At 46.8% G+C, this 144,179-nt stretch overlaps 1 pseudogene; it reads left to right on the top strand.

Annotated features, from left to right (window-relative positions):
- The first annotated feature begins 44,365 nt into the window (after positions 1–44,365).
- On the top strand, positions 44,366–47,281 carry LOC144762090 (uncharacterized; annotated as a pseudogene).
- The last annotated feature ends 96,898 nt before the right edge of the window (positions 47,282–144,179 follow it).

Below are 144,179 nucleotides of genomic sequence, written 5' to 3'. Positions count from 1 at the left end.
TGTTAATCATTTTGTATTGAAGTACATGAACCATGGTATTGTGTTAAACCAGGTGAATTTTAAAACGGGATTGTAATGATTTTTGTTAAGTAACTTTTAATCTACTCCAAGGGGGGTATTGTAATGATTTTAATTAATCAAACAATAAAAAAAAAAGAATTTGAGATGGCGGAGATCATGTTGATTTGCTTCTTCATAGAGAGCTTGTTGTCAAGGACAATGCTGGACTCACAGGGATGGTCAGTAGGGGAGGGGAAGAAGCCAAGTTCTGCTGACCACCATGCGTTGCTTCAAGAAGATGCATGGTTACTGAAGATGAGGACTTCTGTCTTGTCCATGTTCAGTGTTAGGCAGTTGTGCTTCATCCGGTCGGTGATGTTGGCCATGCACCTATGAAAGTTGACTCTGGAGGTAGTGAGGTGGGTCTAGTCGGTGTAGATGACCTTCAGCCCGTGCGACCTGACAATGCTGGCTAGGGGTGACATGTAAGTGTAGGAGAAAGGGGCCTAACAGAGGATCCTTGTGAGGAGCTGCAGATGATGTCCTTGGGTTCAGAAGTAGGGCGGGAGTCTGATTGAGGTTTACTAGGGAGGTTAGAGGTGATCCATTTGAGGGCATTTCCTTGGATTCCGATGTGGTGTGCTTGTCGATCAGGATTTGGGGGGAGACCATGTTGAAGGCAGCTGAGAGGTCAAGGAAGATGAGGGCTGCAGTCTCACTGAGGTCCAGGAGGGCTCTGATGTCATCTATGGCTGCTATCAGGGCAGTCTCTGTGCTTTGATTGGCTCGGAAGGCGAACTGGGAGGAGTTCAGTAGGTTGTTGTGCTCCAGGTGTCTGGTCAGCTGCCTCTTGATCGACCTCTCGAAGACTTTGGCCGGGAACGAGAGCAGGGGCATCAGTCAGGAAATCTTCAGCTGCTCTAGGTCTGCTGAAGGTTTTTTCAGGAGGGGTTTCACTTCTGTGTGTTACCACTCTTCTGGCAAGGAGGCCATGGTGATTGATCTGTTCAGTGGTTTTGTGAGCTCTAAGCTGATCGCCTTGCTCCTGAGGTTAAAGATAAGATGGGGGCATGGATCAGTAGATACCCCAGAGTGCATCAACTTCATTATATAGGTGGTGTCTTGTGCGATGAGGAGGTCCCAGGAAGCGGCTGGAGTTTGGAGTTAGTGTCAGTGGGTGTGTGGAGGTCGAGGCTGTCCCTTGCGGAGAGCTGAGATTCAAAGTCCCTGTAGATGACAGCAATCTTCTAATGGAAGTAGTCAGCAAGCATGTCCCACAGATCCCAGAAGGGAGTTATGATATTCTAAGTGGACGCAGGGTTGCTGAATTCACTAAAGATGGCGAAGAGCTCATTGCTGTGGTTTGAGCTGAGCTCTATGCAGCTTGTGACGGCACTCTTCTTCGCTTCTTTAAGGAGGAGATGGTAGTGGTTCATCGATGTCCTGAAGGTGGTGTAGCGCACTGGATCCTTGCTGTTACTCCATCTTCTTTCTAGCCAACAACAGTCTCATTGAGGGGTCTAATGTTCCGGGGTAAACAAGTTGACACACTTTGTGAATTCTCTGATCTTGTTCGGCTCGGCGGGGTGACATAGTCGGTGATCCAGTCTGTGAAGTTCTTGATGGCCTGTTTATGGTCTGGAGCTGTGTCCGGTCAGTTGGCATTGAGAGTGTTGTTCCAGTTCTCGTCTGAGACGGTTTTCAAGTTGCGCTGAGGTGTGCTGGGTGGTTTGGCCTTGGTTTCTGTAGCCTTGTTCCCTGTGATGGTGAAGTGGACAATGGAGTGGTCTGTCCAGGTGAGTTCTGTGTCATAGTGGTAGTTGATTGTTTTGCTGAATACGAAGATGGAGTCAAGCATGTGCTCTACAATGTGTATTGGGTTGATGATGAGTTGGGTGAGGCCGATGCTCATGCTTTCTATTAGGTTGTCAGTGCTGGCATCGCTATGGTCTTCCATGTGGAAGTTGAAATGTGCTATGGATATGTAGTGTTCGAAGACAATGGTGAGTTGGGCGATGAAGCAAGAAAAGGCTTTGCAAAACTCGGGGCTAGTTCCTGGAGAATGTGACAAAGTGTTCTTTATGAAGTATCCGTATGAATGTACAGAAAGTGACAAGGCATTTATTAGAAGGTTACCGCACAGCCAAAGTGCCATAGGAAAGCCCACCCTGGGGAAGAACCATATAAAGGGCCAAGGGTATGCCCAGACGTGGGTCCCGGGCTCACTGTGCACTGGATTCAAGCTGACTGATGAGGGAGCCGCTCGTGTCTCTGCCAGACCGTGACTCTGCCTGAGTAACCCACCGTCCGCCTGCTGACCTGTGAGGAGGGGCATACTTGGAGTGAAGGCGACTGTAAGGCTGCTGCAACAGGGGCAGGGACTGCGAGACCCAGGGTTCCGCGCAGGATCACCGTAGCGCACCTGGAGTCTCTTCCCGTCCCTGCTCCTCCCTGATTGGCTGTCCTGTTCTACAAACAGCTGGCGGCCCCCACTTCGCGGGTGCCGCTCGTATCTCTGCCAGACCGTGACTCTGCCTGAGTAACCCACCGTCCGCCTGCTGACCTGTGAGGAGGTGCAGTGAGCTAAAAAACAGTGATGGATCAAGCCCTGATCTGTTGACTGGGTAGGAGTGTTCTGATCAACTCAGATACTCTGTCCATCACCACCCCCTTTTTGAAATTATTTTGGCCACCATAAGTGTGGAAGGGTATGCTCAGATGTGAGTCCCTTGCTCACTGCACCATCAGGATTCAAGCAAGCCGGGCCGAAGACGGCTGTAATGCCAGAAACCGGTCCCCGGAAGCTTGTTTCCTGTCCGGTAAAGAATTGGCTTGGTAGTTTGGTCTGCCCTGTTCCCATGATGCACTGGGCCAGGGACAGACTAATTTGCATGTAGCCAGGTTCTGAACTGGGATGGTGCAGTGAGCTAAAAAACGGTGATGGATCAAGCCCTGATCTGTTGACTGGGTAGGAGTGTTCTGATTAACTCAGATACTCTGTCCATCACCACCCCCTTTTTGAAATTATTTTGGCCACCATAAGTGTGGAAGGGTATGCTCAGATGTGAGTCCCTTGCTCACTGCACCATCAGGATTCAAGCAAGCCGGGCCGAAGACGGCTGTAATGCCAGAAACCGTTCCCCGGAAGCTTGTTTCCTGTCCGGTAAAGAATTGGCTTGGTAGTTTGGTCTGCCCTGTTCCCATGATGCACTGGGCCAGGGACAGACTAATTTGCATGTAGCCAGGTTCTGAACTGGGATGGTGCAGTGAGCTAAAAAACGGTGATGGATCAAGCCCTGATCTGTTGACTGGGTAGGAGTGTTCTGATTAACTCAGATACTCTGTCCATCACCACCCCCTTTTTGAAATTATGACCTATGAGGAGGGGCATACTTGGAGTGAAGGCGACTGTAAGGCTGATGCAACAGGGGCAGGGACTGCGAGACCCAGGGTTCCGCGCAGGATCACCGTAGCGCACCTGGAGTCTCTTCCCGCCCCTTGCTCCTCCCATAAATACGTATCACTGACGCATAGCGGGACGCGTGTGCGGGACGCCCGGACGAAGCCCGGACAAAGGGCGGACAGTCTAAGACAGTCCAAGACTGGCCACGACTGGACTGGGCCGGGAATCTATCATCTGCTGTGCCGTGAGTCACTTGTTTCCTCGGTCAGTTGTTATTAACTGTTAAAGTGCCTAAATCCTAAAATCTTGCCTACGGTAATAATTTTACATCTTGCAATAGCGTATTAGGCTTGAGAGGTTCGCCTATGTCGAGACAGAAGACCCCCGTCACTCCTGCCAACATCATGGACAATTATTTAGTCCAAGTGGTGACAAAAATTAATAATGTACGGAGGTCTTCCCTGGGGCTTAGTGACTCTCCTCCATGTGCTCAACTGGAAAACCTTGGTTCAACCCAACTGGACCCTGATGAAATAAATTTCATAGATCTACATGCGGAAGAGACAAATGATTGTTTAGTGTTAAATGTCTCTATGACATCAAATGTTGCACAACCAGATTCAAACGTAGATCTATTAATTGGGGATGAGTTAAACATGTCCTGTAATGAATCAGGGTTAGATAAGGAGAGTATTTCCCCCCAATTGCCTGTACCGGCACCAAGAGTAACAAGAGGGTCCACAAAAGTCCCTCCCAAAAGAGAAGGTCTCCGGTCTAGTAGGAACAAGCCAACAAACCTCCCTAGAAACAAACACAAGAGTGTCTCAGAAGGAATAAGGGAGGAAGGGAATGGCAATACAGGATGGGATGACATGTTATCAAGTAAATTTTTGGGCATGTTAGAAGCTAGGATATCCCGGCTAATTAAACCCCTTATATCTAAAATAGATCATCTAACTGATAAAGTTAATAAACTAGAGACCCTTCTAAAAACAACAAATGATAGTGTGGGAGAGATACCGAATCTGGTACAAAGTAAAATTGATGAAAAACAAGTGACGGGAATTGCAAAGGGGGGAAACATCGTAGGAGGAATAGAAGACATTCCAGCACTTACCCAGCCAATTAGTTCTAGATCTAGCAATGACCCTAGCAACTATATAGTCTCAGAGCCTCCGATAACTCGGGAGAATATTATATCCCCTGATCCTAATTCTGAAACGAGTCCCATGGAGCTAATTGTAGAAGCTTCACCATTGATATTAGTACTCGCTAATGTCCCACCACTGAAAATAGGCCAGAATGAGTCGCCAGATTCCCTATTAAATAAAGCCTCGCAGTGGTTAAGTAATAACATGCACATATCTCCCTGGGGAAAAGAAAAGCTACTAGAAGACTTGCTATCAGCGAGACGGGTAAAGTGGATAGGGACTAAACCGAAGAAATTTGCAGGTGACTGCGTGGTATTAAACCTTAAGGGCCCTGAGGTACTACCGGATATTTTGCATAACATTTTTCCCCCACAACGCAGAACGGCAGAAATAATTCCACTTATGTTGGATTTCTTCTACACTAAAAGAGGACTCGTAGCCAAGCCAAGTATATTGAGAACTAAGTGGGCAGTAGTGGGAAATAGAAGGGCAAGGGGTGGCCCTACCTGTGATTGGGGACTAAATTTGGCAAATCGCTACTCGGCTTTATCCGATCTAAACGAGTGCGACTGACTGGAATGTTGTGATTCTGTCTCTCCCAAAAAGAAGTTAATCCAAAATAATGGAAGGACAGAAAATATGAGATGTACACAGTCGAGCAATCGGAATTTGCCCTTAGGGAACCCCCAATCTCTGTCCAAGGAGTGTTAGAGGCAGATTTAGAGGGTTTAAACTGAGTTAGAGAGGCAAAAGAAAGTAAAACAATATTGAGGGATGGAGAATCAGTAATTGCAGAACGTGAAGTATTTGCAAATAATATTGAAAAGAGCCAGGCGTTGCTATATCAAGTGACTACACCACTATCTCTTGTGTCATGGAATATAGCAGGCATAGCAAATAAAATAATCATACCAGAGTGGGGGGACTTCATTGATCAATTTGATATAATCATGCTTCAAGAAACTTGGTCAGTGACTCCAACTTTTCGACTGGGGTATTTAAACTTCCATATGTCAGCAACTAGAAATCGTTTGGGACGCCCCTCAGGAGGCTTGTTAATTTGGGTTCGTCAATCATTGAATTGTTCCATAAAACAAAGACCCGTACCATCTAATGATATCATAGCTCTTGATATCAGTTGGGAAAACGGCCATGAACTTGTCTTATATAATGTTTATGCCAGGGGAGTTGGCAGTGGCAAATCCTCAGAGGTCGTAACAATCTTGGAGGAGAATATAGAAGTGATAATAGTAAAATCTCATGTAATAGTAGGCGGAGATTTTAATGCCACCTTTGAACCTCTGGGCGAAGAGGACAGGATTTTATCTGAAGAGGAGGATGTGAAGTGGGGCATACCCCAGCTAGAGGTGCCTGTTATTAAAAAATGGAGTTCAGTGGCAATTCAGCTAAAGAGTCTCTGTCTAGCAAAAGGTTTAAGAGCAGTAAATGGGCGCTCGCCCTCTGATTTAGAAGGGAATGACACGTTTGATAATGGTCGAGCAGGTAGTAGAATTGACTATTTACTACTGGATGTAAGGGCCTGGAATAAAATGGTAGATATGGTCGTGGAAAAGAGATTAGAAAGTGACCACAACCCTCTATGCCTGACCCTTCACCCCTATAATGAGAGTATAGTGTCTACTAATATAAATGAAATGGTCACGCAAGATGTTGTTTGTTCGAACAACCAACGACATCTGAAATGGAGAATGTTATTAGAAGATCCAGTAAAACTTGAGACTCTCAAAAAAATAGTAGTCGATGAAGTAAATAACATTAAGTCCCACTGTGGAAAGCCCAACTTCCAAGATTATATGATGGAGGCACATAAAAATCTCTTTTGTAACATCCAAAGCTTTTTTATTAAAACAGTAAATTCGAATAAAACCAAAAAAGAACAACACAGGCAAGGATGGTATGATAAGAGTTGCAGGTTGGCACGACTCAACTTAAGTACAGAATTGAGAACAGGCAATGCCATAGCAGTTAGGAGGGCTAGGGATAACTATAGGCAGACTCAGAAGCAGGCTAGGAAACGTTGGGATGAGGAATGCTGGCAGGACTTGAAGGAGGCTTGTGCCGCCAAGGACTCTAAGCGATTCTGGTCCCTGGTAAAATGGGAAAGGGGAGGGATAGCTGCTCAGCCACAAAACCATGTTGCTAAACACGAATGGACTGAGTTTTTCCAACCACAGTATGCTCGAAACTCAGCCTACATCTCCATTGAACCCCCACCACCTGTCTATTTCAAACTACAAATATTTAACGAAATGGATGTTAGTAAAGCATTGGATTGTATAGCGGGGGGAAAAGCCCCTAGTATGGATGGAATTCCGGCTGATATATTTTTATCGGACCGGAAATCCTGGTGTACCTATTTTAAAATGCTGGCCAATGCTGTGGCGATGGGCGGGGAGGTACCTGCATCTTGGAAGGGAGCAGAAATTATCCCCATATTTAAAAAAGGGGACAAAACCCTAGCTAAAAATTACAGACCTATTAGTTTAATCGACACAGCCCAAGACAAACTGCAGCAATGGATTGATGAAAGGGACATACTTTCACCCTATCAGGCAGGGTTTCGCCCCCTGACTAGTAGTGTTGACCAAGTACTATACTTCATAACCATCTATTGGAGAAATGTCACACTAAAAAAGGGGTCATTGTATGCCGTTTTTGTGGATCTAAAAGCAGCGTTTGATCTGGTCCCTAGAGAAAAACTGTGGCAGACCCTGGCTGATGTAGGACTAAGCCAGGAACTCCTTACCCTCCTAGTTCGCCTCCATGAAAATAATTTTGCTAAAATTAGGTGGGGTAAGCAGGGAGAAGTTACAGACCCATTTCCAGTAGAACGAGGGGTAAGACAAGGATGTGTCTTAGCACCAACACTATTCTCAATTTATATAAATGGCATAGTTGACCATCTAAAGGGACTCTCAAGTGATGCCCCAATCATAGCAGGCTCCCGTGTCCCCGTCCTTATGTTTGCGGACGACACGCTTTTACTTTCACGTACACCGAGCGGTCTTCAAAAAGTGGTAGACGCCTTTGGAGAATTCTGTGACAATAGGGGTCTTGAATTGAATACCACGAAAACTAAATTTATGTGTCTAAATCAACACTCCACTTTTAAAGGTGTAATAAAATACAAAGGTATTCCTCTAGAGAAAGTGGATGCTTTTTCTTATTAGGTATCATCTTACAGGGTAACATGAAGTGGAAATCGCACATAAATACGACAGTTTTGAAGTTTAACCAGCTCGCAGGCGCAGTTGCTCTAATACATCGAGCCTCGTTAACTAAGCCGGTAAATTGTGCACTTGAAATTTATAATATGAAAGTATTGGGCGCTTGTTTATATGGTTCTGAATTATGGGGGTTTTCAAATTTGGGAGAGCTGGGACGTGCAGAAAACAGATTCTTGCGAGGGCTTGTAATGGTCCCCCAAAGCACACCCACAATTCCATTGAAATTGGACCTTGGCAGGAAAAACATTGAGGATATTGCCAGGCTACGACCACTCTTATATTGGAGACGCCTGATGGTGACTCCAGAGCTAAATCATTACGCTTCAGCTTTGGCAGATGTTGTTGAGTTTGATCGATTTCATTGCATTGAATGGCTAAAAGAACTACGGGGTCTTCTTGCAAAGCTAAAATTGGATTATTTATGGGGCTCTAATGATGTGGCTAGCTTTCCTACAAAAGCAAAACTGAAAGAATTATATTGGGAAATGGTGTATACAACAATGTTCTGTAATGGATCCCAATCAAAATTGTCATCTCGTTTTTTGGACATAAAAATGTACCCGTCTTGTGAATTATATTGGGATATAATTGAACGTCCATATGACAGGAAACTGTATTTCCAGTTTCGCATAGGCACATTACCCGTGAATGCGTTCAAGAAACACTGGTCCCCATCGTGGGATGAACACTGTTATTTTTGTAAGAATCAAGTAGAGCACATTTCCCATTTGTTATTCTGTTGCCCATTGTATACCAGCCCTAGGCGCAAATGGTTAAAATCACTGTGCTTAAATATTGGTACCCGTAGCCAATCAATAGCTCTTAGAATACTAGAAACCGATTGTTCAGCTCCATTTGTAGTTGCCGTAGCAAAATTTCTTGCTTGGGCGTGGGTAATCCGCACTCGTACTCTATGTCCAATACAGTAAATTGAATTTGGTTGCCACCATTTATCCATTCTGTTATATGAATTGTTAAGAATTTTTATGAATTATGAAAATATAATTGTATTTTTTATATGTATTGCATTCGACTGTCATTGTTTAATACGTGTTTTAGGAAATATTTTTAGACATAGTATTTATTGTATTAGGGTTAGGAGGATGCTTTTATGACAAATGTCGAATAAAGCTTTGAAATTTGATTTGGTTTATACCCCAAAACCGGTCCCAGGATGCTTGTTTCCGGTCCAGGGAGGACCTAGCTTTGCAGTTCGAGCTGGACTGTTCCCATGAGGAGCAGGGCCATTGGTTTGCATATGGCAGGGTCTAAATCCCGTCTATCATTTGTGCCTCTTTTGGTTACATGTATAAGCACCATACGAATTTTGAACCAGCAACAAAACGCAAGAGACATTGTATCAATTTTATCAACTCTATGCCTGCATACTTAGATTGAGGTGGTCTGCGATATCACTGCTGGTTGTGGTGACGGGATAACACATCCAGTGATGTGTCCTGTTTGCAAACCCGACTCATGGTCACTAAGCAGCTTGATAAAGCCCTTTTCCTGTCCCAGAGTCTACTATGATAAATTGTCATGACAAAGGCAATAGCGCTATACCACGCTCTTCTCCGACTGGGCTACCACTAAGTAACAAGGATAACGAACATAATACTACTGAACTGCATGGGCCCATTTGGTGACTGGAGAGCCACAGTGGGAAGAATACAAAAATAAATCCTCAGTCCTTGAATGGACAGAAGGGGCAATTGATAGGTCAGTGTTTCACCATCCTGAAGACACCAATACTTGGATAGAGGCTATAAAAAAACTGGTTGCTTCGCTTTACTTGTTTATGAAAGGCTAACTGTTAATTCCACTGTGATCAAGACTTCAATCGAGCAGGATTGATAAAGCGCGACTAATCCCCCGCAGTGTCTCCCTCCACAAACACGCCGGGCAGACCCACCTCGTTGCCAATGTGGTGTAGGGCCTCAGGCCCACATTGTGCAAATGATGGACACAGACACCTGGTGACTATAGTGTAGTAACTGGCCACAAGCACATGCACTCCGGCCCTTTTATTGGCGTCCCACGTCAATTGTGACACCCGTGATGGATGGGTGTGGGAGTGCATATGTGTACAGCCTTCAAGGGAGTGGCTGGGAGTACAGCTTCCTGCTGAACACTAGAACGTGTCCAGCAGGACACTACACCAAGTATGCCAGCCCTCAGTGCAGCCTCTCTGCCTCATGCAACACCAGGAGGTCAGAGTCCCAAAGGGGTAAAATAGGAGGGAGGCTGTTTAAATAATAATAATAATAATCTTTATTCGGAATTTCAAAATTAGAAATCCATAAAAGCATGGTAACACATATTAAAACAGTTATATATAAAAAAAAGTGCAAAATGATTACATGTAACAGGTAAGTTCCACATCTGACTTATAAAAACATTAATTTCTTTAAGGAAATCACTTTAAAGATTTTTTCTGTGTATACACTTCAGAAAATTGAGCACATGGTAGCAGGTAGCTTCAGTGTCCAAAAGCTGTAAACACAGCATGGCAGGGCGACATTGTCTGAGACCCCAGGATTTTAATAAAGTCAATAGCCAAACCTTGCGGTGTTCGTGATAAAACTTGCAAAACAAGACAGTGTGCAAGGTAGTTTGTGTTGACTTTTCGTCACAGGGGCATAAGGGTATATTCGGATCCCAAACGTTTGCTGTTGGAAAAGCTACCAGTCTGTGAAACATGTTTAGTCTGAATCTGGTCAGTAGGAAACGGTCAAAGATACCAATATTAAGATTTAGATAGGGCTGAATTAAAAGAGTGGATTGGACCATTATCGCGTGTTGAACAGACGGGTTGCCTGCTTCAGATTGTAATCTCAGATTTTCCAAATGTCCCAGGGCTAATGCTTTTAGTTGTTTCTTTGTAAGTTCTCTGATTTTTTCAGGATTTGAGTAATATTGCTCTGCCCCAATGTCAATGCAAAAATTCCTGATATAGGCTAACCATTTGATTTTTAGAGCGTGATCTAATGTCATAGCGTCTGCCACTATCATCTTGGTTAGGTCATTTTTTTCCGAAGTCCAGATACGATGCCATAAAAGTAGCGGTTGGATTTTTGCAAGGTCCTCGATGTGTGGGACACCTAGTTCAGCGTGGCAAGCATAAGTTGAGGATCGCTTTGGGGCCATCAGAAGGAACCTTAGAAAGTTATTTTCTGCTATTTGCAAGGAAGTGACGTCCGTGTGACCCCATAAACTTGCTCCATACAGGGCTGTCGGTGTGCATTTGGCCCTATATATCGCTAACAATTCCACAGGCGGTCGTTTTCCCAGTTTTTGTGAGAAAGTCACCAATGCCGCTAGCGCTCTTTTAAAGCAGTGCTTCCTCGCTTCCACTGCCTTTTTCCAGGACAATTTATTGTCTATTGTAATTCCCAGATAGCAGTATTCAGTTGCAGAGTCTATTTTTTGTTTGTTGAGGGTAATGTTTTTCAGATGTTTTCTCCCAGCACCTGCCGTCATCACAAAAGTATTTTTCACGTTTATGTGAAGATCTAGAGTAGCCATAAACTGAGAATACCTGTTAAGGGTCTTTTGGAGTTCGCGGGGAGTCCGTGCCAGGAGGACAGCGTCGTCCGCGTAGAGCAGAGCGGGAATCGGGCGTTGTTTTGCCTGTGGGAGGTCCCGGGCACCCTTCAAAAGCTCAACCTCCAAGTTGTTAGTGTAGAGGGAGAAAAGGAAAGGCGCCAGGACACATCCCTGTCTGACTCCACGCTCCACTCTGAAGAACGTTGTCAGCTCTCCCTTGGTGCCAAAACGGACTCTAGCAGAGGGGTTGGAGTACATTTCCCTTAAGAAATTCAGGAGTGGCGGATCTACCCCCATTTGAGCTAAGAGGGACCACAATTTGGTGTGAGAGACACAGTCAAACGCCGCGGACAAGTCCACGTAGATCATATAAAGTTTATCTTTTTTGGCATGTATATGTTTTCCAATGATCACGGAAAGGTTTAGGGCTTGCTCCACCGTTCCAAAACCCTCTCTAAAACCAAATTGTAGGTCAGACAGTATGCCTCTCTCCCCCACCCAGTCCTGAAGTCGCTCCAAAATCACCCTACCTGCCATCTTTCCCAATGAATCCAACAAGGATATTGGACGGTAACAAGCAGGGTCCTGGCGATTACCCTTCTTGAATATCGGTACCATGACGGACCTTGTCCAGGACTCCAGAATTCCTTTCTTTGCCGCTGCCGTGCACACCCTGGTAATGATCGGGGCCCAGAGATCTGTGTTGTACTTGAAGAAGTCAGCCGGGACTCCGTCCGGGCCTGGCGCTTTTCCGTTTTTGCTTGAGTTCAGGGCCAAAAGGATCTCGGAGATTTCAAAGTCTATTTGAATGGGGTAGAGCGGAGCTTTTAAATTCTCATCTTCAGTTTCTTGATCTAAGGATGGTTTTTGGAAGATTTTTGAGAAGTGTGATACCCATTCTGTCTCATCTATCGCAACTTCAATTTTTGGATTTGTGTCGTCAGCCAAAAAAGGGGTTCTTATTACTCTCCAGAAGGCCTGGCTATTTTTTTCCTGTGCACTAACGTGGAGTTCATCCCATAAAGCTTGCTTTAATTCCGCTTTTCTCTTTTTTCTGATTGTAAGGTATTCCTTTCTTAAAGGGGATATGGTATGAGGATCCCTTTCATCTTTGTTTAGTGCTACTTTAAGTTTTGTATGAGCCCGAGTACATTCTTGATTAAACCATCCTTTTAAACGACGTGGACCAGCTTTCTTTTTTGCTGTGAGTAGGGACTTTGTTTTTTCCAAGATTTGAGCAAAGCTATTAAGAAGTTCCTCATCTTCTACCAGTGTATCCAAACATTTCTTGATTTGGGGGTACGGCTGTTTAAATCAGACAATGGCCCCCCAGCGCTGAGATAGCAAAGCAAGATCTGGAGCACTAGGTAGAACACATTATTGTTGTAATTGTCCATTTCAATCTTTTTTTAACTAAAACATATCTCCTCCAACTTCTCCGTAAATCACGGGGACAGCATTGTCAGGAAGGTTTTTGTATTTGTATTTATAAGCGCTACCTTCCTCAGGGAGGATATAACGGTGCTAGAAAGCCTAAGACCTGAATGAGGGTGCATATTAGAGGCTTCTGTGTCAGCAGTTACAGCCTGGGGAACAGATATGTTTTCAGCTTCCTTCTAAATGACATATAGTTATCGGTAAGACAAAGTTCTAGAGGTAGTTCATTCCAGTGGGTTGCCGACAAATGAAAGAGTGGCCTCCTGCCCTAGCTTTCTTAATGCGTCTTGTTATTGCCAATGCCTGGTAGCATGACCCTCAAATTCCGTGTAGGGGCATAGAATTCGATGTTATCTTGTAGGAGTCTGGGGCCGTGTTGGTGTAGGGCTTTGTCTGCATGGTCTAGGAGCTTGAATTTGGCTCTTTGGCACTCAGGCAGCCAATGGAGCTTCCTCAGGCATTCCGATGACGCGCTGTATTTGCTTTAGTTACACACCAGCTGGGCAGCTGCGTTCTGGACTCCCTGCAGACGGGAGAAGCGGTAGTCTGCCATGCCCACATAGAGCGCATTCCCGTAATCCAATATGCTTGTGAGTAAAGCCTGAGTGATGGTTTTCCTGCAATCCAGCCGGATCCATACGAAGAGTCTTTTTAATAGTTTTAGTGTAGTGAAGCGTTTCCTACACAGTGATCAGACTTGGTCCTGTATGGTTAGTGCATTATAGATGAATATGCCCAGGTTTTTTATGACCTGTTTGGACTCGGGGGCAGATCCTAATGATAGGTGCCAACAGGTTGCATCCCAGATTAGGTGGGCTCCTCCATAGAGTAAGATCTCTGAGTTCTCTGCGTTCAGTTCCAGACAATGGTCTGACGTCCAAGTCGCCATTTCTGAAAGGCAGTTATTCCGTTTATTCCTGGTTCCTCGTGCCTTTCTTCAAGGGCTATCAGCAATTGCGTGTCGTCTGCATAGGAGCAGATGTTAAACCCCATTTCTTGCTGATTTTGGCCTAGGCATTGAAGAGGGTGGGGCTCAATGAAGCTCCCTGCGGGACACCATAATTGATCGTTTTTAAGTTGGAGGCGAAAGGGCCCATTTGCACTGTTTGTGTTCGGTTGCTTAAAAAGGAGCTGAACCAGTGAAGGGCTTTGGAATGTATACCCTTTTCATGTAAGGTACTCAGCCGGAGGCTGTGAGAGACAGTATCGAAGGCTGCCGACAAGTCCAGAAGGATCAGGGTGGTGGCTTTGCTCTGGGCAATTTGGATCTGATGTTATCTAAGACCACCAATAAGGTGGCTTCTGTGATGTTAGTGGCTCTAAGCCAGTCTGAGATGGGTCCAGGAGCTCATTGGTTTCTAGGTAGTAGGACAGTTGTTTGTTGACCAGCTTCTCCTATACTTTAGACTGGTATAGAAGCTGGGAGATTGTCCGTTAGTTTGCGAGGTTGTGGATGTCGGTGTCCGCTTTCTTTAGTAATGGAAATACAATGGCTTTTTTCCAGATTTCTAGGAACACAGCAGAGTCCAGGGATTAATTGAATATGCGAGTTACGTGAGGGCATACGATACTGTGAATAATTGCAGGAAGTCTATAATAGCCTCCAGGCCATCCATATGTGGTTAGATACCTCTCCAGAGCTGGGTGGCACAGCATGAAATGCCCCACTCCCTATGCAGCATCACGTTCAGTTGGAGCTTGACTGTCTTGAGTCACACGCAAGTGCGTCAAGTGAGCTAGACTATGTACCTAAGGCACACACATTAGGCGGAGGGTTCCGGTGGGACCCACAATAATGGGGACTGCATCAGAACATGAAACTTCAACGTTAGAGTCGACAAAAGGTCCCCATAGCACTCATACTGTTACCAGTTAATCAGGCCTTGGAAGAGGATCAGCTGAACAGCAGCAGTTCAACTGCACTCTGGAATTTCCTTTAGGGAATCAATGGACAGATTGGAATTCTACAGACATACATTCCTCAAGGCTACACGTTTAGAAGCGCCAGAAGCTGGCCAGGCACGTAGCTTGGTGAGGACGGTCACAAACATATAATAGTGTGTTGTGTCCATTCTAGCAAGACATTTTCACACCCTTGCTACTAACGGGAGCTTCTATGTAGTATAGAGTAAGTGGTGTTTGCATGAGTGCAGAGGATATGAGGGCTAAAGAGCATTTCAGGGTCCCCATGGCTTTTAGCCAAAAGAGCACTGCACAGGAGGACGGCGGGTGATTACGAAGGGCAGAGGATGGGTGATGGCAATGGCAACGCTAGACTGCCAGCTTGCTGAGTAAAATGTATCATATCACCAAGTAGAAAAGTATTAGGAGGCAAACCAGTGAACAGGTAGGCCTTTCATTCTGGCCAAGGGCAATCAATTCCGTGCATATACCTATTGTACTAGGTCCAATTCTTCGACTGGGCTCACTCAGCAGTAAAGAAAGAAAAAGATTTAGCACAGTTCTAAAACAAATCTAGGTGCTCACTTGCAGACGCACAAGGGACAAACATTCACTGAAACCAGATTTAACACCATTAACTTGTTCGCCATAGTTTACCAATAAGACTGTCTGTGCAAATGTCTGGTCAATTCAGCAAAGAATGTGCATTCCATAAACAAAGGCATGCTTCAGATTGCATAGTCATAGCAGTTCATACCACACCACAGAGGGGTGCTTCAGTTAAGATAGAATTTGCCCGCCTCACCGCCACTGCAGCTAGGCGGGTTGTTAAAGTTATCATCTAACAAGTGTGCTGTGGTTCCAAAAGTTGGGGAAGCACTGGGTTAGAGCACAAAAAGGCTACAAGGTAGTAAAAAACATTGGCATTCCCATTATTCGATGAGGGCAGGGAATTGTACGTATGGTTCTCCTCCTGTTCCCAACCACTTGCCTGCTCCTTGGTGTACATTAGCAGAAGTTTGGATTTGGACGACTTACGCCAGGGCGGGGCCATCAGCATGGTGACAGCACCCAAATAGCAGTCAGACGGTGAGGGGCTTGCATGCAATAGGGGCATGGAATAAGCAGAATACTGGGGGCGCAGCCCCTCCTCGCATTAGATGGTAGGGCAGTGGGACCCGCAATGCTATAGGCATTACGCTTGCCCCTATATGAGCAGAAGGGTACATTAGCAGGAACCTGCAATAGAGTGGGTTTTAAATAGGTTTTTCTTTTGGCCATTTCTAGTAAGGATGTGCACTCTGTAAACGTGAGCATATGGCTCACAGGATCCTGCATTTAAGGAAGCCTGGTGGGCTGCCTTGCTTGTCACTCCAAACAATGTGCTGTGACTCCAATAGTGTGGAGAAATATGGGTTCAGAGCAGAAATGGTGACAATTAACGGAACTGAACGCATCTTGCATTCATATTCACGAAGGTGCAGGTATAATTGGTCATATGTTATTCCATGCCCTCACAAATCCAAAAGCATTGGCAGTGGCATCTGTTTTGGCACCCTGGTAGGCCTTTAGCAAAACCTGGCTTTGGGCTCCATACACTTGGGTGGGGAAACCAGCACGGCGACACAGCATCGGAAGACATGGTTTTGCGGGCAGTAATGACTTGAAATGTGGCAGGATTTAGGAGTATCCGTAGGGGACCTCCGGCCCAATGCCCCCACCCTCTGGCGGTCAGATCTACCTTTGCCTTGTATTAGGTGGGGAGGCTCACCATGCATCCTCGAAGGGATATGAAACAGCTTAGAATCGATGCATGTCATATGAATCCATGGGGAGTGGACGCGCGCAGCCTGACTTACTACAGTTGCCGCTAGCTGCTCTTAAGCTTTTAACAACTTGCACTTTATTTTTAACAATTGTTGTCCTAATATTTCATTGCTGCTCCTACCTGTCTTCATTGCTGCATCCTCCCCGAAGCCCCGGTCCGACACGGCTTGTGCCGATTGCTCGGAGGGCTGACCCGGGAGCTTTCTGCACCACTTCCGGTGGATGCCAGAGTTAGCGCTCCAGTCTCTGGTGTTCCCTAGAGTACATAGGGCACAGAGCAAGCGCAGCGGACGCGCGCAGGCGCGCCTAAGGCAAGCCCGTCTGCGCCTGTCCGCGCCTGGACCGGGCCCAGGGCCATACCCCCTGGTGCAAACAAGTCAGCCGTCAGGCGCTACTATTCCAGCACGGCCCTACTAAACCTACGTTCCTCAGCTAGATGTCCAGGTACTCACTTTACCTTCTACGGAACCTCCCACCTTCCTAAAGTCTGTTTGCGCTGCCTCTTTAAAATACACATCGACCCAAGTTCAAATATCACCTCCCTATTGCCCTCTATCAACAAAAAAAGGACCAACATTCTAGCAGCCCTCATTAACGCCAGGTCTCTGGGCAAACATAAAGAGGAAATAGCTGAATTAATTACCCTCCACAAACTAGATCTTCTTTTGATCACGGAAACCTGGATCAATCTCTCATCGGAGCCAGACTTACAAGTGACTGTCCCAGAAGGCTACAACATCTTAAAACAGGACAGAGCCATGAAAATAGGGGGTGGTATTGCCATAATCTACCGCAGCCATCTTAAAACCTCCATAAACCCAGTCCCACTCACCACATGTGAGGCCACACTCTTTCCCATTCCCCTGGGTCCATCTCAACGCCTCAAGGGCATTCTATTATATCACCCACCTGGTAGTAAGACACAATTTTTAACCACTTTTATTGAAATAGTGGAATCCCTAGCCACCGATAACTCCACCACCATCTTAGGCGACTTTAACTTTCCCTTAGAAAACTCGGCAGACAAAGATAGCAACTGTCTTATATCAGAATTAGAGTCCTTGAGTCTCACACAATTGGTCCCCAAAAGTACCCACGAAGCAGGCCACACTTTAGATGGGTTGTTTTCCAATGTTAAAAACATCAAGATAAAAGAGGTTTTACCTCTTGCCTGGTCAGATCATCATGCAGTGATGTCCAAAATTCCCCTTGACTCTCCATCACACTCAACTACCATGACACACGCTTCCATCTCGTTTAAATCACGGAAAGATCTTGATAATCAACAGCTTAAGGAATTCCTGCCTACCTCACAACCTGAGATCTCTAACGATCCAAATATAGCTGCCAAAGAATACACCCACTGGCTAACCACTGTCATGAACAAACTAGTGCCTACAGAATCCCTCTCTAAAAACCGCAACTCCCCCTCAGCCCCTTGGTTTACCAGTGCACTCGGAGAGCAAAAACAGAAATGTAGAAACCGAGAAAGACACTGGAGAAAGACTTATTCCACCGATGAGAAACTGCTTTATAAAAACGAACTTACTAAATATAAAGCTATGATTCTCCAAGAAAAAAGCTTATACTATTCCACTCAGATGGAACAAGCTAGAAATTCAAACAAACAATTTTTCCAGGTCGTATCCAAACTCACAATTACCCTCACAAACCGTTCCTGCGCCCTCGCAAGCTTTTTGCAATAACCTTGCTAACTACTTTTATGACAAAGTTAACAACATATACACCAACTTCTCAGATCAAATAAAAGAACCTCCACTTTCTCAACACATAGACGACTCCCAGCCCACATTTAGGCAGTTTCAAAAGATCAATGTGACCCAAGTAATTAATGCCATGACCACCATCAAATCTGGCATCTACTGCTAGATCATTTGCTACATGGAGACGGACTTTGACACATTGAATCCAGAATCACCTACCTCAATGAAAAAGAGTTGCTATAAAGCGTTGCTACACCTTTGAAGGTGTAAGTCAGGTAACCCTTCAAAGTAAACGAGGATCCCCTTTTCTCTACAACCTGCGGCTGTGTAAATAACTAACTCAGCAGAGTACTTCAGTGCAGTAGGATATACTCCTGTACCGGTATCAGCGCTTTGAAATTAACTCTATGATCCGGATTTTTTTTAGGATAGACCTATGCGACTACATTATTCAGGGTACTCAAGATATGAAACACATGTCCTGAGGAAGGTCTCCTGCACGAAAGAACAGAGACCGAAACGTCGACTGTGGCTTTATCTACCACTGAATGTTTACTGAATTTTGTTTATGGTAGAAAGCTCATGCAATTGATGTAACTAGGGCTTTGTGAATTAATGGTTTCCCTTTTACATCTTTGCTATTCATCTTGTGCCCAACCTTTTAACTTGTTTTGAAAAAGAAAAAGATTAAATATTCTTTGTTTATACACACCTGCTCCTTAATCTTTGTTTGCTCTCTCTCCTCACTGATTACTTATGAGTAACAGCGCTAGAACATATATCATTTCTATGGTTGCATAAATAGCATTACTGGGCCTAAATTACTAAACCCACACGATTTCATCTTATAAGTGATCAAAAATCCCTATGTTCATTAAAATCCCTTGAAGGTACTCTTACCCTACTACACCATCAAATCAGGCTCTGCAAACGATCCTTGTCCACCGGCAATACTCCTCGCAGTTGGCGACATTATAGCCCCCCAACTCACAGAAATATTTAATTCAATGTTTTGCACGGGTATCTATCCTACCATTTGGAAAGACACCCTTCTCAAACCTCTCCTGAAAAAAACCCTACCTAGATTCTGAAGACACTAAAAATTACAGACCCATTGCTAGTCTGCCTTTTGCGGCCAAACTCGTAGAAAAATTAATGAACACACAAATCTCCCAGTACATTGAAGATCATTACCTACTGGACGATACCCAGTTTGGCTTTCGCAAGAATCATAGCACTGAGACAGCACTCATTAAAGCATCTGATGAAATAAGAACCATTCTTGACCAAGGAGGGACGGCAGTGCTCTTTCTACTGGATTTATCTGCTGCCTTTGACACGGTCGATCACAACATCTTGATCGACCGTGTCAACACCATAGGCATCCAGGATAAAGCCTCAACACCATAGGCATCCAGGATAAAGCCAGAGACCTTCTCGCCTTATTCCTTTCCAACCGCACCCAGACGGTCCAGTTGGCCAATTTCAGCTCTGCTCGGATGACATTACCGTGTGGCGTCCCACAGGGCTCATCCCTAAGTCCAACGCTATTTAATGTCTTTGTAGCGGACTTAGCGAGAGTCATCAAGTCTTATGGGATGAGCCTAACATCTTACGCGGACGACACTCAGTTGGTTTTGGCTATGAAAAACAGCGGAGAGAAAATAGCGGCCAACTTTCAGCACGGCATGCTGGCCATCAGTAATTGGATGGCCACCAACTGCCTTAAATTAAATTCAGAAAAAACGGAAGTAATGATATTTGGCAAGCTTTGCCCCACTTGGCCCAGTTCCAGGTGGCCACAGAGTTAGGGCCTCCGTCCAACCCTGTCACTCTTTGATGACAAACTGACATTTGCTGCTCATGCAAATACCATTGTTTCAGCCTCCTTTTACAAACTCAAAACTATCAAAAAAATCCACCCATATCTCCCCCCTAACTCAGGTAAAACATTGGTCACAGCTTTTGTAATGTCTTCCTTGGACGGGTGTAGGAAGTTTTTAGGGTTCAGGGATAGGTGGTGCTAAAGATTCAAACATGGGTAATGTAAGGGACAGCAAGGCTTTTATAAGGTACAGGGCTCTGACGTGCTAATGGGTAGTAAGGAGAATTTAGGGGTGAGTTCCGGCTAGTGCTAAGGTGTACTAAGTAGTTTTAGGGTTAGGAGGAGGGTAGTGCTAAGGGATAGTGGGGGCCTTTAGGGTTCAGACATGGTTAAGGGATACTAATGAGATTTAGGGCTCAGGGATGGATAGTGCTTTTTAAAAAAGCTCCCTTGAGCTGATGGGGTGATTAGCTGTGGGTGATGGACCTGCTCTTAGTAAGTAGAGACATGCAAAGACAGTGGGTGGCATTGCCAGCACCTCGAAAACAACTTTTTACAACTATCCTGAAACACATCTCTCGAGAAACACTGCCCTGCTGCACCAACAATGGTGAAAACTAAAGACACTTGCTGAAGTGTTACCATGCACTGCTTTTACTTTAACGCAGCTGAGCGAAACGGCGTGCTAGTACGTCCGGCAGTGTGCTCCCTTTCACCTTTCTTTTTAAAAATGGTACTTTCACAAATAAAGTATTTAAAAGTGACAATTGATTACATGTCTAAAATGTATTTAGCTGCATTTTCCACAATTTCAGAAAAAACAAGGTTCTCGAAATGTTTTCTTCATTTCAGTCTTGTAGAGGGGAAACCACCAGTTGTCTTTCACTGTGATCCTTTCCCATGGAATTGTCTCCTACCAGGGCCAACAGCTGGCTTCCCCCTGAATTGCAGGGAAACTCTGACTTGGTGGCAGAATAGCAGATGGTTGTGGACATAGCGGTGAAAGCTACACCATGCTGATGTACTTGTTATACCCAACGGTCCCATGTAGTTATCTTTGTATAACAATAAAAAAGCCATTTGCTTTGCTGATGGTATTGTATGGCAAAGCAAATGGCTTTAACTTAATGAAAGGCGAGACCTATTGCATTTTCAATGCTTGTTTTGAATTTCAATCACTCCAAGAAAGGGGAAGATCTATGCAAATGACCTGTAAAGGACCCCAGGGAAGGTGGCTGATGTCAAAGCACGGTTTGAGAACAGTGAAGCTGGAGGTGCGCAAACTACGAGTGCGTCTGTTCTTTCCGCGACTGTGGCCTCACTGCGCTTGATAAAGGGCCACTGGTGAGAAAGTTGTTTGTGGGATGCTAAATGTACATAGCGATTTTATAGGTATTTCGAAAGCTCAACAATTACCCGGAGGTGTCTAGGCGCTAAACCGCAGTACAGAGTTGTTTTACATTCTTTTTAAACTCACAATACCTCCAAATATGTTTGATTTTGAATATCTCTCCCTCTAGCTTCCTTATCTTAAATCCATGCCGAGCACACCCCGCCAATAAGCCTCATACAGGGCCTGACATGTCTGCGATTGCTGAATGTCTCGGATCGCAATTGATCATGGAAACCGTCTTGTTCAAAGTGATTCTTCCTTTATGTTCTGACAAAATAATCTGAGGATTTGTTTGGAATTCATTGCAGTGGGCAAACATAGAGCGCAGCTGCAGCCTTGATTCTGGGGTGAAATCCTGAAATCTTTCGGGAACTATGTGCCATACATGTTGTTACATTACTGCAGCTGTTTTTATGCATAGTGCTAGTTTGTTCTTTTTATTCCGTTTTTATTCACAATAGCATTAAAACTTTTGGCGTGAGCCGGGAGCTAGGGAGGACATACTGATTTTATCGTGTCTTAGCTTATATTGTGTGTTACTGTGTTTTTACCGGGTCCTGTGCGCTGCTCCCTTTTAATGGAGGTATTTTACTAACTTACCCCCAATTTCATTCATTTCCGATTCAGTGGCGGGAGGGGCAGGCTGATCTACGAGTTTCTGTGCCCTTAGCCTGGTACGAGGTCGGAGACAAGGAGGGGGGAACTGCGACCGGACGGCCGCCATCTTCATCTTGTGGTGGGCCAAGGCCGAGCAGTCTAGTCTTTCTCCTCCCCTGCTGCATAAAGGTTGTGATGACGCGACCGCGATGAAGGCGCGCCAAAGGCAAGCCCGTCTGCGCCCGTCCGCGCCTGTCCCGTGCCTAGTGGCACGAACCCTGCCGGTTACATTAGGGGGGAACTACATAGGGTGATATATAGCGCAGATACACTGAAAAACTTGATTGGGCCAGGGGGAAAACCCAACTGCATAGTCCTAAATCTGGATAAGGACCAATCATCAAGCCCGCGTGCCTGTTCAGGCTGCATGAGTGCGATCCCAGCCGTACTAATGTCCCCCATTAAGGCCTTATCCAGAACATATCGAGGTAAATCTAAAGCAGAGGGATGTAACTTTGACTGCCTCCTTTTGAATGCTAGGTCGCTGGTAAAGCACAGCCTGGAGTGCGCGATGTTAATACAGGAAGAAAATATCAAAATCGCTTTTGTGACCGAATCATGGACGGATGCGGCCTCAGGCCCGGACTTAGTTAATCCCACTCCCCCTGGTTACCTTAGTTTTACGAGTGATCGGCCACTGAGAAAAGGTGGGGATTTGGCAGTTATATATCATAACTCCCTTAACGCCTTCTTTCACCCTTTAACTGTGGATGGATGTGAAGCGGTAGCATTTAACACAAGGATCCTCCCTATCCCCGACATTGTTCACTGTCGCAAACATCTAACGTGCAATTTCACATGTACGCAGACGATACCCAACTCTACCTGAAAATAAACACCCCTGAAGACATCAAACTACTCAACACAACGCTTAGGAACACACAGACATGGCTGGCAGAGAACCATCTCAAACTTAACGCTCTAAAAACGGAATTCCTCCTAATAGCTCCATCCGCCAAAGTCCCCATCATTCAGGATTGGCTTAAACATCTTACTGCATTCAACGTTCAACCAACCATCGTGGACTCAGCGAAATCATTAGGCATAACCCTCTACTGCAATCTCAATATGCAGCAACATATCAGTAATGCAACTAAGGGAGCTAATTTCCAAATCAATACTCTGAGGAAGCTGAAACCCTTCCTGCCAGCCAATGACTTCAGGACCGCAGTCCAAGCTCTAGATATCCCTCGAGTAGATTATGGAAGTGTCGCCCTCTGTGGCCTCCCCATATCGACAGCCGCACCCCCAAGGGCCTCTATTAATGCTGCAGCGAGACTCATCACTGGCTCAAACAAACGCTCACACATCTCTTCTGGCTTAAGATCCTTGAACTGGCTGCCATACGAAGCTAGAATACACCTGAAAATTGCGTGCATGAAGCATAAGGCTTTACATCACAACTCGCCCAGTTACCTCGCTCAGAAATTGACAATCTCGGGTGGCTCTAGAGCCACAAGAGGCGCAGAAAATCTACTATTGAAACCACAAAGATTCCACAAGAAAAAAACATATAAACGATCCTTCTCAGGGATGGCGCCCAGGATCTGAAATGCTCTCCCTCCAGAAACCAGACTTATCTCATCCACGGCATCCTTCAAAAAGAAGTAAAATCGATCCTCTTGGCTAAATTCACATGAATATAGGCTAAGGAAATCTCGAGACTCACTATTTTTCCTTTTATGGCAACGATCAGCCAGACCACCCAGGCACCGTGTTGCCTTGCCTTGACTATATGGGTAATCATTGGTTTTGCTCATCTGTGCACAAAAATGCTTTGTTAATGATGCTTTTGTCTTTATAACCCATATGCATCTTTGCACAAAATGCTTTGTTAATGATGCTTTTGTCTTTATAACCCATATGCATCTTTGCACAAAAATGCTTTGTTAATGATGCTTTTGTCTTTATAACCCATATGCATCTTTGCACAAAATGCTTTGTTAATGATGCTTTTGTCTTTATAACCCATATGCATCTTTGCACAAAATGCTTTGTTAATGATGCTTTTGTCTTTATAACCCATATGCATCTTTGCACAAAATGCTTTGTTAATGATGCTTTTGTCTTTATAACCCATATGCATCTTTGCAAAAAATGCTTTGTTAATGATGCTTTTGTCTTTATAATCCATATGCATCTTTGCACAAAATGCTTTGTTAATGATGCTTTTGTCTTTATAACCCATATGCATCTTTGCACAAAATGCTTTGTTAATGATGCTTTTGTCTTTATAACCCATATGCATCTTTGCAAAAAATGCTTTGTTAATGATGCTTTTGTCTTTATAACCCATATGCATCTTTGCACAAAATGCTTTGTTAATGATGCTTTTGTCTTTATAACCCATATGCATCTTTGCACAAAATGCTTTGTTAATGATGCTTTTGTCTTTATAACCCATATGAATCTTTGCACAAAAATGCTTTGTTAATGATGCTTTTGTCTTTATAACCCATATGCATCTTTGCACAAAAATGCTTTGTTAATGATGCTTTTGTCTTTATAACCTATATGCATCTTTGCACAAAATGCTTTGTTAATGATGCTTTTGTCTTTATAACCCATATGCATCTTTGCACAAAATGCTTTGTTAATGATTCTTTGTCTTTATAACCCATATGCATATTTGCACAAAATGCTTTGTTAATGATGCTTTTGTCTTTATAACCCATATGCATCTTTGCACAAAATGCTTTGTTAATGATTCTTTGTCTTTATAACCCATATGCATCTTTGCACAAAATGCTTTGTTAATGATACTTTTGTCTTTATAACCCATATTCATCTCTGCACAAAATGCTTTGTTAATGATTCTTTGTCTTTATAACCCATATTCATCTTTGCACAAAATGCTTTGTTAATGATTCTTTGTCTTTATAACCCATATTCATCTTTGCACAAAATGCTTTGTTAATGATTCTTTGTCTTTATAACCCATATTCATCTTTGCACAAAATGCTTTGTTAATGATTCTTTGTCTTTATAACCCATATGCATCTTTGCACAAAATGCTTTGTTAGTGATACTTTTGTCTTTATAACCCATATTCATCTTTGCACAAAATGCTTTGTTAATGATTCTTTGTCTTTATAACCCATATTCATCTTTGCACAAAATGCTTTGTTAATGATGCTTTTGTCTTTATAACCCATATGCATCTTTGCACAAAATGCTTTGTTAATGATGCTTTTGTCTTTATAACCTATATGCATCTTTGCACAAAAATGCTTTGTTAATGATGCTTTTGTCTTTATAACCCATATGCATCTTTGCAGAAAATGCTTTGTTAATGATGCTTTTGTCTTTATAACCCATATGCATCTTTGCACAAAATGCTTTGTTAATGATTCTTTGTCTTTATAACCCATATTCATCTTTGCACAAAATGCTTTGTTAATGATTCTTTGTCTTTATACCCCCATGTGTGTAAAGCGCTCTGATATCCGTGAGTATCTTGTTCGCAGTCTATAAAACTTTCTAAATAAATAAATGTCAGTAAGACGCAGCGTTTGGGCAAAATCTGCCAACTGCTTAGTCCGTCGGGGAAATGGTCTTTGGGGGTGCCTGTCCAATGTCTCGTCCATCACCATATTGAAGTCACCTCCTAATATAAGAGTACCCTGGGGGAGATCTACAAGAATCTTGCCCAGGTCTTTCAGTGCAACTCTACCAAGTGAAGGTGGGAGATATATTGATACTACATTAAGTTGCCTGCCCTCCCACATCGCCTCCAACACAGCAAATCTACCTTGCGGGTCACTCCACACCCGGGTGGGTGCAAGGGCAAGAGTTTTACGTATGAGTAAACCCGTGCCTCTGGAGCCTGACGTGAATCCTGCGTAGACTAGAAGTGTGTGTCCTCATCTGTTAAGAGCCTTGCAACTATTACCTACTAAGTGCGTTTCTTGGAGCAGCACTAGATATGGAAGTTGCTGTTTGAGGTACTGTAAAACTATTCCCCTTTTTATCTTACTCCCCAACCCATTAACGTTCCATGTCATTATGGGTAGCTTCATAGCTCTTGTGTCTGTAATGCTAGGCAGTGGTTGAGAGTCGAGGGGATAAACAGTGTGGATAAATTTGCTGCAAATAGCCCATCACATTCAAAGGAGTGATCTGATATATCGACACTTACAGGGTTCCGCTCACTCCATTCTTTTCAGCATATAGTCAACGTGCGTAGCATAGAATCTGTGTCAGGCGAAGGCTTCTTACTCTGAATTCTCAGCATTAAAATAACCCCCCTCCCTTCCCCCCTGCCAGTGGAATTACAACTTTCCACACCCCAACCAGGCAAAGTGGCTGTTGTTCGCCCCATCTAGTGTAGGGTGCCTGGCTAACCACCACAACCCCTCGCCTTCTTCAATATGATGTATTTTATAGCATAATACAGAACATAAAGAATAGACTGATCTTTGGTCTAGTAAACTTTGTAAAGAAGACTGGTAACAAATATGCAATATAAACAGAGAAGGTCACTGTGGCATGTTCTCGGCAGGGAAAGTAGCTCCAATTGATGTTCTTAACGGATTCCCAGGAAGTCGAATCATATAGGTCACGGATTACAACTGAGACAGTTCGTATGGGACCCAGTGGAGTCAATAGGGACGAATAGAATCCAACATGGTGGCTCCGGATCATTCTACAAGGTCGCCTTCCAAGTGATGTTCATGTGACACCAGTGGAGCGCGCTGGTTGTTACAGAGGTTCTTGCTGTTGTTACCCTCCGGTGATCGTCCAACTCTTCTCCACCCATCAAGCCATTCCCAGACGTCTTCGGAGAGAGGAAGAACCATGATTTCCCTTCGGATTCCACTCGGAGTGTACCCGGGAATAGCATGGAGTATTTAATTTATTTATCTTGCAGGGCTTTTTTGACCGCTGTGAAACTGCGTCTCTGAGCTTAAACTTTGATGGTAAAGTACAGGAAGAAGGTGATGGTTACATTATCCATTTTGAACAGTGGATTGGCACTTGCCGTCTGAGTGGTATTGGTGCTCTTTGACCAGCCTTTCACCTTGGCTGTTGGCTCTGGCAGCAGGCATCATGTCACAACTCAACTGTAATAAGTTATTACTGTCTAATTGTGGCCAACTGCAATAAGAAAACAACAGATCTACTCTACTGTAATAATGTATAGATTCCAGCTGAGACGTCACAGTGGCCCCAGCAGCATACTGTAGTGAATATGAAAGCCAGGTCGCTTGACAGAAAAGTCAATGTCACCTAAATAAAGTGAGACTGGTCATAGCCCTCTCTCTTTCTTCAGATATTTTTCCCCTGGAAATTCTTCTTCGATAGCTGATAAGGATGCACTTACTGAAACACGTTTACTTACTGCACTGCTTGAGTTCCTATACGACAACAGGAATATATCTAGGTGTTACCAGACATCATATACACGGTTTTGATCATTAAGCTACATAACATTTTGGCTACAAGTGAAAAACAACTGTTACATTCTCATCTCATATTTTTCATTAAAAAGGTGCCACAAAAGTTTAAAAGAGCACTGAGTGAAAGAAGATGGAGTGCATGACCAAGAACTGTAACATAAATAAAATATCCTTAGCATATGTAAACAGTATATGGCAAGTCACTGGGAGGTCCATGACTTTATCTTGCAATATCCTTGTAATGTAAACCAGAGGAGGGTTTATACCTTAAATCAGAGGTCTTCAAACTTTTTAGTTCCGAGCCCCCCCAGTGTAGAATTTTTTTTAGCCGGGCCCCCGCCTCAAAAATTTCACAATTATTCTATTAAACTGGCAATGTTTAAATATGTCTAAACTTATTTAAACATTGCAGCTAAGTTCTGTCACTGTTCTAGAAATGCAAACAAAAACATGATTACCAAACATACTATTCTCGTGAGGCAGGCCGTACTAATGTGTAGAAGTATCCACAGTGAGATTATTCGAAATGGTAATGGGGCTCTTGGAGAAAATTTGAAGTCCCTTCCCTTTCGACACCTTTTTTCCGCAGGAATTAAATGACAAATGATGTTAATGATGGCCCATTAAAGACGTGCTCACTGCTGCTCATTTTGTTAGGCTGAAAACAAAGCATACTGTTTCTTCCGGCCAGAGCCTGGCGCCCCCCCTGAGATCACTTGAGGCCCCCAAGGGGGGCCCGCCCAACAGACCTCTGCCTTACATTATTCACACATTTCTAAATATATCAGCAAATGTGTTCTATTATATTCTGTTGCAAATTCCTTTACCACAATAAGTAGTTCTGCCTTCTACATGGTACAGTCGTGTACAGCATCCAAATAGATGAATGCCTCATTAACAAAACCATACCACCGAATGCTTGATTTACGTGTTGTTTAAACAAAACACAGATGGGAATTCCTTATAGTGACAGCTGATTGACTCTGAGAGGAAGCTTCAGAGCTTGAGGTAAAGCAAACAGAAGTTAACCTGGTCAGTTATTAATGTAAGCAGGGGTGAATGCAGATGTGCCTGGTGGTCTATACACCCAAGTAAATAAATAAATCTGCAGGTCTCCAAGAATAAGGCTTGTTTTTATAGTTGCTCCTACTTATTTGCAAGACTGTTTTCCTGCTAGTGAGAGGCTGATTGCAAAAACGTGTTAAGAGGGTGCTGTAATTATCACACGCACACATGCAAATGCCATGTGGAAATCGGTCCTCATAGCACGCTAGTCCTCACAGTGGTGTGTGTCTTGTTTTGGCAGTGGTTACCAACACTGGGAGGAGCTACCAGTGTATGTGAAAAAATAAAACACACACACACTAAAAATAGTTAGACTTTGAAATGTACTGATTTATGCAAAGAAGAGGAATTCCAAAATGACCCAGTGGGGGCAGGTTTGTGTTTCTGGGCATGTTTGGAATGTGTCACGTGGAAGGTGAGTGAAGGCCCTCGAGAGAGTGAAACGCTGGAGAATGACGTCAACAAGCGGCATCTCAGTCTGGCAGAATGAGTGACGTGCCTTGGAATGTGTCACGTGGAAGGTGAGTGAAGGCCCTCGAGAGAGTGAAACGCTGGAGAATGACGTCAACAAGCAGCATCTCAGTCTGACAGAATGAGTGACGTGCCTTGGAATGTGTCACGTGGAAGGTGAGTGAAGGCCCTCGAGGGAGTGAAACGCTGGAGAATGACGTCAACAAGCAGCATCTCAGTCTGGCAGAATGAGTGACGTGCCTTGGAATTCCAGCCACGGACGCCCGAGTCTCACGACAATGAACAGATGCCCCTCTGACCCACATATGAATGTGAGGGGAGGCTACCAGCAGCACAACATGAGAGAGACAGGGAACCCATCACTCGAAGCTCCGTGTAAACATAGATCCGAGTAACGCTGCAGGACTGCGCCACAGCAGACGTTCAACCTCCAACAAGATATCCCCACCCCAGGTCTTTTAATACTTGATTTTTAATAAAATATTACCCAATGCATCAGATAAGTGCCAGGTTTCCCAATGTACACCAAGCCAAACATAACAGCATTTAGACGAGAAGCAACACAGAGAGTAGCCTGTCCACATGTTGACAGAGTGCACACTATACGTCTCCCTGCTACAATTAGGGTAATAAACAAGCATTGGCATAGCCAATAGATCTCGCTTTTGGGTTCTTATAAGTGTTTAGCCATGCAACAGTTTATGTTGTTGCACAAAGGATATTGTGCTGCATAACGAAATACTTATAAGGTTCCAAAAGCGAGACCTATTGGCTATGCCAATGCTTGTTTGCAGGGGTGGTTGATTGTGTAGGCAGGGCCTGACACTACGAAGGTTGCAGATTTTACAAGCAATGCCTGGGTTCACAGTTAGCACCAATTAATCTCAAGAATGGAACAAAGATCAAGGATGATGAATTATTCGAAATTCTCACATCCCCGTGGCAGGAAGGAACATTGAATATTGATCGTAGGCACACATTTGTGCCAAAATAGAAGCTGGAATGAAGGAAAAAAAACGACAATAGATTTAAAGTGGCCCTTAAAAATGTCAAACTCGTTCAGAGGACAGTATGTGCTGAAATGTGACCACGTACAAAGGGATGTGTTCCAGCAGCCGCAATGGATGTCACCTGATAACAGACCGTCAGACCTTTCAATAAAATCCCAAACTCTAGTCTGTGAAAGGCAAAGCCAGTATGGCTACTATGGCAACATATAGGCTGGACGTTCCACTGCATGTATTTGAAAGCCTCATCAGAAGAAACATATCGGACTTTGCTCTTTTGTAGCGCCGAGCGCTGGCTCTCAGGCTGCGCAGGCGCTTTTTAAAAGCTGCATTTTGTTCGGAACAACATGAAAGAAAGTTGAATTATTGCAAAGTATTCGCATGGCCTGTACCTGATTGGAGGGGAATTTGAGTAACTCAGATAACAAGTTACCCTGGTCCAAGACGCGCTCTGTGGTGAGGGAGGGGGAAGGAGTTGAGGCGTGGGCGGGCCGAAAGTGAAAATACACACGATCTTGCGGTGAGGGAGGGGGTTGGAGTCGAGGTGTGCTTTCAGAATCTGCGCAAAGCACACATTTGTGCTTTTAAACTTGATGCATTTCTTTTCTAAATACAGCGCAGCTGTGTGGCTGATTGTATGCCTTTTGAAAGTATTTATGTTAAAGGCAGCCCATGACGGATGCTGTGATTAACATAAATACTGAAAGGTTTGTCAGAAAGGTGCTATAGAGAGATGAGGTGCATTGTTGGAGAGTGGTAGTGAGGGAATTCATGGAGAAGGAGGAGATGGGGCGCCAAAAAAGACGGTTGCACAGTGTGCGACGCATGCTAGGGCTATCCCTGGGTGGGAGTGTTAGCCCCCCCTCCCCCGAAGGCTGGATCTAGTTGCTCCCCTGATCACAGCGACCGTCATGGGCAGCATTTAACATAAATTCTTTCAAAAAGCAAACCATCTGTCATGCATTTAGAAAAAAAATGCAGCAAGTTTTATATAGTACAAATTCAACCCAAAATTATTGGGAGTGATTTACATGATTTTTTTTGTATGCATGGAGAGATTAATTGATTTGCAGAGAATCACAGAATGCTAGTCTGACCCGAGACACAACACCCATCTCCTAAATCGGCAGCTTGAGTATTAAGCCACAACGTCTACCACAAAAGCGTAAGCATTTTCAATATTATATACAACTTTCTGCAATGAACAACCATTGACAAAGCCAATAGTCCTGGTTTCTTGTAGGTGTAATGTTACTTGTATTATATATCTGCATGCAATGACAGAAGAAGCAAAACATTCATTGGGTGGCACACTATGAAAATCATAGATTTCTGCCTTAATTGCTTTTAAGCCACGCCCTTCATGAATGAATGAAAAATGTTTTTATTATGCGCATAACTTTGCCCAATGGGCGTCAAGGCGCCTAAACATCAGAATCACATCTTATCACTCCATGGAGCATTCAATCAAAGGTAGGACTTCCTAATGAACCAGGTTTTCAGTTCCTTTTTGAACAGATCAATTGATGGCAACCTCTTAATCTCAATTGGAATAGAATTCCAAAGCTGAGGGGCCACAACTGAAAAGGCCCTAGCTCCCCATCTAGCCAGCCTAACACGTGGCACGACAAGTTGAAGAAGTTCAGCGGATTGAAGGCCTCTAACTGGAACATAACGGGCGAGTAAGGAACTAATCCCACTCGTTGATCCCTCCGCCAATGCTCTATAGGTCATACAAAGAATTTTAAAAGAAATTCTATGCTGCACTGGAAGCCAATGAAGGTCTTTCCTGGCTTTAGTGGCAGATGACACCTTGGGAAGGGCCAGTACAAAACGTGCAGCCGCGTTCTGCACAATTTGCAGTCGGTGTACGTGGCTCTTGTTGGACTCCATATACAAGGAATTACAATAATCCAACCTGGAGCCAACAAGAGCGACTGCAATTTGTTTACGAGCTTGGGGAGAAAGATATTCGCGGATTCTATTAAGAGTCCTAATCACACCCCAGCAAGTGGCCACGGTCCTGTTAACTTGAAGGGACATAGAGAGTGAGGTGTCAAATATCACACCTAGATTTCTGGCTGATTGAGATGGAGTGGGGCAGATGCCAAGAGAAGAAGGCCACCACTCGCTCGACCAAACATCCTGGTTCTTTCCAAAGACCAGTACCTCTGTTTTTTCGCCATTGAGCTTCAGGGAATTAACAGTCATCCAGTCTGCCACCAACTGCATGCATACCCTAAAGCTCGAGGCGGATGTTGCCACAGAGGAATGAGCCAGAGACACCATGATTTGAGTGTCATCGGCGTAGGATACGTTATGTTATGTTATGTTATGTTACTTTATTTCTTTTATAGCGCACGGCAACTCCAAAGGAGCGTCCCGGCGCTTTGGCAAAGAAAGACAGCATAGAAAGCAACCACACAACAGAAAAAACAGAAAGAAAGACTATTTCCTAAAAAGCCATGTCTTCAGATCCTTTCTAAAAGTCAGAAGACAGGGGGCCGATCTCAGGGACACTGGTAATTCGTTCCATGCCTTGGGTGTCAGATAGCGGAAAGAACGACCTCCCAATCGTGCACGACGAATTACAGGAACATTAAGCAAAGACAGACCAGATGACCTGAGATTCCTGCTTGGCACATACCGGAAAATGCGTTTCCCAATATATTTGGGGCCAATACCATGAAGGGCCTTGAAGGCTACAGTCAGGCATTTAAAAAGGACACGCTTGGAGATAGGTAGCCAATGAAGAGTGTTCAATAAGGCCGTGGCGCCAGCTCTCCTTGGGAGTCCAAAAATGGCACGGGCTGCCGAATTCTGGACTACTTGCAAACGGGTCATAAGATATTTTGGTAGACCCAGAAAGAGAGCGTTTGCGTAGTCCAGTCGCGACCCGATTAATGCCTGTACGACTGTTTTCCTGTGATTGAGTGACAGTAGAGGGAGAAATTTCCTCAACATCCGTAAGATGCCGAAGCACTTCCCAACAATGGACAAGATGTGGGGTCCAAAGGATAAATCACAGTCCACTATCACTCCCAGATTCTTCGCCTTCACAGCAACCTTGTCAGGAGGAAACATATCCTGAGACCACCAGGATTTCCAGTCATGTTCCGGTGCGCAACCGAAAAAAAGCAACTCTGACTTGTCAGAGTTGCATTTTAAGCCATGACCTCTAAACCACTCAAACACCGCACCAAGGCAATCCCTGATCTTTATGCCATCAAATGACCCCTCCCTGTCACAAGTGAACAGGAGTTGGGTGTCATCAGCGTAAGACACGATCCGGGCGCCAAAAGATTCCGCGACTTCCGCCAGAGGGGCCATAAAGATGTTAAACAGCATAGGGCTGAGAATGGAGCCCTGCGGGACTCCCACCTCTAGCGGAGCCATATCAGCGGAAAAAGGAGGCGCCCAGATCGTTTGTCGGCGGTCGGCCAGAAATGATTTTAGCCAATTCCACACCGTTCCTCGAAGGCCACACTCCCAGAGTCTTACAAGGAGGGCATCATGGGGAACGGTGTCGAAAGCCGCCGACAAGTCAAGCATAACTAACACGGCCTTTCCCCCCGAGTCGAGTACTTCCCTGATAGCATCAGTGACCTCCAGCAGCGCCGACTCCGTGCTAAAATTAGCACGGAAGCCGGACTGCGAGGAGTGCAATAGGTCGTTTCCTTCGATGAAACTGGAAATTATCCTATGCACATACCGCTCGGCCACTTTTGCCAGAGCAGGGAGAAGGGAGATTGGCCTGTAGTTGGCATGTATCAAGGGGTCCAAGGTGGGTTTTTTGAGCAGTGGTAAAATCATGGCGCTCTTCCAGGCCTGAGGCACCTCCCCTGTCGACAGAGATGTATTCAGCAGGGGGTTCACCAAGATGTTAATGGCGGGAGCCACTTTCCCCAAGCATTTAGCCGGACATGGGTCTAGAGGAGAGCCGGATTTCAGGCCGGACAACAACTCTAAAGATGTACTAAGATCCATAGGCGGAAATGCAAAGAGGAGAGGGCCATGGTCGTCCACAGAACAAGGTGGCAGTAGATGACTCACAACCGATTGCGCACTAGAGAGAGAGGCCTGGATGGCTGTAATCTTACTGACAAAGAAGGTGGCAAGTTGTTGTATCCACGCATCCGTATGAGCGTGGCTAGGGGTACAAACCACAGGAGAGATAAAATCCTGGACCACTTTGAAAATTTCTACCTCCATCCCCTGCGATCTTATTAGTCTAGCAAGGGGGGCCACATAGATGTTAAACAGGGTCGGGCTCAAGGCCGACCCTTGTGGCACCCCGCATTGCAAAGACTTGGCAGGGGAGAGGTAGTTCCCAAGCATCACTCTCTGCTCTCTTTCTAAAAGAAAAGAGTTCAAAAGACTCAGGGCCGATCCCTCAACCCCTGCCTCCCTGAGCCGAGATGTTAAAATGGCGGGAGACAAGGTATCGAATGCGGCCGAGAGATCAAGTAGGACCAAGACAGTAGTTTGGCCAGAGTCCACTTTACGCCGGATCTTGTCGGCCACAAGGGTCAGAGCAGACTCTGTGCTGTGATGTTTTCGGAAGCCATGTTGTGTGTTGTCTAAATATCCAGAATGGTCAAGAAAGGAGGACAAATGAAGGTTTAGGTGTGCTTCCAACATTTTTGCAGGAGCAGGGAGAAGGGAGATCGGCCTAAAGTTTTTTAAAAGGCCAGGGTCAAGGGATGGTTTTTTAAGGAGAGGCTTTACAATAGCCTTCTTCCATACCGTTGGAAAAGAGCCCTGGGTAATAGATTTGTTCATAACCATGAGCATGGGAGGAAGAAGACTACTTCTACACTCTTTAAGTTTTTTAAGAGGTAGAGGATCCATAGGGGAAGAAGATTTGGTCCTGTCCAGTAAGAGATTCAATCCCTCCAACGACAGGGGGGGAAATTCCGTTAGAGATGGATTAGGAGAATCTTTACTGAAAGAATCAAGACTGGATATCCCGGTGGAAATACTCTGATCCAATGAAAGGCGCTCGACATCCAAAGAAGCATAGATATCAAAGATCTTCTTATGGAAAAAGTCAGAGATCTTATTGCATAGTTCCTGTGAATTAACTACAGGATCAGGGAGTTGAAGGGAGCATAGTGAGTCGGCAATTTTAAACAGCTCCCTAGGAGATGAAAGAGAGCTGGTGAGATTGGAGAAGTATTCCTGCTTCTCCTTTACCACTCTCTGTTTATACTCCTGTAATGCAGACTTGTGAGCCTCTCGATCCCTAGAATCCCATGATTTCCTCCACCTTCTCTCAATGCACCTACATCCCTGCCTCAAGAGTCTCAGCTGGCTAGAGAACCAAGGTGCAGTAGGCTTCCGCCGTGCTACATATCGCAGAGAAGCAGGGGCAAGTTTATCAACAGCACTGGCGATGGAATTCGTCAGATCTAAAGCTGCCTCGCCTGCATCCTTATGGGCAAGAGAATCAGTAGAGGAGACAAAGGAGACAAGAACCTTGTCCGTAACGTTCCTTAAATTTCTCCTAAGAGTGTGTGAGGAAATGGTCTGATTGACAGAACAGGGGGCAGGAAGAACAAATTCCAGCGGAACTGCAAAGTGGTCTGTCCAAACCAGTGGAAGGGGGGGGCCAGTCGACAGTCTGGCATCATTAGAAAAAACCCCATCAAGTATATGACCAGCCGTATGAGTAGGACTGCTCATAAGTTGACGAAGGTCACAAGCTCCAAGTGACTCAACCAGAGATGTAGTATCATTTGAATTGGTGTCCTCAAGATGAAAATTCAAATCGCCCAAGATGGTAAAACAAGGCTTACCGAAATAGGGTTCAGGAATTCTCAATAGATCCGCGGGGAAGCCAGATCTAAGGCCCGGATGCCTATATATTAAGATCCCTGTAAAAGATGCAGACGGGGCACAAGTGATACAGAAATAGAAAGCTTCAAAGCGATCTTGGGGCATGGATAGAAGTTTGATGTTGCATGGGAAGGAGGATCTAGAAAGAATAGCAATCCCTCCGCCTCTGCGGAGCAGTCTATCCTGCCTGTGCAATGAATAGCCATCAGGAATGGCCATCAGCAAATTGTGACCAGAAGTGTCAGATGCCCAGGTCTCAGTAATGAACACCCAGTCAGGTTGTCGCGCATCAACAAAATCGTGGAAAGCCACATTGTGCTTGACGAGTGAGCGCGCGTTAATAAGGAAACCAGTTCTTGAAGAGGTGGATGGTCGAGTTAGATGGGGCAACGAATTAATCGAATCGTTAGATACAAAATTAAAGGAAGTGGAATATACGCTACAACACCGGGAATGCAGAATCCCTTCAGGCGAGAAGCGATGTGAGCAAGACGACGAGCGTGGTTTAAGTGAAAGGAAATTAACCCTAGAGTATTGTCTACTTGCCTCAGAAGATGAAAATGGAGTAGCAGCCGGGTCCAGCCCGACCTGCAGCCCGTCCTTCATTGCATTGGTCACACGTTTTGAGAGACACCCTAGTGTTTTCATCCAACTTAAAGGCCGGGTCTACACGCGTGGCCAGGTTCTTGGAGCACATAGTCTTGGCTGCATCACACAGAGACCTTACTCTCTCGCACACAGAGCAAAAAAAATTGAGGGAATATTGCTTGTGTGGCATTGTAATTAAATTAGTTACTGTGTTTTTGAAATCATCCCCACATTTCCCAGGTGTTGTAGCCCTGGCGTAATATTGCAGCAAACGCTCCTTGCATCGTCACTAAAAAACATTAACAAAGCCAAATATCTCTCACATTACATAAGAGGTATTTGGCTTTGTCAATGCTTATTTAGACATACTGCTAAGTACGCAAGCTGCTGTGCAACATGGCCTAAAGAGTAACATAGTACAAGGCCGCAGTGCACTTGTTTTACTTTACTTTAAGCTGTATTTCACAGCAGTCCACAGTGCTGTGCAGCATATCTGAACAAACATTGGCAAAGCCAAGAGACTTTGCATGGGTGAAATCTATGCGTTTTAATATAGCACGGACTTTACCCGAAGGTGTCAGAGCGCTTCACAATAGGAACAGTAATGATTAGGAACAGTAATGATACGTGAAAACATAACAAGTGAACAAATTACAAAAGCAAACGTTACATTACAGGAGGAAAAAGTGACAATTGTGAGGTAAAATACTGCAATAAATGGCGGACACTGAAACACAAGAACAAACGTTACGTAGGCAATGGTGGCACTTGTGCAAGTATCAAAAGCAAACAAAATGCAAGAGGAGCAAACAGTGTGTTACAAGAGAAAAGTGACGTGTGCATGTTACAAAAGAGAACCAGACACAGGTACAAGGATAAAACTGCAATAAATGGCAAACACTCCAACCACATGAACACACTGGAAGGCACTGCCATAGTCAAGGAGAATAGAATATTCAACAGTGGGAGGTCTTCCTTCAGATAACAGAGAGGGCGTGGATTACATTTGGAAGTGTCTTTGGGTCAATGCTCGATGACAGAGATGAACCCCCCTCCCCCTCCCCATCCTATGACACGACACCCCTCCCCCCCAGCCTCCCCTCTGACTCACCAGCCTCACAGCGCCTGGAGATGAAGCCTCCGCTTCGAGGCGCCCCCGGGGCTGCAGCGCCACTGTCTGCGACGCACACGTCTTGGCTGCGGCAACAGAGGACGTCACTTCCGGAGGTAGTGAATGCGGATCTGCGCATGCGCCATCCACTGGCTACGGTTTTATGAGGAAGTGAGCGCAGTGAAGGTGTGAGTGTAGATCTGCGCATGCGCAACTCGGGTTAGGTGTTTGTGAAAAGATCGAATGTTAACTGCGCATGCGCAGATCTTCAGCTACTAGTTGGCATCAAGACTGACGTTTAAGGGTCTGCGCATGCGGAGTGCGACCAGTGTGCTGCACGGATATCTGACCCCTGACCCCGGGTTTGCTGCAGACAGAGCAGGATCCCCGGGTCAGGGGTGAGTGCAGCGTCATCACGGTTTGTGTTGATGGGATTTCACAAGCACCAGAGAGAGCTGAGCCAGACCCTGGGGCAGGGGGGTCAGTGGACACCCGGGGGGGGGGAGGTGAAGGGTTCTATGGGGCCCCCTGGGGTGGAGGGGCAGGAGGTGAAGGATTCTATGGGCTCCCCTGGGGGGGGAGGGGCAGGAGGGGAAGGATTCTATGGGCCCCCTGGGGGGAGGGGCAGGAGGGGAAGGATTCTATGGGGCCCCTGGGGGGGGGCAGGAGGGGAAGGGTTCTATAGGCCCCCTGGGGGGGAGGGGCAGGAGGTGAAGGATTCTATGGGGCCCCTGGGGGGGGGCAGGAGGGGAAGGGTTCTATGGGCCCCCTGGGGGGGAGGGGCAGGAGGTGAAGGATTCTATGGGGCCCCTGGGGGGGAGGGGAGGGGCAGGAGGTGAAGGATTCTATGGGGCCCCCTGGAGGGAGGGGCAGGAGGGGAAGGATTCTATGGGCCCCCTGGGGGGGAGGGGCAGGAGGGGAAGGATTCTATGGGGCCCCTGGGGGGGCAGGAGGGGAAGGGTTCTATGGGCTCCCTGGGGGGAGGGGCAGGAGGTGAAGGATTCTATGGGGCCCCGGGGGGAGAGGTGAAGGGTTCTATGGGGCCCCCTGGGGTGGAGGAGCAGGAGGTGAAGGATTCTATGGGGCCCAGGGGGGAGGGGCAGGAGGTGAAGCGTTCTATGGGCCCCCTGGGGGGAGGGGCAGGAGGTGAAGGATTCTATGGGGCCCGGGGGGAGGGGCAGGAGGTGAAGCGTTCTATGGGCCCCCTGGGGGGAGGGGCAGGAGGTGAAGGGTTCTATGGGGCCCCTGGGGGGAGGGGCAGGAGGTGAAGGGTTCTATGGGGCCCCTGGGGGGAGGGGCAGGAGGTGAAGGGTTCTATGGGGCCCCCTGGGGGAGGGGCAGGAGGTGAAGGATTCTATGGGGCCCGGGGGGAGAGGAGGGGCAGGGGAGGAAGAGTTCTATGGGCCCCCTGGGGGGAGGGGCAGGAGGGGAAGGATTCTATGGGGCCCCTGGGGGGGGGCAGGAGGGGAAGGGTTCTATAGGCCCCCTGGGGGGGAGGGGCAGGAGGTGAAGGATTCTATGGGGCCCCTGGGGGGGGGCAGGAGGGGAAGGGTTCTATGGGCCCCCTGGGGGGGAGGGGCAGGAGGTGAAGGATTCTATGGGGCCCCTGGGGGGGAGGGGAGGGGCAGGAGGTGAAGGATTCTATGGGGCCCCCTGGAGGGAGGGGCAGGAGGGGAAGGATTCTATGGGCCCCCTGGGGGGGAGGGGCAGGAGGGGAAGGATTCTATGGGGCCCCTGGGGGGGCAGGAGGGGAAGGGTTCTATGGGCTCCCTGGGGGGAGGGGCAGGAGGTGAAGGATTCTATGGGGCCCCGGGGGGAGAGGTGAAGGGTTCTATGGGGCCCCCTGGGGTGGAGGAGCAGGAGGTGAAGGATTCTATGGGGCCCAGGGGGGAGGGGCAGGAGGTGAAGCGTTCTATGGGCCCCCTGGGGGGAGGGGCAGGAGGTGAAGGATTCTATGGGGCCCGGGGGGAGGGGCAGGAGGTGAAGCGTTCTATGGGCCCCCTGGGGGGAGGGGCAGGAGGTGAAGGGTTCTATGGGGCCCCTGGGGGGAGGGGCAGGAGGTGAAGGGTTCTATGGGGCCCCTGGGGGGAGGGGCAGGAGGTGAAGGGTTCTATGGGGCCCCCTGGGGGAGGGGCAGGAGGTGAAGGATTCTATGGGGCCCCGGGGGGAGAGGTGAAGGGTTCTATGGGGCCCCCTGAGGTGGAGGGGCAGGAGGTGAAAGATTCTATGGGCTCCCCTGGGGGGGGAGGGGCAGGAGGTGAAGGGTTATATGGGCCCCCTGGGGGGAGGGGCAGGAGGTGAAGGGTTCTATGGGGCCCCCTGGGGGGAGGGGCAGAAGGTGAAGGATTCTATGGGGCCCCGGGGGGGAGGGGCAGGAGGTGAAGGGTTCTATGGGCTCCCCTGGGGGGGAGGGGCAGGAGGTTAAGGATTCTATGGGACCCCCTGGGGGGGGGGCAGGGGAGGAAGGGTTCTGTGGGGCCCCCTGGGGGGGGCAGGAGGTGAAGGATTCTATGGGGCCCACTGGGGGGGAGGGGCAGGAGGTAAATCATTCTATGGGGCCCAGGGGGGGCAGGGGAGGAAGGGTTCATTGGGGCCCCCTGGGAGGAGGGGCAGGAGGTGAAGGATTCTATGGGGGCCCGGGGGGAGGGGCAGGAGGGGAAGGGTTCTATGGGGCCCCTGGGGGGGAGGGGCAGGAGGTAAAGGATTCTATGAGGCCCGGGGGGAGAGGAGGGGCAGGGGAGGAAGAGTTCTATGGGGCCCCCTGGGGGGGAGGGGCAGGAGGGGAAGGGTTCTATGGGGCCCAGGGGGGGTAGGGGCAGGAGGGGAAGGATTCTATGGGGCCCCTGGGGGGAGGGGCAGGAGGGGAAGGGTTCTATGGGCCCCCTGGGGGGGAGGGGCAGGAGGTGAAGGATTCTATGGGCCCCCTGGGGGGCAGGAGGTGAAGGATTCTATGGGTCCCCCTGGGGCGGGCAGGAGGTGAAGGATTCTATGGGGCCCCCTGGGGGGGCAGGAGGTGAAGGATTCTATTGGGCCCCCTGGGGGGGAGTGGCAGAGGTAAAGGATTCTATGGGGCCCCCTGTGGAGGAAGGGGCAGGAGGTGAAGGGTTCTATGGGGCCCCCTGGGGGGGGCAGGAGGTGAAGGGTTCTATGGGCCCCTTGGGGGGGGGCAGGAGGTGAAGGGTTCTATGGGGCCCCCTGGGGGGAGGGGGGGGCAGGAGGTGAAGGGTTCTATGGGCCCCCTGGGGGGGGCAAGAGGTGAAGGGTTCTATGGGGCCCCCTACAGACAATGGAGTGCGGGACGACCGTGAATAGGCCAATGACTGTAACTACCAAAATACATGAATATATCATCATTTTGTCGGTCTTGAAATGCACACATGTTAATATGTAAAATCTTAAAAAAGTATAACAAATAAATACAGACAGACAACACATTGTCTCTATATTTCTGCAAATATCAGTAAAAACTGAAAGGGGGAGCCTTAGTAGTAATGGAAATCACAAAATTATCTCCACATTAAAATACTCAATATTTTACAATTGTCTTTATTACTTATAGTTCATTTTTCAAAAAACATTGGATTAAAAGGTTTTAAAGAATAGGGCAATCTTTGCTCTACTCTAAATTATATCCCTATTTCAAACTAGGTAATATTTTTGCAGAGAAAAGTGAGACATTTGTTCTCTTGCAGCAGGTACCGTTCATTTTCTATCTGCAGCTCCGACGTGACATCATACTATATTTGTCTAGCATTGAAGAGATTCCCACCTTTAGTTTACTAGAGGCCACAATTGCTATTTTACAATTACCCCAGAGCGGTAGAATATCTGCAATAAACAAGGTTGTCATCGTATATATCCCAGACACGTTTAATAAGCTGTCGGTAGCATGTGAGGGGGATCTGGGCCCCTGGAAGATGTTCTCTTTCATGCAGAGGATGGCTAGAGAAGGTACGCTTTCAACCGGGTATTGTATAATACCATTCAAATTACTTATTTTCATAGGGCTCCTTTAACCCCACCACAGCTGTGGTGAACACAGCATAGCCCTGGCCCATCCTGCCTCAGATGTCAAATAGAGGAAGGAGATTTATTCCTCAAGACTTGCTTGTGAGGAATTAACCATCCTTTCTGGAAGGTTTGGTAAATATGTGCAGAACAGAATGAGGAAGCCTGATCCCTCTAAGTCCTAAAATGACGCTGCAAATATCCTAGAGGATGAAGGGGCTCAGAGTGGAGAAGGTCCTGCAGGGATTGGCATTGGCCTTGGACAGACTGGGCAACAATCAAACATTTTATGGACAAAGCTGGTGGCCACGCAGGGTTTTAATGTCAAAAGTAGGCAAAGGCCATTATTGCCTAAAACTAAAAGACCAATAATGTTGATTCTGCTACTCAGAAGTGGTAGAAGTGGTACTTTACTTATGGAAATATTTTAGCTCTGATGAAAAGTGCGGGAAAGCCCCCTTTCAAAATACATTGAAAGTGCTTGGAGTCTGTAAGTGCTGCTCATGTAAAGCAGCGGGTGGGAGTACATGCAGCCTGGAAGACTCTTTTGGGCTGTCTAAGTGTACATAAGTCATAGATCACAGAGGGCTTAGAACACTGGCTTTCTAAGTGTGAAAATACATATGTGTTTCCAGAAAATCATAAAGAGTGAAGCATTGTTATTAGTAACAGCTGATTGCTAGTTCAGGTTGTTGTGCATTAACACATGCTCCAGCATGAAGTAGCAGAAGATTCCAACTAAAAACATTATACTAATTGTTATTATTTTTTAACCATATATTTATGGATTCTATTAAGACATTTTTCAAACACATCGGGAAGGTTATACCGTACTGACTTAAAATAAGTATTATTGTTACGTGATGAACCCAATATCTTTATAGGCGAATCTGTTTTTATACAATTATTTAGCTCAAAATGCTTATGATTGGCGTATAATAATGGTTAGAGATATCAGTCTGCCTCCCCCTGAATATGCGCTGTGGACCTCCAGGAGTCCACGGACCACAGTTAAGGACCACTGATCTACACGAATGACTTCTTACCAAATTCAGTATTCTAGCTACTTTTAGAGCAGCCTACCTTTCTGGGTTATGTGTATTTATTTTGTTTCAGCATAAATGTGCTTTCATGTAGAATCTGAGGCTTAAAACTAAGAAGTAAGTAAGTCTCTGTGGATGAACCCAGTGCCAGTCAGCGATGACTGGCCTAGAACAAACCGTAAGCACCATGAGCTCAAAAGATTAACAAGGGATTGAGTTGCACACTAATTCTAGCAAGACTGTCCTAGCCATTTCCAATGCATGATGCTACATGTAAGCAAACACATCTTTTACCCGCTGTAGAGTGCTTTTTTGCATGACAAGTTGCAGCCCAGTGCTTGGTCACCTTTGATATGTTTCATACTTTGTTATCTTCAGATGGGCAGGTCTTGGTGAGGGGTTGGTCATGTGCTGCCCCGGGCATGTACTGTACTAGTGAGTGAATCTCCTTCTTTCCCCTTTGGTCAGAGGTGGTCCTGGGCAAAAGTAATACAAGTGAGTAGTATTGTTCCGTGGCATACCCACATGATGGAAGACCTCACATACACTATATTTATCCTACAATGTCCGTGCACAAAGCAAACAATAATTAAAGCAAACGTTTCTAAAACAGGCTTCTCCAACTAGTAGCTTGTGATCTACTGGTAGCTCTCCAACTAGATAGAAGTAGCTCTCTTATGTGCATCCCAGCCTACTAAATTGGAACGTTTTTCTTTGTTGAATTAATATCTACAGACCTAATGAGTGTATTCAAGACAAAAAAGTGTTTTCAGAACTCATAAGTTAATGTTTAGAGACAAAAATGTCTGAATGTCCAAAATATATGTAAAGCTACTATCTGAGTGATAAATCATACACTATTACTGATATTACTACCTTAATGCTAGGGGCAGGGGCAGCTATGGATGTCATATTAACCTTATGGAGGCATTCCAATCTGAAAAGGTTTTTTTTACTTTACTGCTGTCAGTCCTGCCGGATGTACTGAAGTGATCACTGTGAGTAATCTTGCATGGGGGGGGGCACTAATGTGATCTTGCCTGATGTGGTTACTATATCAACACAAATAATAGTAGCTCACAATGATTTTAATTGAACATGAGTAGCTCTAAGTACACAAAAGGTTGGTGATCTCTACTGTAAAAGGACTAGATAGAAACTGTGCAAATATATTTGTACTGTTTAAAAACACCTAAACGTTAATAACCACTGATTTTATACTGACAAACCCCCGCTGCAGTTCACATCAAAAACTGAAAACAGGAAAGACTAAATGTATTGCAGAGTTTCTTTCACTTTGTTTTAAATGTGCAGTATAAGTCTTTCTAGATAGCATTAGGTCATAATTACAGTTTCTTTATATTGACTTGCTTTTTTTTGTTACAGGTGAAAGGAATGCTTTAGGAATGGAAGATGGAAAGGGCATTAGGATATATTTTTTTAAAGCAAAAGTCTGCAAGGCTGGGCATTGAAAATTCATCCCATGAAGATCCGTTCAAAAAACAAAAAGATATCTTAATCTATACAATGAAGTAGCATGAAAACAAATACTCTGCTTGAAAAGACTAACGTGAGAGACACTAGGGAACAGAGAACTTTCTAAATGTACTAAAACACTCAAAGCTGTTTCTTATAGCATTCTATAAAGAGTGGATGAAGTCAGCATAGAAGAAAGACAATATGTATTTATTATAAGACGGGTTTGAACATAAATCTCACGCAATGGAAAGACATAAGTATTCAGAATGTGATAAAACATTCAGGGCCACTGGCCGTCTACAAGTACACAAGGTCGCCCAAGCAAGACTCAGAACATGTAAATGCAGGGAATGTGGGCAGACATTCAATCAAACAAGTCTTGACACCTGGAAGAAGTTACATTAATGTACTGAATGTCAGAAGGCAGTGCATGCAAAAGGACACCTACCGGGACAACAGACAAGCCCTGCTGAGGAAAACACATTCACTACAAAAGGCAACTTGCAGGCATATCAGAATGGTTATGCTGATGGGAAACCTTTTAACCTAACTGAATGTAATCCAGCATTCATTACAAAGACAGACTTAATACGACAACAAAACATCCACATTGGGAAAAAGCCCCATGAATGTAGAGAATGTGACAAGATATTCATCAGAAAGGCAAACTTAATGCGACTTCTGAAAATTCACTCTGGAGAGAAGCCATATAAATGTACAGAATGTGACAAGGCATTCTATAGAAAAGAGTTGTTAAAGCAACATCAGAAATTCCACACTGGAGTGAAACCCTTTTGTTGTAGTGAATGTGACAAGGCATTCGTTGCTAAGGGAGCGCTAATGCATCATCTGAAAATTCACACGGAAGAGAAACCATATAAATGTACAGAACGCAAAAAGGCATTCATTTCAAACACAAACCTAATGCAGCATCTGAATATACACACTGGGGAGAAACCATTTAAATGTACAGAATGTGACCAGGCATTTGCTGCAAAGGCAAACCTGATGCGACATTGGAAAATGCATACCGAAGAGAAGCCATATAAATGTACTGAATGTGACAAGGCATTCGTTGAAAAGGAATCCCTAATGCGACATTTGAAAATCCACACTGGAGAGAAACCATATAAATGTACAGAATGTGACAAGGCATTCATTACAAAAAAAGAGCTAATACGACACCATACAGTCCACACAGGGGAGAAACCATATAACTGTACTGAATGTAACAAGGCATTTGTTACAAGGGGAGAGGTACATCGACATTATGCAATCCACAATGGGGAAAACCCGTATGAATGTGCTGCATGTGACAAGACATTCTTCACAAAAGCACTGTTAAACCAACATCAGAAAATCCATAGTGGAAATAAACCATACGGTTGCAGTGAATGTGACAAGGCATTCATTACTAACAGAGAACTAATACGACATCAGAGAGTCCACACTGGAGAGAAACCATATGAATGCAGTGAGTGTGACAAGGCTTTCAGTACAAGTGCATCCCTAATACGACATCAGAGAGTGCACACTGGAGAGAAACTATATAAATGCACTGAATGTGACAAGGCATTCATTACAAAAGGAGCCCTTATTCTACATCAGAGATGCCATACTGGAGAGAAACCATATGAATGCACTGAAGGTGACAGGGCATTCATTGCAAAAAGCTATCTCTTGCAACATCAGAAAATCCACACCGGAGACAAACCATATAGTTGTAGTGAATGTGAGAAACCCTTCTTTACAAAAACCTATCTCTTGCGACATCAGAGAATCCACACCGGAGAGAAACCATTTGCTTGTAGAGAATGTGAAAAGGCTTTTGTTACAAAATTGCAATTAAACCAACATCAGGAATTCCACTCTGGGGAGAAACCATACCGTTGTGGTAAATGTAAGAAGGCGTTTTTTACAAAATTGCAATTAAAACAGCATCAAAAATTCCACTCTGGAGTGAAACCATATGGTTGTAGTGAATGTGAGAAGGCATTTGTTACAAAAGGGGAATTAAAGCAACATCAGAAAACTCACAATGGAGAGAAACCATATGATTGCTCTGACTGTGGCAAGGCATTCACTGCAAAGCACACCCTTTTAATACATCAGAAAAGACACACTGGAAAGAAACCATTTGGCTGCAGTGAATGTGAGAAGGCGTTTATTACAAAATAGCGGTTAATGCAACATCAAGAAACCCACACTGGGAAGAAATATCAATGCCATGAATGTGACAAGGCATTTTTTGCAAAGGGAAGCCTAACGCGACATCAGAAAGTTCACACTGGAGAGACACCGTATAAATGTACTGAATGTGACAAAGCATACACGCTAAAGCACCAACTAGAACAACATCAGGAAATCCATACCCGAAACAAACGCTATTGTTGTAGTGAGTGTGACAAAGCATTCTTCAGAAAACAACACTTAATGGTACATCAGAATACCCACACTGGAGAGAAACCATATAAATGCACTGAATGTGACAAAGCATATAGTAGAAAACACCAGTTGTGGGAACATCAGAAAACCCACACAGGAGAGCGACCATATCAATGTATTGAATGTGGCAAGGCATTTAGGAGAAAGACACACCTAATGCAACATCTGAACGTCCACACAGGAGAGAAACTGTATAAATGTACTGAATGTGAAAAGGCATTCACTTTAAAGCACAAGCTAGTGCAACATCAGAAAATCCACACTGGCGAAAAACAATATGATTGAAGTGAATGTGAAAAGGGTTTTCCAAGGGACTGCCTAATGCTACTTCTGAAAGTCCACACTGGGGAGAAACTATATGAATGTACAGAATGTTACAAGACATTTGTTGCAAAGAACATCCTAATGCAGCATCAGAAAGTCCACGGGAAAGACCCTATTGATCTACTGAATAGGACAAGGCATTCGATTTAAAGCACCTATTAGAACCATCTCAGAAAATCCACACCGGGAAGTAACCATTTGCTTGTAATTGGTGTTACAGGACATTCATTAGAAACAACACTGCAATATCATGGAACCCAAACAGAAGAGAAACCATGTGAATTCATACCAGGGCGAAATTCTATCAATGTACTCAATCTGACAAAGCATTTGTTGAAAGGTGAGGACTATTTTTAGATTGGTAGGTTCATACGGGGTGGAAACCACTCCGCTGATCGGAATGAGCCCTAATATGACAAGTCATTTAATCACCAAAAGGAAGACTGTTTTCTGATTTGACATTTTCCACAGGGCGAAGCCACATCAGTGTACTAAATGTGACGCAGCATACATTACATAGACTGGGCTACTATATTATTTGAAATCTAACACTGGTGAGAACTCTATTAAATTTACTGAATGTGAAAATACTTTCATCATAAACTCATCACTAAATAAACATCTGCATCTCCACAAGGGGAAGGAATCATATGAACTTGCTGAATGTGACAATGTGATTTAGAAATAATAAGCTAATGCAATAGCAGGACACCAACACTGGGGAGAAACCATACGAATGTACCAAATGTGATCAAAATGTAATTATGAAAGGAAACATACTAGGTCATCAGAATGTCCACACCTGAGAGAACACTTATGAATGTGTTTGAATGTGACGAGGCTCAGTGTGCCCACCAGGCACAAAACAAGAGTTTTCTGACTCGGACAAGACATTCATTAGAAAGGAATATATAATGTAACATGAAAGCTCACACCAGACAGAAACCACTAGAATGAAATGAATGTGAGAAAGTATTTACTATAAAGTGCACTCTAGTGGGTTATCTCATATCACACAATGGATGAAGGGTAGGATGACCAAATTATTAAAAACCAAACTCTGGGAAATTTGGCAAATATATAAGTAGAACTAATAGTTTTAGAGCGACTAAAGAGCACAGAACAGCTCAATTGAGAGCACTTATCAATTGACAGCACTCGTCAGCATACAAATCACAGAAATGAGGGTATATGGTGAATTCAATGCAGCCTTTATACTCCATATTATATGTAATGCAGATTGCTATCTGTTTGAGCCTTCTAACTGATTCTGCACTGAGACAGAAAAACACATTCATTTAGGGGCGTGGCCTGATGAGATGGCAGACTAGATGTGCCTCTGTGGAGCTCCCGGACCAAGCACGATAATCCTGCACTATCCTTATACACAGACCGTAATCTAGCAGCATAACTCCTGCTAACAGCACCAACGAGGGGTGCGTGTGCCCAACTAAAGGCTGAAGACCATGGCAAAGCCTAAACACGCCACAGGAGTGCAGTCGGTGGACCAATGTGGCTGAGGGCTGCTGAAGTCAGTAGGCGGGTGTGACCTGTGTCAGTATTGGAGGGGCCCGGAAAGGGTCCTCTAAGGTGAGCATCATCCTGTCCTGATAATATACAAGTGCCGGACACAGAAGCCCTGCCGGCGATTGGGGGCTGCGGCAGGACCAGAGCCTACCGCTAGTGACTGGATGGCAGCCATCCATTGCAGAGGCCTGTTGGAGCCAGTGGATGGACTCAGCCCATAGTTTAGTCGGAGTGGCCTGGAGGGTGTTAGGCTGGGCATGCGCCATCCGGACTTGACCTCTGCCTCTAACCTGCACTGGGGCGGGGGTGAGTCCTTGCTGGAGCAGCAGCTGTGGATGGTGAGAGTAAGACCCCTGAGTTCTTTTTTGGCTCCAGGGGGCCCTGTGAAACTGTTGCTGGAGTTGAGCCTGGGGTTGGCATGACATTCTGCATCGGAGCGGGCCTCTGGTGATCCTTCTGAGCTAGGTTGGCTGAAAGGCAACATAAGACATGAGAGCAGGGTGCCAGGCAGGGACTCAGAGTGATGCTGCTGACTGAGGGGAGGCACACCATAAAGGCTCTCTGTCTTGTTGTGAATGTATCTAGGACCCTAATTAAATATTCCCGATTCATGCCCTTGTGTGGTTATAACAAAACATATCCTTATAAAGGCATAAGAATCATGTCCATATTTAGTCATAGCCCATGCAGTCCAAATACGGCAAGGCTACTCCCATAGACTCCTCGAAAGTACAACGCGTTCTTTAAACAAACCAAGCCTCCAGAAGCCCGGGAATTCCCCCTGCTTTTGTTTTGATTTGCACAAGAACTGATGGAGTCCAGAGAGAACTGTTAGTTCTTAGTGACGTCTTATGTCCAACCTTACGTCAAACTCGGCACCTTTCAGGTATAAATATACCAACGTTGCCTTAAGCAAACACACGGTGGTTTGGAGCAGAGCGGCTATCTACTTGCCCGACGCCCAGCTGATGCGAGTGCTGAAGGAAGCCGACCCTCCTATTTGACGCACTGAGAGAGACGCTGTCTTTTCTCCTGCCGAGAAATTCCAGCTCCGGTGTTTCCAGTCACCCTTGCGGGTTGCTGGGAGATCGAGTCCTGAGAGAGAGATACAAGACCTCCTTCATTTTAAAAACCAAGGTACAGAGCTGATTAGATCTTAAGAAAATTCTTGATTCAGATTCTTGGCAAAAAAACAACTTAACTTAAACTGCAACTTACTTACTCCTTCCCACGTATTAGGCTTAGGTCAGGTACACCGGGGTAGGCGTATCTTAGAAGCACCAGTTGAGTACGTTAGTCAATGTTTTTATGTATGTATATATTTTATCCATTTTAAAGTATCATATGGCTCAGAAACCATATCAATGCTTTTACAGTATTATTTCATAATACTACTTTTACTGTAGCACTTTACTTCATGATAAGTATTGCAATTGTGGCAACTCACTTTTCTTGCATCAGAAAGAGGACGGCTCAATAAATAACACCTTTTATTGAAAACGCCCGTCTCTCTATTTCTCTGCACTCTGGTGAAACTAAGCATGCACGATTGACTGAGTGAAATAGCTATCTATTGTTTTCACAGGACTCTGGAGATACACTCCTTATTTTGGGGGGAGCAAAGTTGTCATGTTTATGCGGTTGTCAGAAACTAATCCCTTCTTGTCTAATCAGGAAAGTTAACTCCTTCCTGAACATTCAAGAACGTTTCTAGTGACCTCTGAGCTAGCTGGCAAACCTAATTAAGTCTAACACATGCAGTAGAGACCTAGATGACCTCAGTCCTACGTCTAAACTGCTGTTTGTGTTATTGCAATGCGCAGAGCCTATTGGGAATATAGGAACTACACTACATGGCGCCCAACGTTTGGTACGGCGATAATCTAACGTAAGATACTAGAGTAACTCAGTTGTGGTTTTCACACGGACACCTTTTCCCATAAAAACTCCAATGGGTAAAAGGTTAATATCCGCCATAACTTAGTAGGATGAGAATCCTATGTATTAGTTTTTGGTTTAGTCAACGTTGAAGGATACAGTGTTCCAAAATATTGTGCACCTAATGTTTGTTTCCTTGAAACTTGCTCTGCAAAGCAACAAACATTTCAGTCAGTAAAAATGACGGAAAGTGACGATGAAAGGGAGAGAGCTAGAATAGCAGCTCAACTCCTAGCGGATGACACAAGTCTCCAACATGAAGACCCGAATGCTATAATCATTCCGGTAAATATAGGAAGAACTATAACTCTTAAACTTATAGAAAATGGACTATCACCGAGAGGTGGTACAGTTATATTTGTGGTAGAGGCCCATGAATATCGTCAGACAGAGGTATTCTATTCATGGATACATTTTCCAGCAGCGAACGCTGTGACACAAGATTTCCACTATTACAAAATAGAGGAATCACCGGAGGAATACGCTCCTTTCCAGGACGTTGAAATTCCACTAACATACCAAGAGCACCTGCTCTGGTTTAATGGCGCCCTAAAACATCAAAATCACATCACCAGGCTCGGTCCACTAGGTAGACCAGGAGCCACGTGGCCAGTTCTAGCCGGCTACACACCACATCCCGACATTGAAAAAATGTCAGACCGGGAACTTTTAGCTCAGCTAAAAGAACTAATAAAAATACATAGACAATTGGTCCAATATGTCATGCGGACTTCAACAGTCCAACCAACAATAAAAATTCCACAGCACACCTCTCACCAGGGGAACACAAATAAAATATATAACATACATACATATATAAATATACAATCAGCCATTGGCAAAATACCCGCAAAACAGGAACAAATTCCATTCTGGTTAGCACAAAAATCACTCAAATAGATGCAGTATTTCCTGATACTACAACTCATGAGAAGGAAAGAATTCTGACTATCTGTCTTCCAATGGGGATTGCACCACATGTGGAGGACTGTGACACTTGGGGAACAGTCTTTGCTTCGATATACACGAAAACACCTGGTGTTCCGTCAATGGCGGTTATACCAGACGTACTAAGTCAGATTCAAAATGAATACGGTCCAGAACCTGCTTTAACTCTAGGTATGAAATTACTGAAAGACTTTAAGCAAGTCTCGGCTATATTACTAGCCAACATAAAAGGAGAAGCAGCATCTGTGGCGATCTGCCAGAAATTGAAAGAAACAGATATAGCAGAACAACCTTTTGAACTTGCCAGAATCATAGAAAAATCCTATGAAGAACTAGGTAGAGATAGTTTGGGTGGGAAACCACTAAAACCCCAACTAACTGAAAATCCTGAAAAACATTTATTAAAAATAATCCAAAAGAGTTGGGAGGGTAATAAACAATCCACTCCCAGAGAAAAACGGTTCAAGTCCAGAGGAAGGTCTCTTCAACAGAGAGATAGATCTCCAGAACGAGGAGGCAAGTCTCCCCACAGGGAGCCCTCAGCAAAAAGATAAAACCTTAGAAATAGGGATAATTTGAGAAAACCTGACAGATATCAAGATATTGATACACGTCCCTCTCGATCTTTTCAGACGTCCTCACAGAAATCGGAAAGAAGACGACGGTCAGAACACAAAGAAGAGCACGTCAAGTCCAAAGACAAGGAACCTGCTCATCAAAGTAAAAAATTACAATTTCCAAAAAAGAAGGTAGCTAGTATTAAAATGAAACATGCCGAGGATTCTGAGGACACAACTGAAAAACAGAGAATGGGCCCAGACAATGCTAGACAGCGCAGCAGAAGTGACCATAGCTCGCAAGATCCTGATGAATCTTCTGGAGACAGTGGACACGAATGAATACATTCAAGTGGAAACTGCAGACACCAGAGTTAGCAAACCCCATAAATTATACGAAATAACATTACGTATAGAGGGGGACAAAACTAGGAAAATAAAGGGTCTCTTTTGGGATAACCTTTCGAAGGGCTATGATATCCTTCTAGCAGAAAAAGACTGGCCAACAGAGTTTGTCAGGGAGTGCCCACATGGCGAAGAAATGATTATGCCTGCCTTCTCAAATCACATTCCAATTCATAGAAAATACACATTTGCAAGAAAATGGGCAGTTGCCCAAGCCCCTGCATTATATAAAAATCATGTAGGATGGGATGAGGATTCTCCTCACCACAAAATACAGTTAAAAAATCAACCCACTGCACAAAGGCAGTACCCAGTTAAGCAAGAAGCTAAAAAACAAGTCAGGGAGATCTTAGATCAACCTGAATATCAGGGGGTGATTGAAACATGCACCTCACAAATGAACAATCCTTTGTTTCCTGTCTCCAAGCCAGACGATTCATATCGTCTAGTTTTGGACTACAGACACCTAAACTCTTGCTGCAAAACATTTGCAGTACAAAACTCATACAGTGCAGCACTAATGAATAACATCGTGCGCAAGAAATATAAAACGACATTAGATATCTCAAATGGTTTGTCAAAACATTGCACCTGAAAGTAGGTATTTGACCGCTTTCTCCTGTATGGGGTCGCAAAAACAATTCTGTCGACTACCACAGGGATTCAAGAATAGCCCAGGATTATTCTCAGCAAGGGTAACAGAGTTACTACAAATATATGATGATGAGGCATTATCTTATGTCGACAACATCTATCTCACAGACGATGACCTGGAGACTCACTTAAATAGAGTGAACACCATAATACTTGGGTTTGCAGCTGAAGGATACAAATTCAACTTTAAAAAGTCACGAATTGCCCATCTAACTGTCCTGTTTTTAGGATATGAATTATCAAGTGAAGGCAAAAGCCTAGCAGACAACTTCTTAGAGAAGTGTGCTGTACTCCAAGCTCCAAAAACGCTGAAGAACTTACAATCAATACTAGGTTTCCTGAATTTCGGAAGAACATACATTCTAAATTATGCAGAGAGGGTTAAACCTCTATATGAATTAATAAAACCTGATATCAAACCAATCACTTGGACTCAGAAACACACAGAAATTTTAAGATCATTACAAACAGACATGTTAACTAAAACAAAACTGCAAACACGCGAAAACGTACGCAAACTTGTAATCCGAGTCATCCCAGGAAGATGCGGATTCACGTACCTGACCTCTAATGAGGGAGAAACGGTACCAATAGCTTACAAATCACACTTGTACACACAAGCTGAAATGAAATTCAGTTCAACTGAAAAAATCCTAACTGCGGTTCAAACTGCTGTAGCAAAAGAAAGAGCCCTAGTCCGAGGATGAAACATATCTGTTTTAACAGCAGAATCAGCTCTTGAGGCAGTAACAAGACCACGCATTCCAAATGCTGTGGCATTAGATCCAAAATGGATACAATGGGAAAATTCTCTTGCTGCAAAAGACGTGAAACACTAATTTGATCCGAAAATGAAAAAACTAGAAAATCTAGAATACGAACATGAATATCCTCTGCCAATCGAAATTCTGCCTCTAGAACAGTACAGCTGTGTAATCTACATGGACAGATTTGCACAACACTACGATGTGGATAAAAAATCTTACAATGCAGCGTGCACGATTGTTAAAGGTCGCTGGCGCTTAGGTAAATTCAGACCGATAATAACAAAAACTGAAAAACTCAGAAAGTGTACAGCTCAGTGAGCTGAAATAAGATCTTTAAAGATGACGCTTGAAAATGCCGATCGCGAATTCCCCACACTAATAGTGTGCGATTCGCATTACTGTGTCAGGTCTTACAATAGTGACATGCAGACATGGATCAAAAACGGTTACAAAGATGACACAGGTGCCACAATAAAGCATAAAAAACTTTGGGAACTAAAAAAGACTCACCTGATACATACACTGAGTCATCAACGTGATGGCGTTCACTTTGCAGGGAATTCATTGGCTAACAGAGCCACAGCGGCAGCAGGTCAACCGGCTACCGTAGCCACAAAAAAGTGTTCTAAAAAACACATAGATGGAGAAACCATGCTGGCAGTAAAAGCCTCATTAAAAGGCGACTATGCAGCATTACCTCTCAACTATCCACTCAGTAAAACATACATAATTGATGCAAACTCCGCTCCTTTTGCTCAAATCCCTGGAGTGGGGGACAGAGTAATTCCAAACACGAACCGGAGAGCTTACTTGATTCAAGAAGCACGCATGTGAATGGGTCTGAGGCACCAAGAGATCTTGAAATCTCTAATAGAATTACAATCAGAGTACTGGTGGTCGGGGATGATCTTGCAAATTTATAACTTTGCAATGAATTGTCAGAACTGCAATAGTGATCGCAGTTGTGAACCGGACCAGACACCTGTATTAGAAAGCATCAGGCGATCTATACGCAGAAATCCAGCCGGAGAAATGCGATCCCATAATTATTAAGACTAGATTCACTTAAGATGTAGGCACCAGCGCTCGGCTGACGCCAGAACTGTTATAAAAGATTTGCGAGTCTTTATCGGCACATACGCAATTGGCATGCTATATTCTGACCAGGGTCCTGCGTTTAGCTCTCGAGCTTACAAAGAGGCCATGACCAGCATGGGCATTGCATTGCGGTACTCTTCTCCCTTCCATCCTGAGGGAAATGCGGTAGTGGAAAGAAAAAACCGTGACATAAAGCAATCTATGACGGCGAGGGTATTAGGTTCGGGTGATGGGTGGCTCAAAACATCTAACAAGTGTCCAACGTAGTCTTAACAATCTGCCAAGAAATTCTCTTAGAGGTATCACTCCATACGAACTATTGTTCGGTATTAGAATGATAATCCAGGACTTAGATTGTCAGACTTCAGTGGTGAAGGAAAAAGCCTTTGATATCAAAGATTGTTTGGCTGTTTTACAGGACTTAAATGAAACAAGAAGAAGTCTAAGTAACGTAAAGTTAAAGCCAACCGCCACTGAAGAAAAACCACCTGTCCCAGCAAGACATGTCTGGATTCCAAAGATTGGGGATCTGGTCAGAGAAAAGATCGCGGTAAAGAAGGAATTTGGGCCTTCTTACAGAAAAGCAGTACCTGTCTTAGCTGTCAGCGGAACAAGATCAGTAGTACTACCGCCCCTTGCTGGTAAAAAGGATAACAGAGTTGTGTCCATCGACCTGGTAAAACCACAATCTTGTGGCCAATAATAAGTAGTAGGCCCAGTGGACTCCCAAGAAGTAGCAGAAGACCAAATCTTGCTACAATCCAAGAGGTTCAAACTGAGAGACTAATCACTTTTGATAAACCTGCAGTGAACAAAAAAGGACTATGCAACAAAGCCATGGAACTTGTGCCTCTTGAAACCCAAATTGCAACAGTTCATCAAGAAACACCTGTCTACAATGAGGTAGCCTCAGACTATGCTAATGAAACAAAGAAAAATGCAAAGACAAAGAAAAATCCGGAAGCAATTCCAACAATTGACAGAACTGCATCTGGCTACTTCATCAATTTCGATGACTTTCCTGATGATCAAAGTGAACATGAAGAAACGGCAGCAACAAAAACTTTCTAAGAAAAAATGACTGAACTTTTTCATCAACTAAAAGAAACATCTGATTTCACCATTGATTGAATTTTGGATTGTGTTAGGTGTACTTTTCCTCCTGCTTTGGCTCATCATGGTTCTATGTTTGGGTAGATTTATTGATGGAAAATATAGTACAATGGACACAGCAAGTCAGAACATCAACTTGGTCCTAAAGCCTCACACATCCTCTCACATCGAGAAAAGAGAACTGTCATCAGTGAACATCACAGCCAATCCTATACCTGGTGGGGTAGCATGGGACAAAACTTATTACGAAATCTATGGCCCGATTGAGCTCTTGAAATATCCACACCAGTTCAAGGTTTCATTAAGTGACTTTGTGACACCAAGTACTTTCTCTGATGATTGGGACTTTGAAAATGTAATAATATGATGTCAGATTTAGTAATGTCAGCTAAATTCACAGAACAAGATTACTTACAGGGTTCATAGAACTATGAAGAAATGTACTGTTTTAACCACTATGGTCATCACTATTTGCATAAATCTGCACAACCTAGAAATGTTTTTAATTATAATCAATGGGAACATTGTCCTACACCGCCAAAAGGCAGCTCAAAAACATTTTATGAGAAATTCCCATACTTCTCAGGTTTTAACAACAGTGATCCAGAAACGTTTTATTTTAAAATGTTAAATAAGACAGGAATGAAAACAATGTTGACAAATACTAAATTGATTTATTTTGAAAAATGTTATGATAAATTGTCTACATATGGTTTTGAATTTTGGAAAAACAACAGTGAAACAAAAACCATCTGGGGTTCAAAAGACTGGCAGGTACAAGGTCTAGAAGCTTTATTTAGAGCCTGCATGATCCCAGAACAGATAATAATCCTGAATGACACAATTCAACAGACACCCTGTCTTGGCCTAGCCAAGATAAAAGACTTAAATATGCCGTCTATTCCAAAGCCCATACCTGATAGTAATAGCACTACAGATGTGGAGATAGACATATCCCATATTTTACACCAAAACAGAACAAATCCTGATTGAAAAAAATGGTTGATCTGGCCCACAGACACAAATAACTGTCAAGATAGATTCCTGAACAAAACACGGGGGTTCAAACAGAACAGGCCAGACCCAAGATATTCCCAGAGACAACATCCAGGGATAGTTACAACATACAGTGTAGGGAAACTATGCCTTGAGTGGCTACAAAAATCCACACTGGCTGAAATTAAGCAACACTTGACTTTACTTAAAGACGGTGCTGATTTGCGAGATTTCATACTGGGACCTCGCAAACAGCATCAAAAACGTTTCATATACGCCGTTATATACGCTGCTTACAATGAAGCTTGGAAAGTAACGCAAATTGAAACTGCAGAAAAAATACGAGAAATTGATCGTATAAATGTGGAAAAATCACTTTCTGTAGTGGGCAATGGGTTAACGACTCTGTCCTCCAGAATATATTCACTGGACAGCATTGTATCATCTGCTATTGATATAATAGAGCAGGACTTGCTAATGTTACAACATGGTCTGTCCCAATTGCGTTCTATTGTACGGCTAGGCTGGACGTTGCAAAATCTGCGTTCAGGCTACGTGCCATGGCGTCTAATCAAGATAACGTCATTATTTTCTATCTTTAACCTTACAAAAAGTAGCAGACTATACGATTCTGAGCATTGAAAAACTTGAGAGATTACCATTGACAATGTCAGAGAGACCTGTCATTGAATGGATAATACACGGAACAATTACAATTCCGATAACAACTTTCCAGTTTAAGTATTGCCAAAAATATATACCAGCAGGCCTGTATGAAAGGTTGGGTAAAGGATACATCAAATCAACCTGGAATTTACCTTATACACATAAATGTTATAGTGAAGGGAAAAAAGAAGTATTCCTTAGTGGCAACAATTGTAAAAAATCACTAAGTGGTACACTTCTGTGTCAAGGTATTAACTTGCATGGAGCCTGCGAAGGGTCATCAAATAACCTTTCATGTCACCTGCATGGCACTCCTGCAACACAGATAGAGCCATTTTTCAGACAGCTTTCCAACGGCAGGTATGTTCTAATAAGTGACCACAGCTGTTGTGGCATGGTGCCAGGAAAAGCCTATCTCGTAACCGTTACTTCCAGGGTCGTTTGTTGTATGCAAGTATTGTATCCAAACAACAATCCAGACATGGAGGCAGCAATATGGCCTTCTTTGAATGTCTCTTCTATTCGAATTGATACTTTAAGCAGAATGAAGTCTATTCTTTTACAGACAACTGTGCCTTTAACCTCGACCAAAGAGACGTATGATCTGCAAGTTGCAAGGACAGCGGCAGAGATACATACCCTATTGCCGACAAATTGCCCCGTGCATTTCGTAGAAATGTTAGGTTAAATTTTAAACATGTCTGATACCAGTGGCATCGCACATGTATTTAAGACAATTTTTTCGGGACTGTTAGCACCCTTTGAAACAGATCTGGGCACCTTCCCGAATTTTGTGCATTCGTTATTCGGCGGCCTGCCTCTTCTTTTGGGACTCGTAGCAGAAATTTTATTTTTGATCCTTCTGCTCCGATATGGCAAGCCAAGCCACAGACAAAACTCCAGCTACAATGGAAGAAACGATCCTAACAATACGCTACCGAGACCGAATCACTAGAATCCTCGGATTAGCCCGGCTAAGAGATCTGAGTGCAACCTGGTTTCTTTCATTCAGACCAATCTTGCAAGATTGCATCTTACCTGTGCTTCGATGTCTGCTATGCGGAGAAGAATGCGTGTTGGACGTCTGTCTTACACTACCATCAGCAGTACCTATGGATATCGATACTTTGCTTGGTTCGGTAACGGCTCATGCAACATGTTGTCCCCAGCGGGTACCTATTCTGATGACGGCATTCGTTGAGACTTCACCATTACGATTAGGTGGCGGTGAAGTACGAGATGAAAGCAGCACCACACAGGTACAACCTTCAGTGAGCATTGCTGATCCAGACATCGATGATAGCAATGATTCTCACATATGCACTATTTCAGCTTTTTCGAACTTGGTCAAACTCTCACCTACTGTTGTAGACCCTTTTTGCAAGCCTATCTGATATGATGTTCTCTCCTAACAACGAGAATGACTTTTAAAACAACGAGCACACAACGTTCCCTAAACTCTGAATTCGGCCTTCAGTTTTTGATAAACAACACTACTGAAAACAATTGGAACTATTTTTTCCCCTGAAAGAGAAATAATTTTTTCCATTTCCAAAATATTTACTGTTTTGGCACATGGTACTCTGCTTAAAGTAGAACTATTCTTAGAGAACAGAACTTCTATTTTTAGGAGACTCTAGAGACAATATTTTACCTCAGCCTCTAGCACATGTACAGTATAGTATAAATATGTGATGAAATGGTCTCGACTTTCTTTTCTGTATTTAGAGCCATTTCATAAATGTTATTTTCGCAATTCATTCAGCCGATATTTTTATATGCATTATCTGAATGATACCACTGCTTGAAAAACGTACAGTATAAATACTCATTTTCGTGTATTTACCATATACCATTTCAAATGCAATTTATGTATTTTGGGGTGGGTTGGAAAACACACACGCATCTTTATATGTTTAGTATTGCTTAGTATTTAGTAATGATGGACATTATACGTGGAGTGGGTGTTGTGAATGTATCTAGGACCCTAATTAAAGATTCCCGATTCATTCCCTTGTGTGGTTATAACAAAACATATCCTTATAAAGGCATAAGAATCATGTCCATATTTAGTCATAGCCCATGCAGTCCAAATACGGCAAGGCTACTCCCATAGACTCCTAGAAAGTACAACGCGTTCTTTAAACAAACCAAGCCTCCAGCAGCCCGGGAATTACCCCTGCTTTTGTTTTGATTTACACAAGAACTCCTGGAGTCCAGAAAGAACTGTTAGTTCTTAGTGACGTCTTATGTCCAACCTTACGTCAAACTCGGCACCTTTCAGGTATAAATATACCAACGTTGCCTTAAGCAAACAGACGGTGGTTTGGAGCAGAGCGGCTATCTACTTTCCTGACGCCCAGCTGATGCGAGTGCTGAAGGAAGCCGACCCTCCCATTTGACGCACTGAGAGAGACGCTGTCTTTTCCCCTGCCGAGAAATTCCAGCTCCGGTGTTTCCAGTCACCCTTGTGGGTTGCTGGGAGATCGAGTCCTGAGAGAGAGATACAAGACCTCCTTCATTCTAAAAACCAAGGTACTGAGCTGATTAGATCTTAAGAGATTTCTTGATTCAGATTCTTGGCAAAAAAACAACTTAACTTAAACTGCAACTTACTTACTCCTTCCCACGTATTAGGCTTAGGTCAGGTACACCGGGGTAGGCGTATCTTAGAAGCACCAGTTGAGTACGTTAGTCAATGTTTTTATGTATGTATATATTTTATCCATTTTAAAGTATCATATGGCTCAGAAACCATATCAATGCTTTTACAGTATTATTTCATAATACTACTTTTACTGTACGCACTTTACTTCATGATTAGTATTGCAATTGTGACAACTCACTTCTCTTGCATATGAAAGAGGACTGCTCAATAAATAACACCTTTTATTGAAAACGCCTGTCTCTCTATGTCTCTGCACTCTGGTGAAACTAAGCATGCAGGATTGACTGAGTGAAATAGCTATCTATTGTTTTCACACGACTCTGGAGATACACTCCTTATTCTGGGGGGAGCAAAGTTGTCATGTTTATGCGTTTGTCAGAAACTAATCCCTTCTTGTCTAATCAGGAAAGTTAACTCCTTCCTGAACATTCGAGAAAGTTTCTAGTGACCTCTGAGCTAGCTGGCAAACCTAGGAGAAGGCACGGGAATGGATCACCTCCTTCCTCGACGGAAGAACACAGAGAGTCCGCCTACCACCGTACAAGTCAGAGGCCACCGAAGTCATCTGCGGCGTCCCTCAAGGATCCTCGTTGAGTCCCACCCTCTTCAACGTCTACATGAGCCCCCTCGCGGCCATCGCACGCCAACACAACCTCAACATAATCTCCTACGCCGACGACACCCAGCTGATCCTCTCCCTGACCAACGATCCCGCCGCCGCCAGAGCCAACCTGCACGAAGGGATGAGAGATGTAGCCGAGTGGATGACGACCAGCCGCCTGAAACTGAACTCGGACAAGACGGAGGTCCTCATCCTGGGCTCCTCGCCCTCCGCCTGGGACGACTCCTGGTGGCCCCCCGCCCTGGGCAACGCACCCAAACCGACGGACCACGCACGCAACCTGTGCTTCATCCTGGACTCCTCCCTCTCCATGACCAGACAAGTCAACGCCGTCTCCTCGTCATGCTTCAACATCCTACGCATGCTACGGAAGATCTTCTGGTGGATCCCCACCGCGACCAGGAAGACTGTCACCCAGGCCCTCGTCACCAGCCGACTGGACTACGGCAACGCCCTCTACGCCGGAACCACCGCCAAGCTCCAGAAGAGACTCCAGCGGATCCAGAACGCCTCAGCCAGACTCATCCTCGACATCCCATGAAACAGCCACATCTCCGGACATCTGAAAGACCTGCACTGGCTCCCCGTCAACAAAAGAATCACCTTCCGTCTCCTCACCCACGCACACAAAGCCCTACACGACCAAGGCCCGAGCTACCTCAACAACCGAATCAACTTCTACGCTCCCAAGCGCCACCTCAGATCAACCAGCCACGCCCTCGCCGCCGTCCCCCGCATCCAAAGAGCGACAACAGGAGGAAGGTCCTTCTCCTACCTGGCCGCCAAGACCTGGAACTCCCTCCCGACTGACCTGCGCCTGACCCAAGACCACCTTTCCTTCAGGAAGAAGCTCAAGACCTGGCTGTTCGAGCAGTAGCGGCACCCCCCCCCCCCCCCTAGCGCCTTGAGACCCTACGGGTGAGTAGTGCGCTCTATAAATGTCTTGATTGATTGATTGAATTAAGTCTAACATATCCAGTAGAGACCTAGATGACCTCAGTCCTACGTCTAAACTGCTGTTTGTGTTATTCTAATGCGCAGAGCCTATTGGGAATATAGGAACTACACTACAGTCTGGAGGGGCTTTCAGAGCTGGCATGGCACGGTGGCATAGTGGCTGCTCGACCCAGGTGGTGGTGCGAAGTGGACTGTTGGTTGGGACTCCCTTGGACTCCTGTTGGTTCTACCTGGCTCTGGTGGAGGAGAAGGGAAGCCGGACTGAAATCAGATAGTTCCTGGGCCCTAAGTGAGGGCCGGTAACGTGTTGAGGCCAGGAGGAGTTGAAGGCCATTGGAAGCCATTGAGTGACACCAGTGGTCAAGTGCAGGGGACCACGTGGCAACCCATTCCTAGATGAATAGTCTGGTCCCTGGCAGTAAGCAGCTGGAGCTTCTAGACTGCCAGTTACTTATGCCTGCCTGGTTGCCCTAGACGCTGTTTCTGCTGCAGTCGGTTCGTTTGGAGTTGCCTGGAAGTGTTACTTGCCCGGCCATGATGCCTGCATTGGTTGGAGGTCTATAGGGAGGGCCACACATTCCTCGCTACCGAGTATAGTGGCTGTTGAGTGGGACCTGACTGTTGTGGAGGCTGAGTTGGCGACCGAGGCACTAGAGGTAGCTGGCAGAGAGTGATCTGGTATTGGTGGACTGATTTGGGTGCCTGGGTGGAGGACTCGAATGAGACCTATTAATTGGGGCTTTCCCTCCTCCCTATGTTTGGGGAGCCTCCTGTGCCTGTCTGCACAACAGTATGGTGAAAGGTAAACCCAGGGGGAGAGGTGTTAACAAAATTTGACGGTACATGATCCCTGGGGCGGGTCCCACAGGGACCGATCAGGTGATGTCACCCCAGACAGAGGAAGAGCGGGGCCTGTGGTGACCGGATAATTTGTTATTTCCGAGTAATGGTGACTTTGGTCTACTACCATCCTAGTATAGGGGTTAGACCCCTATTCTTAGCTTATTTGCAGGGTTTACCTATTGGCTTTGGCATGATTCTGTGCCTTCTTTGCCTCTTTTCGGGCCTAGAGGCCTAAACTAGAGGGTAGCCATCTTTCCTTTGCAGTATCTACATATTTGCAGTGTTTGCCTATTGGCTTTGGCATGATTCTGTGCCTTCTTTGCCTCTTTTCGGGCCTAGAGGCCTAAACTAGAGGGTAGCCATCTTTGTCTTGCCTCTGCTGACTGAGGCGCTTGCAGGGTAATGGTGATGTTTATAGTTCAGCCTGTTATGTGCTAGAGAGGAACCAGTGGAAACTGGTTCTTATCGAAGGAATGTGTTTGTCTCTTAAGGTCTAGACGTAACACGCAAGTGGCCACTGCGGTTGCGCAGAGAGCCTTGGAGCTGGCACAAGAATTCGATGGGAGGCAGCTTTCTGTTGGAAATTTCCATGGGTAGAGAGCACTCTATATTCTCGAAGTGCAGAGAGGCAGAGCTGTCAGATGGTTTTCGGAGTTTGAGTGTGCAGATGGTGTTTGGACGGTTCCTGGAGCAGTGAGATGGTCTCTGAAGCTGAAGCAGTCAGTTGGTGAAATGAACTTTGGAGTGGACAAAGGCAGATGATCTTTGGAGTTGGAGCTGTTAACTGGAACTGATAGTTTTGGTGATGGTGCAGGAGAGAGAGAGAGTCCTGATTCCACCGGAGAGAGAGAAACAGACAGTTGGACCCTTCTTGGCAGGGTGAGGTATTCTTAGCTAGTTTGCACTATATATATATATATATATAATCATTCATTCCCTTTTTGCTTTCTAGGTGAAGTAACTCTTTCCTTTACTTTTCAGGCTATGCTTAGCATAATGCAATGTTTTCCTTTGTCTTGTTCTCTTTCTAATAAACACCCCAATGATTAGCTATAATGGATCCCTTTTCTTTCAGCTATTTGCAGCGGTATGCAGTCATGTTATAATTCATCATTTTCCCTTTCAGCTATCTGCAGTTATCTGCTTCTACATCATCATTAATCACTGTTCTTTCAGCTATATGTGAATGTGTTGGTAATTGCTATTCTAGTAGTAAAGCTTCCTTCTTATTCTTATCATTGTGTAATAAAGGGACCCCAGTTCTTAAGAGAACGCATTTGAGTATTATTGCCATAATAAAGTTAACCTTTCTTCGAGCCAGATGCTGATGAATGGAAGGATGGGTACATTCCCTTCCACCAAGGTAGCTGTAGACGGGAGGGGGAGTTGATTGAGTTAGGCTATAATGTCCAAATGTGGTGATTGGCTACAATAAATCATATAAGATAGATACTTTCAGTAGGTGTCAGATAAATTCCCCAAGAGAAAGAGAGAGTATGAGGTATTAATAGGACCAATGAGCTGCCTTCCGAAAAGCATGGAGGTAGAGTAGTTCGGGCAGGAGCCGCGGGGCTACCAATGGAGATATAGAGAGAACTGACTTCTGAGAAGCGTGGAGGTAGAATAGCTCAGGCAGGGACCGTGGGGCTACGAAATGGAGAGCTGCCTTCTGAAAAGCGAGAAGGTAGAGTGGCTCAGTCTGGATTGTCGTGGGGTCACAAGTGGGGACACTTTAAATCAGCTGCCCACCAATGAGAGAGGGGGTAGGTCAATCCGAGCCAGAGTGCTGTAGGGTTGTACAGGTAAGATAATAGGACATAGGATGGAATTCCGTAGTTTCTTTAGGATTTAGTAGTATGGTAGTAGTATAAAAGTGTATATACAGTGGGTTCCCCATTCCCAGGTAAGTACCCCAGATACTGTTGTAAATAGGGACTGGGAAGGGGTGGTGTTACGTAGTGGCCGGGTTTGTGGTATTTAGGGTAGGCTGCCAACTTGGCCAGAGAATCCGGTCGTTACATTGCCCCACAGGGAACAGAAGCAATATTGGAGGCTATCCAAGGGTCAGGGTCAGGGTCGCTATGAAGACCAAAATTGACTTGATGGCCATTGATATTCATTTTTTGCAGAGTGAACTCCGCAGGGTGGTGGAGTGTGTCACGACTATGGAGTCCTGAAAAGCACAGTTCAGGACTTGCAATGTAAAGTGACTGGGCTCAAATACAGTACAATGCAATTTTATTGGTGCCAGGAGGATGCAGAGGGGAGGCCCCAGCACAATAATTAGCATTTTTTTGTTTCCCGGAGGCAGCAGAGGGACCCTCGGACAAATTGTTCCTGGAGGACTGGCTCCCCTCAGCACTTCGATAATTGAAATTATCCAGATTTTTCACCATTGAGGTTGCTCACAGAACGTTAGGCTTTGGGCCCATTGCCATGCCCCGGGGCACTGCTCCGGGCTATTGTCACCTGTTTGTTTGATTATCAGAAGAGAGACATAATTTGCTGCATGTCCTAGCCCATGGCCTGCCTTGTTATGAGGATAGCCCAATTCAAATGTATCCAGTTTACACCCAGAAGGCCAGATTCACAAAGGCAATCTGAGACAAAAGTCTAACTTTACAACTTTTGGTATTCACAGAGATCATTTACGAGTAGTATCTGTACATCTGCAGTCGGCCCAGAATCCCTGCATCCGGACCATACTCTCTGCACCTGGGCCTATATACTTTAAGTCCAGGAACTGCACAAGAATTTCTTGATGGTCGAGCGACGTCTGTGAGAATAGGATATCAAGTACATTTTGCTATTCCTGGACCAACTGTGAGTTCAGCATGGGAGTAAAGTGTTCTTCTACAAGACTCCCCAGGAGGCCCTCGACTGGATGGACTTGATTGGCCTCCCACACCAGGACCAGAACCTTGAATGGACGGAACTGAGACGCAGGGGAATGAGGCGATGGCAACACCAATGCGAGCCCTCTGCACAAAAGAATGGATCAACTTCGGACCGTGCAGGGAGACAGATCCTAATCAATCAGGATGGTACATTGAGATCTGAACGCCAGCCCCTGAGACGCAGAACTCCTACTCACCTTTGGACAAGGTCCCGGAGACTCAGAGTGATGGTATGTCCTCGGGGAGAAGCATGATAAAACGGATTGCCCTTGCTGAGGTCCTGCTTGCTGCTACCGGCTGGAGACAGGTGTAGGGAAAAGTGATGTTTAAATTAACCCTTTTCCTTTCTAGGTTGCCATGAGGGGGCATGCAATTTGATGTACTAGTTGCTGAAACTGTTGATGTGTTTTTTTTTTCCTCCCGGGCTGGGGAGTTCGGGGACCCAGACAGCTGTGAGTTGCCAAGCTCTGTCTTGGGGCTTGTGAACAGCAGAGGTATGGCGGTCCCAATCAGTGTATACACACACTGTTGACTTCTAATACTTACTGATGTTAGCTGAGAGGGTTGGGCGATTGGGGCAGTAGTTGCGACCCCCTTGACTGCAGGTTGTGCCAGGCGGGGCGGTGGCTAAAGCCCCGATGGAGGTGGGGTACATTGTAAGCTGTTTGTCACTAAGGTTTGTTGACATGCCTCAAGAGTTTGTGTGGAAATGTGTTTTGCAGATGGGGGAGGGAGGTTTCCACAGATGTGCAACGTACTGGGCTAGGAGGGAGGTCTGTGCTCGAGGGACATGGCCAGGGTCAGACCTGTAGTGTGTATGAATGGTTCTTATGGATTCCAAGTATAAGTTCATGACGTGGGTGTCCAGGGGCTTAATAGTCCATAGAAGTGCAACAGAGTGCTGCAATTCCTTAAGAGATATGGGGTATTGATAGCACTCTTGCACGAGACTCATATAGGGGGATTGTGTCACCACTTTGAAGAAGCAGTGAAGGGGCCAGTACTTTACCACCTCCTCTGAAAAAGCTAGAGGGGCCTTGATCTGCCACCGCACCCTAAAAGCCCGCCTCCAAAACACTGGGATCCAAGGAAGAGCCCTGGACTGGATCACCTCGTTCCTCTCCAACAGAACCCAGAGAGTCCGCCTCCCTCCCTTCCGCTCCGCGGCCACCGACATCATCTGCAGCGTACCCCAAGGCTCCTCGCTTAGCCCAACCCTCTTCAATATCTACATGAGCCCCCTCGCTACCATCGCACGCAAACACAACCTCAACATCATCTACTACGCAGACGACACCCAGCTGATACTCTCCCTCACCAAGGACCCAGCCACCGCCAAAACCAACCTCCAGGAAGCAATGAAAGACGTCTCGGAATGGAGGAAGCTCAGTCATCTGAAACTGAACTCAGACAAGACGGAGGTCCTCATCCTCGGACAATCCCCATCCGCCTGGGACGACTCCTGGTGGCCCACAGCGTTGGGCACCGCACCGACACCCATGGACCACGCACGCAACCTTGGATTCATCTTGGACTCCTCACTCTCGATGACCAAACAAGTCAACGGCATCCCACCTCATGCTTCAACACCCTGCACATGCTCCGGAAAATCTTCCGGTGGATCCCCACTGAAACCAGAAAGACGGTCACCAAGGCCCTCATCACCAGCCGACTGGACTACGGGAACGCCCTATAAGCAGGAACCACAGCCAAACTTCAGAAACGACTTCAGCGCATACAGAACGCCTCCGCACGACTCATCCTCGACATCCCTCGCCACAGCCACATATCTACCCACCTGAGAAACCTGCACTGGCTCCCCGTCAGCAAAAGGATCACGTTCAGGCTCCTCACCCACGCACACAAAGCGCTTCACGACATGGGCCCGAATAGCTCAACAACCGCCTCACCTTCTAAACTCGACCCGCCAGCTCCGCTCTGCCAGCTTCGCCCTCGCCACCATCCCAAGGATTCGCAGAACCACCACCGGAGGAAGATCGTTCTCCTACCTGGCCGCCAAGACATGGAACTCCCTCCCCGCCCACCTACGCATGACCCAGGACCACTTCACGTTCAGGAAACACCTCAAAACCTGGCTATTCGAACAGTAACAGCACCCCCCTCCCTTCAGCGCCTTGAGTAGCGTGCTCTATAAATGCATTGATTGATTGATTGATTGATTGATATGGTTGGCTCCAGGGGTCCCATTTAAACCCACCTGGGTTCTCCGAGATAAAGAGGGGCGATATGTTAACCTTGAGGGGATGCTGGATGCTCATGACTTCTGTCTGGTAAATGTGTACACACCAAACACTAATGATGTGGGGTTTCTGGGATTGGCAGTGAAACCATGCAGCTGTTCCCAGATGCTGGGGTACTATTCGCGGGCGATACTAATTATGCGGTGGACCGGACCCTGGACAGGACTCTGCCTTGCTTGACATTTCGAGCGGGGCTACCATACTTAACAAGCCATTAATAATGCCTTTGTGGAACATTTTCGTGGGCGATGCTCCCACAAGATCTCTCTGATTATTTGGATGCGCTTCCACTGCAGTCCTTGGACCCTGGAGAGAGGAAGGATCTGGAGACTCCAGACTCCAAGCAGGAACTTCTGGGAGTCTTGTTTGCCTTGAAGCCTGCAAAGCTGCCGGGCAGCCACTGTTTGCAGTGAAATTTCATAAATGTTTCCTCCAGACACTGCTGGATGAGCTACTTGAGGTGTTTGCGAAGGCTCTTGACCGGGGTGTTCGTCTGCGTCCATTGAACGAGGGGTTCAATCAATCAAGTGACTTACGAAGCACAGTTACTCACCCGTAAGGGTCTTGAGGTGTTGGGGGGAAACTGCTGGTCCGTCAAAGGCGATGTAGTTCAGTTGAAGATCCAGGTATTGAGGTCCTTCCTGAATCGAGGCAGTGAAGGTGATTGCCTGAGGTGGAGAGGCAGGGTGTTCTAGGTCTTGAGGTCCTTCCTGAATTGAGCCAGGGACAGTGATTGCCTGAGGTGGAGAGGTAGGGTGTTCCAGGTCTTGAGGTCCTTCCTGAATTGAGGCAGTAAAGGTGATTGCCTGAGGTGGAGAGGCAGGGTCTTCCAGATCTTGAGGTCCTTCCTGAATTGAGGCAGTGAAGGTGATTGCCTGAGGTGGAGAGGCAGGGTGTTCCAGGTCTTGAGGTCCTTCCTGAATTGAGGCAGAGAAGGTGATTGCCTGAGGTGGAGAGGCAGGGTGTTCCAGGTCTTGAGGTCCTTCCTGAATTGAGGCAGTGAAGGTGATTGCCTGAGGTGGAGAGGCAGGGTGTTCCAGGTCTTGAGGTCCTTCCTGAATTGAGGCAGAGAAGGTGATTGCCTGAGGTGGAGAGGCAGGGTGTTCCAGGTCTTGAGGTCCTTCCTGAATTGAGGCAGTGAAGGTGATTGCTTGTTGTGGTGAGGCAGGGTGTTCCAGGTCTTGAGGTCCTTCCTGAATTGAGGCAGTGAAGGTGATTGCCTGAGGTGGAGAGGCAGGGTGTTCCAGATCTTGAGGTCCTTGAATTGAGGCAGTGAAGGTGATTGCCTGAGGTGGAGAGGCAGGGTGTTCCAGGTCTTGAGGACCTTCCTGAATTGAGGCAGTGAAGGTGATTGTCTGAGGTGGAGAGGCAGGGTGTTCCAGGTCTTGGGGTCCTTCCTGAATTGAGGCAGAAAAGGTGATTGCCTGAGGTGGAGAGGCAGGGTGTTCCAGATCTTGAGGTCCTTGAATTGAGGTAGTGAAGGTGATTGCCTGAGGTGGAGAGGTAGGGTGTTCCAGGTCTTGAGGTCCTTCCTGAATTGAGCCAGGGACGGTGATTGCCTGAGGTGGAGAGGCAGGGTGTTCCAGGTCTTGAGGTCCTTCCTGAATTGAGGCAGTCAAGGTGCTTGCCTGAGCTGGAGAGGCAGGGTGTTCCAGGTCTTGAGCTCCTTCCTGAATTGAGGCAGTGAAGGTGATTGCCTTTGGGTGAGAGGCAGGGTGTTCCAGGTCTTGAGGTCCTTCCTGAATTGAGCCAGGGACGGTGATTGCATTTGGGTGAGAGGCAGGGTGTTCCAGGTCTTGAGGTCCTTCCTGAATTGAGCCAGGGACGGTGATTGCCTGAGGTGGAGAGGTAGGGTGTTCTAGGTCTTGAGATCCTTCCTGAATTGAGCCAGGGACGGTGATTGCCTGAGGTGGAGAGGTAGGGTGTTCCAAGTCTTGAGGTCCTTCCTGAATTGAGCCAGGGACGGTGATTGCCTGAGGTGGAGAGGTAGGGTGTTCTAGGTCTTGAGATCCTTCCTGAATTGAGCCAGGGACGGTGATTGCCTGAGGTGGAGAGGTAGGGTGTTCTAGGTCTTGAGATCCTTCCTGAATTGAGCCAGGGACGGTGATTGCCTGAGGTGGAGAGGTAGGGTGTTCCAGGTCTTGAGATCCTTCCAGAATTGAGCCAGGGACGGTGATTGCCTGAGGTGGAGAGGTAGGGTGTTCTAGGTCTTGAGATCCTTCCTGAATTGAGCCAGGGACGGTGATTGCCTGAGGTGGAGAGGTAGGGTGTTCCAAGTCTTGAGATCCTTTCTGAATTGAGGCAGAGAAGGTGATTGCCTTAGGTGGAGAGGCAGGGTGTTCCAGGTCTTGAGGTCCTTCCTGTATTGAGGCAGTGAAGGTGATTGCCTGAGGTGGAGAGGCAGGGTGTTCCAGGTCTTGAGGTCATTCCTGAATTGAGGCAGAGAAGGTGATTGCCTGAGGTGGAGAGGCGGGGTGTTCCAGGTCTTGAGGTCCTTCCTGAATTGAGCCAGGGACGGTGATTGCCTGAGGTGGAGAGGCAGGGTGTTCCAGGTCTTGAGGTCATTGAATTGAGGCAGTGAAGGTGATTGCCTGAGGTGGAGAGGCAGGGTGTTCCAGGTCTTGAGATCCTTCCTGAATTGAGCCAGGGACGGTGATTGCCTGAGGTGGAGAGATAGGGTGTTCTAGGCCTTGAGATCCTTCCTGAATTGAGCCAGGGACGGTGATTGCCTGAGGTGGAGAGGTAGGGTGTTCCAGGTCTTGAGATCCTTCCTGAATTAAGGCAGAGAAGGTGATTGCCTTAGGTCAAGAGGCAGGGTGTTCCAGGTCTTGAGGTCCTTCCTGAATTGAGGCAGTGAAGGTGATTGCCTGAGGTGGAGAGGCAGGGTGTTCCAGGTCTTGAGGTCCTTCCTGAATTGAGGCAGTGAAGGTTATTGCCTGAGGTGGAGAGGCAGGGTGTTCCAGGTCTTGAGGTCCTTCCTGTATTGAGGCGGTGAAGATGATTGCCTGAAGTGGAGAGGCAGGGTATTCCAGGTATTTGCTGCGTGGTAGGAGAAGGATCTTCCTTCGTCTGTGGTCTTGCGGATATGTGGGGTAGTAGCCATGGCCAACTGGGGGGAGTGGAGATCCCTGGTGGGTTCAAGGAACGGGAGCCAGTGGTTGAGGTACTCTGATCCTATGTCATGTAGGGCTTTGTAGGTGTGTGTGAGGAGCTTGAAGGTGATTCTTTTGTTGATTGGGAGCAAGTGAAGGTCTCTCAGGTGGCTGGTGATGTGGCTACACCGGAGGATGTTGAGGATGAGTCTGGCGGAGGCGTTCTGAATGTTCTGCAGTTTCTTGAGGAGGATGTGGGTGGTGCCGTCATAGAGTGCGTTGCCATAGTCCATTCTGCTACGGATGAGTGCGTGGGTGATTATCTTTCTGGACTCGGTGGGGAGTCACTTGAAGATCTTTCAGAGCAGGCGTAGCGTGTGGAAGCAGGATGATGAGACTGCATTGATCTGGCGGCTCATGGTGAGTGAGGAGTCCAGGATGAGGCTGAGGTTCTGTGTGTGCAGTGTGGGTGTGGGGGTGTTCCAATGCTGCGGGCCACCAGGAGTCGTCCAAGGCAGAGGGGGTGGAGCCCATGATGAGGTCTTCGGTCTTGTCCAGATTAATCTTAATCTTGCGAATCAATTGTGGGGGGGTTGGATCACTTGTCCTGCTAACCTGGGTTTTCAGGTCGCTGGGATGTCCCTTGGTAAAAAAAACCCTCATACACGTGAGTGGGTGTCTTTGTTGGTAGCGGTATATCTTGGTTCTCCGCTATTGCACTCTCGTGTCTACATAATCACGGGGTTAGTTGGTATGCATCCTCCACCAGGAGGTTGTAACCCGAGGTTAAAAGCAGTAGTGTCCAGTGATGGGTGATGTGTGTGAAATTTAAAATAACTCGGACAGCCAGAGTGAGTATTTATTATTCCGGATTCGAGTTAAAGGTAGAAAATATTGGTCGATATGTGTAGGGAGAGTTGTTAGGATTCTCACGCTATCAATTTTCGTGAAGTTTAAAAGGTCGACTGGTTTCAGCCCTAATTGCCTGGGGGGTCGGTGGGCTTTCTTCAGGACCGGGTGAGAGATGTGTAGCAAAGTGACATAGTGGTCCTCTGCTGAGTGAAGGTTAAAGTTGTGCCTGTGAATACAAATAATATGAGTGACCTCGGTGAGGGTGACGGGACTCTAAATAACTATTTGGTGCAATTAAAATACTTGTTTGCTCACCATATACTGATGGCAGTTTCCACATACTCGTGAGTCTGGCAACCATTCTGTTCTTTAAATCATTGTCATTTGTAGTCAAGCTGGTTGATCGCTAGACTAGTAGAAGGGCTAATACACGGTTCAAATTTTAAATTTATAGAGTTAAGTGCCGATCATGTATCTACGAGGTGTTACTAATAGTATACATGTGTGATTATTGTGACATTCACAACTGTCTCATTCATTCTTTCACGTACCTTCGCGCACTCCGTTCTACGCTTCCACGGGTAACAGGGAGTCTGGGGGATTGGGCTCCTTCTAAAAATGGTGATAGTGAGGGGTAACAGGTTAGTAGGCGGGGGTGTACTTATCTGTCGGTACCTTTGGACCTCCATTCACGATGTTACCTGTAGCTCCACGCTTCCCGCACAACTTGTGCTGACTCTGCCGTCCTGTACCCGGTAGCGTTAGTATGCTTCCGGAGTTATTTATACACCTCTTGTAGGTGTAGGTATGGAAAAAAGACTCTGTTACTCTATCCTATGCTGATGGATCAGTTTTTAGGAGAAGGTACTTTCCGACAAATTCAATGTCAACTCTCTGTATGTAGTTCTTTGAGACACTAGACAGTGTCTGCATTCATCTGTTCAGGCTGGCCCACGGAATATTATCGTTCAGGCCCCGCACATCGGTTCCCAGTCTATGTACCCATCTTTGTTCTTTTTCGAACAATATTTGTTCTGCGTTGTGATCTTTAGTTCTCAAAGTCTCAAGGATGATCCATTGTAGATCATTTACTGTGTGGCCCTGTTCTAGGTAATGTGTGGCCATCTTGGTTGTTGTTTTCCGACATTTGACGTTGCTGCGGTGTTCACATATCCTCTGTTTTGCTTTCCTGCAGGTCATGCCTATGTAATTAAGATTACATGGACATGTGATCATGTAAATTGCGTGGCTGGTGTTGCAATTAGTGTGGTTCCTTATTGTCCATTTTAGGTGCGGGAGGAGTTGTATTTCTTTTGTAGGTCTTGTTAAGGGGCAGACCGAGCAAGACCCACATGGGTAATGTCCTGTAACGGGTGGAAGATTCCAGAGGGTACTTTGATCCTGTGTTGCGGTCAGTCTAGGTCTGGTGTGGACCAGGAGGTCTTTCAGATTCCTAGTTCGTTTGTTGGCGAATCGTGGTTTGGGCCAAGAGATATTGGCAGACGTCAGGATGCGCCAATGTTTGTTCATGATTTTCTTTATTTTGTTTGAGGCTGGGCTGTATGTAGTGACGCATGTGAGCAGGTCTTCTTCAGTGGTCCTGTTAGTAATTTCTAAAAGCGCCTCACGATTCTGATTTCTGGCTCTCTTTTTACATTTTTTATCACTTTTTGCGGATATTGTCGTGCCTCCAATTTCTTACAGAGGTCATTTGCTTGAGTTTTGTACTCATCTGTCTTGCTACAGTTCCTCCATAAACGGAGGAACTGGCTGTAGGGCAGATTCTCCCTTAGGGGACGTGGGTGGTAGCTGTTGAAGGACAGGAGACTGTTCTTAGCAGTGGGTTTGAAGAAAGTTCTAGTGTGTACATGGTCGTCTTCGACATAGATTGTTATGTCTAGAAAGTCTAGGCTTTTTTTGTCGGCCATGTATGTAAACTTCAACCATTCGTCCTGTGCGTTCAACCACGTGTGAAAGTTTAATAGGCTATCCATGTCACCCTCCTAGATGAGGAGAATGTCGTCGATATAGCGTTTCCAGAAATGGATTTGATGTTGGTATGGGTTGTCTGTATTGTTAAAGATCTTCTGCTCAAAGTTGCTTACATACAACCCTGCCACGCTCGGGGCAAATGTGCTGCCCATCGAGGTCCCATGGCATTGTCTGTACAGGGTAGTTTCATATTGGAAATAGTTCTCGGTCAGTGCAAATCTGCAGCACTCCAGGACAAAGTGGCGGGGGGTTTTAAAATTCCAATCCATGTTGAAGAGCAAGTTTTCAAGGGTATTAAGTGTCTTTTCTTGCGGTAAACTTGTGTAGAGACTTTCTACATCCATCCCTACAAGGATCATAGTTCTTTCCGAGTAGGTTACTTGTGTTAGGTGATTGAGAAGGTCTCTTGCGTCCTTTAAGTAGGTCAGGGTTTTTTGTACGAGTGGTTTCAAATATTCATCGGCAAATTGGGAAAGGGGTTCAAGAACAGACCCAATTCCGGAAACAATTGGTCTACCTGGTGGTGGGAACCGTGCTTTGTGTGTCTTCGGTAAGGAATAAAAATACGGGGTCCTGGGTGTCTTGGCCACCAGGAATTCACCTTCTTTTTTTGAAATCCAACCGTTTGTCTCGGCTTCCTCTACCATCAGGGTAACTGTTCGTTGTAACCTTGGTGTTGGGTCGGTGGTGATGACCTGATAGAATTTCTGGTCTGCTAAGAGATCCTGACACTGTTTATGATACCCTTCTTTTGTGAGGAGAACTATCCCGCCCCCTTTGTCTGCTGGTTTGATGACGATCTCATCGTCGTGTTTCAGTTCGTGCAAGGCCTTTTGTTCTGCCTTAGTCAGATTTTGGAAAGGTCTTTCTGTGTGTTCGCCCAGTTGGTCTAGTTCCTTCCTCACAGCCTGCTCAAATGTTATGATCTCTATTGGTACTTGGGAGTTCATGGGGCAAAACTTCGATTTGTGCCTCAATGACGTATCACCATCCGCAATTGGTGGTGGTTGGTCTTTGAAGAAAGCTTTCAGTTTCAATTTTCGACAGAACTCTGATATCTCACACTTTGTCTTAAAGCAGCTGTTTTTCATCAAGGTGGTGATAACCTTCACCCCATTGTGAAATGTGTTTTTGGTGACTGTTGGTTGGTGAGGGAGAGAATCAGCTGGGTGTCATTGGCGTAGGAGATACTGTTGAGTCTGTGGTTCCTTACGCTGGCTGCAAAGGGGGCCATGTAGATGTTGAAAAGAGTGGGGCACTCCGAAGCTGATCTCTGTGGGTTTAGAGAGGAACGGAGGTAGTCAAACTCTGTGTACGGCCAGTGAGACATTCCAGGGCTTTGTTACCGATGCAGGCATCGTGGAATCTTGTGCATGAGTTGCGGTGAGGGATGGTATTGAAGGTGACAGAGAAGTCCAGTAAAATGAGGGCTGCAGTTTTGCCTCAGTCGAGGAGGGCTCGGACGTCATATGTGACAGCAAGGAGGGCTGTCTCTGTGTTGTGGTTGCTTCGGAAGTTGGATTGGGAAAGGTCCAGGATGTGGTTCGCTTCAATGAACTCAGAAAGTTGGGTGTTGATTGCCTTCTCGATGTCTTTGGCTTGGAAGGGGAGAAGAGAGATGGGTCTGAAGTTTTTGAGGTCTGTCGCGTCAGCAGAGGGTTTCTTCAGCAGGGAATTGATCTCCGTGTGTTTCTAGTCTTCTGGGAAGGTGGCTTAGTTGATGGTGTGGCAGACTTTTGTGGCAATGGTGGTCCTTGATTTGTTCTGGATTGGATGCTCTTCATGATCTTGAGGGCGTTGTCCGCAAAGAGGGGATTACAGCTGAGTAGGGTATGTTGGGGTAGGGCACCATATCGTGAGATTTTGGGTGGGGTTGGAGGGTCTTGGGTATCGAGGCTGTTGAAGCTTTCGTGCAGCTCCTTGCTCTTGCAGTGGAAGTAGGTGCCACGATTGTTGCAGAGGTCTTTGGAAGGAGTGATGTCTGATGTCTCTGTGCTGGGTCTGGCGAATGCTTTGACCACAGATAAAAGATCTTTACTATTGAGTGCATTGACTTTGAGGCTTTCTTGTAGGGCTGCTTTCTTCATTGTTCTGATGAGATGGTGTTGTGCGATGACAGCAGACTCAAAGGCTGAGTGGTCTTCTGGGGTCTTGCTGCTCCTCCATCTCTTCTCGAGACGTCTACAGGTGTGTCTGGACTCTTGAAGGGCAGGCAACTGGCTTTCTTGGTGTGTTTCTTGCTTTCGGCTTTCTTCAGGGGAATCAAAGAGTCGGCGCCTGGACATCCATCAGTGGAGGTTGCATGCTGAGGTGTTGGCGTCTGTGGATGTCAGTGGAGGTTTTTTTCTGAGAGAGGTGGTGAGCTGTTCTTCAATGAACTTGTTCTAACTTCTGGGAAGGTAACAGTGGGTCCGGTGTTTGTCGGTCATGCGTCGGGTGGGGCTGGTGTGCAGTGCCAGGCAAAGGCACACCTGCAGTACCGGTAGGAAAAAGGGCCTTGGGTGTCCATTGGCGATGTCAAGTGGCTGGCGGTGTTGCGTCCAGTGTTGAGGGCTTCAAGGCTGCTGGCGTCGTATCGGTGGATGACCAGGTTCCCGTCACCCTGATTCTGGTCCAGGCACAAGCGGGCACGAACGGACTTGCCTTTGGTGTGCCTTCGGCACGCCAGCAGAGCAGCTGCACAACGGCCGGAATAAGTAGTGTGAAGGGGAGGGCTAGACAACTGGGATGTGGGAATCAGTGCTGGAGGGGCCGATGCCGTGAGGGTAAAGCAGGGACACAGAGGGAAAAGTCGCAAAAGGGGGAAAAGAGGGAAAAAAAGAAAACATTGAAAAGAAGCAAAGAAAACTGAAAAGGAGAGATAAAGTGATCAGAAGGCAGTGAGACAGGGCAGAGCAGAGATGCTCTACCACTGGACCACCAGGGATGAGGCACAGGCGGGAGCCTACGGTGGAGGAGGGCCTTGAACCACTGACCAGATGATAAGCGCCAGCTATGGGGGCAGCAGCTACCAGGTGGAGCTGGGCATGGAAGGGAGCAGTCCACTGAAAAGATCAGGCGTCGATAGCGGTGATCCTTAAACCAGGCATGGATCCTCTGGAGCTGGGGTCTTACTGACCTTTATCCATGTTAAATGATGACCTCAAATTGATAAGTCACCTCCTGGCACGCCATCTGATGGCGTATTTGCCTCGGCTGACCCAGGAGGATTGGTCCGAATTTATTCCTCATAGAAATGCCCTATGACATTCGCAGCGCTTGGCCTACATTCTGCATTTGCTGGGGCTGCAGGAGGACCCATCTGCACTTGCTTTTTTAGATCTTGTTAGGCATTTGACTCAATGTCATAGGACTACCTGTGACAGGGCATGGTGCGCCCAGTCCCCGCTTTATTAACCACATGGATGCTGCACATATTTATCTGCTGTGCTGCAGATCTTTGAATCCCATTGTTCATGACGAGCTCAGCTCGTCATGAGCACACAAGCAGTGTACTGCATGACGAGCTGAGCTCGTCATGAGCATGGAAGGGGTTAAATGGGTTCAGATATTATACAAGAACCCTGTGGCAAGGGTGCGTGCTAGGCATTAAGTGATGATGGAGTGCCTTCTCCAGTGGGAACCGAGACAGGGTTGTCCCGTGTTTATTGAATTTTGCTCTGACTATGGAGCGTTGGGCTTCCAGACTTTGATATGCGGTTAAGGGTTGGAGGAATTCTGGTTGGGCTGATGGAACATATAGTTTCTCTTTGTTATACGAATAATTTCATGCTTTATTTACGTCAGCTGGACATATCTGCTCCAAAAATGTTAGCAGTGATGTCTGAATTTTGGGAACTGAGGCTTAACCCGAGCTTGCCCAACTCCTGAGCTTTGGCTTGCCCGGGCAGTTGAATGCGTGAAGTACTTGGGTATGTATGTTACCACTGATTGGGCCCAGTTGTATGTCCACAGTAGGGGAAGAGTGCTGGATAACTTGAGACCCACGTTTTTGGCAACTCTGCGCCTCTCCTTGGTAGGAAAAATAAGTCTTATAAAAATGGTGGCACTCCCATGGTGCCTGTACACTATGCAGAATGTTTTTTATGAACTGCCTGGACAGTATTCAAGGAGGTTGATAAATTACTACAGTGTGGTAAGGCAGGCGATGCAGTGGGATTGTCGACCCTGAATCAAGAGTGGAATAAGGGGGTATAGAGGTCCCAGACCTAGGACTTTATTACGTTGCAGCACAATTGCAACATGCTGTTCATTGGCTAGATGCTGATACCTATTGGGAACGGTCCTTTATTGCTGGCACTCATGGGGACCAGCAGCTAGAGGTCCTCCTGCTGCAGGGATGCACCTGATTCGTTTGAGGGGATCTGGGAATGAGTGGCGAGGCAGGTCCTCGGGTGCCATATGCGCCTGGGCTGGACCTGTGGTTAATCTACCCGTTTGCTCAGGTGTCTAAAGTGATATCCGTCGAAAAATGGCAGTCAGGGGGTTGTATAATGCTGTCTGATTTGTATCCACAAGGACGCTTTGTCTCCCTTAAGGACACTATTGACATGTTTGGTTTAGGACATGGCCAATTCTTGCAATATGTCAAAATAGGAGCAATAGGCCAGCAGTTGTGGCCCCCTTTCCCGGAGGCGCCCGATACCTCACAGACTTTGTTAACACTTTTGGCTCTGACGGGGGACGCAGGCTCATTTCCAATTTATATCAAGCAATTACCACTGATAGACTGCTTCGGATGCTCAAGATAGAGACAACATGGCAGCAGTACATGGATGGGCCCCTGAAAGACTCGTCCAAAATTCATGAGGGGGTGCGCCTAGTAGCGGTCTGTGCTCAATTCAAACTGATCCAGTATAACAGGTAAACAACCATTACGATGCGGTCATAACACCGCAGTACCATTACAACGCGGATTTTAGAACGCAAGTCGTTACCACGACTTGCGCTGGAGGGCGCTCTAGACTAAGGAATAGTGTGATTTACTATTCCAACACCTTCCCTACTGTACGTAGGCTGGAGTTGGAATAGTAAATCATACTATCCCTAAGTCCAGCACAAGGCGTGGTAACGACTTGCGTTGTAAAAGCTGCGTTGTGATGGTACTACGGTGTTATGTACTTTGTTGTTCCATCATACATCCGTATAACGTGGCCCACATGACCTACTTTTCCCCAAAGAGATTGCATTCTATGTAACATTCTATGATTTTTTACAAATGGTGTGGTACTCCTCTCCTTTGGTGCCCTTTTGGGTTCAGGTTTTTGCAAATCTAGAGAGGGCCACAGGATGAGCAATTAACTGCATGGTTGAGAAATGCTTGCTGGGACTCCTCCCAGAAAACCCTAAGAAGAAGCTTAGGCGGTTTGCCATGCTCAGCCTCACAGTGGCAAAAAGATGGATATCAATCTACTTGATGGGTATGCCGCCCCCTTCACTGAGTGCCTGGATGACGGACATGGTTGAGTGGGACGACGGTCTATTTCAGGGTTTGCCCATGCAATCTGATGTGTGAGATCATTATGTGAAATTGCTAAATGTTTTTGGTTCTATCTGTGGAGGCGATGGGGTAGGTGGGTACGAGTGGGAGTTGTTAAGTGGGGAGTGGGTTCTTGACCTATGTCGAATAGTTCCTGGTTCAGAATTCTGGCAATGATGATCTAGGTATCCTATTTAGTATATACTATGTCTGAGTAGGGATGCTCACTGCACCATTTGTGATGAGGTGTCCTGTTTTTAAATGATGATAAAGATTTTACCACAATTAACCACCTGAAACCAGAACATACTACATTTCCAAAATCCATCCGGACAGATGGTGCAAAACCAGGACTTCCTCAGCAAATGTGGAACATCTGGTCACTTTGCGAGGTGTTGGGAAAAGACTTAGCATTCTTATTCAGCATTTATTTGTTATTCTGTACTTGACTAACTTGAATTATTTTAACTGCCTCATTAAATTGTCTGATTTATGTTTTTTTAGTGGGAGACACCAGACAGACTGAAAATATGTTGTTTTAAGCCCTTGTGTAAAAGTTAAAAAAAAGCAAAAAAACCCTGAGACCAGCTGTAAATTTATTTTCCATTAATCCAGTGTTCCAATCATTGTGCCCATATGTTACTGTCCATGCGCACAAGGTGTTATAGAGAGTGTGAATTGAGGCCACACCGAATAGGTCTTGAACTGCAAATTGAGACAGACTACACCCCCAAAGAACACAGGATCAAGAAGACGGCACTGACCCATCTTCTGGTCACGGGCAATTGCTCCATAATTGTAAATGAGTTTCACAAGGATCCATTTGAAAAACTGGTACAACAAAATTATTTTCCACTTTGTGTCTGATTGTAAATAAGGTAGAAGATGGTGGCGTTCTTCTACTGCCTCTCAGTTGTATGAATCCCTGTGTTGCATAATGTGCTAGAGGTTCTATCCGCCACCTCTGCATCAGGGTTTTATCTTCCACCTGTGCTCAGAGGCTCTAACCTCCACTTGTGCACAGAGGGTCCATCATCCACATGTAAATAGTGGTTTTAATCTTCACCTGTATGCAACGATTTTAGCTTCTGTTTTTGGCCGGTGATTTTATCCTCCACCATTGGCCAGTGGTTCCACAGTTTCCTCTATCTACCTGTGCTTAGGGGTTTTACCTAAAGATTTGCTTAGGGTTGTAACCTTCAGTTCTACCTAGTGGTTATAACTGGCAACTATGCACAGGAGTTCTCGCTTCCACCTGTTCTTGTGGGCTCTAGCTCATTTCCTACACTGGAGTTCCAACTAAGCCTGGGCGGAGTTCGCAGAGTTTTGCTCGAAGGAACTCTGCGAAGTGCCAGAAAAACACTGCAGCGGAGTTCTGCCCATGGCAGAGTCTTAATTTGCACTGCTCCCACTGATTTTTAGTGCCAGGAGCTTGTCCTGTGCTTTAAAATCAGCGTGATTGGCACTACGTGTTGCACCAAAAGATGCTGCAGCTTTCTGCCATCTTGAGTAGACATTCTACTCGAGCTGCAGCTTCCTCGATGCGAGATTCAGATTTCTCAACGTGAGTTGATGCGACCTTGTGGCGATGAGAAATCTTGCTGGGATGAAGTCTAGAGCGTGATTTTTTCTGACAAGCCGCTCGAGAGAAAAAACTCCGCTCCATGTCACTTCGTTGAGTTTTTTCAAACTCTGCGCGGAGCGGGCAAAACTCTGCGGCATATTATCAAGGACCGGTATGAAAATTATCGCCATTTTATCGGCAGGAAACTACTAATACAACGGCGATAATGGGCTTGATAATATGCCCCTGTTAATTCCCCTAGAAGCCCATGTTCTGATGTTAACATGGGCTTCAATGGGAATTAACAAGAGCGTATTATCAAGCCCATTATTGTCGTTTTATCGGCAGTTTCGTGCCGATAAAATAGCGATAATTTTAACACCGGTCCTTGATAATATGCCCCTCTGTGAATTCCTCTGGTGGAGTGGTATTCTTTGCCCATCCTTAGTTCCAACTTCCACCTGTGCTCGGCCTTTACATTAACTAGGTCTCCTAATATTCCACTACATAGTGGCTTTATTTTCTCTGCCAATTTTCTTCTTTGCTAAACTCCCCAAAATCTTAATAAAACTGTATTAATGAAAAAACTATTTTATTGGCAGTTTTATAAACATAGCAGTACAGGAGTTGAGACAACTGTGAAGTTGAGTCTGTGGGCCAATAATCGCTTAGGTAATTTGGGGCCAATAATCGCTCAGGTAATTGTTGCTAGCTGCCGTTCCCCTTTTTTATCCACTCGGGTAGAATCTACCATTGTGCCAATCTTTAAAAAGGTGGATCGACAGGATCCTGGATGTTATAGGAATATTTCTTTATTCGATGCCCTGACAAAAATAGCGGGTCGAATAATACTAGAACGTCTTCAGGACTGGGCGGAGGATAACGCGGTCCTATCTGATCTACAGTATGGCTTTCGTGCGGGCTTGGGGATGGTAGAACAGAGTTTAAATCTATCAATTTTAGTGGGGAAATACACACAGGCGAAGAAGGGGAAGTTGTTTTTAGCGTTTGTGGATCTCACAGCCCCTTTTGACTGTGTGATCCACAGCAAACTCTGGTCAATACTAGAAGTTATAGGGGTTGATGTTCGGAATATTTATTTTCTTAAGCGTTTTTCTACTGATGCCAAGGCATATGTTCACTGTGCTTTGAATGAAGAGTGCTCAGCCTCATTTTCAATAAGGAGGGGGGTCAGGCAAGGCTGTGTCCCGGCCGCCTTTCTTTTTAATCTCTATATTATTGGTCTGGGTGAGACACTCTTGAAAGACAATAAAGATTTCCCTCAAGTAGCTGGACACCCAATACCAGCTCTCCTATATGCGGATGACGCGGTATTGATGTCCCGTACACAAGTAGGCCTCCAGAGAGCTTTAGATAGCTTTTCTTATTTTATGAAAGATCTTGTTCTAAGAGTGAACTTCTCGAAGACCTTTATTATGCGGTGCGGCCATGGTATTAAGAGGTCAGGACAGGTCAGGACAGGACAGAAGATTGGGCCACCAAGAGATTCTCATATCTGGGAATTCTCTTTGACCAAAATTACACCTGGGTACAAGCAGTTTCAGCAAAAAAAACTAGCTCTCTTAAGAACAACAAACACCCTTACCAACTTTGCAAGAAAACTGGGTAGGAGACCACCTGAAGAGCTTATTAAAATCTATAAAGCAAAGTGTGTCTCCACTGCGGTGTATGGGGCTGGGGTCTGAAACTTCGCTGATTTGCTTCTGAGTCAACAAGTGGAAAACTCTTTTTTAAGATATATTCTATCCGTACCGAATAGTACCTCATCATACATATGTCATGCTGAGTTGGGCCTTTCCTTCATTTCTGATTTAATAAAGTTAGAGCCTGTTCTCTTATGGCATAGGCTCTGGACTAAGGAAGAAGCAAAATTAAATAGAGACATTCTTACAGATAGTCTGAAATTGGAAGGTGCCCTAAAGATCCCATGGGTAAGATATGTTTGAGACTTTTTACAAGATTTAGGTCGCATTGAATATTTTACCAATTCAAGAACTACTCAGATGATAACGAGGAAGGAATTAAAAAAAGAGGGCCTTCTGTTATTGGATACTATTAGAATGTCATCAAGATTACAAAACAATCTGTCCTGCACAATCAGTTGATTTTAACTACTTTTAATATTCAACCCAATTTAATTTTTGTACCAGGTGTTTTTGATAGATTTCTATTGACCAGATTTAGGTTGGGGGTTTTTCACAGACTTGTTGCCCTTCCAAAAATGAACGACTGGGCTCAAGATCTTTAAATGTGTCCTTGTGATAATTATTCAGCACAGTCTATGATACGTGTCGTTCTTTTTTGCAGGTTTATACTGTTGTGAGGATGGTTTGTGTACTACCAGTTTTAAAATCGTTGGGGCTTCGCCAATGTCGACCTGCTCTCCTTGCATTACACCTTTTAGATAATGAGCATAGAGTTTTTAGGATTGTAACTTTTTTAAAGCGAGTATTGAGTCAAAGGAAATGTATGTTTATTTAATCGGTTTTTATCGGGAATTGGAACTATGATAAAACTATTATGTTTAATATTTTATAATGTATTATGGATAATATTTTTTATTGTTTGGTATTTTAACCTATGAAATGATTGATGTGTTTATTTTTATGTGTGGGCATGAGCCTGTGCAGTCACCAAGTAATATATCAACACAGCCAAACAGCCAATGTATTTCGTTCAATAGACTTGAACTTCCTCAGGGCTGTAAACAATACGTGTAAGAACACATAAGTAACATGTATCACAATCCATATGCAAGACAAAACATACAAGTTTAAAAATGACTTAATCAAAACCATAACCACTAAAAACAATTAAAGTAACTACAATAAAATATATCAAAGCAAACTCAACCAAGGGATGGGCATATTATTTTACCCTCCCAATGTTAAATTCTTCAACCAATCGTGGATGTAAAAACCCCACACAATAGTGAAAAACCTAACGAGCTACAGAGACGCTAACTTGGCTCAGGGGGTTATCTACACAATATGGTTTTAAAGTACTTGACAATAACGTCTGTCCCTTTACTGCGTTCTTTTACTTTTACCTGTTAGCAAGGTCCGGGGTGGTTCATAAATGATATGGTTAAAAAACAACCTCACTTTATTTTTTATATGTAATTTAACTCAACTATACGTAATACATGTTGTGCTTTATTACATTACGGCTGGTAATATAGCCTCATGTTTTTGGGATATTGAAGTCTCTGGGTCCTTATTTTACAGTACGGCCAGTGTGTACAATGTTGCATAGTATGTACTTTGATTAAATGTGTTGTGTCACCTTGAAACATCACTCGGTGCTGATTCGTAGCACTTGAGCAGTTTGTTCCATGGCTTTTTGTCAGTGGCTTCAGCCACCAGGAGTCCATGAGTTTGGATGGTTATAAATATTGAAATTTAGTTCTAGCTCGGAGGACTTTAGCCTGTGAGGACTGACCGACAAGCGCATAATAGATGGAGTGTTTCATTCTGATTTCAAGACACGGCTGGGAGTGTTTTGTATTGAATCAGTAGGAGAGATTTTGAAGAAGCGAATGGAGTGCTCTCCTGATATAAATAAAGATTACACCGAGCATCCCCAATAGAATGGTTTTGTATCGAATTAGTGGGAGAAATTGTGAAGAGTGTTACTAGGTGATATGAGAAAAAAAATACTTTGGTCTTAATTTTAGGACATATGGGCCAGTCTGGACTCCAGATTAAGGGTACCATTACGATGGCGGGCGGACAAAGTCCGCCTGTCACCTTAACGGTATGAGGAACTGTCCGACAGGGTTGCAGCGGTCCCACTCCTGCAATTAGGATGCCACTGTGGCATCCCCCATTCCCAGCACTGTGGCAGGCGGTGCTCACAGCACCACCCGCCACAATGCTGAGAATGCACTTTGTGCATTGGCATTCACAATGTGACAGGCACCGCGTGGTGCCTGCCACCTTGTCCATGCCAATGTAGGGGGTACCACAGGTACCCCTCAAGTGCACCCCTGACCCCCAACACCCAGGGGGCCCGAAACGGGCCCCCAAAAGCAGACACTGCATGCCTTTCCTTGGTGGCAACGCCATGGAAAGGCTGCTCACTGCCATGATCATAATATGGATGGCGGTGTCTTGCAGACACCGCCACCATATTAAACACGTTTTCCGCCTGGTCAACGAGTCGATCAGCAGAAAATCGGTGGACGGTCTGTCCGTCTGCCGCGGACCCCCAGCCATCCTAATGTGGCGGAGGGTCATTCATGGCAGGATGCCGGGCGAATCGCCCCGCCGGGCCGGTGGGGGCAATCTGCCCGCAATCCTATTGGGCCCCTAACTTGTGTGACACATGCTGCTAGCTTGTGATTATTGGGCAATGAAACTATTCTTTGGCCATCTAACATTCAATTAGCATATTTTTTCAGTGAAAATGTAAGAATAGAATATCTGATCCCCTCAGGTGTCTACATTGGGGTACAATCTCTGACATTGTAATTTGGGAAGATTATCCTACCTTGCCATGACTTATGTGATAATTGGCTCATTGGAATGAATCATTATCTAATTAATTGTAATAATATTGATTTCATTAATGTCCCTAACACTAAATTCCCAGCTTTATTTGATTATATCAACTCACTGCTGGGTGATGTTGTTAATAATGGGCAGGAAGTATTTCTGTGTGTAGCCGGGGATTGTAATACAAAGCTCGCTATGCATAGTAGTCTATCTGATGTTGTTACAAGTGCTCCAACTAGCCTGCCAGAAAACATCTCAGAGAGTCGTGATCCTAAAGGGGTGGAGTTGCAGAGTTACTTAGCACAGGCCACATCTATTACATTCCTCAAGTCACGGAGGCTAATAGTTGCTTGGTGCCAACCTTAGATCGATTAATTTTTCATCCTGCCTCCTTTAACAGAGTACCTTGTATATGGGAAAGTGGTCAGTACAGATTTTAGAGACCACGGTCCCATTGAAGTTGTGTTTTTAATGTCACCCAAGCACAGTATAGAGTGGATAGTGGGGTGAGTAATTTGCAACAGTTGACAGATAACCTAAGATGCGTTGAAGATTAAGCGAGCCACTCCAATTCTCTCTTTAAGTGATTAAGGAGAATTTAGGATTCGTAGAGGCCTGTTTTGTAGACGTAGATTCTGATAAGCGAGTTGTGGGTTCTTTTATTGATTTGTGCACAAACATCGGGAAAGCTTTATTGAAACCTTCCCGCCCGCACACTCTACTCCAAGGTGGTTCACCAACGAATGCTGAGAGGCAAATCATCAACTTCGTCAGACACTCATGGTAAATCCTCCCGTTCCCTCGGTGGTGGCCAGTCGGTGGAAGCATTACAAGTTAGTTACCTCAAGTGCCGGAGGGAAGAAACATTACAGCAATGGGACTCTCTTATAGAGGCTGCAGACTGGAAGATAGTAAAACCTTCTTGTTCACTGTGGTGGAAATGTGTAGACCAAATCTAACTGTGAGCCCAATGAGTTGTCAATTGCCTAGTGAGTTGTGGGAGGCACAATTCACAAAAATCTGCGGCTCTACATCAGCCGATACGGTCCCCGTCGTGGCCACTAATAAGTGTTCAGACATCAAGGTAATTGTGTCCGAAGTCGAGGACACAATTAGCCAGAGTATCAGTGCAAATCCACCGGGCCCGAATGTGGCATAAATTGACTTCATAAAATCTCATTTAGAATATTGGGCACCCCTTTTAGCTAATGTTTTTAACAATCTTGCTACCTCCCCATTACCTGGCTTTTGGAAAAACTTCTCCATAGTTTTTTTTTTTAAGAGGGGAGTCCATTTTCTCCCTGGAAACTACACACTGATCTCCCTAATAGACTCATCTGTCAAGATCTTAGAGAGATCAAACAGAATATAACAGAATCAAAGTCAATAGGGTTTTAGAAGTCAGGTGGGAATGGGGGGCGCTAGGTGGCGCTGGAGCGGAATGGCCCCAGCTTTGTGAGGCTCCCGCAGTCCGACTGTTAATGTGCTATTTATCCTGTGATTTCGATCCTGCTGCCCGTACTGACCAAGCCGATGTGAGCATATTACTGCCTGCGGAGAGAGCCGTGTTCGTTTCCCTACCCAGCGAGAAGAGGTGGCGGAGTTTCGCGTGGCCGGCACTGGTGAGCGGACGGACTCCCGCAGTGCCCTAGAACTCTGACTGGGCAGAGGGGGGTACGCAAGTGTCGTGGACGCCGCTTGGTGTATGGGCCGCGTATGACTGAGGGGCCATTTCAGGAGTGATCTACACTGTTTAAGGCACCGCAAAGAGGAAACTCTACAAAGCATGAGCCACCTGCTGGGAAACTTGTGCTTCCATATGATTGCTGTGAGGTTAGAGCGCTGTGGAAGGTGAAGGCTGCTTGCCCCCCATTACCCGACCTTATCGACAAAATGGCGGCCGCCTGCTGTTGGCTGCGGCAGGCACGCTGTTAAGGACTAGTGGCTTCGATGTTAAATGAGTACTATGCCTAATGCGGATCCCGCGCAGAGATGCTGGTTTTGCTGACATTCGAATTGTCGTCTAGGGCTAAAGTTTGTGGCGGTACCCCTGTATGGCCCGAGTAGGAGACAAGGAGATATCGGGCAATTGGCAGTGAAAGAGCCCTGACTGGAATTCTTCTGCTGTTATATCTGAGGAAACTGGTGCTCAGCGGCTGATTGCTTTTAGGCCACAAGGTGCGTGTTGTACCTGCTCCTGTGATGGGGCGGGTGTACCATAGCTGGGATTAATTGACCCATCTCTGTCAGCTGGAGGTGACGGACATATATGCTCTCAGAAATAGCCATAAACATCAGCAGGAACTTCAAGTGGTGGCGTCAGACATGGAGTAGGCCTTGAGGTGCGCTGCGCTGTGTTGATCATAGCAGGAAGTGAACTGTGCCCTCTGAGGAGACACGAGGTCACGAGGGTGATCGCTGTGTGGTGCAAAGGGCCGTACTACTATTTTTGATCATGCAAGGTTATTGAACTGGCCTTGGGTGGCTCGGGTGCTTCAAGATGGGGCGGGTGGATGCACGTCAACAGAGGCTCACCTTTGAATCTAAAAAGAGCGCGCGCCAACAGGCTGCGGAGAATGGCGCAGAGGGGTTACCCCCTGAGAATGGTGATGGACTGAGTACAGATATGCAATCTATTCTATCAGAGGTGCGCCAGGGATTCGCAACGATGGCATACAAGATGGACACTCTAAACACGCCCATGGATGCCATAGTCTGTAAATTTGAAGGGCATGACTCACACCTCAAAGAAGTGGAGCAAAGAATATCGATACAGAGGATGTCACACCGCAACTAAAAAAAACAGTAACCCAAATGGATAAAAAGATGAAAATTATCAACGCAAAGAATGAAGACATTGAAGCTCGTAGTAGGCATAATAATGTTCGTATTTTGGGAGTACCTGAAAGTACGAATACGGGCAGGCTGGAGGGGTATGTTGAAAAAATGTATGACAGCGGTGATTGGTGCGGATGCACTTTCCCCCCAGTTTGCTGTGAAGAGAGCCCATCGCTCCCTTGGCCCGTGACATCCTCCTGGTAGTGCTCCCAGATCCATCATGGCTAAGACTAAGAGTGGCAAGAGAGAAAAAACAGCTGACCTGTGATGGTGTCTCCTTCACGGTGTTTCTTGATTTTACGATGCATGTACAGTAGGAAAGGCGCAAATGTAATAGGACGACGGCGGTGCAACAGGTACAAGGCAGGCTCTGACTAGAAAGGCTGGTCATCCCCTTACCGCTTCCCTCCAGGAAGCACTAGCAGCTAAATCAAAGCGTATGCATGAGAAGGGAACCCCCCTCTCACACGTAGATAAACACTGTAGCGAGTGTAACACGTAGTCTGCGTCACACTCCCCACTCTATCTATCTTTTCACCACACATATTTTAAAAGGGCCTGAGCAAAGCCAGCATAATTTAAGGCACTGGCTGAAACATGTCGACCAACTGAAGGATGTAGGGGGTAGTAACTCGCCACCCAATAACGTCCTGTAGCCTTAATTTTAACTGCTGGTGGCGGCCCAGTTATTAAAATGTAATTTACCCTCAGGTACTGGGACCCTCACCAAGCCGTTTTAACTGACACTTCACTAACACCCCACACTGCACTCTCTGTAAAATACCAGCTCCGCTGTAATCAGGCATCGTAGCACACCCGGGACATATTAGGTGTCACTGGGTGGGCCCGATGATGAAGCATGCCACCAACTAGGTTGGTGGGTGAGGGCTTCATGATCACACCTACAAGGTGTCTGTGACAAAACTAATAAGAGTCTCTTAAACCAATGGTCATATTGAGCTAGTCTCCTTTGATTAATGCAAATTTAATATAGTCAAACAAAACCTGAGACAAGCTCAAGTGGATTATGCCCCATTATACCCAGTGAGGCTGCGAGTTACATACCAGGGCACTCAAAGTATATACACGAAACTGCAACAAGTGGAGGACTTCCTCAAGAAACTTAAACGACGAAAGGCCACGACTCCAGAGAATGATGGCCAATCGGAGACGCACTTATTGGATGTGGAATGAGTTCTTCAACAGCGTGTGATAACATTGTCCTATTTGCTTTATTTTCAGGCTCTCAGTGCAAATGTGACACCACTGGTTCTTTTTCTATCTATATTGATGGTCATTGAGTGATGCACAGGTTTATCTTTGGTAATGTGTTATGGACTTCATGCTGGCACTGTTGTAGCAGGGCGGAACGTGGTGGATAAGGAGAGACGGACACCCTCGCTGCCTTTAAGGGGACTTCACAGTCGGTGTGGAATTCCTGAATAGGTGTGAGGTACCCATGGGCCACCTGGTAGTAGTACCCCTAACGGGAGTACCCCTGATTTATTGTTCTTCTTGGTTGTGGGGGGGGGATTGCAAGATACTGACATGATTGGGATGCTTCAGTGGGCGGGGGAGGTAAGGGAAGGGTTGTTCACAGCTTTGACAGTACCATATGCTCAATGGGTGCGTTTCATGATGTTCTTTGGGATGAAGTGCTCTACTATTTCATGTCCCAGACTTGTCAGTGTGATGACCTAAGGAAATATGGCAACGAAGGGGGGTGATTCAACGGAGGTACGAGTGATGTCATGGAATGTTAGGGGGTTGAATGATGCCAGGAAATGCAGACAAATGTTGAATTATCTGGAGCAGCAGCAGATACAGGTGGTACTGCTGCAGGAGACGCATATACATCCGAAATCGCCTAACACCTTTGCTTGTAAATGGGCGCGTGTATGAGTTGTTTCTTCATACTCCTCTTCTGCAAGAGGCACAGCCATTTTGGTTAAACAACGGATGCCCTTTGCACATGCTGGTACAGTGGTGGATACGCCTGAATTTTTTACATCCCTGTGGGGTAAGATATTGGATCTGGGATCTACACATATTATCTGGGGGGAGATTTTAATGTAGCCTCGGTTCCTGCTTAGGACAGATCTGATGCTGCAGCCCATTATAATGCCAGATCCCGTGAGGTGCTGGAGGACATAGTGGAAGAAGGGGGTGTACGAGATAGTTGGCAGTACCTGCATCCGATGACAAGGGAGGGGACCCACTTTACATCACACACCGGGACATGGGCAAGGTTGGATTATTGTCTGATTTCTAAGGGGTTGGGACCTGGCATGGGGAATGCTACGCATCTCACTAGGACCTATTCTGATCATTGCCCTGTACGAGTTACACTCACTATACCTGGTTTTGATAGGCCCAGGCCCACCTGGCGAATGCAACCGAATGCGCTGCTGGACTCGGTATTCCAAACAGAACTTGGGGAGGAAAGAAAGGATTTTTTTTGTGCGGAATAAAGGATCAGTAGACAGTGTGGAGGTTATTTGAGAGGCTTTTAAAGTCACGAAACGGGGGTATTGTATTTCTAAAAGCTTTGAAGTGCTGAGAGACATACAGCGCACACTGAGGAAGCTGGAACAAGACCTGAAGATGCTTGAAAGTTGGAAGCGGGTGGGGAAACAGGGCAAGTTCAGAAGGGGTTTAGGCCCAAATTATCTGAATATGAGGAAGAGGCTTCCAGGGAGGTTAAACTTAGAGGGCAATACTGGGTGGCCTGTAAGTATAGGGAAGCTGAACATCCAGGGAGAGCTTTGTCTGAAATGACTTGTAGCCCGCAATTTAACACTCAAGTACTGGAGATAGAGAAAACAGGGGGGAAGGATCTGTCGGGACACTGTGGGGATACTTGAAACCTTCACTTCACATTATGCTGCATTATGCACCAGCAACGGCAAGGGGAGGTGGACTTTGATGCATTTATGGGGGATGTAGCGTTGTGTTGGCTTAGCGATGTTAAGGGGGGAGCTTCTCAGCTCTGCTTTTGAAATTGATGAAATCAGAGAAGCTATCATGACATTGAAAACTGGGAAAGTGCCAGGCTTAGATGGCATACCTGCCGAGTTCTATAAATGCTACATAGATGTAATGGCGCCTGTCCTAAAGGAAGGTTTTGAAGAGTCCCATGAAGTGGGAATACTCCCCCCCCTCCATGAGAGAAGTAGTAATAACATCCCTATTAAAGCCAGGTAAATCTCCTAAGGTTTGCGACTCCTATAGATCATTGTCGCTCATCAATTGCAATACAAAAATCTTAGTCAAGGTGCTGGCCACGCGATTGACTCTGCTTATGGATAAAATCATTCTTCCCGATCAGTCTGGGTTCGTTCCTGGTAGGGCTACTACTAATTTACGTACTTTATACTCTCTGATACAGACGTGTCATCAGAATTTCCAATCGCTACTGCTTTTTTCGACCCCTCCAAGGCATTTGATTCTGTAGAGTGGGGATATCTATTTGGCGTCCTGCAGAGAATGGGATTTCCTAAGTTATTTATCTTGTGAGTTCAATTGTTGTATCATCAGCCCTTGGCTAGGGTGTTGATAAATGGTCATCTGTCTCCGGCTCTATCCATATCGCCTGGTACCCGGCAGGGATGCTTGCTTTCCCCGCTACTTTTTGCCATTGCGATTGAGCCATTGGCCTCTAGGCTGCGTCAGCTTATCGAGAGAGGGCGTTCCAGTGTTTCCAGCGACAGGTCCTGATTTCCTTATAGGCAGACGATGTCACATTATACATTAGAGATCCGCAACAGAATTTTAACCCCCTACTGCGAGAGTTTTTAGTGTTCAGCCGTCTGTCGGGTGTTAATATAAATTGGGGAAAATCACAATTTTTTCCGCTTACGTCTGCGATCACTAAACTTCAGTTCAACTTTCCTCTTGAATGGTGTGACTCCGATCTCCGATACTTGGGAATACAGGTGTCTAGGGATAGGGAAGAAATAATTCGGCTACACTATGGTACAGCGATAACAAGATTGACCAATAGCGTCACGCGTTGGATCTCGTTGCCCCTGTCGCTTGCAGGAAGAGCTTCACTCATAAAAATGTAGGTCCTCCCTCAGTTTCTTTATCTATTTTTAAATGTCCCTTATTATCCCGGGAAGTTCTTCTTTAAAACTCCACGTGCTAAATTGACCCGTCTCCTATGGGGAGGTAAACAGCCATGACTTAAATGGTCCGTCCTCACACAACCATATGATAAGGGCGGATTTGACATTCCAGACTTTGAAGTATACTATGTAAGTGCGCATAACATTGGATGTGACCCACACCGTTCATGCCATAATTAGCCACTGAGGATTGGCTGGCACATCCTCTTCCACTGAGTGGTTTTATACATGGACCTGTGCGTGCCCTTAAGACACCACTCACGACGGTCACTATCACGGTGGATGCGTGGAGACGTATGGCGAATCTCTTGGGGTCCCAATTATTATATTCTCCGCGGCTCCCATTAACATATCATCCAAGTATGGTTTTGCTACAGGAAGTGGGCTTTCGGGCTATGTGCAAGCGGCTTCATATCTTTACTTGGGGAGACCTGTTCCAGGATGGTTTGTTCTGCTCCTTGGAACACCTGTTCCGGGAGGTGCAACCCACGCCTTTAGATGTCTTTTTGTATGTGCGATTGAGGCAAGGGATGAAAGGGATTATTCCAGACTTCCCCCGTGAACCGGAGATTTTCGGTCTGCTACATTACATGCTTAGTTCTCCGGATGGGAAGCATATGGTGTCGGGGTTGTATAGGTGCATACACATGCATCGACAGGGTATAGCGAGTTTAGCCCGCATATACTGGAGTGGGGATTTGGGAGTGGAAGTGATGGATGAGCTATGGAGCTACTGCTGCAGATTAACAGAACATATATTAGCTAGTTGTTGGTTTAAGGTAATACACTACAAATTCCTGCAGAGAGTATATTACACGCCTGCCAAGAAGTTCAGGTTTCAGCTGTCGGACAGCGATAGATGTGATAGGTGTGGGAGACCGGGCGCAGGCTTCCTGCATTTGGCATGGGAGTGCCCGAGGGTGTGAGACTATTGGACACAGGTACACACAGCTCTTGAGCACATGCTAGATACTGAACTGGCGGAGGACCCGTTGGTTATGATAATGGGATATACAGCACATGTGCCCAAGCAGTATAGAAAGTTGCTTGATATTACCCTTCTTTTAGCCAAACTCAGGGTCGCCTGTCGTTGGGGTAGGGGACGAGCCCCAAAGTTCAAGGACTGGATGCGTGATGTTGTGTATTGCCAGGAACAAACATCTGTATATGAGAAAACACAACCAGTAGCCTCTAGACCAAGGGATATATGGGGGCTACTTCAAGCATACCTTGCCCGTGAGGGGGAGGAGGGATCCGATTCTTCTCTGGAGAATGGCTCGTGACTCCTGGAAGATCACTCTTGCTTGTCAGCTGATTGGGACTTTGGGATCTACATATGCACTATGGTTGATTAACAATGAGATTGTATGAGGGACATTGATTTATAGGATTGATATGGTCTTGATATCCCCTGTTCATGTATTAACATTTCTGCCAATTGATGCACCCTGTTTGTAAATATCCCGTTGCCGCCTAGAAAAACTATAGTTTGGTTGGGACATCGTGGTGCACTCATGGAGACTGTCGATTAATATTGTCATTATTTCTTCAAAGTGATTTTTTTTATGTCATGCTGTATGGTTAAGTATTATTGTATGTTTTTGAAAAACATCATAAATAAATAAAAAAAAATAAAAAAAGAAGTCAGGTGGGAATGGTGTCCTCCTTCACACTTGGCGTTTATGGACCTGACGTCATCGTTTGACTGTGTTAACTGCACGAAATGATGGGATACCCTTCTCTCTTGTGGGATAGATGGTGCACTGGTGCACTTTTTAGCATATTTGCACAGAGATATGAAGGCCAGAGTCAGAATCAGTATGGTCGGAAAGATATCTAAAGATATAGAAATTTCACGGGGATGAGGCCAGGGTGTGTTTTGGGCCCTCTTTTATTTACTTTATATATTGACAAGCTTCACCCCTTTTTAATTAATGCTACCCCAGGTGTACCCAAAATCAAAAGCCTACCGCTCCTGTCCCTTCTTTATGCAGAGTATGCCCTGCTGATGGCCTAAACCCCAAAGGCTCTGCGATGGTTAGTGAATGCCTTTGTGGACATTATGGGCACTCTGAACTTGCAAACCAATTTCTCTAAATCCTTTATTATGGCATGCGGCCCGAGGAGTAAGCAGCTAGCAACCCTTGCTGTAGGCGTGAACAGCCTAAGATGTACCAGCACTTTTTCTTATTTAGGGGGTTACTTTCTCTGCAGCAGGAACCTGGATATCCCGTGTTTCTCAGAGTAGGTCTAAGATGTCGTGTTCATTATACAATCTTCCCCAGCCGCTGAGGGGGCACACATATGAAACCCAATATATTCCTGTTGCAACGTATGGGGCAGGGATACGGGGTCCTCTAATAGCGATCCTATCCAAACTGAAGAAAACAGGTTTTGTAGAAGGGGCTGTCGGCCCCCACATCATCCATGTCTGTGGTCTGTCATGAAGAACTGGGTTTAACCTATCTGTCAGATTATATTAGAACACGTCCACCCCTACTGTGGCTAGCAGTATGGATGAACCCAGAGCCCACTCTAACCAGAAATATTCACCACATCTCATGGTGAGCAGAAGTGAAGTATGCCATTCATATGACTGTTCTGTATCATATTTATTCAAATCTTGAAAGTAGTGCAGCTGTAAATAAAAATTCTGTGCATCACCCGCGGCTTAACTTTGAGCGGAGCCTGAGACTGAATGAGAATGGGGGAATGCAACCATGGCAACTTATCTAAGTATGGTTGCTCCCAGCACGTCTACCAAAATATTTCTATCTATCTATTTAGCGAGGGGGCTCTGGGAACACAGTTTGCTGTTTCAAGTTCGGGTTGGCACGTTCAAATATCTATTATGTTTTCCATTGGGCTACCAACCATATCTTGATTTGTGCCCTTGCGACGGGAGCTCTGGTCAAACTGTGCTGCACTTTGCAATATTTTGTAATTATTTAAATTTATAAAGCTCTTTCTACTTCTTATTAAAAAGCATGATATTTGGAATTTTAGGGGGTTTTTAGTTTTGTAATGCAGATGTCAGATCTGGAGACTTGTGTACATGTAGGCTGATTCCTCAAAACAGCTGTTCGAGCACAACTCACAATGCCTCCTGATTAAAATGAATCTGACAAAATCATAGTGATTATAGATTGTTGATGACCCACCCTTTATCATGTTGTCAGATATAGGGGTTGTACTTTGTACTAAACTTGTATTTATATTTGTTTTTAATGTGTTTTACTTTTATGGATATAAAGATGTTTCTGATCTGATCTGAACAAAGCAGAATCATAATGAAGAGGAGTTACCTTGCAGGTGAACTCCAGGTTGCAGAATACCTGATGTCCAACAGGAGTAAAGAACTGAGAAGCCTGCAGAATACCTGAGGTCCAACAGGAGTAAAGAACTGAGAAGCCTGCAGAATACCTGAGGTCCAACAGGAGTAAAGAACTGAGAAGCCTGCAGAATACCTGAGGTCCAACAGGAGTAAAGAACTGAGAAGCCTGCAGAATACCTGAGGTCCAACAGGAGTAAAGAACTGAGAAGCCTGCAGAATACCTGAGGTCCAACAGGAGTAAAGAACTGAGAAGCCTGCAGAATACCTGAGGTCCAACAGGAGTAAAGAACTGAGAAGCCTGCAGAATACCTGAGGTCCAACAGGAGTAAAGAACTGAGATGCCTGCAGAATACCTGAGGTCCAACAGGAGTAAAGAACTGAGATGCCTGCAGAATACCTGAGGTCCAACAGGAGTAAAGAACTGAGAAGCCTGCAGAATACCTGAGGTCCAACAGGAGTAAAGAACTGAGATGCCTGCAGAATACCTGAGGTCCAACAGGAGTAAAGAACTGAGAAGCCTGCAGAATACCTGAGGTCCAACAGGAGTAAAGAACTGAGATGCCTGCAGAATACCTGAGGTCCAACAGGAGTAAAGAACTGAGAAGCTTGCAGAATACCTGAGGTCCAACAGGAGTAAAGAACTGAGATGCCTGCAGAATACCTGAGGTCCAACAGGAGTAAAGAACTGAGATGCCTGCAGAATACCTGATGTCCAACAGGAGTAAAGAACTGAGAAGCCTGCAGAATACCTGAGGTCCAACAGGAGTAAAGAACTGAGAAGCCTGCAGAATACCTGAGGTCCAACAGGAGTAAAGAACTGAGATGCCTGCAGAATACCTGAGGTCCAACAGGAGTAAAGAACTGAGAAGCCTGCAGAATACCTGAGGTCCAACAGGAGTAAAGAACTGAGATGCCTGCAGAATACCTGATGTCCAACAGGAGTAAAGAACTGAGATGCCTGCAGAATACCTGATGTCCAACAGGAGTAAAGAACTGAGAAGCCTGCAGAATACCTGATGTCCAACAGGAGTAAAGAACTGAGATGCCTGCAGAATACCTGAGGTCCAACAGGAGTAAAGAACTGAGATGCCTGCAGAATACCTGAGGTCCAACAGGAGTAAAGAACTGAGATGCCTGTAGAATACCTGAGGTCCAACAGGAGTAAAGAACTGAGAAGCTGCAGAATACCTGAGGTCCAACAGCAGCAAAGAACTGAGATGCCTGTAGAATACCTGAGGTCCAACAGGAGTAAAGAACTGAGATGCCTGCAGAATACCTGAGGTCCAACAGGAGTAAAGAACTGAGATGCCTGCAGAATACCTGAGGTCCAACAGGAGTAAATAACTGAGATGCCTGTAGAATACCTGAGGTCCAACAGGAGTAAAGAACTGAGATGCCTGTAGAATACCTGAGGTCCAACAGGAGTAAAGAACTGAGAAGCTGCAGAATACCTGAGGTCCAACAGGAGCAAAGAACTGAGATGCCTGTAGAATACCTGAGGTCCAACAGGAGTAAAGAACTGAGATGCCTGCAGAATACCTGAGGTCCAACAGGAGTAAAGAACTGAGATGCCTGCAGAATACCTGAGGTCCAACAGGAGTAAAGAACTGAGAAGCTGCAGAATACCTGAGGTCCAACAGGAGTAAAGAACTGAGATGCCTGCAGAATACCTGAGGTCCAACAGGAGTAAAGAACTGAGATGCCTGCAGAATACCTGAGGCCCAACAGGAGTAAAGAACTGAGAAGCTGCAGAATACCTGAGGTCCAACAGGAGTAAAGAACTGAGATGCCTGCAGAATACCTGAGGTCCAACAGGAGTAAAGAACTGAGAAGCCTGCAGAATACCTGAGGTCCAACAGGAGTAAAGAACTGAGATGCCTGTAGAATACCTGAGGTCCAACAGGAGTAAAGAACTGAGATGCCTGCAGAATACCTGGGGTCCAACAGGAGTAATGAACTGAGATGCCTGCAGAATACCTGAGGTCCAACAGGAGTAAAGAACTGAGATGCCTGCAGAATACCTGAGGTCCAACAGGAGTAAAGAACTGAGATGCCTGCAGAATACCTGAGGTCCAACAGGAGTAAAGAACTGAGATGCCTGCAGAATACCTGAGGTCCAACAGGAGTAAAGAACTGAGATGCCTGCAGAATACCTGAGGTCCAACAGGAGTAAAGAACTGAGAAGCTGCAGAATACCTGAGGTCCAACAGGAGTAAAGAACTGAGATGCCTGCAGAATACCTGAGGTCCAACAGGAGTAAAGAACTGAGATGCCTGCAGAATACCTGAGGTCCAACAGGAGTAAAGAACTGAGAAGCTGCAGAATACCTGAGGTCCAACTGGAGTAAAGAACTGAGATGCCTGCAGAATACCTGAGGTCCAACAGGGGTAAAGAACTGAGATGCCTGCAGAATACCTGGGTCCAACATGAGTAAAGAACTGAGATGCCTGCAGAATACCTGAGGTCCAACAGGAGTAAAGAACTGAGAAGCTGCAGAATACCTGAGGTCCAACAGGAGTAAAGAACTGAGAAGCCTGCAGAATACCTGAGGTCCAACAGGAGTAAAGAACTAAGATGCCTGCAGAATACCTGAGGTCCAACAGGAGTAATGAACTGAGATGCCTGCAGAATACCTGAGGTCCAACAGGAGTAAATAACTGAGATGCCTGCAGAATACCTGAGGTCCAACAGGAGTAAAGAACTGAGATGCCTGCAGAATACCTGAGGTCCAACAGGAGTAAAGAACTGAGATGCCTGCAGAATACCTGAGGTCCAACAGGAGTAAAGAACTGAGATGCCTGCAGAATACCTGAGGTCCAACAGGAGTAAAGAACTGAGAAGCTGCAGAATACCTGAAGTCCAACAGGAGTAAAGAACTGAGATGCCTGCAGAATACCTGAGGTCCAACAGGGGTAAAGAACTGAGATGCCTGCAGAATACCTGGGTCCAACATGAGTAAAGAACTGAGATGCCTGCAGAATACCTGAGGTCCAACAGGAGTAAAGAACTGAGAAGCTGCAGAATACCTGAGGTCCAACAGGAGTAAAGAACTGAGAAGCCTGCAGAATACCTGAGGTCCAACAGGAGTAAAGAACTAAGATGCCTGCAGAATACCTGAGGTCCAACAGGAGTAATGAACTGAGATGCCTGCAGAATACCTGAGGTCCAACAGGAGTAAAGAACTGAGATGCCTGCAGAATACCTGAGGTCCAACAGGAGTAAAGAACTGAGATGCCTGCAGAATACCTGAGGTCCAACAGGAGTAAAGAACTGAGAAGCTGCAGAATACCTGAGGTCCAACAGGAGTAAAGAACTGAGAAGCCTGCAGAATACCTGAGGTCCAACAGGAGTAAAGAACTGAGAAGCTGCAGAATACCTGAGGTCCAACAGGAGTAAAGAACTGAGATGCCTGCAGAATACCTGATGTCCAACAGGAGTAAAGAACTGAGATGCCTGCAGAATACCTGATGTCCAACAGGAGTAAAGAACTGAGAAGCCTGCAGAATACCTGATGTCCAACAGGAGTAAAGAACTGAGATGCCTGCAGAATACCTGAGGTCCAACAGGAGTAAAGAACTGAGATGCCTGTAGAATACCTGAGGTCCAACAGGAGTAAAGAACTGAGAAGCCTGCAGAATACCTGAGGTCCAACAGGAGTAAAGAACTGAGATGCCTGTAGAATACCTGAGGTCAAACAGGAGTAAAGAACTGAGAAGCTGCAGAATACCTGAGGTCCAACAGCAGCAAAGAACTGAGATGCCTGTAGAATACCTGAGGTCCAACAGGAGTAAAGAACTGAGATGCCTGCAGAATACCTGAGGTCCAACAGGAGTAAAGAACTGAGAAGCCTGCAGAATACCTGAGGTCCAACAGGAGTAAAGAACTGAGATGCCTGTAGAATACCTGAGGTCCAACAGGAGTAAAGAACTGAGATGCCTGCAGAATACCTGAGGTCCAACAGGAGTAAAGAACTGAGATGCCTACAGAATACCTGAGGTCCAACAGGAGTAAAGAACTGAGAAGCTGCAGAATACCTGAGGTCCAACAGGAGTAAAGAACTGAGATGCCTGCAGAATACCTGAGGTCCAACAGGAGTAAAGAACTGAGAAGCCTGCAGAATACCTGAGGTCCAACAGGATTAAAGAACTGAGATGCCTGTAGAATACCTGAGGTCCAACAGGAGTAAAGAACTGAGATGCCTGCAGAATACCTGAGGTCCAACAGGAGTAATGAACTGAGATGCCTGCAGAATACCTGAGGTCCAACAGGAGTAAAGAACTGAGATGCCTGCAGAATACCCGAGGTCCAACAGGAGTAAAGAACTGAGATACCTGCAGAATACCTGAGGTCCAACAGGAGTAAAGAACTGAGAGGCCTGCAGAATACCTGAGGTCCAACAGGAGTAAAGAACTGAGAAGCTGCAGAATACCTGAGGTCCAACAGGAGTAAAGAACTGAGATGCCTGCAGAATACCTGAGGTCCAACAGGAGTAAAGAACTGAGAAGCCTACAGAATACCTGAGGTCCAACAGGAGTAAAGAACTGAGATGCCTGTAGAATACCTGAGGTCCAACAGGAATAAAGAACTGAGAAGCTGCAGAATACCTGAGGTCCAACAGGAGTAAAGAACTGAGATGCCTTCAGAATACCTGAGGTCCAACAGGAGTAAAGAACTGAGATGCCTGCAGAATACCTGAGGTCCAACAGGAGTAAAGAACTTAGATGCCTGCAGAATACCTGAGGTCCAACAGGAGTAAAGAACTGAGATGCCTGCAGAATACCTGAGGTCCAACAGGAGTAATGAACTGAGATGCCTGCAGAATACCTGAGGTCCAACAGGAGTAAAGAACTGAGATGCCTGCAGAATACCTGAGGTCCAACAGGAGTAAAGAACTGAGATGCCTGCAGAATACCTGAGGTCCAACAGGAGTAAAGAACTGAGATGCCTGCAGAATACCTGAGGTCCAACAGGAGTAAAGAACTGAGAAGCTGCAGAATACCTGAGGTCCAACAGGAGTAAAGAACTGAGATGCCTGCAGAATACCTGAGGTCCAACAGGAGTAAAGAACTGAGATGCCTGCAGAATACCTGAGGTCCAACAGGAGTAAAGTACTGAGAAGCTGCAGAATACCTGAGGTCCAACAGGAGTAAAGAACTGAGAAGCTGCAGAATACCTGAGGTCCAACAGGAGTAAAGAAATGAGATGCCTGCAGAATACCTGAGGTCCAACAGGAGTAAAGAACTGAGATGCCTGCAGAATACCTGAGGTCCAACAGGAGTAAAGAACTGAGAAGCTGCAGAATACCTGAGGTCCAACAGGAGTAAAGAACTGAGAAGCTGCAGAATACCTGAGGTCCAACAGGAGTAAAGAACTGAGAAGCTGCAGAATACCCGAGGTCCAACAGGAGTAAAGAACTGAGAAGCTGCAGAATACCTGAGGTCCAACAGGAGTAAAGAACTGAGAAGCTGCAGAATACCTGAGGTCCAACAGGAGTAAAGAACTGAGAAGCTGCAGAATACCTGAGGTCCAACAGGAGTAAAGAACTGAGAAGCTGCAGAATACCTGAGGTCCAACAGGAGTAAAGAACTGAGAAGCTGCAGAATACCCGAGGTACAACAGGAGTAAAGAACTGAGATGCCTGCAGAATACCCGAGGTCCAACAGGAGTAAAGAACTGAGATGCCTGTAGAATACCTGAGGTCCAACAGGAGTAAAGAACTGAGAAGCCTGCAGAATACCTGAGGTCCAACAGGAGTAAAGAACTGAGATGCCTGCAGAATACCTGAGGTCCAACAGGAGTAATGAACTGAGATGCCTGCAGAATACCTGAGGTCCAACAGGAGTAAATAACTGAGATGCCTGCAGAATACCTGAGGTCCAACAGGAGTAAAGAACTGAGATGCCTGCAGAATACCTGAGGTCCAACAGGAGTAAAGAACTGAGATGCCTGCAGAATACCTGAGGTCCAACAGGAGTAAAGAACTGAGAAGCTGCAGAATACCTGAGGTCCAACAGGAGTAAAGAACTGAGATGCCTGCAGAATACCTGAGGTCCAACAGGAGTAAAGAACTGAGATGCCTGCAGAATACCTGAGGTCCAACAGGAGTAAAGTACTGAGAAGCTGCAGAATACCTGAGGTCCAACAGGAGTAAAGAACTGAGAAGCTGCAGAATACCTGAGGTCCAACAGGAGTAAAGAAATGAGATGCCTGCAGAATACCTGAGGTCCAACAGGAGTAAAGAACTGAGATGCCTGCAGAATACCTGAGGTCCAACAGGAGTAAAGAACTGAGAAGCTGCAGAATACCTGAGGTCCAACAGGAGTAAAGAACTGAGAAGCTGCAGAATACCTGAGGTCCAACAGGAGTAAAGAACTGAGAAGCTGCAGAATACCCGAGGTCCAACAGGAGTAAAGAACTGAGAAGCTGCAGAATACCTGAGGTCCAACAGGAGTAAAGAACTGAGAAGATGCAGAATACCTGAGGTCCAACAGGAGTAAAGAAGTGAGAAGCTGCAGAATACCTGAGGTCCAACAGGAGTAAAGAACTGAGAAGCTGCAGAATACCTGAGGTCCAACAGGAGTAAAGAACTGAGAAGCTGCAGAATACCCGAGGTACAACAGGAGTAAAGAACTGAGATGCCTGCAGAATACCCGAGGTCCAACAGGAGTAAAGAACTGAGATGCCTGTAGAATACCTGAGGTCCAACAGGAGTAAAGAACTGAGAAGCCTGCAGAATACCTGAGGTCCAACAGGAGTAAAGAACTGAGATGCCTGCAGAATACCTGAGGTCCAACAGGAGTAATGAACTGAGATGCCTGCAGAATACCTGAGGTCCAACAGGAGTAAATAACTGAGATGCCTGCAGAATACCTGAGGTCCAACAGGAGTAAAGAACTGAGATGCCTGCAGAATACCTGAGGTCCAACAGGAGTAAAGAACTGAGATGCCTGCAGAATACCTGAGGTCCAACAGGAGTAAAGAACTGAGAAGCCTGCAGAATACCTGAGGTCCAACAGGAGTAAAGAACTGAGAAGCTGCAGAATACCTGAGGTCCAACAGGAGTAAAGAACTGAGAAGCCTGCAGAATACCTGAGGTCCAACAGGAGTAAAGAACTGAGAAGCTGCAGAATACCTGAGGTCCAACAGGAGTAAAGAACTGAGATGCCTGCAGAATACCTGATGTCCAACAGGAGTAAAGAACTGAGATGCCTGCAGAATACCTGATGTCCAACAGGAGTAAAGAACTGAGAAGCCTGCAGAATACCTGATGTCCAACAGGAGTAAAGAACTGAGATGCCTGCAGAATACCTGAGGTCCAACAGGAGTAAAGAACTGAGATGCCTGTAGAATACCTGAGGTCCAACAGGAGTAAAGAACTGAGAAGCCTGCAGAATACCTGAGGTCCAACAGGAGTAAAGAACTGAGATGCCTGTAGAATACCTGAGGTCAAACAGGAGTAAAGAACTGAGAAGCTGCAGAATACCTGAGGTCCAACAGCAGCAAAGAACTGAGATGCCTGTAGAATACCTGAGGTCCAACAGGAGTAAAGAACTGAGATGCCTGCAGAATACCTGAGGTCCAACAGGAGTAAAGAACTGAGAAGCCTGCAGAATACCTGAGGTCCAACAGGAGTAAAGAACTGAGATGCCTGTAGAATACCTGAGGTCCAACAGGAGTAAAGAACTGAGATGCCTGCAGAATACCTGAGGTCCAACAGGAGTAAAGAACTGAGATGCCTACAGAATACCTGAGGTCCAACAGGAGTAAAGAACTGAGAAGCTGCAGAATACCTGAGGTCCAACAGGAGTAAAGAACTGAGATGCCTGCAGAATACCTGAGGTCCAACAGGAGTAAAGAACTGAGAAGCCTGCAGAATACCTGAGGTCCAACAGGATTAAAGAACTGAGATGCCTGTAGAATACCTGAGGTCCAACAGGAGTAAAGAACTGAGATGCCTGCAGAATACCTGAGGTCCAACAGGAGTAATGAACTGAGATGCCTGCAGAATACCTGAGGTCCAACAGGAGTAAAGAACTGAGATGCCTGCAGAATACCCGAGGTCCAACAGGAGTAAAGAACTGAGATACCTGCAGAATACCTGAGGTCCAACAGGAGTAAAGAACTGAGAGGCCTGCAGAATACCTGAGGTCCAACAGGAGTAAAGAACTGAGAAGCTGCAGAATACCTGAGGTCCAACAGGAGTAAAGAACTGAGATGCCTGCAGAATACCTGAGGTCCAACAGGAGTAAAGAACTGAGAAGCCTACAGAATACCTGAGGTCCAACAGGAGTAAAGAACTGAGATGCCTGTAGAATACCTGAGGTCCAACAGGAATAAAGAACTGAGAAGCTGCAGAATACCTGAGGTCCAACAGGAGTAAAGAACTGAGATGCCTTCAGAATACCTGAGGTCCAACAGGAGTAAAGAACTGAGATGCCTGCAGAATACCTGAGGTCCAACAGGAGTAAAGAACTTAGATGCCTGCAGAATACCTGAGGTCCAACAGGAGTAAAGAACTGAGATGCCTGCAGAATACCTGAGGTCCAACAGGAGTAATGAACTGAGATGCCTGCAGAATACCTGAGGTCCAACAGGAGTAAAGAACTGAGATGCCTGCAGAATACCTGAGGTCCAACAGGAGTAAAGAACTGAGATGCCTGCAGAATACCTGAGGTCCAACAGGAGTAAAGAACTGAGATGCCTGCAGAATACCTGAGGTCCAACAGGAGTAAAGAACTGAGAAGCTGCAGAATACCTGAGGTCCAACAGGAGTAAAGAACTGAGATGCCTGCAGAATACCTGAGGTCCAACAGGAGTAAAGAACTGAGATGCCTGCAGAATACCTGAGGTCCAACAGGAGTAAAGTACTGAGAAGCTGCAGAATACCTGAGGTCCAACAGGAGTAAAGAACTGAGAAGCTGCAGAATACCTGAGGTCCAACAGGAGTAAAGAAATGAGATGCCTGCAGAATACCTGAGGTCCAACAGGAGTAAAGAACTGAGATGCCTGCAGAATACCTGAGGTCCAACAGGAGTAAAGAACTGAGAAGCTGCAGAATACCTGAGGTCCAACAGGAGTAAAGAACTGAGAAGCTGCAGAATACCTGAGGTCCAACAGGAGTAAAGAACTGAGAAGCTGCAGAATACCCGAGGTCCAACAGGAGTAAAGAACTGAGAAGCTGCAGAATACCTGAGGTCCAACAGGACTAAAGAACTGAGAAGCTGCAGAATACCTGAGGTCCAACAGGAGTAAAGAACTGAGAAGCTGCAGAATACCTGAGGTCCAACAGGAGTAAAGAACTGAGAAGCTGCAGAATACCTGAGGTCCAACAGGAGTAAAGAACTGAGAAGCTGCAGAATACCCGAGGTACAACAGGAGTAAAGAACTGAGATGCCTGCAGAATACCCGAGGTCCAACAGGAGTAAAGAACTGAGATGCCTGTAGAATACCTGAGGTCCAACAGGAGTAAAGAACTGAGAAGCCTGCAGAATACCTGAGGTCCAACAGGAGTAAAGAACTGAGATGCCTGCAGAATACCTGAGGTCCAACAGGAGTAATGAACTGAGATGCCTGCAGAATACCTGAGGTCCAACAGGAGTAAATAACTGAGATGCCTGCAGAATACCTGAGGTCCAACAGGAGTAAAGAACTGAGATGCCTGCAGAATACCTGAGGTCCAACAGGAGTAAAGAACTGAGATGCCTGCAGAATACCTGAGGTCCAACAGGAGTAAAGAACTGAGAAGCTGCAGAATACCTGAGGTCCAACAGGAGTAAAGAACTGAGATGCCTGCAGAATACCTGAGGTCCAACAGGAGTAAAGAACTGAGATGCCTGCAGAATACCTGAGGTCCAACAGGAGTAAAGTACTGAGAAGCTGCAGAATACCTGAGGTCCAACAGGAGTAAAGAACTGAGAAGCTGCAGAATACCTGAGGTCCAACAGGAGTAAAGAAATGAGATGCCTGCAGAATACCTGAGGTCCAACAGGAGTAAAGAACTGAGATGCCTGCAGAATACCTGAGGTCCAACAGGAGTAAAGAACTGAGAAGCTGCAGAATACCTGAGGTCCAACAGGAGTAAAGAACTGAGAAGCTGCAGAATACCTGAGGTCCAACAGGAGTAAAGAACTGAGAAGCTGCAGAATACCCGAGGTCCAACAGGAGTAAAGAACTGAGAAGCTGCAGAATACCTGAGGTCCAACAGGAGTAAAGAACTGAGAAGATGCAGAATACCTGAGGTCCAACAGGAGTAAAGAAGTGAGAAGCTGCAGAATACCTGAGGTCCAACAGGAGTAAAGAACTGAGAAGCTGCAGAATACCTGAGGTCCAACAGGAGTAAAGAACTGAGAAGCTGCAGAATACCCGAGGTACAACAGGAGTAAAGAACTGAGATGCCTGCAGAATACCCGAGGTCCAACAGGAGTAAAGAACTGAGATGCCTGTAGAATACCTGAGGTCCAACAGGAGTAAAGAACTGAGAAGCCTGCAGAATACCTGAGGTCCAACAGGAGTAAAGAACTGAGATGCCTGCAGAATACCTGAGGTCCAACAGGAGTAATGAACTGAGATGCCTGCAGAATACCTGAGGTCCAACAGGAGTAAATAACTGAGATGCCTGCAGAATACCTGAGGTCCAACAGGAGTAAAGAACTGAGATGCCTGCAGAATACCTGAGGTCCAACAGGAGTAAAGAACTGAGATGCCTGCAGAATACCTGAGGTCCAACAGGAGTAAAGAACTGAGAAGCCTGCAGAATACCTGAGGTCCAACAGGAGTAAAGAACTGAGAAGCTGCAGAATACCTGAGGTCCAACAGGAGTAAAGAACTGAGAAGCTGCAGAATACCTGAGGTCCAACAGGAGTAAAAAACTGAGATGCCTGCAGAATACCTGAGGTCCAACAGGAGTAAAGAACTGAGAAGCCTGCAGAATACCCGAGGTACAACAGGAGTAAAGAACTGAGATGCCTGCAGAATACCTGAGGTCCAACAGGAGTAAAGAACTGAGAAGCCTGCAGAATACCTGAGGTCCAACAGGAGTAAAGAACTGAGAAGCCTGCAGAATACCTGAGGTCCAACAGGAGTAAAGAACTGAGATGCCTGCAGAATACCTGAGGTCCAACGGGAGTAAAGAACTGAGAAGCCTGCAGAATACCTGAGGTCCAACAGGAGTAAAGAACTGAGATGCCTGCAGAATACCTGAGGTCCAACAGGAGTAAAGAACTGAGAAGCCTGCAGAATACCTGAGGTCCAACAGGAGTAAAGAACTGAGATGCCTGCAGAATACCTGAGGTCCAACAGGAGTAAAGAACTGAGAAGCTGCAGAATACCTGAGGTCCAACAGGAGTAAAGAACTGAGAAGCCTGCAGAATACCTGAGGTCCAACAGGAGTAAAGAACTGAGAAGCTGCAGAATACCTGAGGTCCAACAGGAGTAAAGAACTGAGAAGCTGCAGAATACCTGAGGTCCAACAGGAGTAAAGAACTGAGAAGCTGCAGAACACCTGAGGTCCAACAGGAGTAAAGAACTGAGAAGCCTGCAGAATACCCGAGGTACAACAGGAGTAAAGAACTGAGATGCCTGCAGAATACCCGAGGTCCAACAGGAGTAAAGAACTGAGATGCCTGCAGAATACCTAAGGTCCAACAGGAGTAAAGAACTGAGATGCCTGCAGAATACCTGCGGTCCAACAGAAGTAAAGAAATAAGATGCCTGCAGAATACCTGAGGTCCAACAGGAGTAAAGAACTGAGAAGCTGCAGAATACCCGAGGTCCAACAGGAGTAAAGAACTGAGAAGCCTGCAGAATACCTGAGGTCCAACAGGAGTAAAGAACTGAGAAGCTGCAGAATACCTGAGGTCCAACAGGAGCAAAGAACTGAGAAGCTGCAGAATACCTGAGGTCCAACAGGAGCAAAGAACTGAGAAGCCTGCAGAATACCTGAGGTCCAACAGGAGTAAAGAACTGAGAAGCCTGCAGAATACCTGAGGTCCAACAGGAGTAAAGAACTGCGATGCCTGCAGAATACCTGAGGTCCAACAGAGTAAAGAACTGAGAAGCCTGCAGAATACCTGAGGTCCAACAGGAGTAAAGAACTGAGATGCCTGTAGAATACCTGAGGTCCAACAGGAGTAAAGAACTGAGAAGCCTGCAGAATACCTGAGGTCCAACAGGAGTAATGAACTGAGATGCCTGCAGAATACCTGAGGTCCAACAGGAGTAATGAACTGAGAAGCTGCAGAATACCTGAGGTCCAACAGGAGTAAAGAACTGAGAAGCTGCAGAATACCTGAGGTCCAACAGGAGTAAAGAACTGAGAAGCTGCAGAATACCTGATGTTCAACAGGAGTAAAGAACTGAGAAGCTGCAGAATACCTGAGGTCCAACAGGAGTAAAGAACTGAGATGCCTGCAGAATACCTGAGGTCCAACAGGAGTAAAGAACTGAGAAGCTGCAGAATACCTGAGGTCCAACAGGAGTAAAGAACTGAGAAGCTGCAGAATACCTGAGGTCCAACAGGAGTAAAGAACTGAGATGCCTGCAGAATACCTGAGGTCCAACAGGAGTAAAGAACTGAGAAGCCTGCAGAATACCTGAGGTCCAACAGGAGTAAAGAACTGAGATGCCTGCAGAATACCTGAGGTCCAACAGGAGTAAAGAACTGAGAAGCCTGCAGAATACCTGAGGTCCAACAGGAGTAAAGAACTGAGATGCCTGCAGAATACCTGAGGTCCAACAGGAGTAAAGAACTGAGAAGCCTGCAGAATACCTGAGGTCCAACAGGAGTAATGAACTGAGATGCCTGCAGAATAGCTGAGGTCCAACAGGAGTAAAGAACTGAGAAGCCTGCAGAATACCTGAGGTCCAACATCAGTAAAGAACTGAGATGCCTGCAGAATACCTGAGGTCCAACAGGAGTAAAGAACTGCGAAGCCTGCAGAATACCTGAGGTCCAACAGGAGTAATGAACTGAGATGCCTGCAGAATACCTGAGGTCCAACAGGAGTAAAGAACTGAGATGCCTGCAAAATACCTGAGGTCCAACAAGAGTAAAGAACTGAAATGCCTGCAGAATACCTGAGGTCCAACAGGAGTAAAGAACTGAGATGCCTGCAGAATACCTGAGGTCCAACAGGAGTAAAGAACTGAGATGCCTGCAGAATACCTGAGGTCCAACAGGAGTAAAGAACTGAGATGCATGGACACCCCAAGGTTCAGTCAGACGGTTTCTGCTTATGCTCTGGTTCTCCACTCCATCAGCTCAATTACTCTGCCAGCCGACATGACTTTCAATGCAAAGGGCTCTAAAAACATTGGTCTAAAATTGCATTTTTTTATATTTATTTTTGGAAACCTACTAGCCATTTGATTGCATTGTTCTGATTTTGATTTTATGTTTACTTGTTTTTGACATTTTTGCATTTTTTATTTACTTATTATCTTAGAAGAATATTATGTATTTGGCTATGCCCTTAGAAATACAAATAAGCCAAATGACGAGATGCATTAACTAGTCCTCTACTTTCACCTGAACTGTTCTTAAATGTAAGTGCCTTAATGGCAAAGTTCACAGAGTAATTTCTGTTGAGTTGTCTGAGCAGATCTCAGCACAATGCTGCTGGAAGAACCAGAATAAAGTTCACCAAATGCAGCATTGCATAGTCAGTACCCTGATTCACTTAATATTGCAGGCAGTTTCAAAGGTCACTGAGAAGGTCAAATCCAGGAGGATTGGGTTATCATTACTAGGTAAAGAGAAAAACCTTAACAGGAGATAGTTTTGTGTACATGTCTTCTAGTGACAACACTCACTCATTAGTAATGGATGGGATAAGGAGGGCCGGGGAGATAGCAATGACATCAGAGGCTCTTCATACATTCTGCGACCTGACTGTAAACATTTATTAATTTCACCAGCATCATTGTTGGGAGCATGTTTACAGTCCATCTGCTGGATTCAAGCAAACTGTTTGCCCCCAATGAGGACAGGGGTTGCAGATCAAATGCCAGGAGTAGTAGGGAGCAAGCTAGAGGTCGCAGCTTTGACCCCCGACTACTCCCAAACGGCGTCCATAATATTATATATTTTGCACAATCCTGGGAGACGTTTAAACATAGCCTGTTGGACAGGCCCCGTGAAGGGCTCGCTCCCTCCCAGCATGACAGGGCCCAGGCACCGGCTCTCCGGGGGCTACCCACAGAAGCAACCCGCAACCCGTCCCCTATGGGACGCCTGCTCCCGGAGATCTCTGTGTCACTGGCCCGGGCCACCGTCAGCACCATTGCCCGGCTCAGCCGCCATCTTGGACACTGCACCACGCGGCCGCGTGGCCTCAGCTCGACCCCAACCCTGGGCCTGGCCAGGCCCCGACATCCCGGCACCACCATCCACCCAGGAGGTGAACGGACCACTTGGCAGGTCAATGGGAGAAAGAAGTGTCGATGGCTCTCCCCCGCCAGGTGCCGATCGCCCCCAGCCTCCCCGGGCGCTGGCTCCACCCCCCCGCTGGGTGTCTGGACTCCCTCACCCCGGACCTCCCGACCTCCAAGTGCGAGGGTCCGGACATCAAAGGGCGCCAGACCTATAACTGAGGCAGCTCCAGAGCAGGAAGGCAGTTGTATCCTGGAGTCGAGAGACACCGAGACGAACTCATCCTTGACGGACTGCTGGCGCTGCCGCAGCCCTGCCTTGTGAACATCGTCCTGCCTGCTGGCGCTGCCGCGGCCTTCTGCAACCTTCATCCTCATGGGACCTGCTGGCGCTGCCGCGGCCCGTTGTAACCGTCATCTTCGTGGGGACCTGCTGGCGCTGCCGCGGCCCGTTGCCATCTACGACCTCTTCGGGACCTGCTGGCGCTGCCGCGGTCTGACCTCTCCGAACGCCGAGCTCGAGGATTGTGAGCTACCACCGTCTCACCTCAGTACCCGTGGGTACCAAGACTGTCCCGCTACCCCCTTTCCCTACTAGAGACTAGAATTAAGAGGATCATCGTGTCCTGATCTCCTTGTACCGTACTACCCTACTTCAAGATTTGCCTATAAAGTGTGTTGATCTTATCTTCGTGTGGTGTCCATCTGTGGGGGGGGGAGTTACTTGTCTGTACGATCGCTGGAGACGGCCCTCACCGGAGGCCTCTCCCCTTGTGCTCGGCCGACCCTCCAGGTCCCCGACTAACATTGGTGGCCAGCGGCGCGATCCGAACCAACGCGTAACCATACAGAGAGTAACTCACCCTACGACTAATCCACAATGACGACCAAAGAGAGCGGATCTGCAGAGAAATTCCAGATGGAAAAACTGGAAGAGTACAACCACCGAGAGCTAAAACAATTTTGCATAGAACTAGGCATTGCTACCACCGGTCTGAGCACGAAAGAGGACTTCAAACACGCCCTAGAATCCTGGGCGGAAACAAATACCGCCGGACCCCGGGACCCCGAAGCCCCGGAGACAAACACCACCCTGACGGAAGAAAGGAGAACGGGTCTCTCCCGGGAAGAGATCCAGGAACGAGAGAAAAATAGACTACACGAGTTAGAATTGGCACGGCTCAAATTAGACGGAGAGTTGAAACTGGCAGAACAAAAGATAAACTTAGAACACTTACGGCTCCAAGAAGAGCGAGAGGAAAAGCAGAGACAGAGGGAGCTCGAAGAAAAAAGACTGGCATACGAACACGAGTGCAAGCTAGCAGAGATAGAAGTGCGCAAACAGAACAAAGACCTGGGGGTGCCCGAGCCACCGCGCTCCACAGGTACTACCGAACAGAAGGTCCACATCCCCAAAGACGTGGTTCGTGAATATTATCGGAACGACGACATACAGCAGTGGTTCAAGGCCTACGAGATCGCCATGACTGCCCACCGGATCGCTCGAAGTGACTGGGGAGCCGGTCTATGGGGGAGATTCGTCAATGAAGGCCGTGATGCCCTGCTGCAGCTTCCGGACCATCAAATGACGTCCTATGAACACATGAAGGCCGCCCTCCTCAGTCGATATGGGCTTACGCCCGAGATGTACCGCCAGAGGTTCCGCAACTGCACCCGGATCCCGGGTACAACTTGGGTAGAATATGTGAACTATTTCAGCCGAGCCTTCGAGGGGTGGATCAAGGGTAGCAACGTAACAACCTACGAGCAGCTCTTCAACCTCATTGTGTGGGAGCACTTCTCCAACAACTGCTTCGTCGAGCTCAGGCAGCACCTCCTCGACAGTACATTGACTGAACCACGGCAGCTCGCCGCCGAAGCTGACCGATGGGAGAGCACCCGAGTGACCCGGAGTGGGCCAAACGAGCAGAACAGAACCAACCAAGGTCATCATCGTCCCCGAGGAGGAGGAATAGGACCGGGCCGGGGCAGAGACGCCGTCCCGGCCGCTCCCACTAACACCACCCCGCCCACGGCCGGCCAGGGCAACCCCCCGATGCGCTCGGGGTTCCGAGCCAACGTTACTTGTCACCGATGCCAGCGAGTCGGCCACTATGCCAGTGACCCGACCTGCCCAAGGAACCAGACCCCCGGGCCCCGCCAGGTGGCGGCCGCCGCCCTAGGAGAAGAGCAAGTCTCCGAAGAGCCTGAAGAGTACGAGCAGGAGCAGCCCGAGTGGGAACCTGCCGCCATGACCCTGGCCTGCCTAGGGGGAAGAGACATGGTCCCGCGGGCTCCCCTACCAGCCAACACCAGGAAATACAGCCAGTGGGTGAACATAAATGGGCGCAAGGCCGAAGCCCTGCGCGACACGGGGGCCAGTGTGACAGCCGTCCGCTGTCACCTGGTGACCCCAGAACAAATCCTGCCAAACGTTCTTTGCCCCGTCCGATCGGCCGACAATTCGGAGAGCCTGTGTCGGATGGCCTGCGTCCCCTTCGAATGGGGAGGAGTGTCCGGTATGCTAAAAGTGACGGTCCGCGACGATGCCCCCGTGGACTGCCTCCTGGGGAACGATCTCGAGAGTTCCCCGTGGGCGGCAGTTGAAAGAAGAGAGCACCTGGGGATGTTGGGCCTCCCGGGCTGGGCGTGCGTAACAACCCGGTCCATGGCCGCCCGCACCATCCCTAGATCTGAAGAACCCGAATGGCCAGCACCTCCTCCCCCGATCGCTCCAGAGGAAGACTCCATCCCTACCGACCCCCCGGAACAAACCCAAGAAGGGCCCGCTCAGCCCCAAGATCTTCCAGACCTGGCTCAGTGGCGTCAAGAAGGGGGGCCCACCCAAGAACAATTCCGGCAAGAGCAAAAGACATGTCCCTCCCTCGAGGGACTGCGACAGCAAGCGCTCGCCCAGGGCGCAGGAGACACCACCGGGGCCCACTGGATTTATTGGGACAATGATCTACTGTACAGCGAACAAAGAATAGCGGAGCTGGGGACCAGTCGAGTGCTGGTGGTGCCCCTCCGCTTCAGAGACTTCCTGTTGAACTTGGCCCATGATGTCCCCCTGGCTGGACACTTGGGGCAAGACAAAACATACAACCGCCTGGTGACTCACTTTTACTGGCCAAAAATGAGAAATGACGTCTCCAACCACTGCCGGTCCTGCCCGACCTGCCAGGCCAGCGGGAAGAGCGGCCGCAAACTCAAGGCGCCCCTGCAACCATTCCCCGTTGTGACCACCCCGTTCGAAAGGGTGGGAATAGACATTGTGGGGCCCCTGGACCCCCGAACAGCACAAGGGCATCGATTCATCCTGGTCCTGGTGGACCACGCCACCCGCTATCCTGAGGCGGTTCCCCTGCGAACTGTAACAGCACCAGTGGTAGGGCGAGCCTTAATGGGGATCTTCTCTCGAGTGGGCTTCCCCAGAGAAGTCGTCAGTGACAGGGGCACGAACTTTATTTCAAAATATATGAAATCCCTATGGCAGCAGTGCGGAGTCACCTATCGATTCACCACCCCCTATCACCCGCAAGGAAACGGACTGGTCGAGCGATTCAACCGCACTCTCAAAGGGATGATCATGGGGCTGGAAGAACCCCTACGCCGCCAGTGGGACGTGCTACTACCGTGCCTCCTCTTCGCCTACCGAGAAGTTCCCCAGAAGTCCCTCGGCTTCAGCCCCTTCGAACTCCTGTACGGACACCCCGTTCACGGGCCCCTCAGCCTAGTTAAAGAAGAGTGGGAAATGGCCCCCCTGAAGACCCCTCCAGTCGTCTACAAGTACCTCCTGACCCTCCGTAATCAGACCAGGCGATTCAGAGAGATCGCCAAAGCCAATCTTGAGGCCAGTCAGGAGGACATGAAGAAGTGGCACGATCAACATGCCTCCTCCATAGAATTCGAGCCTGGTCAGCAGGTATGGGTGATGTCCCCCATCGAACCTTGTGCCTTACAGGACAAATGGACGGGGCCCTTCAAGGTGATCGAGCGCAAGAGCCCCGTCACCTACCTCATCGACATGGAATCCCCCCGGAACCCCCTCCGGGTCCTCCACGCCAACAGACTCAAACCCCACTTCGTGCGCTCGGAACTCAGCCTGCTGATGGCTACAGACAGCGGAGCGGAAGAGGACTCCGAGCCCCTCCCTGACCTACTGAGGACCCGGGAAAAAGATGGTTCAGTGGACGGGGTCCGACTCTCCGAGGCCCTGACCCCGGAGCAGCGCCAAGACTGTCGGGCCCTCCTGCTGCCATTTGCAAGCCTATTCTCCCTCACGCCCGGGGTCACCCCCTGGTGCCTGCACGACGTGGACACTGGGGACAGTCCTCCTATCCGACACCGGGCGTACCGAGTACCAGATCGGGTACGCACTTGCATCCAAGAAGAAGTCTCCAAGATGCTCGCACTCGGAGTCATCGAACCCTCGGACAGCCCCTGGGCCAGCCCGGTCGTACTGGTCCCCAAAGCGGCGGCCCCGGGCACCACACCCGAGCTCCGATTCTGCATCGACTATCGGGGTCTGAACGCTGTCACCCGAACCGACGCTCACCCCATCCCCCGAGCCGATGAACTAGTCGGCCGCATGGGGGCGGCCCGCTACCTAAGTATCTTCGACCTGACAGCGGGCTACTGGCAGATCGGCCTCACCCCCAGGGCCCAAGAACGATCCGCTTTCTCCACCCCGGATGGACATTACCATTTCAGAGTGATGCCATTCGGCATGAAAAACGCTCCAGCCACTTTTCAAAGACTTGTGAACCAGGTATTGGCGGGCCTCAAAGAGTTCAGCGCCGCATACCTGGACGACATCGCGGTATACAGCCGCCACTGGTCAGACCACCTCCGCCACCTCCGAGAGGTCCTGCAGGCCCTCCAACAGGCCGGCCTCACAATCAAGGCCAGCAAGTGCCAAATCGGCCAGGGGTCCGTGACCTACCTCGGACACCAAGTGGGGAGCGGTCTGGTGGCCCCCCTCCAGCTCAAGATCGCTGCCATCCAGTCCTGGCGGCCCCCCGTAACGCAAACCGAGGTCCGAGCCTTCTTGGGGCTCACCGGATACTACCGGCGGTTCGTGAAGGACTATGGCAGCATTGTGGGGCCCCTCACAGAACTCAAATCCAAGAACAACCCAAAAAGAGTCAACTGGACTCCCGACTGTCAAGCGGCCTTCGAGAGGCTGAAGGCCGCCATGTGCACCGCCCCTGTGCTCCAGGCCCCCGACTACAGCCGCGAGTTCATCGTTCAGACTGATGCCTCAGACCATGGCATTGGGGCCGTCCTCTCCCAACTGAACCCCGAGGGAGTCGACCAACCAGTGGCCTTCATCAGCCGACGCCTGCTGGCCCGAGAACAGCGCTGGAGCACTATTGAACGGGAGGCCTTTGCCGTAGTATGGGCCCTTAAGAAGCTCCGGCCCTACCTCTTCGGGACCCACTTTCGGGTACAAACAGATCATCGCCCCCTGCAATGGCTAATGCAAATGCGGGGGGAGAATCCCAAACTATTGCGATGGTCCATCTCCTTGCAGGGGATGGACTTCACTGTGGAGCATCGCCCTGGCCAAGACCACGCCAACGCGGATGGCCTGTCCCGCTTTTTCCGCCTCGACGAGGAGAGTCCCCAAGAGGATGGGTGACTCTCCCCACCTTCAGCTGGGGGGGATGCATGTTGGACAGGCCCCGTGAAGGGCTCGCTCCCTCCCAGCATGACAGGGCCCAGGCACCGGCTCTCCGGGGGCTACCCACAGAAGCAACCCGCAACCCGTCCCCTATGGGACGCCTGCTCCCGGAGATCTCTGTGTCACTGGCCCGGGCCACCGTCAGCACCATTGCCCGGCCCAGCCGCCATCTTGGACACTGCACCACGCGGCCGCGTGGCCTCAGCTCGACCCCAACCCTGGGCCTGGCCAGGCCCCGACATCCCGGCACCACCATCCACCCAGGAGGTGAACGGACCACTTGGCAGGTCAATGGGAGAAAGAAGTGTCGATGGCTCTCCCCCGCCAGGTGCCGATCGCCCCCAGCCTCCCCGGGCGCTGGCTCCACCCCCCCGCTGGGTGTCTGGACTCCCTCATCCCGGACCTCCCGACCTCCAAGTGCGAGGGTCCGGACATCAAAGGGCGCCAGACCTATAACTGAGGCAGCTCCAGAGCAGGAAGGCAGTTGTATCCTGGAGTCGAGAGACACCAAGACGAACTCATCCTTGACGGACTGCTGGCGCTGCCGCAGCCCTGCCTTGTGAACATCGTCCTGCCTGCTGGCGCTGCCGCGGCCTTCTGCAACCTTCATCCTCGTGGGACCTGCTGGCGCTGCCGCGGCCCGTTGTAACCGTCATCTTCGTGGGGACCTGCTGGTGCTGCCGCGGCCCGTTGCCATCTACGACCTCTTCGGGACCTGCTGGCGCTGCCGTGGTCTGACCTCTCCGAACGCCGAGCTCGAGGATTGTGAGCTACCACCGTCTCACCTCAGTACCCGTGGGTACCAAGACTGTCCCGCTACCCCCTTTCCCTACTAGAGACTAGAATTAAGAGGATCATCGTGTCCTGATCTCCTTGTACCGTACTACCCTACTTCAAGATTTGCCTATAAAGTGTGTTGATCTTATCTTCGTGTGGTGTCCATCTGTGGGGGGGGAAGTTACTTGTCTGTACGATCGCTGGAGACCGCCCTCACCGGAGGCCTCTCCCCTTGTGCTCGGCCGACCCTCCAGGTCCCCGTCTAACATAGCCAGAGGGCTTTTATTGTGTTTTAGAACAGTGTAGTGTGTGTTTTATACTCATCCGCTCCTGTTAGAGCAGTATGTTTTTGTTAGCCATGTTGGTTGACGCCCTAGTCTTCGCTCTAGGAAGGCTATTTCACACAAAGGTACTCCTGCTGCTAAATTGAAGTTGCACCGAAACTCAGCATATATATTTTGCACAATTCTAGAGGAATTTTAAACATAGCCAGAGGACTTTTATTGTGTTTTCATCCCCTTGTATTGCGTGTGTTTTGTACTTGCACGCGCCTATTAGAGGAGACGCTCTTTGTCAGCCATCTTGATTTATGTTATAGTCTTTGCTCTATGAAGACTATTGCAGTCCAGTGCTTGTGTAACGGCACCAAAGGCAAGCCCGACGTACAGGACACCCCTCCTGCTAGAACAGGACACAGGATTTACCATTCAAGGGATCAGCTGCTACATATTGGTGAGCAGTAGAACCCCCTCAAACTCTACCAGTAGGGTAGACCCTGGGCCACCTCCATGTATTTTATAGTAAGAAGCTGGTGCTTTTGAGGTGTGGCCTATTGAATGGGAGGTCACTAGTGAAACATGCCATGGAAATCCACCTGCTGTTGGAGCCTGAGGACTGGGATGTACTGTTTACAATGGAGGCCTGGACCAGCTCAGACTCAGCCACAGACCAAGGCTTAGGTTGCCTATCAGGGTTCAAACCCTTTCATAAACCCCTGGTCAACAAAAAGGGTAGAGGAGTAGGAGTTATCTATAATGTATAATAGAACATCACCACACGTCCAGTTGATGGGCAAGAAGGTCCTGAAATCCTGGCTTCACCCTGAAAGCAGAAAAAGGCAGTTCCTTTCCCGGTATATTATGTTGTCGACCTCCAGAACTTCCACTTCTCACCTTTATCCCCTGATAGAAGTTCTCTCCAACATGGCGCTTGCACATTCAAATTGTTTCGCTCTGGAGGATTTCAAAGTATGGGCAGAGGGGGATCCCCCCTTTTTAAAGATCTGTTGAGATCCTATGAGGTGCGGGTCTTCAACAGTTACAGGGCCCCAGTCACCGCGCCGGACATACTCTTGATCTCATCCTTTCCCCTGAGGGGCTGATTCCTCTGAAAGCATTCTACCATTAGACTGGACAAACCATGCCCTAGTGTCAGTTCACATATCAGTGAGGGATTGATGTCCCCCTAGGATGGCTGCAATGCCAACAAGGAAAGGAAGGGCATGGCATAAATTGAAAAGGACAACATTGAATCCACTTTTAAAATCTTCAATATTTTGAACCATAAGAACTCAATGGATTTCAAATATTTAGTATATGAGCAAGAGATCTTGATACTTTGGACAAAGTAGCGCCCCTCACTAACTAACTTTGTTACCGGCTGTTACAGGAACACAGCCCGGAGAGAGGACGCGTCACACGCCGCTCCCGCTCTGACACAGGCCTGGGGTATCCCGTGGTCCTTTTCGAGTCGCACCCGACGAGAACCGACATGAGAATACCTTAAAGAACAGTACCGTGTTCAACGTCTCCGTTATTTTCGAATCTTTGACATTGTGATCTCCGGGCATCCCAGCACCCGCTAATCATACGATAGCACAAAGAACATTACCCCGTTATCTCAATCGCATATATACCAACGGTCACGGGCCCGGCTGGGTCGGAAATATCACCAGCTGAGCGACCTTCTGATCTCGACACAGCCATCTAGCCCTGAGGAATCGCGAGTGCGATGAAACACGTGTCGGCTGGCTGTATGATCCATTAAAGGGCTCCACGAATTACCCTTCCACTGGAGAGTCTGAGAAAAACTTTTTGTCACTTTTTCTTCTGTACCGAATGCTGTATTGTTACATAACAATCTGTATACTATTAATTTGAGTGCACCGGTAACAAAGTTAGTTAGTTCATTGGTAGTTCATCTACTCAATCGGGGTGGTTCTAAGGTCTTTCCACTCGCCGGTTTTGCACCTTATGATTCATGTGTTCTGTAAACTCTCGTGCGTCTATAGAGGCAGTGCACCCAGTGCTTGACTGACTAAAAGCCTTACAGGATCCCTAGCGCCCCTCACTAATCTGAAATCTCGTTGTAGCACATCTGTGCCGTGGTTTAATGAACAATTGAAAACTCTTAAACTAGCGTGTAAGAAACTTGAAAGAAAATGGCAGAATGGCTACACTGAAGCAGATAAAAAATGCTTAAAGTCCTCGTTGTGTGATTATAAAACAGAGGTTGGCAAAGCTAAAGCTGGATATTATGCCAATACAATTCTCACAGCGACAAATGGCTCAAAAAAGCTTTTTGATAAACTTCAGGAACTTTCAAATCCAGACTGCATAAAAACAGGTGATTACACCATCCCCGGAGCCCTGCAGGGACCTTGCTGACTTCTTTGACATCAAGATCAGAAAGATATTAGAAGACATTGGTGCCCCCACTCATACAATCGCCCCTGGACTAAATATATCAGTTAATCTGGAAAACATAGCCAGAGTGAGTAATACATATATCTGTACTGAAGTATCAGTGTTAGGGCCCACCACCACTCAAAATGAAAGAGACTCTCTGGAAAGCCTGGTTGGTGGGTATGAGTGGTTTGAACCTATCTTGAAGGAATGCTATCAAATCAATGCCAGGGCTACCACATCGGGATCTCCACTTGACCCTCTACCTCCTAGGATATGGAAAGAGCTAGAAGATGACCTCACCCTCCCCACATTGCGGATATGCACCCAATGCATGGAATCAGCGTTGTGGCAAGCATGTGGAAGAGGGCGATAGTTACCCCCCTTTGAAAGAAATCCTCAGCAGACCCTTTGGCCCTTAGCGATTAGTGGCGCATATCGCGACTTCCTTTCTCTGTGGAAATATTAGAGCGATATTTAAGTAGGAGGCAATCCCAATACCTGGACACCTATTCCCTCCTGCAGGATGAACAATTTGGTTTCCGAACTGGACATGGCACGGAATCAGCCTTACTTGTTGTCATTGATGAGTTATGGATGAGGGTGGATTGTGGCCAGTTGACGGTCTTCATTATGCTCGACTTGGCTGCTGTTGACACGGTCAACCACTAATTCCTCGTGGCTTGGCTATCCTCAATTGGAGTGGGGGGCACAGTGCGGAGGTGGGTAGAGTCCTATCTGTCGAGTTGGTATCAGGCTGTCCCCCTCCCCTCATGTCACTCCGAATTTTAAAGCTTGCAACAAGGAGTTCCACAGGGCTCGGCACTCAGCCCCATCCTGTTTAATATCAATATGAATCCACTTATCTCCCTCATAAAGGAACACAGTATCAGGCTGGTGAATTATTCGGACAACACCCAGTTAATCCTCTCTCTTACTAATAACCAGGAGGAGGCAGTGGCGTCTTTTCAGAAAGGTATGCTAGATATTGTTAACTGGGTGCATGCCAGTTCATTAAAACTTAACTTTTATGCTGCTCGGCAAACAGAATCCCCATGGCACTGCCCCATAACGTCTGGCCTTTTAATCAGGAGGAGAGCCGAAGCCGTCAAACACAGTCCGTAAACTTGGGGTTGTGTTTGATGACAAACTATCCCTGGAGAGCCATGTCACGAAAGTGGCAGACGCGTGCTTTACGCTTCTTTGTAGTCGAAGGAATGTGCTACCACTTCTGCCCATCCAAGCTAAATCCCTTGTTGTGAGTAGTGTCATACTCAGTGGATTAGACAACTGCAACGCCCTGCTACTTGGAGCCCCTGAACATTTAGTTGAGAGATTGTATAGAGTACAAGCTGCCTCGGAGAAACTGACGCTGAATATATCCCTCAGATCCTCTGCATCCAAGGCCCTAAAGGAGCTGCACTGGCTTCCTCTGAACCAGAGGACCATTTTCAAAGCCTGGAGCATTGTGTTCACATCACTACAGGGAAAAGGCCAAGCGCCTCCACAGTGCACACTGAAAGGATAGACTCCTGGGAGACTGCTTCATTCCAGCTCTGCAAATCTGGTTTGCATTGATGAATTCTGGAAGTCAAGACAAGGAGGCCGACCTTCACAGTTAGAGCCGCCCAGCTGTGGAAGGAGCAGCCACTCAAGACAAGGAGGCTGGACCGTCACAGTTAGAGCAGCCCAGCTGTCGAAGGAGCTTCCACTCAAGACAAGGAGGCTGGACCTTCACAGATAGGGCCGCCCAGCTGTGGAAGGAGCAGCCACTCAAGACAAGGAGGCCGGGCCTTCACAGTTAGAGCCGCCCAGCTGTGGAAGGAGCAGCCACTCAAGACAAGGAGGCCGGGCCTTCACAGTTAGAGCCGCCCAGCTGTGGAAGGAGCAGCCACTCAAGACAAGGAGGCCGGGCCTTCACAGTTAGAGCAGTCCAGCTGTGGAAGGAGCTGCCACTCAAGACGTGGATGCCGGGCCTTCACAGTTAGAGTCGCCCAGCTGTGGAAGGAGCTGCCACTCAAGACGTGGAGGCCGGGCCTTCACAGTTAGAGCAGCCCAGCTGTGGAAGGAGCTGCCACTCAAGACAAGGAGGCCGGACCTTCACAGTTAGAGCAGCCCAGCTGTGGAAGGAGCTGCCACTCAAGATGTGGAGGCCGGACCGTCACAGGTAAAGCAGCCCAGCTGTGGAAGGAGCAGTCACTCAAGACGTGGAGGCCGACCTTCACAGTTAGAGCCGCCCAGCTGTGGAAGGAGCTGCCAATCAAGACGTGGAGGCCGGGCCTTCACAGTTAGAGCCGCCCAGCTGTGGAAGGAGCTGCCACTCAAGACGTGAAGGTCGGGCCTTCACAGTTAGAGCAGCCCAGCTGTGGAAGGAGCTGCCACTCAAGACAAGGAGGTCGGGCCTTCACAGTTAGAGCCGCCCAGCTGTGGAAGGAGCTGCCACTCAAGACGTGGAGGCCGGGCCTTCACAGTTAGAGCCGCCCAGCTGTGGAAGGAGCTGCCACTCAAGACGTGGAGGTCGGGCCTTCACAGTTAGAGCCGCCCAGCTGTGGAAGGAGCTGCCACTCCAGACAAGGAGGCCGGGCCGTCACAGTTAGAGCCGCCCAGCTGTGGAAGGAGCTGCCACTCAAGACAAGGAGGCCGGACCTTCACAGTTAGAGCAGCCCAGCTGTGGAAGGAGCAGCCACTCAATACGTGGAGGCCGACCTTCACAGTTAGAGCCGCCCAGCTGTGGAAGGAGCAGCCACTCAAGATGTGGAAGCCGGGCCTTCACAGTTAGAGCAGCCCAGCTGTGGAAGGAGCTGCCACTCAAGATGTGGAGGCCGGGCCTTCACAGTTAGAGCAGCCCAGCTGTGGAAGGAGCTGCCACCCAAGACATGGAGGCCGGACCGTCACAGTTAGAGCAGCCCAGCTGTGGAAGGAGCTGCCTCTCAAGACGTGGAAGCCGACCTTCACAGTTAGAGCCGCCCAGCTGTGGAAGGAGCAGCCACTCAAGACGTGGAAGCTGGACCGTCACAGTTAGAGCCGCCCAGCTGTGGAAGGAGCTGCCACTCAAGACAAGGAGGCCGGACCTTCACAGTTAGAGCCGCCCAGGTGTGGAAGGAGCTGCCACTCAAGACGTGGAGGCCGGACCGTCACAGTTAGAGCAGCCCAGCTGTGGAAGGAGCTGCCACTCAAGATAAGGAGGCCGGACCGTCACAGTTAGAGCAGCCCAGCTGTGGAAGGAGATGCCACTCAAGACAAGGAGGTCGGACCGTCATAGTTAGAGCAGCCCAGCTGTGGAAGGAGCTGCCACTCAAGTCAAGGAGGCCGGACCGTCACAGTTAGAGCAGCCCAGCTGTGGAAGGAGCTGCCACTCAAGACAAGGAGGTCGGACCGTCATAGTTAGAGCAGCCCAGCTGTGGAAGGAGCTGCCACTCAAGACATGGAGGCCGGACCGTCACAGTTAGAGCAGCCCAGCTGTGGAATGAGCTGCCACTCAAGACAAGGACGCTGAACCGTCACACTTAGAGTGGCCCAGCTGTGGAATGAGCTGCCACTCAAGACAAGGAGGCCGGACTGTCACACTTAGAGTGGCCCAGCTGTGGAATGAGCTGCCACTCAAGACAAGGAGGCCGGACCGTCACACTTAGAGTGGCCCAGCTGTGGAATGAGCTGCCACTCAAGACAAGGAGGCCGGGCCATCACAGATAGAGCGGCCCAGCTGTGGAAGGAGCTGCCACTCAAGATGTGGAGGCCGGACCATCACAGTTAGAGCAGCCCAGCTGTGGAAGGAGATTCCACTTAAGATGTGGAGGCCGGGCCGTCACAGTTAGAGCGGCCCAGCTGTGGGAGGAGCTTCCACTTAAGATGTGGAGGTCGGGCCGTCACAGTTAGAGCGGCCCAGCTGTGGAAGGAGCCGCCACTCAAGACAAGGAGGCCGGGCCATCACAGTTAGAGCGGCCCAGCTGTGGAAGGAGCTGCCACTCAAGATGTGCAGGCCGGACCATCACAGTTAGAGCAGCCCAGCTGTGGAAGGAGCTTCCACTTAAGATGTGGAGGCCGGGCCAACACAGTTAGAGCAGCCCAGCTGTGGAAGGAGCTGCCACTCAAGACAAGGAGGCCGGGCCATCACAGTTAGAGCAGCCCAGCTGTGGAAGGAGCTGCCACTCAAGACAAGGAGGCCGGACCGTCACAGTTAGAGCAGCCCAGCTGTGGTAGGAGCTGCTACTCAAGACAAGGAGGCCGGACTGTCACAGTTAGAGCAGCCCAGCTGTGGAAGGAGCTGCCACTCAAGACAAGGAGGCCGGACCGTCACAGTTAGAGCAGCCCAGCTGTGGAATGAGCTGTCACTCAAGACAAGGAGGTCGGACCGTCATAGTTAGAGCAGCCCAGCTGTGGAAGGAGATGCCACTCAAGACAAGGAGGCCGGGCCGTCACAGTTAGAGTGGCCCAGCTGTGGGAGGAGCTGCCACTCAAGATATGGAGGCCGGGCCATCACAGTTAGAGCAGCCCAGCTGTGGAAGGAGCTGCCACTCAAGATGTGGAGGCCGGGCCATCACAGTTAGAGCAGCCCAGCTGTGGAAGGAGCTGCCACTCAAGACGTGGAGGCCGGGACGTCACAGTTAGAGCAGCCCAGCTGTGGAATGAGCTGCCACTCAAGACGTGGAGGGTGGACCGTCACAGTTAGAGCAGCCCAGCTGTGGAATGAGCTGCCACTCAAGACGTGGAGGCTGGACCGTCACAGTTAGAGCAGCCCAGCTGTGGAAGGAGCTGCAACTCAAGACAAGGAGGTTGGACAGTCATAGTTAGAGCAGCCCAGCTGTGGAAGGAGCTGCCACTCAAGACAAGGAGGCCGGACCATCACAGTTAGAGCAGCCCAGCTGTGGAATGAGCTGCCACTCAAGACAAGGAGGTCGGACCGTCATAGTTAGAGCAGCCCAGCTGTGGAAGGAGATGCCACTCAAGACAAGGAGGCCGGGCCGTCACAGTTAGAGCGGCCCAGCTGTGGGAGGAGCTGCCACTCAAGATATGGAGGCCGGGCCATCACAGTTAGAGCAGCCCATCTGTGGAAGGAGCTGCCACTCAAGATGTGGAGGCCGGGCCATCACAGTTAGAGCAGCCCAGCTGTGGAAGGAGCTGCCACTCAAGACGTGGAGGCCGGGACGTCACAGTTAGAGCAGCCCATTTGTGGAATGAGCTGCCACTCAAGACGTGGAATCTGGACCGTCACAGTTAGAGCAGCCCAGCTGTGGAATGAGGTGCCACTCAAGACGTGGAGGCTGGACCGTCACAGTTAGAGCAGCCCAGCTGTGGAAGGAGCTGCCACTCAAGACAAGGAGGCCGGACCGTCACAGTTAGAGCAGCCCAGCTGTGGAAGGAGCTGCCACTCAAGACGTGGAGGCTGGACCGTCAAAGTTAGAGCAGCCCAGCTGTGGAAGGAGCTGCCACTCAAGACAAGGAGGCCGGGCCTTCACAGTTAGAGCAGCCCAGCTGTGGAAGGAGATGCCACTCAAGACAAGGAGGCCAGACCGTCACAGTTAGAGCAGCCTAGCTGTGGAATGAGCTGCCACTCAAGACGTGGAGGCTGGACCGTCACAGTTAGAGCAGCCCAGCTGTGGAATGTGCTGCCACTCAAGACAAGGACGCTGAACCGTCACACTTAGAGTGGCCCAGCTGTGGAATGAGCTGCCACTCAAGACAAGGAGGCCGGACCGTCACACTTAGAGTGGCCCAGCTGTGGAATGAGCTGCCACTCAAGTCAAGGAGGCCGGACCGTCACACTTAGAGTGGCCCAGCTGTGGAATGAGCTGCCACTCAAGACAAGGAGGCCAAGCCGTCACAGTTAGAGCGGCCCAGCTGTGGAAGGAGCTGCCACTCAAGATGTGGAGGCCGGACCATCACAGTTAGAGCAGCCCAGCTGTGGAAGGAGCTTCCACTTAAGATGTGGAGGCCGGGCCGTCACAGTTAGAGCGGCCCAGCTGTGGGAGGAGCTTCCACTTAAGATGTGGAGGCCGGGCCGTCACAGTTAGAGCGGCCCAGCTGTGGGAGGAGCCGCCACTCAAGACAAGGAGGCCGGGCCGTCACAGTTAGAGCGGCCCAGCTGTGGAAGGAGCTGCCACTCAAGATGTGGAGGCCGGACCATCACAGTTAGAGCAGCCCAGCTGTGGAAGGAGCTTCCACTTAAGATGTGGAGGCCGGGCCAACACAGTTAGAGCAGCCCAGCTGTGGAAGGAGCTGTCACTCAAGACAAGGAGGCCGGGCCATCACAGTTAGAGCAGCCCAGCTGTGGAAGGAGCTGCCACTCAAGATGTGGAGGCCGGGCCATCACAGTTAGAGCAGCCCAGCTGTGGAAGGAGCTGCCACTCAAGATGTGGAGGCCGGGCCATCACAGTTAGAGCAGCCCAGCTGTGGAAGGAGCTGCCACTCAAGATAAGGAGGCCGGACCGTCACAGTTAGAGCAGCCCAGCTGTGGAAGGAGCTGCCACTCAAGACAAGGAGGCCGGGCCGTCACAGTTAGAGCGGCCCAGCTGTGGGAGGAGCTGCCACTCAAGATGTGGAGGCCGGGCCATCACAGTTAGAGCAGCCCAGCTGTGGAAGGAGCTGCCACTCAAGACAAGGAGGCCGGACCGTCACAGTTAGAGCAGCCTAGCTGTGGAAGGAGCTGCCACTCAAGACAAGGAGGCCGGGCCGTCACAGTTAGAGCGGCCCAGCTATGGGAGGAGCTGCCACTCAAGATGTGGAGGCCGGGCCGTCACAGTTAGAGCGGCCCAGCTGTGGGAGGAGCTGCCACTCAAGACAAGGAGGCCGGGCCGTCACAGTTAGAGCGGCACAGCTGTGGGACGAGCTGCCACTCAAGACGTGGAGGCTGGGCCGTCACAGTTAGAGCGGCCCAGCTGTGGGAGGAGCTGCCACTCAAGACAAGGAGGCCGGGCCTTCACAGTTAGAGCAGCCCAGCTGTGGAAGGAGCTGCCACTCAAGACAAGGAGGCCAGACCGTCACAGTTAGAGCAGCCCAGCTGTGGAAGGAGCTGCCACTCAAGACGTGGAGGCCGGGCCTTCACAGTTAAAGCAGCCCAGCTGTGGAAGGAGCTGCCACTCAAGACATGGAGGCCAGGCCTTCACAGTTAGAGCAGCCCAGCTGTGGAAGGAGCTGCCACTCAAGACAAGGAAGCCGGACCGTCACAGTTAGAGCAGCCCAGCTGTGGAATGAGCTGCCACTCAAGACGTGGAGGTCGGGCCTTCACAGTTAGAGCAGCCCAGCTGTGGAAGGAGCTGCCACTCAAGACAAGGAGGCCAGACCGTCACAGTTAGAGCAGCCCAGCTGTGGAATGAGCTGCCACTCAAGACGTGGAGGCCGGACCGTCACAGTTAGAGCCGCCCAGCTGTGGAAGGAGCTGCCACCCTCACTTAGGTCTTTACCAGAACTGTTACATGTTAGGAAAGCTTTGAAGACCTGGCTATTTACTAAGTAACCTGGCCCGCTTAGGTGTATGTGCACGTTTTGGTGGGAGTTTCAGTCCGTGTATGTAAGCTTTAGTGCAAGGATTCCAGTTTAGTGACAGTTACACTCTTCAAATATAATAAATAAATAAAAACCTAACAAAGGGCCTGATTTAGGGTTTGGGTGACAGATATTGCGTCCTTCTGATTAGTGTATTAGGATATGATGCACTTGTAATGAGCATGAAGCACTCTAAATCAGGTCCTTAGATGGATGCTCTCACCTGCCATGTAGTCTATTGAAGATCTGGCCCTAGGGAGGGCCTCAAGGGAGGGGCTGAGACAGCGATCACAATATTTTACAACTTGTATCTATAATGAATGCCATCTTCTCCCAGGTCCTCTTTCTACAATCTGGGACTAGCTATGGTCAGCTTGGGGCTGCGAGCAATGATCACAGTGCATTACAACATGAGCTGTAAGTGATTATTTGATTTGAATAATTATGCTTAATAAAGGCTTGGCTCATTTAGCATCACTAGTCTGCGGTACTGAGAAATGCTTGTTTAACTGTTGTGCATGAAAAATGTCTTCATTCTTTCAAAAAATGTTCCAAATTCAGTCTCAGCCATGGTCTGTCTCTGTTGAGGTAACAGGTTTTTAGGAACCCGTTGGTGCCAGGGGATAACACCCGAAGACCTCTGAGTTCTCCCTTGTTCCGGACCACAGAAACACGGAGTCTTCTAGTCACAGTCAGAGATCAAGTTTTATTGGCAGCTACCAAGTAACACGTGTCCCAGAAGTACACCACACGGGGAGTATATTCTCGGGAGACTGTTCGTTTTTACAGAACCAGCCTTCTCCTTATATACAAAAATAATGGCTGCGAGCAAGAATTCTTGAGTTTATGATATGGCTATACACATATTTCTACAATAATACAAAGAGCGAAGTCATGTAAGCAAGCCCACATTTTAGATGTCCAGTTCGTGATAGATTACCCGGTTAGGCCTGGAACTCCCATCAGATATCGATGAAACACCAATAAAGAAAGGCACCTCCTAGTCATAAAACTGGCCATAAAACAGGGAACGTGGACAGGTGCATGTTTGTAGAAAGCATGGTCTGTATGTAGTGAATAGGTTGTGGAATGTTATGCATTGATGTTATTGTTTTGGGCCACTGGACGAGGAGCTGCCCAAACAGGTTTGGCTAAAGGCAATGGAGTCAGTTGGGACAGGTCAGGGGGAAGTCAGGGAAGGTGGACGTGTCCTTTTAGATCAAGCATGACCTTTAATTGACTTATCATGAGGGCAAGACGTAAGATGGATGTCGTTTACAAAATGGAGTCTAAAGGGTCGGGACGGAAACTACGATGTAGGGGTGTTAGCATCCTTCGATTATGATGCAAATGCATAGGAATGATGTCCTAATCATTATCGGTCTGTTGACACCAAATTCGTCATGGTACGTTGATATTTTGTGACACGGGTATTGGACCTCGATATTGGGATAACAACAGGGTCCAGATTTCCAGAACCACAGACCCTCCTTTTGCCCTTATGTAAGGCAATAACTCATGTTAATCTGAGTCTAAATCTGTATGAAGGAATTCGTGGAGATGATGCTGTAGCATCATTCTGTTGCTCAGTCTGTCCTTTAACACAGGCTTCCGTACACATGAAGTAGCACAGAGGCCACAGAGTGCAGGAGCGCACTGTACACACAGGCAGAACATAAACAGAAGCGCTAAGATCATCCCAATGAAGATCAGTGTTTTCCATCCCCAGGCAGTGATCAGGCCCCAGAACCACCCTAGCAAGGACCAATCTCCTTTTCCACGTGAAGGGAACCAGATATTTCGTGTAGTTTAGAGATGGCCTGGTACACTGTTGGTGCGTTATCAGGGATGAAAATGCAACAACTGGATTGGATCACTCTACACACACCACCACGATCGGCGAGTATGATATCTAGGGCAACTCGGTTCTGAAGGGTCATAAGTCGATCCGACTGAAGCTCGGTTGTCAAATTGCCAAGGGCTCCGGCCGTTTCAATCACGGCGGATTCAACTATCCTTGCTAATTGACGAATATTCGTGCTGTTCACCATAGGCCCCCAAAATGGCAGAAAACCCTTTGCAAAGTCAGCGAATTCCTGACTTGCGGTGTCGTCTTTACTCACGACACCCCTAGCTGTCCTTGTCCGATGGTAATCTGCTCTGGCCGTGTAGGTGGGAGGCAGCAGAAATGAGATAAAACATGTACCTGAGAAGTCAGGGGGCAACCATGTGTAGGCTTGGTCGTGGCAAACGAAATACGTGCCTTTGGCTGCTAGGAGTATAGGGGAGGTTCGAGAAGCGAACACATATGTTTCCGTGCATATGCTCTTTCCTAATTGTGCTTTGGGATCCCTACCGATACCTTGTAAACATAAGTGACCTCGGTGGGGTACTATCCAAACTGGGCGGAATTTCTTCGCTGTCTGGCTCTTACTCAGGTAAACCCCATATCTAGTTACGTTCCAACGGGCGTACGGAGTGAGTTCATCTTTGGGAATCGTTAGATAGGTGTCGATATCCCTACTCATATTTCTTATCCCTGCTATTAGTGCCTTGTTGCTGGAATCGCTCTCAGTGGAACGGGTCGGGTATGGTTCTAGGGCGAATAAGAACGTGGTCTGGAAAGCCCACAGAGAACCATGATAACTGAATGGCAGGACGAAGTATGGGATACCCTTATCAGTCGTGTGTGGCATGAGTCCGCATATCCAACAGTTTGATGTGTTCATTATGGATTGGTGTTGGTGTAGGAGTTGAATGAATGAGTTGTTTACGAATTCGAGTCTTCTGGCAGACTCGTGTTCGGGTAGAGGGTGAAAGGAGTGCGGGAAGAGAGTGGGAGGAGGCGTTGGTCGAGTGTCATTCGAAAACAAGGAAACTTGAAATACGAATAGAGCATAACCAGTCAAGAACATCACTATGCTACACAGCATTAAAACAAATATCATAAAAAATCTTCTTCTGGACAGTATCGTACACAATTGTCTTTCAAGGTTCGTAAGTTTGGCAGGTCTCTCTACCCTTGGAAACTCCATCCTCTACTTGCTGCCCGCGGTGGTAGGTTGATTCTGCCAGGGAGTGCGCTCCGTTCAGTCCAGGGTAACTCCCTCGGACCAACCAGAACCGTTGACCTAAAACTTCCCCAGTTGCACTCCCCAGACTTCAACCGCGACCCTAGCAGCGGAACCGGATGGCGGTTCGAAAATCAAAAATGAGCAAGTTTCCTGAGAGTGAGAGAGCTGAAAAATCAAAAATAGTTCGTAGGGGAAAAGTAATCACATTAGTTTGCTTTTTTTTTTATTAGTCTCTTGGGCTAGATCTTAGGTTGTACCGTCGTTTCCCAGGTACGGTGTGGTCTCCAAACAATGTCTCAGGTTCGGTAGTGTCTAACTGCATAGACGGTGGCACAAGTCCTTGCAAAATATGATCACTCTCCTTTTCGGAACCAGTCTCTTTCAAACGTGCATCGCTGAAAGGGATGAAGCGAGGTACGGATTCTGTCTCTGAGTCGGCAAGTCCTTCGTTGACCCACCGGTCGTATGGAAGGGGCAGAGGGACCCGTTTACAATGGGTCCCATGTACCCAGTTCTTTTTGCCTTCCACCCGAACGGCAGATCTCGTGGAAAGAAGTACCAGGTGCGGTCCGGTCCACCTCGGTTGTTCGTTGTTGGTGCGCTGGAAGTTCCGCACCAAAACCCACGTGCCGGGTACGATGGTGTGACCTGGATCGTCAGAGGCTGGCGGAGAGGAACTGTGAACCTGTTGGTGTAAGACACGCAATTTAGTTGTCAATTCGCACAAGTAGTCAAGCAGTACGGGGTGTTCTATTTCACTGAGTTTCTTTGGTCTTGGCACGCCCCAGACGTTGGCTGGGCGGCCAAACACTATCTCGTGGGGGCTAAGTCCTAATCTGGAATGGACAGTCATTCTGGTCGACAGGAGTGCTAGAGGCAGGGCGTCAGGCCATTTAAGACCTGTACTGGCTTGGATCTTGGCTAATTTCAGCTTTAATGTGCCATTGTAGCACTCTACTAATCCAGCTGATTGGGGGTGATTTGCAGCGTGGAACTTGTGGTATATGCCTAGACACTCACACACTCTCTTCATCACGCGTCCTACAAATTCACTTCCATTATCACTCCAGACAATTCTAGGCATACCAAACCTCGGGAAGAACTCTTTGACAAGGGCTTTGGCAGTTGACAAGGCGGTATTGTCCTTAAGGGGGTACGCTTCCACCCACCTTGAAAAGGCGCAAACAACAACGAGCACATATTTCAGATTGTTGCACCTCTCCATGTGGATGAAATCGAGCTGCAAAACCTCGAACGGATACGTTGGAGGCGCAAAATGACCAGCTGGAGTTGGGGTTCCCCTGCCGGGATTGTACTTTAAACATACCATACAGTTTCTGACCACATTCTCTGCATATTTTGGGATATTACTATTCTGCCATACTGGGGCCAATAGTTTACATATTCCTCTCGAACTGATGTGTGCAATTCCATGAGCCATTGTTACTACTGCAAGTACATATGCGTTAGGTAATAGCCATCGCTGGTGTTCCGACAATTCGACCCAACAACCATTCGTATCTAATCTACCTGTACTTTCTCTCCATTCATTCACCTCTTTCTCAGTCGCCTCGGCTTGTATAGATTTCACGCTTTCAATGGTGTCCTCACACATTCCCACATCAGTAACCCATCTAGCGGGACCTACAACATACATCCGACTCATCGTGTTCCTTGCAGTCTCTTTCGCAACCTCGTCTGCAAATGCATTCCCGCGGCTAACATCATCCTGAATCTTTTTGTGCGCACTGCATTTCATGATGGCAACTTGTAGTGGCAAGGTCAGTGACTCAAGGAGTTTATTAACTAGCTGACCATGTTGTATCTTTGCACCATGTGACGTAAGGAACCCACGTTCACGCCACAATCTCCCAAAACTGTGAGCCACACCAAAGGCGTATTGGCTGTCAGTGTACACATTCACTCGCTTTCCTTTCGCCAACACACATGCTCTAGTAAGCGCAATCAGCTCTGCAGCTTGTGCAGAATTGTGGGAAATGCGCGCGGTCTCTATAATGGTGTGTAATGTAGTTACGGCATATGCTGTAGTCGTATCACCATTCGGCAATTTGAAACATGAACCATCAACCCATAAAGTATCATTGCATTCGGGAAGGGGAGTGTCCTGTAAGTCTACTCTCCCTTTTGTCTCTTCTTCTGTCCTAAAGCAGCAGTCATGTTTATCAATTTTGTCTTTTTCTGTCGGGATGGGTAGTAGCGTAGCGGGGTTGAGTGTATCACACCTCTTTATGTGGATGTGACTTGCTAACAGTGTAAGTTCGTAACTGGATAGTCGAGCGCTAGTGAGATGTTGTGTCTTTGTCCTGTTTAGCAAAATGTCTACTGCATGCGGAACCATAACGATCAGAGTATTATTCATGACTAATCCAGCAGACTGTCGAATGCAGACAGCTGCTGCGGCGGTAGCCCTCAGACAACTTGGTAGGGCTTTAGCCACAGGGTCTAGAGTTGCCGAAAAATACGCGCATGGGCGCTGTTTGTCCCCAAAGTGTTGTGTTAGGACTGATAATGCACAACCTTCCTTCTCATGGACGTATAATGTGAAAGGCTTACTGTAGTTGGGGTTTCCCAACACAGTAGCCGAACACAATGCATCACGCAACTCGTGGAAACTCGTCTGACAATCTTCAGACCAGGGCATAGGATTGGGTGTGTCTTTGCAGAGTAGTGCCAGCAAGGGTTTAGCTAGTAGTGAGAAATTCGGTATCCATTGTCTACAGTACGATGTAATGCCCAAGAAGGCTCGAACCTCTCTCTGTGTCCTTGGGGCACTCAGATCTGCAATTGCCTGTATTCTTTCTGGTGTCAGTCTCCTTTCCTCCTTCGACAAGATGTGACCTAAGTAGGTTACTTCTTGTCGGCAAAATTGTAGTTTGGAAACAGAGACTTTGTGCTTCATGTCACATAAGTGACGCAATAATGACAATGTGGCATGTTTGCAAATTTCTTCAGTGTCTCCAGCGATCAGCAGATCGTCTACATACTGAATCAGAGTTGACCCATCTGGCAGAACAATAGTGTCCAGTTGTGTTTTCAGGGCCTGGCTGAATATTGATGGGCTTTCGCAGTAGCCTTGAGGAGCGCACTTGAAGCGGAAGCTTCGTCCTCCTAAATTGAAGCCAAAAAGGTCTCTACTCTCCTCAGCAATCGGGATGCTGAAGAAAGCGTTCTTCAGGTCAATCACCGAGAACCAAGCTGCTGAAGCTGGAACCATGGTCAATAATGCAGTAATGTCGGGGACAACAGGAAACTGTGGGATAACTACCTTATTCACTTCTCTGAGGTCAATCACGAACCTGTATACAGGCGGTTGTGAAGGATCAGTGCGTTTTAAGACGGGCAAAACTGGACTGTTACAAACATTTCCTGTTGTTTCCTCTATAACATCTTTATCGATCAGATCATAAATGATCGTCAACAACGCCTTTTCGCATTCGCTAGATATTTTGTATTGAGGAATACGTGGCAACCTAACGTTGGCTCTCAAAGTTATGACATACGGTGCTGTCTCCAAACGACCGACATCATTAGAACCATTAGCCCAAAGTATATCAGGGAGTGATGACAATTCAGCTGGAATATTTTCCTTTGACAAATACATTGGAGAAATGACTTTCTTACCTAAAGTAAGTTGTACTCCCAAGGGGGAACAGTATAGAGTCGCATACAACCTCTTTAGTAAATCCAAACCTAACAAATTTTCACCGCAACCTGTTGTCAAAATGAAGGGTGCTTCTAATTCGCATGGGCCAACAGAAGTGATATAGGACTAGAGATCGGGTTTCTAACAGGGGCGCCAGAGAAACCTACTGAGACATTCATTTCGCCAGACAAAGGTGCGCCAGGAAGTTTCGAGTGCATAATAGAACTTTTTGTAGCACCAGTATCCAGCAGAAATGGCTCTGACACTCCTGAGGCAATTACCTCGACATAAGGTCCATTCTGATCTACTGGAACTGAAACGACTCCCTCTCTTTGTCCATGGCTGTCCTAGCAATCGTTACCCTCAGTATCGTGTTCGGTTTAATAGTCGTCAGCATAGTACTGAGCTGACCTAGACAATGCATTATTCTGTTGGTCAAAGCTGTTCATGGAATTCTGAGGCGGAAAAGAAAATGTGTTCTGGGAGAAATGTCCACGACCCCTACCTCTAGGGGCATGTTGAACACCTCTTCCCCTTACACCCGAAACGCTGTTTAACCGTCGCGCAAGAGCCGGACAATTACTTTTGAAGTGACCCTCTTCCTTGCAATACGCACATTGATTCGGGCCATACGGAAGACGATGGGAAAACTCGTTTCCTTGTGTGTTTCTCGAATACTGCTGTTGTTGCTGATAATTGGGCTGACTAGCCACACGAGGCGGATAGGCCTGCTGGAGAAGAACTTTAGTTTTTAAATCTTTCGTCTTTTTGTCTGCCTTATCTAGCTCGTCTTTGCACCTATTTTCATAGTACTGGGCTGTGGCTAAAATCTGCGCTGACGTAGAGACAGCCCAAGCACTCTCTGAATCTTTTAGTTTATTACATAGTTCAGGAAGTAAGTTATGTACGAATTTGTCTACAAACAATCTTTGACCACCCTCGGTAGCCATATCTTGACCACAATGATTGGTGAAAGTCTCCTCAAATCTCGTGAAAAAGTCAGACACATTCTCATCTTTCTTCTGCTTACACGCAGATAGCTTATCCCAGTTTACGCGTACTTCAGGCATTATTGTTTTCATGTACGCGATAATCCTACCGGGAAGTTCAGCTATTAACGGCTCAGGTTTAAAACCACCAATTTGTCTAGCATCTGTAGCGGTAATGTTTGCCCATGAGTCACCTAGTTCCTGGTCATGGTTCGTATGACAAATTTTACGCCATAAAGGATGTGGAACAACGTTCCCAAACAGCATGTCTATATCCGCTAAATTCATTATACATGAGCTTGCAGTTTGCGATAACTCCTTATAATACCCAGTCGGGTTTTTACGAGGATCAGGTAGTGTCTGCTTGAGTGCTAAAACCTCTGATCTTTTCCAGGGGACATGTACCCATACAAGCTGGAAATGAGGCAGAATTGGTGGATTTGCATTCGCATCACCTTCCCTCCAAACCGGAGGAACCTCTCTCATGGGGTACTGTCTCGCTCTTTTTCTACTAGATGTACCACATTCAGATGATGACCCAGAATTACCACCCGTACTTCGATATGATAATAATATCTCAGCTGATTTTTCGACATCGGGACCTACGATCATACCTTCCCCAAATTTAAATTGTACGTTACACAATTCTCGAGTGTTGCTTTCTTGACCATTATCTTCCAAATCCTCACACAGAAAAACACACATCTGTTCAAAAACGTATCTTTGCGTTGGTTCATCCCATTGACGGAAGACGTTCATGACAGACTCTACATCATATCTCGCTGTATCCATAGCCCAATTCCGTGCTAACTTATTCAATGATTCCCTCTCCTGAAAATCAGGCATTTGGCTTCGTAATTGTCTTTGTCCCGTATTAGGGGTCGTTTTAGGCGACCAAAACAGTGGTGAAGGAATGTTAGTAACAATGCTGGCCATTTTATGCCAGACAGAAGGTGAAAGTGGAGGAATAACTGGTGGCAGAACAGAGTCACGCAAAGCAGAAACAGAAGCATTCGTAGAACGAGTATCAGAGGAAATAGAAGGTGCGCTAGGCGAAGTTGTAGGAGAAACAGGAGGACAAGTAGATGTGATCGGTGAGCCTTGAGGAGGCTGCACCAGAGAAATAGAAGCCAGCTGAAGAGCGGCTGTTGAGTGTTGTAAAGGAGCCGGCATAACAGCTACCAGAGGTGCAACTAAAGGTTGCGGAGGTGCTGTGGCATTTTGCGCATAGGGTGGTGGCGAACTTAGCAAATGCACCATTAATGGATCTTTTTCGCGCTCCTTTACTGTCTCTTGCTGAAGAGATGGTAAAACAGGATAGCATTTATCTATTGCCATTTTACGTTGCCTGTGCAACTGCTCACTCATTTGATCTTCTTCGTTCTCTTTAAATTTTATCGCGGCTTGCATTACCGAAATACCTCTTTCTCTCTTATTTTTCTTTTCTAATTTAATTTCCTTTTGTTTGGCCTCTTTACGCCATAAACGGAAAGAGTCAAACATCGCCGGCCGGGCTTTCTTCTTGAACAATTTGACCTCTAAATTGTCTAAAATTTCTGAGTCAAAACTACCATATTGGGGCCATTTTAAAACACCATCCTTGCGGGTGTATTTTATCCATACTTCATTATATGCGATAGGACCTACGCCATGCTTCACATAGAGCTCATACGTTGGAGTTCCAATTGGAGGAACCGGACAAGAATCCTCTAATCGGGAGTCCTTACTACAACCAAGACAAAACAAGTTTCCAAGTCTGCTAAAACCAGGCATCTTCGCTCACTAGTCTAGCTTCAAACTTCAAAGGATTATCTGTTACGATATTTTCTCGTGAAAACACGAGTCCTTCGGCTTTGGGGCTTGCAAGTACCCAAATCAAAGCGTATCTCAAGGATACCAAAAACTAAGGCCAAACTAAGGACTGGGAGACGCTCCACTCATACTTAACTGAAGTATTTGAAGATCTGTGACGTCGCTAGAAGACTAGTCTATCGTTATGCTCTACCAAGGATCACTGGGTCCAAAACAAGGCGATAGTCAGGGCAGCAGTCCTTCGTAGCCGTCAGGACGCGGGGAACCTCGCAGCAAAGACCTTCCGAACCACGTCGACATACAGGGGTCGCTGAAGTGGCTGGCCGTCCTCCGGAATTTTCACACGAAGCTCCTCACGAACATCTGGCTTGGACCGTTGCCGCTTGATACCGCCCCGAGTTGGGCGCCAACTGAGGTAACGGGTTTTTAGGAACCCGTTGGTGCCAGGGGATAACACCCGAAGACCTCTGAGTTCTCCCTTGTTCCGGACCACAGAAACACGGAGTCTTCTAGTCACAGTCAGAGATCAAGTTTTATTGGCAGCTACCAAGTAACACGTGTCCCAGAAGTACACCACACGGGGAGTATATTCTCGGGAGACTGTTCGTTTTTACAGAACCAGCCTTCTCCTTATATACAAAAATAATGGCTGCGAGCAAGAATTCTTGAGTTTATGATATGGCTATACACATATTTCTACAATAATACAAAGAGCGAAGTCATGTAAGCAAGCCCACATTTTAGATGTCCAGTTCGTGATAGATTACCCGGTTAGGCCCGGAACTCCCATCAGATATCGATGAAACACCAATAAAGAAAGGCACCTCCTAGTCATAAAACTGGCCATAAAACAGGGAACGTGGACAGGTGCATGTTTGTAGAAAGCATGGTCTGTATGTAGTGAATAGGTTGTGGAATGTTATGCATTGATGTTATCGTTTTGGGCCACTGGGCGAGGAGCTGCCCAAACAGGTTTGGCTAAAGGCAATGGAGTCAGTTGGGACAGGTCAGGGGGAAGTCAGGGAAGGTGGACGTGTCCTTTTAGATCAAGCTCGACCTTTAATTGACTTATCATGAGGGCAAGACGTAAGATGGATGTCATTTACAAAATGGAGTCTAAAGGGTCGGAACGGAAACTACGATTTAGGGGTGTTAGCAACCTTCGATTATGATGCAAATGCATAGGAATGATGTCCTAATCATTATCGGTCTGTTGACACCAAATTCGTCATGGTACGTTGATATTTTGTGACACGGGTATTGGACCTCGATATCGGGATAACAACAGGGTCCAGATTTCCAGAACCACACTGTGTCTGCTCAGTATCATTTCTCTGTCTTCCTTGGTCGAAAGGATGCATTTGAAACATTGCAAGGTTATTCAGCTAATCCTCCGTTGCTATGTCCGTTGCAGCTGTGTAGAATAGTCCACTGTATTACATGCATGATTTCCCTCATGTAACAGATCATGTGAAGAATGACCAATGAAAATGTTTTCGAAGTTTGTGTGGTTTGGGGTGGTTTGGAAACTAATAGTTTGACTGGCTTATGGCAAGGTACATTTCAGTTTCACCACTTTACATAGGGTCATGCCATTGAATCTATGCGCTTTTATTGTCTAATACGTTATAGAGGATTTGTAAAGGTGATGCTTATATTCCTTAGGCTTCTGATTCTAACTATCTCTTTACTTTCTGTAATGACAATTTTGATATTTAAATAATTCTTCAAAACCTAGCCTTAACAGTCCTGGCTGAATCTTTGAGTGCCGGTGTTGGGGTGAAAAAGTCCCTCGCTTGGTAACAAACGTGTACCCCTGCCGTGAGTGCCTGGCTGCAACATTTTCTGGATCACTAGTGCTTTTGTTTTATCATGCGTGTGCAACATGACCTAGGCCTGTCTCACAGATATACAGTACATGGAAGTTTGTGGTGTGGTTTGCATGTGTGTGCTGGGATGTATGTGTGCCTGTGAGTAGTACAGTCTGTGGGCAGTCTGTGGGTTCCATATAGGAAACCCAAGGCCTTTGAGGTGGAGGCATGAGGAGGAACCCCGAGATTGGTTCATGGTTTGCTCCATTCTTGAGAGCTGGGAGGGGCACACAAATGGAGGAAGGTTAAGTCGAGCTCTTCTATACACTTCTAAGGGGCAGTTTGGTTCTGGAGGAGGTCACTGATCAGAGGGGCCTGGGCAGACCTCAGACAGAAGATGGGGCTGATAACAGACTCATATGAGTAGGGCCGGGCCTCTTGAGTATCCTGTTCTTGGGCGCACATGAGTGAGACTGACATTCAGGTGTGATCCTCCAGTCCCTCCCATGGCCTGTGTTGTGGGACTATCAGAGGCGGAGCCGCTGCTGCTGTGACAGACTGTTTCCTGAGTGGAAGGACAAGACAAGGAGTTTGCCCTTCAAGGATGCAGCCCCCAAACTGCACTTCAAAGACATGGGACCAGATGTTCGGCGCATATTACCGGTTGCAGGTGGCCCATTGGACCTGTTACCACTGGTAAAATGCATTTATGCATTTTCCCATCAACCAACCTCAGTTTGTGAGTCGGTAAGCTATAACCGACTTGCATAATAGGGTTTGTGAGTCACTTTTAGGAAGTGAATGGGTAAAAGTGCCTTCAAGGGATATGATTTGAATAAAATTAAATTGTTTAATCTGACTTAGTAAAAGGAAAAATCAATTGACCTCATGTATAAATCATATCTTACTACAGAAAACTCTATTCGTTTGAATCATATTAGAACAAAAAACACAAGTACATGAAGACGTAAAAGACAACGAAACACAAGAGTGTATATACAAAAAGATTTTATCACAAAAAATTCTTAAATCAGCAATAAATCAAAAAGCAGGTAAGGAAATGCTGGTGTAAGTAGCGTATAAATCAGCTAATAAACAATACAGCAAAACCTAAAAAAGAACGTCTATCCCATACAAAATATAATGAATCAAACACTGCAGGGACAAGACGGATGTCGACGTTTCGGTCTCTTGAGATTAAATTATTGAGACCATCCTCAGGACTGTTGTCAATTAGACACTGCTGAAGGCTGTAATGTAATCTATTGTTGAGGACCCCAGAAGGACGTGAAATCGTCACTTTAGAGTGGTTGGTGGCTCAGGATAAAAAACGCTCGAGGTATGGCAAAGCAGGACCTGTAGTCCACGTAGCGTCTAGGGAGTTCGTCCACACACAGTTAAAATCTTGTTTTTAAATACAAAAGCAGCAGTCACCAAGTTCAGGACAATAGGACGCTTCGGTTTCAGAGCACTGAAGTCTTTAAAGTTGCTATAGAAACGCGGCGAGGTCGAAATCAATCTGGCCAAGAGCACGGCAGGCACAAGGAAGTGGCGTGTAAAGGGCGTCCCTTCCTAATAGCAAGTGTCATTAGTATGTATGAATATTTTGCCTGGGGAATGCGGATACAAAACATTTGCAGATTACCACCAATTTCAAATTGGTAGTAAGCCATTCGCAAACTGGAACGGTTCCTCAAAGAACCCCTTTCCCTTCGTGAATGGGGTCTCCAACATTTTATCAGAGCAGGCAGTTGTCCCATGGACCTCCACCCACTCTAAAAAAATGAAAAGAAAACTTTTCATTTATATTTTTGACATGCATCCCATTTTCCGTTAAAGGAAGTAGCCACAGATATGGTGGTCTGCTGACTACGGCAGGCCACCATCCCTGTGAGGGCCAGCCATTCACAATGGGTCGCAAACTACCACCTGTCTCATGAATATTGATGAGGCATGTCCCTTGTGACCCATTTGGGAATCACAAATATTGTGCGAGTCACAAAACCTGACTGTCATACATGTGGACCTAAGTCACTAATTTAGATCTCGGCGGATGGGTTTCTCCATCACAACAGTGCCGAATATCCCAGCCACTGAAATTAAATCCCTTGATAGCCAATGGGGTTTATTTTTCGGCGTAGGGATATCGGTTACCATTGTGACGATGTAGCCCATCTGCCAAGATCTTAATTAGTCCCTGAATCACATTTGCATCTGGAAATAGATTATCAGAGGCCAGAAACAGCAGGTCATCATTTATAAAGTGCTCTGGAACTGGCAACGATAAAAAAAACAAAGAAACAACTACAGCTCACTCATTATAGCATGGAAAAAGGCATAGACTCCATACACTCTTTTACATTCATCCTTTTTGACTCTGTACATGTGCAAACAAAGAAACACAATTATTTTATTCATTGCATTACTCTTGCACTATTGCATTATTCTTGTATTAGTAATACATCTGGAAGTGGAAACCTGGGAGAGAGTGTGGTGCAATAGCCAGAGCTGGGAGCGGGGCTCCAGGTTTGAGTCGTGGTGTTGGCTCAACATCCTGTGATTCTGGGCAAATCACTTAATCTCTCCGTGCCTAGAGACGGCGCAATAAAGACCCTTATGGGTGATTAGCAGCGCTATACAAGGGCAAGTGTTACTATTATTTTTATTATAACTGTCAGCTCTGTTACCTCGTGCCGCTTGTAGTCATTGATAGTTATTATAATAAACTCACTGTTGCGTTCTCATTGATCATAACATAAATGTGTACACAATTGCTACATGCACTCTTCCAATACAGCCCCAGGAGGTAGCCTTTACCATGATGTTATTTGTGAGACAATGTGACAGTAAAGTGCTCATGTGCTAGTTAAAATAGAAATCAAACATCAAAGAAGGACTGCAGTTCACCCATTCTAACTTGGAAATGGAAAAACTGTACTCTCAAGGTACCACTCAAAGCTCATCCCTCATGACAAGGTACATGTGCCAAATGTGCTTTGTTAAATTTATTTATTTACAGGATGTAACATAACATTACTCTCTCATACTCACACTTTCAATATGTGTAATTCATATGGTAGAGGCAACCCATTGAGATTTGGTCTGTTACCCTATTACCCTGTGATGCTTTGGCCATTATTGGATATTAAGTTCTACGCAGGGTAAATTTCACCTTTTTTGTAACATAAGTCTGCACAGATGCTACATGTCCCCTTCAAATGAAGACCCAGTCAACATCCGTTTCCATAATATCAATTGTGAGACAGTTAGCTTGATGCAAAAAGCATTCATTGATATGAACCGCTATCTCTTCATCAGCATTAAAACCCTCTGGTGTCTTGGGCTGTAGGTCTACATGTATTTTGAATTCTCTGCATCTTCTCTGTGCCACCTCCTTGCTCTCTAGGTAATACCCTGTCAATGAAAACCAACAGAAGCTGCTTCAAGTGTCGTGACTGAAAATAAGACGATGCTAAGTTAAAAGAGGGATGGCATCTCACAAAAAGGGAAGGACTGTCCTCACACACCACCAGGTGTCATGCTTCATCATCGGCAGTCCTCGCTCTCCAAAAACTCGGTTTGGTGGAGAGCGAGCCTACACCTGGAGACAAGGAGGCACTTCTAAAACTAAGTGGGGGCCCAAATAGTGAGTGAGTTTAAAAATCAGTATATTCGCCAGAATTAATTTATTCTGAAGAAGGGATTATATGATAATAAAAATACAGGACCGGTGAACGAGGGGAGTTTATTGCCCTATCACCATAGTGGTAAATGTTGTCGACATGTTTCTGCCTATTAGGCCAAAAGGGTCTGCGGCATTCATCAGGACAAGAAAAAATATAGGAAAAGGGCGCCTATCTTAACACAAAGGTTGGTAGGATGACACCACTGTGTAGGATCACATATGTCATACTCTAACTAATATAGGTTTCGGGAAACCTGTATGAAAAAAATAGAGAAAGAAGAGAGAGTAGATTGCCAGGAAACTTAACAGTCACTGAAATATAACCCACATGCATCAATAATACATATAGTGGAAGAAAGTGTAGCACGTGACACTGCAAGCGTGAATCACATGCAAATTCTTGGTGTGAGACAAACTCACTGCCTTACCCTATTAAGGATACCTATACACCCCATGGGAGGAGAGTGAGGGAGAGAGACCCCTGTAGTCCCACTCTAAAAATGAAAGGAAAAGACAAACCAGACTTAAAAAGTAGTACAAGAAGGTAAGCGTATTACATTTGACTTGGTGGGAAGGTAAAACACACCTAGGCATTCATACCGACACTCATACCCTTACTTCATCAAGGTGCGTCTCTCGCCGTAACCATTATGTGTCTGCTGTCCATCCCCGAGGAATAGTGATCCTGCCATGTAATCAGGTTTAAATAGTATGCTAGGTAGGCGGATCGTAGTTAATTGAACCCATGTGTGCCCCTAACTGGAGCCTTAGTCGTCTTCGCTGTCCCGGCCAAACCCATATTAATCCATGCGTGGGTGCCTGATCAACGCGTGGTAAAGTGGTGTAACCAATCTGTGCATGGCCGCACCCTTCAATGAAGAAATTCGGTGTCACGCTGACCGTTGCTTGGCCCCTCCTGGTTTGCGTGTCAGGACGTCGCGTTAACGGAGTAGGAATAAAGTATCAGAGGTGTATCCGGTGTCCAGAATGGGTCCTTGGGCACACCTCTGGTAGATGCCTGACCCACGCATCGGCATGAAAATCTATCACGATCTGCCCCAGTCGCCGTCTTTCTCTAAAGTAGACAGTGTCAGGCAGAGTCCTGAGTGCGTGCAATATGGTGATGCGCACGCAGGAGCATCACGTGCACGCACCTGTGTGCACCCAAATTTAAATATAGTGCCCTGATACAATAGTAGTGAAAAAACTGAATGCTACAAAGGAGGTATCAATCTTATTTTTGAATAGAATTGTTTGCGACACAATAAAAGTGGGGCTAGTTATACCTTAATGAATGTGGTAAATCGTGTCATACCATCATAGCTCACAGGAAATTAAAACAACAACTGTTCTGGGTATTTATTAAAAAAACACTGCTATATCTGTATTAAGGATGGGGAGAGACGTTCGTATATATTAAAGTACTACAAAGCTCCAACCAAGCAGAACCCCATTTTGTTTTCCCCATAAGTTATTTCTGTTTATGGTAGATATTAGATTTGTGGCATTAAAAGCCCAGTGTATTAGGATGTGATGACAGATTTGGTAAAGAAGTAGTTAACCGTAGTTTGGAAATGGGCATGCAAATGTTATATATCTCATTTACCCATCTGCAATCAAGTTATTTCATCATTAAGTCCTGTGTCCCATGTACACAGGCGAAAGACCCATCGTTGTTCTTTCATGTGAAGAATTTTGTGGATATTTGGGCTAGCTCTCCTGATTACTTCAAGAACCCCCCATCTGAGATCTGTGTCTTTGTGTAGATGTTTTCCAAGAAATGTCTAGTCAATTTCGTGTTTGTCTTTTTGCATCTGATCGTGCTCCTGTGCTTGCTAATGCGTACCTTGATCTTTCTCATAGTCATTCTCACGTACATTAGGTCGCAAGGACATTTGAGCAGATAGATGCCGTTTTTAGTATTGCAATTGGTAAAGTTTCTGAGAACTCATGGCATGTTGGCATGTATGTCCACCGCTTTAGTTATGCTCTTAAAATTGATGAAAGTATCTTGAGAGGTAAGCAAATCCAATAGTCGTAGGTATTCTTAAGTAGGTTTATTAGTTATAAGTTGGTAGTAAGGAAGGCCCCACCGGGAGCAGCATCCAGCTGCTCAGCCCCACTCACTCCAACTGACCACACATTCAAACTATGCACACACGAACATTCTAATGACATCACACACACAGGCTGAGCAGCAGGGAAGGAGAAGACCAGAATATAACACATCTCCCTTCTTTAAAACAATGAAAACAAAAGAAAGCAAGAGAAAATAAATACAGTATGCCCTGACGATGGCAAGGTCAGGATTTCAAATAAGCAGTTAACAAAAATAAATGAATGACTACAAATAAAAATTATGAAATAGCAATATAGCATAATATAGGAATTCTTGCACAAAACATGAAAAGAGGCATAATATCACCTCACACAAAACCAATGCAAAAACATCACATAACAACTCAATCTGACAAATTAGACCTCACATAACTACCATCCCCCATCACAAACCAAAAGCCCTAAATATCACAAATCATGCCAGTTG

The sequence above is a fragment of the Lissotriton helveticus genome, chromosome 6, assembly GCF_964261635.1.
Source record: "Lissotriton helveticus chromosome 6, aLisHel1.1, whole genome shotgun sequence".
In the NCBI taxonomy this organism is placed as follows: Eukaryota; Metazoa; Chordata; class Amphibia; order Caudata; family Salamandridae; genus Lissotriton; species Lissotriton helveticus.
Note: the sequence above shows the minus strand (reverse complement) of the source record. Positions and strands in the feature narration are given on the sequence as shown.